General features: G+C 40.5%; 8 protein-coding genes and 2 long non-coding RNA genes across 11 annotated transcripts; 4 read left to right on the top strand and 6 right to left on the bottom strand.

The window, feature by feature from the left end:
• Window positions 1-9,308: 9,308 nt before the first annotated feature.
• On the bottom strand, window positions 9,309-10,220 carry LOC114881902. The gene has a single exon (XM_029198786.1). It carries the CDS (start codon window positions 10,218-10,220, stop codon window positions 9,309-9,311), a length of 912 nt encoding a protein of 303 aa, XP_029054619.1.
• Window positions 10,221-15,277: 5,057 nt separating this feature from the next.
• On the bottom strand, window positions 15,278-16,566 carry LOC114882437. Its single transcript, XM_029199326.2, has 3 exons — window positions 16,483-16,566; window positions 16,290-16,374; window positions 15,278-15,911 (listed from the first exon to the last, which is right to left on the bottom strand). The coding sequence occupies exons 1-3, from the start codon at window positions 16,548-16,550 to the stop codon at window positions 15,612-15,614; spliced, it is 453 nt and encodes a 150-aa protein (XP_029055159.2). The 5' UTR covers window positions 16,551-16,566; the 3' UTR covers window positions 15,278-15,611.
• A 7,343-nt stretch (window positions 16,567-23,909) lies between these two features.
• Window positions 23,910-25,856, bottom strand: LOC123988423. Its single transcript, XM_046288449.1, has one exon. It carries the CDS (start codon window positions 25,854-25,856, stop codon window positions 23,910-23,912), a length of 1,947 nt encoding a protein of 648 aa, XP_046144405.1.
• A 4,222-nt stretch (window positions 25,857-30,078) lies between these two features.
• On the bottom strand, window positions 30,079-34,013 carry LOC114881757 (exocyst complex component 1). Of its 2 annotated transcripts, XM_029198615.2 has the most exons (11): window positions 33,178-34,013; window positions 32,945-33,099; window positions 32,545-32,772; window positions 32,187-32,423; window positions 31,875-32,115; window positions 31,588-31,805; window positions 31,330-31,520; window positions 30,881-31,248; window positions 30,663-30,808; window positions 30,397-30,591; window positions 30,079-30,332 (listed from the first exon to the last, which is right to left on the bottom strand). In XM_029198615.2, exons 1-11 carry the CDS (start codon window positions 33,623-33,625, stop codon window positions 30,180-30,182), a joined length of 2,580 nt encoding a protein of 859 aa, XP_029054448.1. In that variant the 5' UTR covers window positions 33,626-34,013; the 3' UTR covers window positions 30,079-30,179. The 2 variants fall into 2 exon arrangements, with proteins under 2 accessions (XP_029054448.1, XP_029054449.1); XM_029198616.2 differs by lacking the exon at window positions 30,079-30,332 and having other exon boundaries at window positions 30,403-30,578.
• A 1,010-nt stretch (window positions 34,014-35,023) lies between these two features.
• LOC123988442 lies at window positions 35,024-36,085 on the top strand. Its single transcript, XR_006830051.1, has 4 exons — window positions 35,024-35,403; window positions 35,496-35,682; window positions 35,765-35,896; window positions 35,986-36,085. It is a non-coding gene; the product is annotated as an uncharacterized LOC123988442 (long non-coding RNA).
• Window positions 36,086-37,664: 1,579 nt separating this feature from the next.
• On the bottom strand, window positions 37,665-39,700 carry LOC114882025. The gene is made up of 5 exons (XM_029198909.2): window positions 39,362-39,700; window positions 39,085-39,215; window positions 38,797-38,966; window positions 38,634-38,711; window positions 37,665-38,523 (listed from the first exon to the last, which is right to left on the bottom strand). The coding sequence occupies exons 1-5, from the start codon at window positions 39,473-39,475 to the stop codon at window positions 38,423-38,425; spliced, it is 594 nt and encodes a 197-aa protein (XP_029054742.2). The 5' UTR covers window positions 39,476-39,700; the 3' UTR covers window positions 37,665-38,422.
• Window positions 39,701-43,317: 3,617 nt separating this feature from the next.
• Window positions 43,318-44,913, top strand: LOC123988431. Its single transcript, XR_006830022.1, has 5 exons — window positions 43,318-43,417; window positions 43,575-44,037; window positions 44,126-44,312; window positions 44,395-44,526; window positions 44,616-44,913. It is a non-coding gene; the product is annotated as an uncharacterized LOC123988431 (long non-coding RNA).
• A 2,149-nt stretch (window positions 44,914-47,062) lies between these two features.
• On the top strand, window positions 47,063-90,029 carry LOC114881348. The gene is made up of 3 exons (XM_046288472.1): window positions 47,063-47,280; window positions 89,579-89,739; window positions 89,815-90,029. Exons 1-3 carry the CDS (start codon window positions 47,235-47,237, stop codon window positions 89,875-89,877), a joined length of 270 nt encoding a protein of 89 aa, XP_046144428.1. The 5' UTR covers window positions 47,063-47,234; the 3' UTR covers window positions 89,878-90,029.
• LOC123988430 lies at window positions 63,090-63,548 on the bottom strand. The gene has a single exon (XM_046288471.1). It carries the CDS (start codon window positions 63,537-63,539, stop codon window positions 63,216-63,218), a length of 324 nt encoding a protein of 107 aa, XP_046144427.1. The 5' UTR covers window positions 63,540-63,548; the 3' UTR covers window positions 63,090-63,215.
• Window positions 90,030-111,821: 21,792 nt separating the features above from the next.
• On the top strand, window positions 111,822-112,352 carry LOC123988422. The gene has a single exon (XM_046288448.1). It carries the CDS (start codon window positions 111,822-111,824, stop codon window positions 112,350-112,352), a length of 531 nt encoding a protein of 176 aa, XP_046144404.1.
• The last annotated feature ends 15,185 nt before the right edge of the window (window positions 112,353-127,537 follow it).

The raw sequence follows: 127,537 nt of genomic DNA, 5'->3' as shown, positions 1-127,537 counted from the left end.
CGGTTCTACGCTTGGCAGAGGAGATCTTCGCGCGTTGTCCGTCGATGCCCCTTCCTTCGTGGATCCTGGATCCTCCCTCTGGGTCATCCCTCGTCCAATGGTGGAGGAGTCCACCCCGTCTTGTGTGGGCCCCTTCTCCTGGCTGTGGTCCACCCTCAGGCGCGTGGAAGTGGAGGCGCTCCGCCAAAACGCTAGAACGTTGCAGCGCACATGTACTACAAGAAAGCGTGGGACCCAGAGAAAATAGGAAACGACAAGACCTTGTACTTGCTAAAAGGCAACTCTTGAGGAAATTTTGCGACCCTCTTAAGCCGGGTATCCACCAGTATCAAACGCCCGTATCGTATCACCGTTCCGAACCCTTTTGAATAGGCAGACGTTGCCTCGTTGCATGCCACGGCGTGCTACGGCTCGGACAATAGTTCTTCGTGTCTTGAAATAAACTCCTATAGGCGAGAAATTTCGATTTGCTGCATGCTGTTTCTTTAGTGTAATTATCCAAACCATATCGTGTTTGGTATCATTTTAATCAGAAAAACGTCACAAATATCTTGGTAACAGTTTTTTAAGAAAAAAATGAAAAATAACAAAGTTCAGTCGTTGCATTAGTATTATCTCACTGATGTATCCAATTCCAAATCATATTATCTCGTGCCTCAAGTGTCATGTTTCCACTTGACATAGCATTTCGGGCCTTCGCCTGGGTATGTTGTTTTTACGTTTCAAGTGGTTTCCGAACCAATCCTTTGAACGACAAGAAACCGACAATTTTCGGATCGGCCCGTTCCTTCGCCTCCGTATCACAGACCAATAGAACTTTCGATACTCGGCAACGGAAAAATCTCTGGAAAATTAACATTGTCCTTTTTCAATAATCACACAGGTGATTATTAACATTGCTCTTTTATGTACAGCGTAGCACCGAAGATAATTGATCTGTTTAAATATATTTAGACGATAAAATTTGTCTAAATTAAATTAGATTAAATTCATAAATAATTTCATCGCTTTTGAAATGAATCCAATAATACCACAAGATTTCAAATAAATTGAAACCCAAGTGACGGCACGAAACGCTATGTCAAGTGCCAACGCATGAACCTTTCCTTCGATGCAACAGCAAAGAATCGACAAATTTTTCGGATGGATCTGTTGCCTCCGTTCCTTTGGAACGCCACGCAGCAAAACGAAACTCCTCGCCTGTAGTGGCCCAGTCCTATTGCCTAACCGTTTATATCAAGAAACGAAGAAATGTTGTCCGCGCCGCAGCATGCCGTTGCATGCAACGAGGCAACGTCTGCCTATTCAAAAGGGTTCGGAACGGTGATACGATACGGGCGTTTGATACTGGTGGATACCCGGCTTTAGAGTGCATGAAATGACAGGATATCAAAAAAGACTTAGTAGCTTTTAAGGACCGTTCGTGACTTGGTCGAAAACAACGAATTGGCTATGGTCTATCATAAATTAGTCGTTCAGGAATTTTAGAAGTGAAACTATTCCATTCTCTGGATTTGCGGCCTTCCCCCAGCTCGATCACCCACGTCGAGGGGTTTACAATTTAGGCTTTGTTTATTTTATATATGAGTGTACACGCAGATGGTTTAAACTCCGCTCTTAATTTATAACCATCGATAAAAAAGGTCCTCGAAGAACATTCAAGGCATATCGATACAATAGACTATCGATAAATATTCCCATGTCAATGTCGCCATACCACTCTAGACATATTCACGTGATAACGTTTCACGTTACACTTCTAAGGCCGCGCGTCTTACGAACTAGACTTACCAACTACTTAACCTAAAAATTCCTAACGTATGACTAGTAACTAACTTAACCTAGCTAACATATGATGGCGCGTCGAACGCCAGCAACGCTGGTCGCCACAGTCTATAGCGCCCGTGCCGCGCTGGAAAAACTCCTCATGCGTCATCTAGGTTAAGGTGATGCTAGCGTGGAGCCCGAACTTCGAATTCCGCGTCGGTAAAACAGCCAACGTTTCATCGAAAATTAGGCCGAACAGAAACTGATTTCAACGCCACCTGAATTATCGCATCCAACTAACGGCATGCTATGCTACGTCACTTTTCGCATACACCTAAATGACACACGGATGCTACGATAGCTATATGTATTATGTACGATGAATCAGACCAATTTTTGCGTGTCGTCGGAGAAACCACAGTTTCTCGAGCGAGTTCGGCTCGCCTTTGATGTGGTGACAGCCGAGAATCGACACAGCGTACAGGGAAAAAAGCAAGTTTAAATACCCGTGTACGTGTGAGACAATACTAACGCAATCAAAATTTAAGATTAAAACCTTTTTATTTTTGAATTTTTTAAAATGAAAATGTTACTAACGTATTTGTGAGATTTTTCTGATAAAAACAAGATCAAACATGACATAATTTGAATTATAATTATTTATTTACTTATTTATATCTAAATAAGTAAAAATAATGTAAATTATATGGTGTTTGGTCTTATTTTAATCAGAAGAACCTTACAATTACATTGGTAAAAGTTTCATTTAGGAAAAATGAAAAATAAAACAGTTATTGTTGAATTAATATTGTATCACTCAAATGTTTTTTCTCAGGCCCTTTAATTCTCGGACCTCTTTCTCTTTCGCTATTTGTCCTTTTCTACGTTCGCCTGCATTGAAGAACTCGCTCCAGCCGTGTTGTTTTTCCAGCATCACATTTTCGTTACCTATTCATCTAATATTTGGGCGTAACGCAAAATCAGGAGAGTCCAGCATAATATCACATTCTATGCTGAAGAAACATACTAACTTATTTGTCTAAAAAAGTTTTAATAACTCTGGCAACAGATTTATTTTTGGGGTGCTTTTCATAAGTAATCAGTATTTCACCAAATTGTTCAGAATATCAATTTTTATAACATATCAAAAAATCATTTAAATCGGGAAGGACGTATTTGTTCTTTAGTTTCACTAAAAAAAAGAATAATAATAGCAACAAAAAATAACGATAGTACGTCTTGTGACACATGGGTTGAAAATCGCTATCCTAGTCGATAGAACGATGCGTGAAAAAAAAATTTACGCGTCGGAGTTCATCGCCTCTTCGAGACTCGAACTTCCCATTCTCCACGATACATACATTGTATCGTCGTCGACGGTTCGGTCGACGAACACATATTCACATATACGAGCTGTGAATGAGCACGCGGTCGAGCACAGAAAACGAACAAACTGCGCCCTACAGAAAAAACGAGGAACTAAATTTGTGGTCTGCTTTACCTTTTTGACGTCTTTTGCGAGTGAACAATCAACGAAATCGTAGTTTTCAAATTACTTCTTTCTGGAGACTTGTACATCATCCCTTGGGTGCTCGTTTTATTATATCCGCCCCAAAGAATATCAGTCTGGTCCCTATTTGGACAAACTATTGGCAGAAATGTTTATATTACGAATAAATCAATGCAGGTGAGTCCGATCCGCCATTTTCTTGACCGTTGACAGACAGCAATTTCAATATTTTATAAGTTTTTGACGATTTGGATAATATAAGGACCAGACAAATATTCTTTAGAGCCTCCTGAACACGTCCCTCAAATTTTTTTACATTCTGTTTAAAAATGAGGACGTAATTTGAAAACTCGCGTCTAGGGATTTTTCTAGGGACTGTCGGTAAAGTTTTCGACGCTTGCATCGCCTTAAGGTGATGCTAGCGTCGAAAACTTTACCGACAGTCCCTAGAAAAATCCCCAGACGCGAGTTTTCGGTTTTCGTCGTCATTTCTAAACAGAATGCAAAAAAATTTGAGGGACGTGTCCAGGAGGCCCTACAGAATGGCGCTCTGGTCCTTATTTTATCCAAATCGTCAAAAAGTTATAAAATATTAAAATTTGTGTCTGTCCACAGTCAAGAAAATGGCGGATCGGACTCACCTGCATTAATTTATTTGTAATATAAACATTTTTGCGAAACGAATGTCCAAATAGAGACCAGAGCGCCATTCTTTGGGTCGGATAGAGCAAAACGAGCACTCAGGGGTTGGTGTACAACCTTTCGTTTAGACAAAAACCGAAAACTACGATTTCGTTGATTTTTCACTCGCGAAAGACGTCAAGAAGGTAAAACAGACCACAAATTTAGTTCCTCGTTGTTTCGGTAGGGCACAGTTCGTTCGTTTTCTGCGCTCGACCGCGCGCTTATTCGCAGCTCGTATATGTGAATATGTATGCGTCGACCGAACCGTCGACGACGATACAATGTATCGTGGAGAATGGGAAGTTCGAGTCTCGAAGAGGCGATGAACTCCGACGCGTAAATTTTTTTTTCACGCATCGTTCTATCGACTAGGATAGCGATTTTCAACCCATGTGTCACAAGACGTACTATCATTATTTTTTGTTGCTATTATTATTCTTTTTTTTAGTGAAACTGAAGAACAAATACGTCCTTCCCGATTTCAATGATTTTTTGATATGTTATAAAAATTGATATTCTAAACAATTTGGTGAAATACTGATTACTTATGAAAAGCACCCCGAAAATAAATCTGTTGCCAGAGTTATTAAAATTTTTTTAGACAGATAAGTTAGTATGTTTTTTCAGCATAGAATGTGATATTATGCTGGACTCTCCTGATTTTGCGTTACGCCCAAATATTAGATGAATAGGTAACGAAAATGTGATGTTGGAAGAACAACACGGCTGGAGCGAGTTCTTCAATGCTGGCGAACGTAGAAAAGGACAAATAGCGAAAGAGAAAGAGGTCCGAGAATTAAAGGGCCTAAGAAAAAACATTTGAGTGATACAATATTAATTCAACAATAACTTTTTTATTTTTCATTTTTGCTAAATGAAACTTTTACCAATGTAATTGTAAGGTTCGTCTGATTAAAATAAGACCAAACACCATATAATTTGCATTATTTTTACTTATTTAGGTATAAATAAGTAAATAAATAATTATAATTCAAATTATGTCATGTTTGATCTTGTTTTAATCAGAAAAATCTCACAAATACGTTAGTAACATTTTCATTTAAAAAAATTCAAAAATAAGAAGGTTTTAATCTTAAATTTTGATTGCGTTAGTATTGTCTCACACGTACACGGGTATTTAAACTTGCTTTTTTCCCTGGACGCTGCTTCGATTCTCGGCTGTCACGACATCAAAGGCGAGCCGAACTCGCTCGAGAAACTGTGGTTTCTCCGGCGACACGCAAAAATTGGTCTGATTCATCGTACATAATACATATAGCTATCGTAGCATCCGTGTGTCATTTAGGTGTATGCGAAGAGTGACGTAGAATAGCATGCTGTTAGTTGGATGCAATAACTGAGGTAGCGCTGAAATCAGTTTCTGTTCAGCCTAATTTTCGATGAAACGTTGACTGTTTTACCGACGCGGAATTCGGAGTTCGGCCTCGACGCTCGCATCGCCTTAAGTTAGTTTAGTTAGTGTAGTTAATTCTAGTCTTAGGTTAGTTACTTTTTGTTAAGTAGTTGGTAGGCTTAGCTTGTATGGACGCGCTCGTTCTTTTAAGGACGCCTGACGACTCACTCTCTTTTGTGCGTTGCTTGAAGTAGCTGGTCGTTTTATTGTGCAACGAATATAAGGATTGTAATAAAACAAAGTGAGCAAGATTCCAGTCAAATTTATTTTCTCCCATCGTTGAAGACCTCTATCGACCGCTACAAGTCTGTGGGGTGATGGTAATGTGGAACCTCTGTCAGTAAATGCGTGTTCTTCTTTCCTTCACCACACTTCATGTATTAGATTGATAATTATTTAATCGCAAAGAACTCGAAACAGATTTATGAATTAAAATTAAACTTAAAGAGTTTTAATATCACAAAAATATTTAACAACAGCAAGGATCTCAAAAGTTATAACAACCGAGAAGGCGAAGGCGTTCGAACGCGAAACACAACTAACTTGGAACTATACAGATATTACACTAAAGTTCAAGGGATCTCTAAATGCACTTTAAAAAGGAAATCTCACAAGAGAAAATTCAGCAAGGAATGCAATTCTGAAATTATCACAGCTCCGATTTAAAACGACGTGTTTCAATGCCGGAGGATGAAAAACAATTGCAATTCAGGACAACTGAATAAAAGTTAAATAAATAATTTGAAATAGAGCGCAGGAAGCGGAAATGCACAGGCGACGACGCGACGCCGCCACACCATTCCCCCCTTTTAAAAGAAAAAGAAATTTTAAATAAAATTAATTCAAATAATGTACCTGGTTGACATCAGCGAACCTTACAATCTTTGATCCAGCTGACGAGCGACCAGGGTAAACTTTCAACGGGGAAGTTCCAGAATCGCATGCGCTTGCTGTATTTGCACTGGTACTAGAATCATCAAGCTCTACCACGGTGTACGCAGGTTTCAGTCTTTCTACTGACACTTGTTCAGTTTTCCCGTTAATGTCAACAGAAAACACTCGAACCGAAATTCTTTCTACAACTCGGTGAGGACCTGTATATTGTTGCTCGAGCGGGCGCCTCGATCCATCTACACGCAGAAATACATGAGAACAATTATATAAATCTTTGTGCTGAAAAATTCTTGGCTTCACGTGATGAGCGGCCGGTGTTGGCCGTAACTTTCGCATAAGTCGACGAAACTCTTCCACCAAAATCTGCGGGTCACTGTCTAGTTCTTCCAAATCAAAGAATTCTGCAGGAACCCTCAAAGTCGTGCCGTACACAAGTTCGGCAGGAGAGCTCTTCAAGTCTTCTTTATAAGCCGTCCTCAGATCCAGCAAGACAACTGGAAGAACTTCGCTCCAATCCTTGCTCGAATGACATGAAATGGCTACCTTAAGGGAACGATGCCATCTTTCCACGAGACCATTCGCTTGAGGGTGATAGGCGGTGGTGCGACAGCGCCGGCCGCCGATGAGCTTCACCAGGGCAGCGAAAAGTGCGGCTTCAAACTGCGAACCTCGATTAGTGGTTGTTAAACGGGGTACACCAAACCTTGATATCCAGTGCGTGAAAATCGCTTTGGCAACCACATCAGCTGTCGCGTTCACGATCGGAACGGCTTCGGGCCAGCGAGGAAAACGATCGATCATAGTTAAAATGTACCTGTGACCCTGCGAAAGAGGTAGAGGTCCAACAATGTCTACATGAATGTATGCGAAACGATTGTCCGGCACCGAGACCTTTTCCGCTGCAAACTTGTTATGCCTTTGGATTTTCGCGCGCTGACAAGTTAAACAGGAACGAACCAAGTCTGCAATGTCCTTGTTCAATCCAGGCCACACGAATTTCTCCGAAATGTAGCATCTCGTGGCTTTAACTCCTGGATGAGACATGTGATGAGCTAGATCAAAAACTCGTTTACGAAGCGAAACGGGAATATAAGTTCTAATTCCTTGGTCGGAGACATCGCAGAATAAAGGTTGATCTGAACCAGTCAAATTGAACCTTCGCAGATTCAGCGCCGTTGTAGTGGATTGGAGCAGTGTTTGTAGCTCCTCATCTACTGCTTGCTCACGCGCTATTTCCTCAGTGTCCAATGACAAAGGCCTAACAATTTCATTGATGCGAGAAAGCGCGTCTGCAACACAATTTTCTTCACCTGCAACATGTTGAAAATCAGTAGTAAATTCCGAAATATAAGCGAGCTGCCGTGTCTGCTTTGGAGACAATTGATCCATCTTCTTATTAAAAGCGAAAATCAAAGGCTTGTGATCCGTGATCACGTGGAAGGTGCGTCCCTCAAGAATGTCTTGAAAGTGTTTGATAGCCCTAAACACGGCCTAAACTTCCGTAGGAGTTAGTTTTCTCGAAAAGAAACTCAAGGGTTTCCAAAAACCGTTTGACTTTTGCTGCAGAGTAGCGCCGACAGCAGTGTTTGAGGCGTTCGTTTGCAACGCAAGCTCAGCGTCTGAGTCCGGAAAAACCAACAAAGTAGCTTCGGCCAACTCATCCTTGAGCTTGCAAAACGCTCGTCTCATTTCGTCAGTCCAAACGATGAGATCTGAGTTTTCTCGTTTCGACCCGGAAATGGCAACTTGTAATGGTGCCTGGATAGTAGCAACTCCCTTCAGGAAGCGATTATAGTAATTGATCATTCCCAAAAATCGTCTTAGAGATTTGGCGTCTGACGGTTCAGGATACTCCTTGATCACCTGGACTTTACTAGGTAGAGGAGCGATCCCATTGACGTTGATGCGATGACCAAGAAAATTCACTTCATTCTTGCCCCAGTTGCACTTCTCAGGTTTAATCGCTAAACCAAAGGCCTTCAAACGATTGAAGAGTATTTCCAAATGCTGTCGATGTTCCTCTGGGTTTTTCGAAGCTACAAGAATGTCATCAATGTAAGTAAAGCAAAAATGTAAACCAGCCATCACCTCATCCATGAAGCGCTGGAATGTTTGAGCTGCGTTCCTGAGTCCAAACGTCATGTATGGAAACTCATACAGCCCAAAAGGCGTAATGATCGCCGTTTTTGGTATATCCTCTTTATGAACTGGTACTTGCTGATACGCCCTCATCAAATCAATCGTTGAGAAGATTGTGGTGCCATGCAGGAAGTTTGGAAAATCCTGCAGAAAGCGAAGGGGATACCTGTCGGGAACTGTTATGTGATTTAAACGCCTGTAATCGCCGCAAGGTCTCCATGATCCATCCTTCTTCCTAACGAAATGTAAAGGGCTCGCCCAAGGGCTCTTCGAAGGCCTGCAAATCCCTTGCTCAACCATGAATTGGAATTCTTGCTTTGCATCCTTCAATTTATCCGGCGCAAGTCGTCGCGCTTTTGCGATAATAGGAGGTCCAACCGTCTCTATATAATGTTCTACACTATGTGTAATTTCCGGGGGAACAACCGTTGCCCTAAACAACTCCGGAAATTTAGTTAATAGATCGGTAAAAGGCTCATCGCGAGAGAGGCGACTTACTTTTGGAACGCCTTTGGATCAAATCTGACCTGACGATTCCAGAAGAGTTTTACCGTCGATAAATCTGCGTCGCGAAATGTCCACAATTAGATGATAGTGCGACAACAGGTCAGTGCCAATGATAGCCCTGTTGACATCACAAATTATAAACGACCAATTCAAACGTCGTCGTAGACTGAGGTCGAGACCAATGTGACGCTCTCCATACGTCGGAATTTTCGACCCATTGGCTGCATAGAGTACAAGGTTTCGCCTCTTGTAGCGGTCTTGAATAGTTGCTGGAATTACCGAAACGTCAGCTCCGGTGTCCACTAAAAAATTGATGCCAGATGTCCTTGTCTCTGATGATGAGGCGACGCTACTCAGCCCCTGAAATGTCTGTCGCCGAAGACATTGAGGCGACTAGTTTTCCCGATGACGCTGGCTAATCCATTTGCAAGGTGGAAAACAATGGCGAGCATCCGCTCCGTATTTGGCGTGAAGTCTACAAAGTCCATCACGAGACTTGGAACGTGCCCGACGTTCCTCAGGTCTGTAAAATTTCCGGTCTCGTCTGCGAAATCTATCATCTCTTCCTACATCGCGAGCTTCCAATCGATGCAGGCGTGATAGGATCTCCGAGAGCTGTTCACTCAAGTCCGAGGATGACTTGGAGGTTGCCGCAACGATGTCGACGTTGGAAGGGTGTGCATCAGCTAATGCAGCTACACCTGGAATAACGATTTCGAAAAGCTTATCGGCTTGAAGAGCCAACTTCCCCAAGTTCATGCCCTCGCTAATCGCTAAAATCACACGGAAGTTTTCAGGCATTTGTTCAAGAAAAAGAGTTTTTAAAATGGATTCACTGCATTGACCGCCTGCAAGATTTCGTAATCGCTGCAAGTATGACGATGGCTTTTCATCGCCCATGCTGTGACCCCTTAATAGCCTGCGCAATTTGGATTCACTCGATTCGTCAAACGACTCTAAAATTCGGCGCCGGAAGGTGTCGTATTTGCCAGTTTCCGGAGGGCTGAGAATTACATCTGCAACGACCGGCAAAACGCTGGCATCTAGAACAAGTACCACGTTCCTGAACTTGGTATTATCCGAAACAATGCGTGACAGAGCAAACGCTGTTTCGACTTGAGAGAACCACAGCAACGGGTTCTCTTTCCAAAAAGGAGGCAGCTTCACCCTACCCACTGCATTAACTTCTCCTGCTGCTGCTGATGTTGATTCTGACTTCTCCATCCTGGACGAGCCGGCGACAGAAAGATCGCTACCGGAAGCTGCGTGGTCCGAGACCCTGGTTGGCGAACGTGCAAGCGGCATCCGGTTGAAGTACACGTTGAAATGTCGGTAACTCTACTTCACCGACGATCGGGGTCACCAGTTGTGGGGTGATGGTAATGTAGTTCGAGTGCTCAGTAAGAAACCTCAGTCGGTAATTGCGTGCTCTTCTTACCTTCACCACACTTCATGTATAAAATTGGTCTTAACAGATTAATTAATTAAAACCAAACTTTAAGAGTTTTAATAACACAAAATGTTTAACAATAACAAGAATCACAAAAGGTAAATCAATTGATAAGACGAAGGCGTACAAACGCGAAACACAACTAACTTGGAACTATACAGATATTACACTAAAGTTCAAGGGAACTCTAAATGCACTTTAAAAAGGAAATCTCACGAGAGAAAATTCAGCAAGGAATGCGATTCTGAAATTATCACAGCTCCGATTTAAAACGACGTGTTTCAATGCCGGAGGATGAAAAACAATTGCAATTGTTGAGAGAAGGGTAAATTTATATTACGCGAGTGGCGACACCTCTCGCTACTATAGGAAGCGATGTACATATGTATATTGCGCAATTAGAACAGGCTTCCCACGGCACATGGAGACAGAAGCACGTGTTAGAACTCATGTATCAATTCCTTTTTGTTAATTCAATAAACCTTTTACTTATTATCAACATGGTAGCAGTCAGTGGTTTCGTTAAAAGGAAAGTAAACGCGTCCAATGAGAAATGCCAAAATTCAGTATTCGTGAAGATTCAAGCGAAAATATCCTCGAAGAAGATTCCAGAAAAAAATCAGGAAAGGAAGAAAAGATGGCTGAAGAAATAAGAATCCCTGTTTTTGATGGCAAAGACTACGAGTGCTGGAAAAAGAGAATTATCATGATTTTAAGATTGAAAAAATGTGAGGAAGTAGTGATGAGAGAAAAAGCAATAACAGACAATGAGGATGAATGGAATGAAAAAGACTTGAAAGCAATAAACGTGATTTATAGTGGGATCTCAAATGATCAGTTACAATTTATCAAGGACAAAGAAACTGCGTATGAAACAATGAAGAAGTTTGACGATATGTACGTTAAGGAATCTACTGCATTACAAATCTGTATAAGAAATAAACTGGAAAAACTAAGACTGAAAGACTTTGAAGATGCAAGTGCTTTTTTCTCGGAATTTGAAAAATTGATAAACGAATTAAAAAGTGCAGGTGCTAATGTGAATGAAAAAGAAAAACTAAGTTACATGATAAAGATGCTTCCAAGCTCGTTAAGTTATATCGGTGATTTAATAGATGTACTAAAAGAAAGTGACCAAACTGTTGAATATGTGAAAAGCAAGATTAAAATGGTGAAACTAAAAGAAAAGGAAGAAGGAAAGGATGAAAGTCAAAGGATGAAGTATATAATTGTTTTGTTGACTATGTAAATTTGATTGAAAGTAAGACTGGAAAAAGAGTTAAAAGACTGAGGTGTGACAACGGTAAGGAATATATGAATAAGGATATATATAGTTTCACTAGGGAAAAGGGAATATCAATTGAACCTTGTCCACCATACGTTCATGAGCTGAATGGTACAGCAGAGAAGTATAACAAAGACATTATGAACCTGTCAAGATGCTTATTGAGTGAAGCTAGAGTACACAATAGGTTTTGGCCTGAAATAGTCAAAACATCTGCCTATTTGAAAAATAGAATTATAACTAATACCGTTGAGAAAAATAAGACACCGTATGAAATTATGTTTGGTGAGAAACCGAACATAGAACATTTAAAGATTTATGGAAGTAGAGTCTATGTAAGAGTGCCCGAGGAAAGGAGAAATTCAAAATGGGATAGAAAAGCAGATTTAGGTATTCTATTAGGTTATGAAAATGTCGGCTATAGAGTTCTAATAAATAATAAAATTATAGTTGCGAGGCATGTTGACATAGTTGAAGAGGGTACAAACTATATAGGTCTTAAAGAGGAATGTAGAAGGGTTCAAGACATAAATTTAAATAAGAGAGAGAATGATATTGAAGATGAAAATGTAATTGAAAATATGGATGACCAAAGTGAAAATGTAGGGTTGAGACGTTCAACTAGGGAAAAAAGAAAACCTGTTAGATTTAATGATGATAATTTTGTGTATAATAATGTTGTCTATGTAAACTATGTAAATGCTCAAAGTTCTGTATCCTATAATGATGCAATTAGGAGTAACGATTCGGAAAATTGGAAAAAAGCGATGGATAAGGAGATGAGGTGTTTAATTAAAAATAAAACTTGGTTGCCAGTTAATAAACCAAAGAGCAAAGAAGCGTTAGATTTAAAATGGGTTTATACAAAGAAAGCAAATAATATGTACAAAGCCAGATTAGTAGTTAGGGGATATCAGCAATATGATTTAATAGATGATATTTACTCTCCGGTGGCGAGAATGCAGACTTTAACAATTTTGTTGGCACACTGTTGTCAAAATGGTTTGATTATTATGCAATTAGATGTGGAGACGGCATTCTTAAATGGAAGAGTTAAGTCAGAAGTTTATGTCAAACAACCTCAAGGGAATGAGGATGGAACGGATAAAGTATTAAAACTCGATAAAGCACTATATGGTTTAAGAGAGAGCCCTCGAGCATGGTTTGAGTGTTTTGACAATTATTTAAAAGACTTAGGTTTTGCGAGAAGCGAGAATGACTGTTGTTTATATATGCTAAATGATAACAATAATACTAGTATTTACTTGATTCTGTTCGTGGATGATTTACTTATATGTTGTAAGGATAGAGATAAGTTATGTTCTATAAAAGATTTATTGTTTAAAAGATTTCAGATGAAAGATCTAGGGGAAATAAAGACTTATTTGGATATTAATATAAACTATGAATGCGAAAAGGGAAAAATGACTCTGGATCAGACAAGTTATATCTTATCAGTAGCACAGAAGTATGAAATAGGAAACTCTAAATTATATGCTACTCCGATGGAGCAAAATTTAAAATTGGAAACCGCAAAATCAACATGTGAAAAAATTCAATATAGAAATCTGATTGGAGCTCTTTTGTATATTAGCTCAGCAACCAGACTCGACATAAGTTTTAGTGTCAACTACTTGAGTAGATTCCAAAATGGCTACGATAATACTCATTATAAGTATGCGTTGAGGGTCTTAAAGTATTTAGTTCTAACCAAAGATTTAAAATTAAAGTTTACTAGAAGTTTGGATGTTAAGATTATAGACTGTTATGTAGACGCCGACTGGGCAGGCGATGTTACTGATCGGAAATCGACAACTGGCTATATTATAAAATTATATGGAAATGTGATATTTTGGAAGTCGAGGAAACAAAATAGTGTTACAAAATCCTCTACTGCAGCGGAGTATGTAGCATTATCCGAATGTGTGAGCGAACCAGTGACTACAGATACAAGAAGACTAAACATGCCTATGTACTGGAAGGGTCGTGAATTTGTGCCTCGAGAACGAACGCCATCTGCTCTATCCTAGTACAAAAATATGAAACACTTCGCACTGCAACAGTCTACGGCACGTTGACGATAACAGAAAATTCCTTCAATACCAACAGCTATATCTCTTTACTCAGTGTCTCGAGCTCAATGTTGCCATATCTCTGAAGAGCAAGAAAGAGAATACGCGTAACGAGATAAAATGAGATGGAATATGTTTAAGGGATGCCGCTTGATTTTTCACTTTGTCGTGCTGAAGTCAACGGATGCGGATGTAGTTTTCACTATAATTTTTTACTTGAATTGTGTTAAGGCAGGTCTATTCAGATAATGTTTTTCTGTTCAAAAAATAATTTGGTAATTATTGAGATTAGTTTACACCTCACCGAGTTTGATGAAATTTAAATATATTGTAAAACTGAACATTTTGAACAATTTTTTCCTATACATATTGTTGCGACGGCGAGAAGTTCCCGCTCTTTCGACGCATCGACCGCTTCTTGATGTATCGAAAGAGCCATCGACTGCCCCGTCCGAAGCTGTCGTCGAGTCATAACGTGAAGCTATCCCTTGTTTCGAGCGGAAACACGTCACCGGATGCTTGAGGTCTCTTAGACAACCGCGCGTCTTTTTAAATATCAGATTGTATCGGGAAGCCGAACTGTACGGATCTATTGCAAAACCAATTGTGTAACTGAAATATAGACAGTCTAGTTTGCTCCTGGTGTATTCATTTAACTATGGAAAGCGCGAGCTCCACTCCCCGGCGCAACAATATAACCGCCGCTCAGCCTTAGTTTTCGAGATATTTTCGACAAACTGTCGAAACTAACACATTGAATTGTGGCCATCCGTGTGTGTCCGTGACAACGTACGCATTAGTATGGGATCGCCGCATTTCTACTGTTTCTGCAGGCAACAGCACGGTGACCGATGACCAATACATACCTTGTGCATTCATGATTTCAATGTATCGTAGCTATGATGGCAACTTTGAATTTAATATAGCCTAACCTAATCCAATCTACTCTTATTTACCTAATCGGTGAATTAAGGGTAAAGTGATATTCTGGTCGCCTTACGGCGACCAGACACATATAATGACAATTCATAATTATGAAAGTTAGTTAAATTTAATTTTTAAGCCCACCCGTAATATATGTATATATATATTGATGTCGGTCGCCGTGTTGCTGCCTGAAAAAACAGTAGAAAAGCGGTGATCCCATACTAATGCGTACGTTGTCACGGACACACACGGATGGCCACAATTCAATGTGTTAGTTTCGACAGTTTGTCGAAAATATCTCGAAAACTAAGGCTGAGCGGCGGTTATGTGTATAGGAAAAACTTGTTCAAAATGTCTAATTTTACATGTTTAAATTTCATCAAAATCCGTGAGGTGTAACCTAATCTCAATAATTACTAATAATTTTAATATCATGCGAAGTTGGTAAATAGTACGTACATATGCGGAAAGATGAAATTTATGCATGTAGTAATGATAAGTAATTATATTTTTTAAATATAATAAGGGATAGATTGCGGAAAGAAGAGAAATGTATGTTTATAATATTTTTATTGCATAGATATATATTTTTATTATAGTTATAAGTATAATTCATGGATAATAATTAACCCTTTGAGTGCTATGGACGCATATATGCGTCCGGCGAAAGCTATTGGTGTGGACTATGGGCGCATATATGCGCTTGGTGAAAGTTATCAGCATAGCCTAAAGGCGCATATATGCGTTTGTCATTTTTTTCGATCTCCCGTGTAGTAATATTACAAGTAGCTATATGTGAGATGAACACGTGTGTGTTCCTTAATAACGGCAATAAACAGAAACAAATTATGGTGCGTTATAACAATTATCTGTTTATTTCGCGAAGAGCCGTAATTGTTGAATAGTGAATCAACAGAGTTCATGTTAGTGAAAAAGTATTCCGGCCACAGCGATCGCCAGCGCTAGGCGCGCGCCGGCCATGCGGAGCGTATAGGCAGAAAGTATTCAGCACTCAAAGGGTTAATGGGGCCGGGGGCGTATATCGGTCCCTGCGGGGGACCGTACATCGGTGCCGGCGGAGGAGTGTACATCCTGGCATAGTACTGCGGGGGGGGAGGGTATGTATAACCCACCGGGTATGTATACCCCCCTGGGTATGTATACCCCCCCGCGTATGCGGCTGGTGGGCGTCTGCGGTACGTAAGCTTCCGGATTTTTCGTACGGTTTTCTGTACTTCCCGCCTGGCCATCTCCCTGATTTTCTGAAATTCATTTAAAATTACGCAATTAATAAAATACATATACATAAGCCAGAAAAAGGTTTATTACGAAATACATTCATATACACGTATTATGCAGATGCACACGCACACACACACGCACACACGAAATCTATTTCGACGCATATCGAGAGAAGTACACTGAGTTGCATTGAACTTGTCGCAGTGAAGTTGGCTACAAACTCACTAACGCATTCACGCAGCGTCGGTGAGCCAATGGCGAGATCGGTTCACCGACGCTGCGGCGTGAATGTGTTAGTGAATTTGTAGCCAACTTCACTGCGACAAGTTCAATGCAACTCAGTGTACATAGTACATACACTTGTCACTACAGTTATATATATTTAACAATAATGGTACCTTTATTTCCGCCGGTACCTCCGCTCTCGGTGCCCCCGCTGCCACATTAGCGTTATCCATTCTCAAATTGTCCCTTCTCAAATATCTGTAAAATGAAAGTTATAAATTAAAATAGGATTATTAGAATCCGAAACTCACAGTTCGTTTTAATTACAATCACATTTGCTGAACAGAATACAAGTTTAATTCTTACCTTTTGTATAATGACGACGGTTTTTTTTTTATGCTGCCGTTTCTGCTGCTGATCTTCATCTGCACCATGCGTCTACTAGAAGACGGCATGGGTGAAGGTGAAAGTGGGGATCTATGCCCCACTACCCGATAGTTTTTTCGTAATTGGTCGAATCGCTTGACGAAGATGTCAAATGAATTGGACAAGTGAGACTGAAACAGTAATATGCGCAGGCTCTCTCTCTCACGCATTGACACTTGTCTCATTTCCTCCATTTCACACTCGCTAGTTTCCTAAAGGCAGAATTTCCTATGTGCGTCGATCGCATGCGGTTTAAAAGAATATAGTCGCAAGTCACCGACGTACATAGAAAATTAAGCGTTTATAATGAATATTAATTAATAGTGATCTTCCACACCACCTTTGAGGTTCCACTAATGGCGCGTTAGATTTTTTTATAGTTGATCTTCGCCTGGAGCCCTATTATACCACTTCATAAATTGTCACACGTTAGATCGCCTCTGACTGTATTTGTTATAAATTGTCAGCCCACGTTAGATCGCCTCTGACTGTATTTGTTATAAATTGTCAGCTCACGTTATATCGCCTCTGACTGTATTTGTTATAAATTGTCAGCTCACGTTATATCGCCTCTGACTGTATTTGTTATAAATTGTCAGCTCACGTTATATCGCCTCTGACTGTATTTGTTTTAAGTAGACAAGTAGAAGGGCAGATATTCTGAAAATGAAAACAGTCTTTCACAGATTTTGCAATTTTCGCACCTTTGCGGTTGGCTTGTGAGGAAAACTTTTAGGGCGTCGTAATTCTTGACCCAGCCAGACCGTATCCTTATGAATTTTTACCTTCATCATAAAGTATGCTATTTTTTTCCGATGTTCGTTACACGTATTACTATCAAACCAACCATGAAGCTCAGGTGAATTGTTAACACCTTGTATAAAATAAGGAAATATTTTATCAAGAATACCCTCTTCAGCCCGGAAGGTAGGATATATTTTATCAAAAATAGCATTAAATATCCTGAATGCAAAAGAAAATTTCTTACTAGGGGCTATAAGACTTCCAAAATCGGAATCATTATTTTTTTTCTTGTAGGCACGAAGAAAGATTAAAATCTGTTCATTTCGTGAAAGAATTGTTGTACTATCTAATAATTCTGCCTTGCATATGTCGCAGTTAGTTTTTCTAATGTTTTTCTTAGCGACATATCCCGCAAAATATTCAATGGCACACGATTCTAAGGTGTGGGCAGTTTCAGATACTTTTTGCAAGATATCAGCGATGATAGTATCACTTGCATCCTCTGCTTCTAGGCTTTTACGGGTGACTCCAGAATCTCTGATCAATCTGGAGTCACTGCTATCATAATTAATAAAATCTGACGAATTGCCGGTACTAATTGACGCAACATTTTCCGAAGATTGTGGTAACTTCAACAGATTAAGATCTTCATCATCTAAACAATTTGCAGATTGCGACGGCTTCATTAAATTTAACATCATATTTTTCTGCAAATTTAATCTAAATGTTTTCGCGGACGGATTTTGTTCATAATTACCCGCGTTATGTCTGATCATAGAAAACAAATTTTCTATTGGATCTTGTTGTAATCGCGACGTCATTAAATATGACGTACCTTCATCGCGAATGTCATGCCACAATTGTATCGTCGCATTAATTGACAGCTGCAAGCCTCTGAAGCACGGAGGACGTACCTGCCGACCCTTTTGAATCACAAACCAATTTGTACATGCTGTTGCCTGTCTTATCAGATTCTCTTCTACTTGAAGATTTTTATTTGATAAGGCACACTTTTGCGGATTAGCATCATGCGCGGTTCGACTGTTTAAATTATCGAATAAATCATTCAACAGTCGAACAAAACATGCAGTATTCACAACAGTATCGCTTTGGATCTGTCCCTGCGTGCTGGCCGTTAACAAAGCTGCCGAAACTGTTCGACTAAACACTTGCAAAGCGAGCCTACAATTCATTCGTTCGAATACATTCGGTCGAATATGCTTTTCTGACAATTTTACAGCTGCCCTAGTGCCTTTCTTTCGTTCAAGGTCCCATAGAGATGATATATCTGACCATGAAACTACAGAATCGTTAATCATCAAATCATACTGCAATAAATTGTTGCGAATGTTTTTAAATATATGCAAATAATCATGAAGAAAATAAATTTTATTTCCTTCATGTATTATATATGGTTTCTCAAGAGATACTTTTCGATCTACTACCGATCTGTTACCAGAACCTTGATCGCAAACAATTGCACGTATACGTAAACCAGTGCTACAGACAGCAGCAATTACCGCATCAAGCACATTCAACAAGTTTACAGTTGACATGTTGCTGCTACTTATGAAATAAGCAATTGGTTGCTTCCAATTAAAAAATAATCCGCGAAGCATGAAAACTAAGGCTTGCGTGCCTGGTTTCATCTCAGATCCAAAAGCACCATAATCTTGGAAGCTTTCAATTTTTTGCTTTTTTGAATGAAAATCAAAGGACTTCTTTATTGTCATTTCGTCGAACAGTAACACGCAATTTCGTTCAGAACTATCCATCCACGATATCTTTCTATGTAACTGTGTAAAAAAGGTCGTACAAATGCCCGGCCACATTTCAATGCTTCCAAACCATCTACTAATTGTCATAGCACATGGTAAACGGAAACCGAAATCGTCACGAAGTTTTCTGAATAAACTCGGTGACGAATAGTGCATTGATAGACAAATATGTTGCTCGTCCGCAGAATATACGGGTTGCGGATACAATTGCATTAACATGAACGTCTTTACTTCGTTCGAAACTTTGTCTTTTATATTTCGAACGAAATCTGACTCCGTTATTTCGTACGACTCTATTTTACGTTTCAATGCTAATATTTGTTTATTTTTTCTGTTTACGCAATTTCTGCGTTGCTAATTTCAATTGATCAATTTCTTTTTTCTTTGATCTACAAAGGAATTTGGGTGAATGCTTACGACTGTTACACGTAGGCTCTTCATTATCCTCACCCAAATCGTACAATACCGGTACGGCATCCTTCTTCAATTTCAGTTGCACCACCTTGTCTTTTTCGGCAAAATGCCTTGAACAAATATACCGGTGTTTCAATTGGAGATCGGTTAAATCCGCGAAATCGTCGTTTCCACTATTCACGATCCACTGTATTAACCGATCATTGTCTGCAACTGGGAATGAATGTAATATCTCAGTTGTTCTGTTACGCGACGTAACATTACAACCGCGATAAACACATTTTTTATATCTAGCGCGCGTATCACGAAATACCATTTTTGGAACACTGAAAGCGGTTACAAATTTGTATATTCCACGTTTGCACCGCTTGCATAAGTTCTTTAGACTGACGTGAACTGGAAGAACGTAACGCTAGAAACAAATAAACATAAACTTCTTACATTGTTAGAAAAGGACAACGAATGGAAAAAGGAATGCGGATTGTTACGATCGCGGATTCTCTTTCTTTTTCATTCGCCATCCTTCCCCGTGTTCGATACTTATTATCGTCAATTTGTAAATATACTCCAAATTATATCGCGTTTGATGTCATTTTAATCAGAAAAATGTTACAAATATCCTGGTAAAAGATTTATAAGATTTAAGTATTAAGATTTCAATTTGTACAGGAGTAGTGACTGTGACAGAGAGAGAGGGATTGAACGAGAGAGAGAAATGGCGAGAGTATGAAATGACGAATGGGCGAGTGAATGCATTTGAAATGAAGCGAGTGATAGGTTGGACGAAGAGAGAGCGAGAAGGAATCAGTGAGAGAATGAGAGAGAATAGCGACCAGGCGAATGTGTTGGCCTTATCTGGTGCATTATACTTTTGAATAAACTTTATTTTTCTTTGAATTCAAGTAAAGACTACAACATATTGAAATGTGTAAAGTTTGAGTTTTAAGTTCATATATATATAAGGGGTTGATGGGTCCAGTGCCACTGTTTGCAGAAACAGTAAGCAAGCGGCCGTCGCACTTGTTGCTACAGACGCATATATGCAGAATTCACTGTAGTAGAAACTCGTCAAAGAAGTAAAAAGTAGTAATTTCGTACAAAAATATCGCTTTTTTTCAGATATATAATGTATAATACGTATTTTTAATTGCTTTTGTTCATTTCTTAGAATTGCTTAATAAATTTATAATTACCTTTGTAATTAATTTATCATTGTCACGAAAGTATTGCCGGCCGCCTTACAGCGCCCGGATTTAAATATATAACCTAACCTAACCTAATATATCAATAATATTCATTTCTAATTGAGTTTTAATAGAGATTTTTTGGAGTCTCGTATGTGCAGCTGTAAACAGAGCCATTACGTTCCCTAGACTCTCGTTTCTAAACAGAAATGTGCTGTCGTAGAATTCTTTGCAAAGTTAAATTACGAATTGATTAAGAATAATAAATAAAATTGTCCCCGTGGGATTAGAACTCGATCTTCTGGTTGTGACTGTCAGATTACTCGGGAAGCGGCAGCGTACACAGATGAAAGCAGATATATGATTGTGTGAAGTGCGAACCCCAATTGCCATGCATATGGAAACAGATGTGGCAACACTGCAAACGTACTATACATGTATACGTTTCTTCACTTTCGTGTAGTAGATAAGGTAGTTCTGCCATGCATGCTCCAGCAAGGTATGGTAAGAGAAGAATTGATAAAACAGATACAACTGTTATACCAACTGTGGAAACCCAACCTCACCTTGGGCACCGACGAGATACTGTTAAAGACTGCCAGCCTTATGGGAGTTCGCGGGACCGAAAAAAGTCGACGTTTTCGTACGCCCTCTAGAATATATTGCGGCCGCAGTAAGAAACAGAACCAGAATCAGTGAGTTTACCAACGACGAGGTTTGGTGCTGAACTGTATCATGAGACATGAGATGATATTTTATCTGGTCGATGCTATTATTATTTCTTCGGTGATTCGAGTTAAGTTCGTTTTACAAACCTTTCGGAGATACTTTTTAAGACGTAAAATATTTTAAAGGAGGTAACTTAATAACCCTCTTTAGTTCATTGGCAATTATTTTTTTAATAAATGACGAACTCTAGTTCTAAGTTTAGGGTATGTGTTTTTAAGGTAAAAGAATATTCATTTAGAAAAAATGATGAATAAAAAAAATATTACATAGGTTCTGTAGGATATAGTCATAGTAATAATAATAATATAATAAGTAACAGGTGTCGAAAAGAAGAGAAATGTATTTCAATAAAATCTTTTATTTAATAGTAAGTAAAAGCTGGATAAGTGCAACATCGCTATCCTCTCCACTTGGGGGGATCCCCCTAGGCGAACCGAGACGCTCGACCAGGAAGCCGTGTAATATGATCCGAACCGTAATATTGGTGTGACTAATACTAATTCAACGATAAAACTTTTTTATTTTTAACTTTTTCTTAATGAAATTTTTACTAACGCATTGGTGAGATTTTTCTGATTAAAATGATACCAAACACGATATAGTTTGAATTATATTTATTTATTTATTCAGAATATGCTGCGGTAATGCCACGAATGATCGGTAATGAGCAAGAGCCGTTATTCCATGTTTGATTGTGAGTCGAGCAACACACGGTGCGATTGATAGCAAAAATTGAAAAAGTAACTAAGTCGTGGTATTTTCAGTGTTAGATTTGTATTCCACGAAAAAATAAATATCTAAAATTACCACAATAGTACATATATACAAATTTGTCCACTGCTTGACACAGTCTGCGACCTTTCAGAATATTCGGGGTCTGTTTTCTGTTATAAAGTCTTGCCATAAAACCTTGAAAAAGAAAGGACAGTCAATGATGGGCCATGATGGGGTATGTGCGGGCAATGACGCACTCAGAATTTGTTCTTGGAGGGAGCTAAGTTGAACGAATACAAATATTTTTAATACAAAAAACAGTGTTATTAATATGTGACATAAACAGTAACACTAATTTAATTAGGAACAGATTTTGGAAAATTTTCTGTTGTTCTCCTTTCTTTTTCTTTGGGGGATGCTAGAGCCCCTTAGCCCCCCCTTGAGTGCACCAGTGTCAGCGCGGGGTATGCAAGGATGCGAACTTTCAAACGTTTGGGGCGTTCGACTCTGTTCACCACATGGCAGAATAAGGGAATACACTAAGCGCTTAGTATGTCATTCTCTGTTAAAAATGCCTACTTCCGCTACCTGTGAAAAAGGTAAAAATGCCCACCTGTTAACAGTCTGCTAAGAGACGAGTCTCTGTTAACAGTTAAATGATATTTTTGGTTTAAGAATCATTATTTTATAAATATAACAGTAATTTTCGAATTATTTTTCATTCAGTTCTTGTATTTCTTCAGAATGTTATATATCAAATATTCTTATTTTTCATATATTTATTTAGTATCGATTATTACAATAATTGTATTATTGTATTACAATAAGAATGTAATACAATTATAAGGTAAAATATAATTGTTTTCCAAGCAGCACCGACGAGATAATTATTGTACTGTGGCAAAGCTAAATCATCTCGTTGGTGGTATAAGAGTTTTTTTCGGTGGTAGAATGGGTAATATCACTATTCTACATTATCCATTATTCCTATTTACCGATCGTACCCCAGGCCCACTGGGCCCACTTGGCGGGCCGAACTTTAACACAGGGGCTGGCAGTCTTTAACAGTATCTCGTCGGTGCCTTGGGGTACCGGGTACTCCAATAATGACGCCCCATCGGTAACATAGGCATGTTTAGTCTTCTTGTATCTGTAGTCACTGAGCGAACTAAGAGTTGTTAAAAATATTTTGCTAGACTTTAACGTTGAAACGTATGAACCTATAAAAATCTATGAGGATAATTCGGGTGCGATAAACATAGCCAAGTTCGGTAATTTTACTAAAAATTCGAAATACATTGAAACACATTACCATTTTGTGAATGAAAGTTACGTCAAGAAAATAATTGATATTGTAAAAGTAGACTCTGACGAAAACATCGCAGATATTCTAACTAAGCCTTTGGGGCGGAGCAAATTCGAGAAATTTAGAGATATGTTAAATGTAAAGTAGTTTGTAGGTTTTGAATAATGCAAAGTAGTATATAAGAATAAGTTTAAAATGTTGAAAGAAATATAAATTTAAAGAGGTGTGTTGAGAGAAGGGTATTTTTTTATTATAAACACTCGAGGCCCCTCTCGGGCCTATGTGTGTCTCTCTTTATTATAAAACATACAAAAATTTTATAGATACAAGTATAAGTATTAATGGTTTATCTATGTTACTTTGTACATTCTAGGAACTTTCGTTTCTTGCTATTGCTCATAAATCTAATCCCTAAACTCTATCTTCTTACAAACTATATACAAGCTAATCGAGGTTTACATCTATGTACAATTATAACTTAGTCTTTGGATATGTAAATCACAATTTCAAACTGTTTTTAATTAAGAAAACTTCAATAATTTTTAAGGCCGAAATGTTTGGTGTTACTAGAAGAGTATCTATTGAGAATGGCGGTGACACTCCTTTTGCTCTGAGCTGTTGTAACATTTCTTTCCTGTATTCACGTGTCAGAGTGCAATCCCAGAGAATGTGGTCAATGTCTTCCATAGGGTAGCCACATTGACACCTAGTATCTTGAGCCATGCCAACCCTTGCCAAAGAGGCCTTAAGGTGAAAGTGGTTAGCTCTTGCCCTGTTTATCCAAACCGTTGTGTGTCTTGACAGATTTTTATTGTGGAACCAAGGCTGTGCCTTAGATTTTGCATAAAATTCCCTGAAGTATTTCGTCCCTTTGTATCTGCCTTGCCTTGTCAACTCAATATCAGCGCTATCCTTAATCTTTTGTTTAAGGAGGGGAAAAACGTCGGTATATGGGACCTGACTTAGTTGTTTTACTATCGATTGTGCTGCAGCTTTGGCATGCCTGTCTGCCAGCTCATTCCCTTCAATCCCTCTATGAGCCGGTACCCACATAACTACAACTTCCTGGTTTGGTGCATTAACTTTGAATTGTCGAAGAGAGCTTTTAATATTGATGATGTGCCTGTTCGTTTGTGGACCGATACCTGGGTTGAACAAAGTTTGTACCAGGCTGAGTGAGTCTGTACAGATCACGTATGAATGTTGGTGGTACCTATTTATATAGTCAGTGGCCAATTCCAATGCTATACATTCTGCAGTGAAGATCGAAGCTTGGTTAGGTAGGGTGATTTTACCAATGTAATTGTCCTGAGGAATAACACATGCTGCGCCAACCGATGGAGAGTTGTCGAATTTCGACCCATCTGTGTAAATTATTTTGTGATTTTGATATTTATTATGTATAGTATCCTGGAAGATTTCCATCGGGTTTGGAGTGTTTCTTGATTTGGATATGAACTCTGTTTCTATTTTTGGTTGAGTGTATTGTGTAGCATATTCAGCTGTGTTGATTCCTAGGTTGGGTAGTCTTACTAGGAGAGGAGTGAATTCTTCTATTAAATTGATGATCCGCACCAATGGTCTGTCCTTATCTATCTCAGGGTTAGAAATATGCTCTTGGTTCCTGTATACCTCACAGAAGTCTGCCAAAACTTTTATAAAGGGATTCGCTCCATTTGTAAGTACTTTCAACACATACCTGGAGCCCAGGTAGCTAGTGCGATCCTTAATACTTAGAAGTTTGGTCTCACCAAGAATAACATTAGTTGGGGTGGATCTTCTATACCCCATCGCCAGTCTTAAGGCCTCCATTTGGATACCTTCCAATTGAGCCCTGGATCTATTGTCAGAGGGAAGGTACCACATACTGCCATATTCTATTCTAGATCTAATAAGAGTTTTATAAATGATTATCAACGATTGAGGGTCACAACCCCACCACGTTCCCCTGAGAAACTTGATGACGTTTAGAGTTTTGTTACACTGGGTAAGTACTGCCTGTACATGTTCCCTAAATTTAAATTTATGGTCTATGTTTACTCCTAGATATTTTGCTACCGGCCTGGAATTTATGGTGTGTCCACCCAGGGTTATATCTGCTTGGACCGGTTTGTGAGGAGACCTCCCAAAGGACAGCAGCTCCGTTTTTTCTGTTGAGAGGTTAAATCCTATGCTTTCCAGATTGTTCTTAATTACATTGACCGCGTTTTGGAGTTGTGATCTGAGATCATGTAAATTACTATTTTGTGAGATGACCGCTATGTCGTCAGCGAATAACGTAACTGTCACCCCTTCTGGTATGCCGTCCGTAACACTGCTTATGTAGAGACTGAAGAGGAGCGGGCTCAGTACACCCCCTTGAGGGACACCCTTATGTACTCTTAGAACCTGATGCGTTATCTCTAGATACTCACTTCCATGAAATGCAGTGCTTCTGTCAGTCATCCATTCTGCAATGAAGTTGTAGGCATTACCAGTGATATTTAATTCTTTAAGTTTGCACAGAAGGATGTCTCTTTGTACGTTGTCGAATGCACTTTCAATGTCCAAAAAAGCTGCTACTTGTTAGCACGATGACCAGTGTCTACCAAAGTAGTTAGGATCCCCAAATTATCCATGCAGGACCTACCCCGTCTAAATCCAGCCTGCATGTGCGGGATCAGGTTACAGAATTCACACCAGTGCTGAAGTCTATTATTGATCAGTCTTTCCATGAGTTTGCAAGCACAGGACGATAAGGTAATGGGTCTGAGACGTTTACCATCCTGTTTTGGGATAAAGAAAACTGAGGATTTTTTCCAATCCTCCGGTAAGCTTGAACCTCTGTACAAGTCATTGTAAATGTCCAATAGTATAAGTTTACACTTGCTTGATAGTTGTTGTATCATGTTATATTCTATATTGTCTGGACCTGGGGCTGATGAAGTCTTGCATTGGTTTATGGCAACCAGGAATTCCGTGAAGTCGAACGATTGATCTAAAAATGGATTTTCTTCAGCGTGACTTTTGACTGGAGGAGCACTGGGCACCCAAGGAGGGCAGATTTTGTTAACAGCCTGCTGCTCCAGATCGTGGGCTTGTCCTTGCGGCATCGATGAGGTGGATACCCACCTTGATTTGAATTTACGAATGGTGTTCCAGAAATGTTTTATATTTGAGCTGTGACTAAGCTTACTTGCAAATGTTCTGAAGGCCGATCTTTTCTTATTTTCTAAAATTTTGGTAGCTTCAGCTACTTGCTTCTTGTGGGCAATCCAGTCCTCAGTTTTTAAGGTATGCAGCCACTTCTTCAGCGAGGCTTTTCTTTTCCTGACTGCTTTGTCACAGTCCAAGTCCCACCAAGGTGCAGGATTACCTTTGCGACAGATGCTTGCTTGCTTTTCAGAGTTTCTTCTTTTGCTCGGAGTGTGTTTGACCACGGCATTCTTCATTGTGTCCATGAAGATTTCATATTTCCGGATTACTGGGAGGTTTACATAGGTTTCCGTGAAGAATGTATCCCAATAGATGTCCATCTCAGTTCTATATTGTTGCCAATCCGTTCTTGTTGTGGAAAGCCTATTGGTTTTCCTGAAATGGAGTTGTTTTTTAATTTCAATTGTCGCTTCGATAGGAAAATGATCGGATCCAAACGTGTCCTCCAATTGTCTGGTATCCACCAGATACGCAATATCTGTGGTTGTGATAAAAAGGTCTATGTTGGATTTCGTGGAGTATCTGCTGTCTATTCTTGAAAAGCTATCGATATTGTGGACTATCATACTGTGGTCCGTTAGTATTTTCTCCAGGTTTTCCCCTGCCGCATTCACCGTGTTGTTATTCCACATGGGATGATGAGCATTAAAATCTCCTGCTAGAACTAGATTACCTCTGTTTTTGAGAGATTCAACGACTTTGTTCCATGCACTCTTGTTCATCTGATCCTGGGGAGGTCTGTAACAACCTGCTACAACAATGTTATGTGTCAAGTTGGTGGTTTCCAGAGCTATCATTTCTCCATCCAGAAGATCCGAATCTGGGATGCTCACAGGGACAAACTTTATATCCTTGCGGATAACTAATGCTGTCCCTCCACCATTTCTGCCATGAGGCCGATCTTTTCTTAAAATATTGTGCTTAGGTAAGGAGAAATGATATCCTTCCTTAAGCCAGGTTTCTGTAAGAATTACAATATCGTATTCACTACAGATCTTGATAAGCTCCTCCTTTTTGTTCAGAATGCTGCGACAATTCCAAAGTAGTAGCTTTAAATGGGACATAATTTATGATGATTTTTTACTAATTGCTCCTTTGTATTGTTTGATATTATGGTCCTTTGATGTTTTTGGAGTAGTGCCTATCGAAAGGTGAATTTGGTTTTTATTAACGTCACTTCTCCCTGCTGGGGAGTCTATTAGTTTAATTTTATGAGAAGTGATTGGGCGGTGATGCTGAAGAACTACTTTTTGCTGAATAAGCTTTGTGTTCGATGTCTCCAACTCCTTGCAAGTGGACAAGGGTATAGGAGAGACAATTGGAGTGTTTTGTGGTGTTATTTCTTTTGTTGGGTTGGTGTTTACCATGATTGGATTAGATTTCCTGCTCCATTTTTCTTCAATGATAGAAGGACGGGCATGCCCGCCTATCTGTTTTAGCTTGAATTCATTATCCGTGGATACCGGTACTAGCGCTGGGAAGTTTTTTTTGTCAAGTCTAATCTGGGAAGGGGTGATAGAATGGCCTGAGTGAAGGCTTTCTACAGATGTGTTTTTAATAATCTCCTTGGCTTCCCAGTAGCCCACACTTTGGTACGCCATAGTTTCCTGAATTTCCTTATTATATTTGTAAACGTTGCACTCATGTGCAAACGTCTTGTGTGTTCCTTTGCAATGTAGGCAACTGAGCTTGTCACCAGGCTTACAGGGATGAGTGTCCTCCGGGTCAGCATCACCACACACTTGGCAGACGCAGGTGCTTCTGCATCGACTTGATGTGTGTCCATACTTCATGCACTTGAAGCACATTTTAAGCGCCTCAATGTAAATGTGGACCTGAATGTTCAGAATCCCATATATTTTGAGGTGATTCGGCAAAGTATTACCCTCAAAGGTAACTAACACAGTTTCGCTGGGCAACCAGCTTACTTTTTTATTCTCTTGATCGTATGTTTTCCTATTGAGTCTAATAGCGTTAATTATTTTGACCGGTGATTCTGATTTATAGATGATTTCTTCCATGAAGACATCAAGAGGGATCTCTCTTATAAGACCCCTTTTTTCAATCCTGTAATGTGGAATGAAAGCCTCCAAGTCACTTGCTTCGGATTTTACTTTGTGTACAAATGAGTTGGCCAGCTCCTTGCTGGGAAATTTAAGATCAGCTGCTCCGTTTCCTCTGGCTTTCATATCGGTAACCCCCGCATTCATGAGATTTACAGCTTTGGCAATGTGTATGAGGTTTTGCGCTCTAGAACGTTTTGGCATTTGTTTCTTGAGTTTAACTTCCACGAAGGCTGGACCCACATGGCTATTCGGATAGAGGTTAGTCCTCTTTTCTGTCTTAGCGTCATCTCTTGCGTTTGCCATTTTCTCCTTTTTGTTGATTTCCAAGAGTTCTTCTGAACCTTTTCTTTTAAGGGGGTAGGTGTTACTCATTTGTTTCATATTATTGGTCTTGGAACTTTTGCCTTTTATACCGGTCAGAGATGTTGTCTCCGCCATTACGGCGTCCTCCTCGTTGCCCATGCCCCTCGGGCCGGGGTCCGAGGTATTCCCGACAGTATTTTGCCACTCCACTCTTCTTAGAAACCTTCTTCTTATATGGAATAGAATTATTTAGCGTCTAATCACTATAAGGTTAATCACAGCGACAAATTTTTAGATATATTCGCAAAAATACACTTTACCGGAGCATAGATCACCGATCCGCTCGATCGATTGTTGAGAGAAGGGTAAATTTATATTACGCGAGTGGCGACACCTCTCGCTACTATAGGAAGCGATGTAGATTGCGCAATTAGAACAGGCTTCCCACGGCACATGGAGACAGAAGCACGTGTTAGAACTCATGTATCAATTCCTTTTTGTTAATTCAATAAACCTTTTACTTATTATCAACAGCAATTCAGGACAACTGAATAAAAGTTAAATAAACAATTTGAAATAGTCCTCCTGAGTAGGCGCCATCTCCTAACCACTAGCTGAACTAAATTTGTCATGTGACTTGCTCTGTATTATCCACAAAATGGCGGAACTTGTCTGTGGGAATGCTTTCACGGGAATACACTTTTCGTCATTATATGAGAAGATTTTTATCTAAATAAGGGTTCATTACACTTAAAGAGGAAGGTTCAATGCAGAGCGGTCTGGTCACCATTTGAGTCGCAAAACTCTTTTAGTCATTTAAAAATACTTGGATTCTGCGGATGTATTTTGTCGATTTTTACTCTACTTTAGACACTCATATTATTAGATATGAACACAATCTCGTTGAACCATGACCGGACCGCCCTGCATTGGACCTTCCTCTTTCGAATGAGCCATCATCCAGCCCAAATCTTCTCCTGTGAGGACAAAAAGTGTATTCTCGTAAACCCCTTTTTAGGCCCATTTTTGCCGGTAATGTTACCTCGCTGTATTACCCACGTCTACCCCCTTAATTATTCAGTGCAATCAGAATTTAGAGTGACTTGTGAAGAAATTGCATTATTTTATTACTGTTACATTTCATTTGAACTATTAAAATACATTACGCACTTATTTACGGTAGAGTTTTTAAATAATGAATTTTTTAATGCGATCGCGCTATTTCCGAAAAAAATTCGAGAATGTCCTGTATAGTAAATTCAAGTGTTACCATACTGTCTGGATAACATCGTTGAATTAATTCTTCAATGTATATATACTGTGCAATAAATTCACCTTGCATTTCACGCCAAACAACCTAAAACGAATAAATATATACCATGAAAATAAAAAATACAGTAAAATATATTTTTTTTACTTACCTGTAATAAGTTTTCTTCTTCACACAGATGTTTCTCAACTTTTCTGTACAAATTTTCCAAACCCTTTTTAACTTCCCGAGCAGGATATTCTTTTACTACACGCCTAAGCTCTTGTTTACTAAAAGCCATTTGATAACTAACTTCAGATTCTTTAACTCCAGCACCAACTTTAGCTTGTACACCTTCAAAGAATAGCTGTAAGTATATTATGTATTATAATAATTTTTAAAATTAATCTTACAAATTAAGAAATATAAGTAACAAACATTAAGTTTTTCTAGAGGTCTTCCAAAATATTGTGTGACATATGCACGTAGAGCATCTTGATACTTTTGTTTTGCTTCTTTCCTTTCATGATCAAGAACAGATATTTTTAATTGTGATAGAAGGTCATACAGATGATGAAAATTTTCTAAAATTTAACAACTATTATATAAATAATATAAGTAAATAAAGAGACCAATGACAAATTAAAAAATCTTACCCATTTTAATAACTTCTTGTGGAGTTTTATGATGATCTCTACTGTGAATTACAATAGCTTCAAACATCGTACTCACTAATTTTGTATACCATTTTTCAAGGTCAACTTTTCTGTCTGAATTCTTGAAAATCTTTTCTGCTGTTCTTGCAAATGGCTCAAAATTTTCTACATATGGCAATATACCACATTTATTTCTACGATTAACTTTTGTATCACATAGAATTGATTGTAATTGTGCTTGCATGAATTTGTCAAACGCTCTTTTAACTTGAATTAAAGCAGAAGCGAACGTCATAGATAAAAAAGAGCCAGTATCTTGTGCTGACATAACATGTTGTGATAAACGTACTAAGACATACATACACCAACTAAAATGTTGAACTGTAAATTAGTACGAAAATAAATTTTGTTTGAAATGGTGTTAAGTAAATTTTATGACACAAACGCACAAACTATCAATTTTGTCCAGAAAATTGATAAAATTATTTAATTCAGTTTCCAATGATGGAAATATGGCTGCCATTGTAGCACGCACTTCTTCGTTAACTTGTCGTTCTAATCGTTTACTGGCAGTAGATGTTACTGATTCAGGACTTGCTGCTCCGTTACTAATATTATCTGTTTCTTCTATTTCACTGCTCTGACATATTCAAATAAATATTTAGCTCCAAACTGTTACAATATATTCAAACAAATAATTTACGTACTTTTGATGGGGAAAGAACAGAATCTAATTGCAAGAATAAAATACAGAAAGCTTGTTCTGCAAGACAAACTGGTTGCATTTGCGAAAGCATACAATCTAAAACTGAATCCAAAAGATTTCCTTCTCCTACAGGTGCCCATGTTTCACCACTCAATAGACAAATAGGTGCTGGGTTCAATAAATCTTCTGTTTTTTGACCACTAGATTTTGATGTGCTTGCTTAAAAAATACTTTTTTATTAAAGAAATAAACGTAATTTATTATTATTACAGATAAAAATAGGCATACCTTGGAAACGTTTACAAATAAGTTTATTTTTTGCTTCTTCAAAAAATCGTTTTAAATCTCTTTTGTACAACTTACTCATTGTATCTGTATAAACTTTGGTTAACTGCACAAAAGCCTTATTATCTAATGCTCTTAGTAACTGCATCAATTCAGTATATGGTTCAAGTTCCTGATGAACTGTTTGATGTGTTGGAAGAATTAAATCAGTTATTGACATTGACATATCCCCAACATCGTTACCCTACAAGATGCACGATATAGTTTAATATACATCTTTTTCAAAATTTTCGTTATTTATGTAAACAGATATACCAAATGTATGAAGAGATTATTTAGATGTCTGGCCACAATTATGGAAAATTTTGCTCTGAGTTTATCAAGTCGTCTTCTTTGTTCGGTGACTGCACTCAATTTGTCCAGTCCTGGTGGCAAAGAAGCAGTTACTGCTTTTAAAAGAACAGCACCTGCCTCACTAAGTTCTTCTTTGTCTCCTGGAAGCTCAGCTTCACTTAAAGTATGCTGATGAGTTGGTAAAATATCTAGTTGTAACTTACAAAATTAAAATTAAAAATTTTGTATAAAATACATGAAGTTGATTAAGCGCAGATAAAGTATTGTTAAATGTATTCATTGTTGTTATACATTTCGTATACTTTTAAAAATTACTTACAATTACTGTGTTTAATTGATCTAACAGAAGTCTGGCATTACTGTTAGCTGTATGGATAGCTTGATTTTTTTGGCCCACACGAGCCATAACCTCTCTGATTCTTCCAAGTGCTTCATCATAAGTTGCAAGACGAGCTTCAGCAACTGAAGCTTCAATTATTGCTTCTTCTATACTATTCATCAGCTGAGTTACACGTGTTTCCGATGCCAAAACTGATTGTACATTTTCCTACATATCAATAATTACAAACAAAATATAAAATTATTACATTAGGAAAAGATATAATTTGTATACACTATTTAATAACCTTATTTCCAAAATGCACAAATATATATGTAATTCTAAATTGTAACAGTACTTTTTTGCTGAAATTAATTAGTTTATCAAGATTCAACTTTACCCCATCTAGAATTGAGAGATCCTTAGATAGATTTTCCATAAATAATTCAGCATTAGAGACAGCATATTTGCAGTTTTCCATCATTTGTTTCAAATCAATAGCTTCCTTTTCAGTAATTGGTTGGTAATCGGATGAAATAGGTGATGTAAGAAGTTCTTATTTATTTATACATAAAATCATAAAATATGTATATACTATTTAAAGTAAAATACTTTCGTGGTGTAAATATTTACCTGGTGTGAAAGTAATACTGTCGCTTTCTTTCAAAGAACTGGGATCTATAAGCCATTCTTTTGGGATATTTTTAAATTGAGGTCTTTGTGCTAAATTACAAGAGTAAGTATATAAATTGCTTAAAAATGTTTTGCGCTCTTGCGCTGTTGTTGCAGCCCATTTATATATTTTATCTATATGAAATTCTATATCCATAGAATCATTTTTAACTCCATCTACAGTTTGAATATCATTTAATGACCATGACTGTTTCTTTTTAAATACATTTTTGTCATTTTTCTTTACTTGATACAAAAGTAAAGCTGAAGGTGTATCTGTTGTTGTAGTTAAACACAAGAAGCTGGTTTTTTTCTTTTTATATGCCTTACTAACATAGCATATACTTAATAATTTCTCATCACTAGGTGTGAATACTTCTCTTTGTAATGTATGTCTTATCGCTGCCATAATTGTAGTTATAGTTCAATTATGGCTAATATAAAACCATCACTGTTTTATTACTGTCGTACATTAATGAATTAATTTTAAAAAGTCTATAAAAATAAATGTTACTTCATATACAAAATTATAAAACTGTATAATTTCAAACTCTGGTCAACAATTTCTCAGTATCTAGTAGGTTAATATATCTTAATTTCAAATTTTCGTTTTTAATTCTATTATTAATTTTAAACTAATACAAGCACTTTAATGTTACATTAATAATAACATCTATCAATTTTAATCCTTCATAAATATTTGTCAAATAAAATTTTAGCCTTCTAGTACTTTCTTACACTTTCTTAGGTCACCGCAGGCCCTCCAAGCTCCTGTTGCGAACCTCGCTTGTATGTATGTGTGTGATATCATGTGAATTTAGCCGCAAGCTTGTAATCACTAGCGCTGAATGAAATGTAATGTTGCGAACCTCGCTTGTATGTATGTGTGTGATATCATGTGAATTTAGCCGCAAGCTTGTAATCACTAGCGCTGAATGAAATGTAATATGGCGACAATGCCATAAGAGTATGACTGCAGCATGTCTGCATTATGTTATATCAATGCTCATAAATTAGGAGCCAAAATTCAAAGGAATGTACAAACAATAGATAAGATATTGTAAAACTCTCAACACGGGTGATCGTGCTGGGAGAGAGTTGGAAATCCGGAGAAATAAGACTATCACACTTGAAATTTCTAAAGAGCTAATTTATTGCGGGCTGTATCTAATTCGTTAATCGTAACAAAAATCATGTTGGTTCTTGAAACTGTCGAAGTCTCTTCGACATCCTGTTTATTTACAGAGGGTCGTAAATTCTCTTAAGGGTTGCCTTGGCTCGCTAGCGCGAGACCTTTTGTTATCTTACGTTTTCTCTGGATCCCACGCTTTCTCTTAACACGTGTGCACGGAATCGTTCTCGAGTCTTGGCGGAGCACCACCATCTTCCGCTCGCCCAAGGGTGGACCGAAGCCAGGGAGAGGGACCGCCTCCGGACAGGGATGGGCCCCACCACCATTGGACCAGGGATGATCCTGAGGGAGGATTCAGGATCCAGCGAGGAGGGGATGGCAGCCAACTTCGATCGAGGATCTTCACCGCCAAGCTCAGAACGATTCAAAGCTTCAACCCGTTTGCATACATTCTTCATAAAAAGATAAAGTCTAAAAATAAAGAAACATAAACTATTATTCTTCCTTCAAAATAAAGTGTACTTTATTAAAACCCGCGCCGCGAGCAGAGTGCTTTAGCGCTCCACGGGCACCTTACCCACGTAGCATATATCCAAAAATCCCTAGACACCTGAAATCCACGCGCAACAGTAATATGGCGACAATGCCATAAGAGTATGGGCGGTATTCACAGTCGCAACTTATTTCTAAGCTGGGCTTAAACACATGCTTAAGACGTCGGCTAGATTCACAGTCGCCGAATAAGCAACGTCATAAGTCTGAGCTTAAACATTTGCTTAGAAAAGTAAATGCTTATTGGTGTAGATTCACAGTCGATGCTTAATAAAGTCTTAAGATCTTATGAATTCATAGTCGAATAAGTCCGCCTTATTTGTAGAAAACGAGTTCTTATTTGGCTTTATTGAGGTTAAATTTTTAAGTCGACGATATTGAGGACTTAAGCACGCGTTTGAAGTTGTTATTGTGCAGTGATGGGACGAGAGAGAGTAGGTTAGGGTACACGAATACGGTAAAAGAGATTGTGTTTGCGGTATTATGCTACTGCAAGTTTTTAAGTAAGTCATAAATATATATCAGTATCACTACTCTTAAAAGAAGTAGAAAAAAATAAAAATTATCTATATATATATATGTACTGTAATTGTAGCTTATTCTGGTGGACACAATGAATGTTTCTCAGCCCACAGTCTCCTGTATAGTATTTAGGGTGAGTTTACTAATAGGCAGTCTGATGACGGAGTATATCAAGTTTCCCAGGGATCCGGACAATTCCACTCAAAATTGCAGATTATTCAATAATCTGGGACAGGGAAACGGAGCTATTGGTTTACCAGGTGTGGATTTTATATCATTATAACTTTTTCTATATACACATATACATACATACATACATATACAATGTAATTGATTTACCAGGTGTGGATGGCGCTATTGATTGCACCCACATTAGATTAACAGCATTCAACAACATGGAAGAAATGTACAGAAATAGAAAAGGATATTTTTCATGACACCCCTGCGGAATCCACAGACTGAAGAAGAAATAAGGTAATACTGATACTGTTTTACTTGTTTATTTACTTGTTTACTCGACTGATTGATGCACAAATTAACATTAAATTATTTGATCGACACAGGTACAATGAAATCCAGATCAGGACCCGACAGATAGTAGAAAGAACGTTCGGTGTTTGGCATTCTTGTAGAAGAAGATGAAATTGAAAACCAGAATGAAGATGGAGAAGAATTACTAGGAAACGTGGAAAATGTTAATGGCATTGATGGATTTGCTACACGTAAAGCACTGATTGACTGTATGTTTCATTGTGTAATTGTGTCAAACGAAATGTAATAAGGGGTTTTTCATGCCGCAAGGCTTTTTCCCCTTATTGTGTCTATGGAGCCAATAAATAATCATTATTCTTTCAGCACAAATTGGTTTAATTTATTGATTAAAATACCCCCATCCTCAGTCATATCACAACCTATACCTTAAACCACAGGATTTTTGCAATATCTTTTGCAATCACATACTGCTGATTTATTAATGATCTTCAATAATCGATAAGTTTGCTACAACTACTTTTATTTCATTTTTTAGGATTCATAATCAATACAAAGAATTACATATAAATTTTTCTTTTAAATAATTTCAGTCGTAAGTTTAATTTTGTGTTATTTTGTGTTCGTATTTCACAATGAAACTTTAAATATAAGAGATTTTTATAACGTATGTGATAACAGTAATAATAAAATTGTTACTTTCTCAATTGAATTGATTTTGACTTAATAAATTTGGCTCTGTCTATTGCACGCTCAATTATTTGAATTAATTCAAGCGATAGCGTTAAAATTCAATTCAAAAAGCGCCGCTCTAACAAATAATGCTACAGTTTCAAAAATCATTTTTATTGGTTGTTACAGTAGAAAATCGACGGAAATAGCCGAACGTCAAATAAGCATTGCTTAACCACGGACTTTACTAAGCAAAGCTTATTCATCGTTTTCTTAACTAAGTCGGTCTTATTCTCCGACTCTGAATACATAGCGACTTAAGCATTGCTTATTCGAATAAGATGATCTTTGTAAAGAACGTCTTAAGTCCTCAATTAAGTTGCGACTCTGAATACGGCCCTATGACTGCAGCATGTCTGCATTATGTTACATCAATGCTCATAAATTAGGAGCCAAAATTCAAAGGAATGTACAAACAATAGATAAGATATTGTAAAACTCTCAACACGGGTGATCGTGCTGGGAGAGAGTTGGAAATCCGGAGAAATAAGACTGTCACACTTGAAATTTCTAAGAAACTAATTTATTGCGGGCCGTATCTAATTCGTTACTCTTAACGAATATCATGTTGGTTCTTGAAACTGTCGAAGTCTCTTTGACATCCTGCTTATTTACAGAGGGTCGTAAATTCTCTTAAGGGTTGCCTTGACTCGCTAGCGCCAGACCTTTTATCTTCCGTTTCCTCTGGATCCCACGCTTTCTCTTAGCACGTGTGCACGGAATCGTTCTCGAGTCTTGGCGGAGCACCACCATCTTCCGCTCGCCCAAGGGTGAACCGAAGCCAGGGCAAAGAGGAGGTTATAACAAGAGGCGACACTCCCGGCGGCACCTTTGATGTTGAGGTTTTGCTGTCCCTTTAAATGGGTAGGATTAACGAGCGGGAAGTTTGAATGAGTTGGATGTATTACTCTTTATAACTAGAAATTTTTTTGTGTAGTCAATTTTTCTGTATATTATTAATCGAAGTATTTACATTAATTTTACATAATTGAAAAGTGGGAAAGTAAAAAATATAATAAAATGATAGTATTAGAAAATATATTTGAACATAAATAACACAATTATACAATAAGATTTGGGAAGGTTCTCGAAAATATATTTGAACATACATTACACAATTATACAATAGTAGGAGGGAAGGTTTCGGATGATATATTTCAACATAAATTATACAATTATACAATAGTAGGAGGAAAGGTTTCGGATGATATATTTGAACATAAATTTACAAATTTAATACAATATGAAGTTTCCTATCTTTTCTAATACAAGTTTTAAAATCCCTATTGCTGTATGTAAGAGTATAATAAATTCTTAATCTAATAAATAACTTTAATAAATATTGTAAAGGAAAATTGTCGCAAGGGTGAATAAAACCAGTAACATTTCTACATAAATCATACATATTTTTCCCTACATGGGTGCGAGGTAAAATAGAATGTGCGTTTGAAAAAAAGATGTTTTCTAAAGTAAATAAATGATTGTAAAAAGATGCTTCTGGATTTCTTAGTGCACCATAAAAATTGCCGATAATATTTTGGCCCAACAAAATACAATGATATTGCGAACTTTTTAAAATCTTCCGTATAACGCCTACCGTGAACATTTCTATTATTTTGAATAACTTGCATATTAACAAAATTAATTATTTTGGGGGATAAAAATATTTTGCATAAACCCTGAAACGTACTTAAACTAGACTCATTATTTCCAAGTTCTAACACTTCCGCTTTTAGCTCTAAATTCTCGCGTTCTAAATTAGAAATTTCATTCTCAAGCTTACGCTGCCTCGGTGTCCCTGCAGATATCGATGCTGGCGTCTGAACACGCATCAAAGCCGATTGATGTAATGTTTCCCTGATGAGATGGACCTGAAATTGCTAAAGAACAAACATATAAGATCAAAAATATTTATTCTCATTTATCTAAATTATTTGTTCTTATGTATTTATATATTAAACTCTTATTATGTACTTAAATGTATTTTTACCTGCTATGTCTACGACACGAATTTTTGCTGGAGGCTGAAACTCAGGATTATTACCGCTCTCTTCTTGAATATTTGTATCTGATATGAAAATAAGAGATCAATATATTACTCAATTACTACAATTAAATGGTTAATACAATTAATACTTGTATAATATTCATACCAGACTCAATCTGCTTTGGAACTGCTGTTGGTAATAACCTGGACTTGGAAGGACCCATGTACATTTTCTTTTCGAAATGGTTACTACATACTCTGCGGGTCTTGTGGTAGTGTTGATATTCCAAAGACGGAAGATCTTCTCTACCACATGCCTGAAGCCAGAGCTTGCATCTAAAGAACATAATGATATAAATATATATACTTGAAGCATGTTATTGTTCCAAGATTTATGTTTCTATAGTACCTAAGTTCTTATATTGTTACACACATATGACTTTATAATACTTACAAGTCTCCATTCTTAAGAAATCTAAAAAAATGTACTCCTTCCCCTCCTCGATTGAATCTTGCTGTACAATTTTTGTAAGAGCATGAAACTCCACTTCGTTTTGGAGCACTCATGTTGATATTTAAAAAATGCTGCAAACAAAAAACAGAAAACAGAAAACAGAAACCAGAAAATAGAAAATAGAAAATAGAAAGCACAAAGCAGAAAACACACAGCAGAAAGTAGAAAACGGAACAAAATCGTAGAACAAGAAACGATATCTGATAAATATACAAACCTCACGGTTGTACGTTTCCAACAGAAATGACCAAGCCACAGTGCACTTCGTATCTACCTGGTACCTGCCAGGTAAGTACGGAAATTCCCGGTTCAGGACGGTCTGAAATGCCATAAACTCTTGCTTTTTGGAGCATTCTAACAAAGAAGTTTCCACAATATAGGTTATGTACGCGAATCCACAGTACAAACTTGTCGCGCGCTCACGACTGTTCACGGTCAAAACCGAAGATTGCCGAATGGCCCTTTAAATGGGTAGGATCACTTTGTCTCACTCTACAAGTAGTTTCTCTCTCAGAGTGTCGCCTCTTAAGGCTGGTTCAGACACGGCTAGTAATTTAGTCGAGTGGGGAGTAGCTACTTACTACTAAACCGTTTAGTGCATAGAAAAGTGTCCGGACTAGTACAGTTGAGCTTTGAAAATCAAGAGTTCAAGATATACCCTTGACTAAAGAAATGCGTCCGGACAGGTCTGTCCCGAAGGCTAGTTAGTGGTGGGAGAAGCCTACTCGACCAGCAAAATCCAATGAAACGGATCGACTCGACTAAACCGTTTTACTAAACTACTCGACTAAACTCTAGTGTCCATACACTAAACTACTCGCCACTCGACTAAACTACTAGCCGTGTCTGAACCAGCCTTTATTATACTTACTCTTTGGCCAGGGAGAGGGACCGCCTCCGGACAGGGATGGGCCCCACCACCATTGGACCAGGAATGATCCTGAGGGAGAATTCAGGATCCAGCGAGGAGGGGATGGCAGCCAACATCGATCGAAGATCTTCACCGCCAAGCTCAGAACGATTCAAAGCTTCAACCCGTCTTGATTCAATTTCTGGAAAGAATAAAGTCAAAAATAATAAAGAAATTCAAACTCCATTTATTCTTAAACGCAAAGTGTGTTTTATTAAAACCCGCGCCGCGAGCAGAGCGCTTCAGCGTCGTTTTTTTTACTACCTGATCGAACGGAGTTGGTAATACTGATCGGGCGCCTGCGCGCTACAAGTAGGTCCCTACACTCTGCATGCCTAGCTTGTATCACTGATTTTAACACACAACTAAAGATATCGTGACGTCATGTTCCCGCGAAATTTGTCGCCGCGTTTTTTAATTGTTTCAAAATTTAAAGAGACTGAAGAAATATGGCGCACAGTGGGTGACAGAATTTCCAGGTTCGTCAATTCCATTATTATAATTATTACTATTATTATTATTACTACTATTATTATTACTATTGCTATTATTATTATTTAAAAAGATATTTTTTGAAATTTTTTCTAGGTTTTTAGGTTTTTCAATAACTTCTACTGATGAGATGCAGCAACAGGAGGAGAAGATAGAAATTAAGTACAGAATTTTTTAAAATTATTACTGAAAGCATTAACTGTTTATATTACTGTTTTAGTAATATATTTAATTTTAATTATTAAAATGTATCTTTAAAACACGAGGAAGAAAATATGCAGCATCAGAGGGTGTATTAACGAAAACAGCAAGATGTTCTTCTTCCTCCAAGAGAGAAAGGATAAGAAGAGGATGGCGCAGTGAGTGGAAGTATGTGACAACCCAAAGTCGGTGCTTCCACCTAAAAACTGAGATTCTAGGTGATGTGTGGCAGCTACTTTAAAGAAAAATACTTCATGAGGAAAAGATTAACATCAGCAGTTCCAACATTAAACTTATTTGGTAATAACTCTTATATACTTTTTATAGCATATGTAAATAATTGTTAATGAAAATATTTATTACAGAGGCTGTAATAAATATTGCATGTCAGAGGCTGCCTCTATTAAAATAGAGCAACAAGACATCTGGATGCAAATGAAAAGAAGAAGAAGAAGAAGAAGATTGTAAGTATTAAGTTTACATATACAATATATAGAACCATTAACGTGATATTAATATATTAAGTATAATCTGCGAGCAGAGTGTGTGTTTTATTGTATGTATGATTGTGATTAATTGTATATTATTATTGATATATATATATTTATTATATTTTTGTAAAAATTTAATATATTTTCTTTTTTATACATATATTGTTGTCATTTTTCCCCTTTCATTATTTTTATTTTTCAAAGTTTTGAATAAGTAAGACTATGTACACTGAGTTGCAATGAACTTGTCGCAGTGAAGTTGGCTCCAGATTTACAGACACATTCACGCCGCGTCGGTGAGTCGATCTCGCCCATCGTCTCACCGACGCGGCGTGAATGTGTCAGTAAATCTGGAGCCAACTTCACTGCGACAAGTTCATTGCAACTCAGTGTACACGTATATAGGGACCATATGCTTGTGTGTGTGTGTGTGTGTATTCCTCACCGATATCATTTATATGTGTTTGTACTGATACCAGCGCCGCCTGGATTTGCTACGCAAAACTAATTTTCGTTACAGCATGAAATACGGGAGTTTGGAGGGCCTGACCATAGACATATGAAAATATAGACGGAGCATAAACTGCTACTTTAGGTAAGGGGGCTCTGATAATCGGGGCGAGGTGGGGACTCGTCTGACTTCGACTTATTCCGGCAAGACTCGGTAGTATTCGGCTCACATTTCACATGTATGCATGTACGCTGAGTTGCATTGAACTTGTCGCAGTGAAGTTGGCTACAAATCGGCTCACCAACGCTGCGTGAATGCGTTAGTGAGTGAATGCGTGGCCAACTTCACTGCGACAAGTTCAATGCAACTCATCGTCGGTGTATGTACGCCGAGTCCCATCGAAGTTGTCGCAGTGAAGTTGGCTACAAATTCATTAACGCATTCACGCCGCTTCGGTGAGTGAATGCGTGGCCAACTTCACTGCGACAACTTCGATGGGACTCAGCGTACACTCAGTCCCATCGAAGCTGTCGCAGTGAAGTTGGCGCTCTAACGCATTCAAGCCGCGGCGGCGTAGCGCGCCAACTTCACTGCGACAATTTCGATGGGACTGACAATACACCGACGATGAGTTGCATTGAACTTGTCGCAGTGAAGTTGGTCACGCATTCACTCATCGACGCGGCGTGAATGCGTAGTGAATTTGAACTGCTACAAGTTCAATGCAACTCATCGTACGGATGCGAAAAGCCGAACATACCCGAGTCTGCGCTTACGAAAATAGTCGAAGTCAGATGAGTTCCCCCTTACCGCGATTATCAGTTACCCCTCGTAGAAAGGCTCCGTCTATATTTCATATGTCTATGGGCCTGACCCAGGATGGCCGTGGCATACAAATATTGTAAGTATGCATCATAGGCAGTGATGCCAGAACCGTGGGGCGTGGGACAAATTTTTACCCTCTCCACGACGTCCCAATGACTCCCCTACCGCAGTTGTTTCATCTAACACAGGCCTGTCCAAGTAGGGAAATCCACTCCTGGAACACATGTTTTGGGTCCCCTTCCAACGCTGCTCCTTCAAATAAGATGGGACGGTTCCGACTACCGTCTCTTCGTCTTTCCTAGCGGCGGTATTGTCTCCTCGGTCCCATCTTACTTGAAGGAGCAGCGTTGGAAGGGGACCCAAAACATGTGTTCCAGGAGTAAATTCCCCTACATGGACAGGCCTGATCTAACACAAGCGCGTTGTCCCACGTGTCCGTGTGAGCTCTGCGGGTTTGGCAGAGTTCAGCTGCTCTCGTCATTTCTACGTTATCGGCTCGATGCTCAAGCCGCTAAAGCACGTGGCAGCAGCATCGACGAATCGACAAAATAATATAATTTCGTCCATGGCAATATGGCTGAATTAAGAAACTAGGCGAATCAGTTCGAATCCCGATTTTACGGTTTCAGTTCTGATTCTTAATGCATTAACGTTTTTTTAATACATAAAAATACATTTTTATTACATTAACATTTCGACGTACATTAACTTGGGAAGCAGTTAAAAAAAGAGTTGAACTGCTTCCTTTATTTATATTTTTTGTAATATTTAAGTTATATATATATACATATGTATGTATGTACGTGATACAAAAGTGATTTCTTCAATTAGATATTACTGTTATTCTATTTATTACAATACGTAAATGCGAAGACATACGAGGAAAATTGGTTAGGATAGAATGTAAGGATATAAAGAAATTTCAATTTTTTACGGTTTGTTAGTTTTATTTTTTATTCGTTACAACTATTATCATTTTATTCTGTGAATAGTCATTAAAATGAAAGACAGAAAAGTACAGTTCGATTTTTTGGTTAATTTGTACTACATATTTCATCAGGTTTCCGGCAACTGTTGCAGCTGATCCACGCTTATACGATGCTGAATATTTTACCTTTCTATGGGCGGTATTCACAGTCGCAACTTATTTCTAAGCTGGGCTTAAATACATGCTTAAGACATCGGCTAGATTCACAGCCGCCGAATAAGCAACGTCTTGAGTCTGAGCTTAAACATTTGCTTAGAAAAGTAAATGCTTATCGGTGTAGATTCACAGTCGATGCTTAATAAAATCTTAAGCTCTTATGAATTTATAGTCGAATAAGTCCGCCTTATTTGTATATAGAAAACGAGTTCTTATTTGGCTTTATTGAGGTTACGTTTTTAAGTCGACAATATTGAGGACTTAAGCACGCGTTTGAAGGTGTTATTGTGCAGTGATGGGACGAGAGAGAGTAGGTTAGGGTACACGAATACGGTAGAAGAGATTGTGTTTGCGGTATTATGCTACTGCAAGTTTTCAAGTAAGTCATATAAATATATATCAGTATCACTACTCTTAAAAGAAATAGAAAAAAATAAAAATTATCTATATATGTACTGTAATTGTAGCTTATTCTGGGAAACACGATGAATGTTTCTCAGCCCACAGTCTCCCGCATAGTATTTAGGGTGAGTTCACTAATAGGCAGTCTGATGACGGAGTATATCAAGTTTTCCAGGGATCCAGACAATTCCACTCAAAATCGCAGGTTATTCAATAATCTGGAACAGGGAAACGGAGCTATTGGTTTACCAGGTGTGGATTTTATATCATTATAACTTTTTCTATATTTACATATACATATATACATACATATACAATGTAATTGATTTACCAGATGTGGATGGCGCTATTGATTGCACCCACATTAGATTAACAGCATTCAACAACATGGAAGAAATGTACAGAAATAGAAAAGGATATTTTTCATGACACCCCTGCGGAATCCACAGACTGAAGAAGAAATAAGGTAATACTGATACTGTTTTACTTGTTTATTTACTTGTTTACTCAACTGATTGATGCACAAATTAACATTAAATTATTTGATCGATACAGGTACAATGAAATCCAGATCAGGACTCGACAGATAGTAGAAAGAACGTTCGGTGTTTGGCATTCTTGTAGAAGAAGATGAAATTGAAAACCAAAATGAAGATGGAGAAGAATTATTAGGAAACGTGGAAAATGTTAATGGCATTGATGGATTTGCTACACGTGAAGCACTGATTGCCCGTATGTTTCATTGTGTAATTGTGTCAAACGAAATGTAATAAGGGGTTTTTCATGCTGCAAGGCTTTTTCACCTTATTGTGTCTATCGATCGAATAAATAATCATTATTCTTTCAGCTCAAATTGGTTTAATTTATTGATTAAAATACCCTCATCCTCAGTCATATCACAACCTATACCTTAAACCACAGGATTTTTGCAATATCTTTTGCAATCACATACTGCTGATTTATTAATGATCTTCAATAATCGATAAGTTTGCTACAACTACTTTTATTTCATTTTTTAGGATTCATCATCAATACAAAGAATTACATATAAATTTTTCTTTTAAATAATTTCAGTCGTAAGTTTAATTTTGTGTTATTTTGTGTTCGTATTTCACAATGAAACTTTAAATATAAAAGATTTTTATAACGTATGTGATAACAGTAATAATAAAATTGTTACTTTCTCAATTGAATTGATTTTGACTTAATAAATTTGGCTCTGTCTATTGCACGCTCAATTATTTGAATTAATTTAAGCGATAGCGTTAAAATTCAATTCAAAAAGCGCCGCTCTAACAAATAATGCTACAGTTTCAAAAATCATTTTCATTGGTTGTTACAGTAGAAAATCGACGGAAATAGCAGAACGTCAAATAAGCATTGCTTAACCACGGACTTTACTAAGCAAAGCTTATTCATCGTTTTCTTAACTAAGTCGGTCTTATTCTCCGACTCTGAATACATAGCGACTTAAGCATTGCTTATTCGAATAAGACGATCTTTGAATACGGCCCATACTCTTATGGCATCGTCGCCATATTACATTTCATTCAACACTTGCGATTACAAGCCTGCAGCTAAATTCACACGATATTGCACACATACATACAGGCGAGGTTCGCAACACAATCATAGTGTCCGTTCGTCTGGTGAAAAAGCACTGACTTTGGAGTCCAAGTTTAACCGCAAGAAATATTATAAATCTAATTATTTAATAAAAGCGTTAAAGTAATTAACATAATCATCTGATAAAACTTTCGAATATTCAATAAATTAGAATTTCAATGATTTATTTGAAATTACAAAATACACTAGACTATTGAATTACATGACTATTGAAATACACTAGATTTATTGAATATTCGAAAGCTTTTATCAGATGATTATGTTAATTACTTTAACGCTTTTATTAAATAATTAGATTTATGATATTTCTTGCGGTTAAACTTGGACTCCAAAGTCAGTGCTTTTTCACTAGACGAACGGACACTATGATTGATATTGTACCTTGTTGCGTGTCCGTTCACGGTGTATAGGGATTTCTGGGGAATTAGGCGCAGGTAAGGTGATTCATGGAGCGCGAAGGCGCTCCGCTCGCAAGGCGCGAAAATAAAACAAATAAACTATGTTTCACTGTTGATTATGGTTTTAATCTTAAGAATTTAATCAAACTGTTTAATCAGGTATGATGTTTATTTGCGGCGTGAGAACAACTTTGCAGAGTCAAGCGACAAAATCATTCTGAACGTTCAACGCTTGGCGGAGGAGATCTTCGCGCGTCGTCGGTCGATTCCCCTTCCTTGATGGATCCTGGATCCTCCCTCAGGATCATCCCTCGTCCAATGGTGGAGGAGTCCACCCCGTCTCGCGTAGGCCCCTTCTCCTGGCTGTGGTCCACCCTCGGGCGCGTGGAAGTGGAGGCGCTCCGCCAAGATGCTAGAACGTTGCAGCGCACATGTGCTACGAGAAAGCGTGGGACCCAGAGAAAGTAGGAAAAGACAAGACCTTGTACTTGCCAAAGGCAACTCTTGAGAAAATTTACGACCCTCTTAGAGTGCATGAAAAGGCAGGATATTGAAAAGACTTCGTTACTTTTAAGGACCGTTCGTGACTTGGTCGAAAACAACGAATTGGCTATGGTCTATCATAAATTAGTCTTTTAGGAATTTACTAAGTGAAACTATTCCATTCTCTGGATTTCCGGCCTTCTCTCAGCTCGATCACCCACGTCGAGGGGTTTACAACTTTAGGCTTTGTTTATTTTATAATACGAGCGTACACGCAGATGGTTTAAACTCCGCTCTTAATTTATAGCCATCGATACAAAAGGTCCTCGAAGAACATTCGAGACATATCGATACAATAGTCTATTCGATAAATATTCCCATGTCAATGTCGCCATACCACTCTAGACATATTCACGTGATAACGTTTCACGTTACAACCTCCTTTTTGCCACTGCCACGTTATATTTATCTCCCTAAATTTCCCCATACCGCAAATGGTACGCGCAACACAAGTAATTTTCCCTTCTATCTATTGCAGGTCAATATTCGTACCATGGTCGTTCTATTATATGTCTGCTAGAGATATTTGGAGCCATTGTGTCAAGTCTGAAGTAGATATCTACGTTTTATTTAAAACTAACAAAAAGTCACTTTATAAATAATAAAAATGTTTCGACATATGCTACGACCGATCGTTCAAAATACACGAATTGGTAAGTTAATAACATTCGTTCGTTATAATATTTAGCTATTCAAAAAATCTTACGTAATATCGACTTTCGTTATCTTTGTTATACTTTGAAAATGTTTAGTATTAATCATAAAACATATTTTTTAAGTCTCTGAAGGTATTTAAAATCAAAATAAGCTCAATAATTATGGCTTTTTCTCTTTCATTTAATCCAATCCTCCCAAATAAAGGCAATAGTTTTTAATGTTTCATTGTTTTGACCTTTGATGAAACTTCTCATCAGGGATTAAAATTATTTTGTATATCATCTGTATTGAGAAATTCATGACATTTTTGGAACATTCTTAGCAAACGGACGGATCGCCGATTTTGACGTATTATATATCGTTAAATTCGTCTTTTCTCATACATTATTAAGGTGTTTGTCTTTTTTTGCGGAAATTCCTTTTTTTTTTTTGAAATTTGATGTGAATATATAACACATCAAAATCGGTGATCCGTCCGTTTGCTAGGAATATACCAAATTTTTCTACATTAATTAAATACAAAGAATTTAAATCGTTTATTAACTGTTATCAATTAATGTCTACTATTTGGTATTAGATTAAATATTTAAAACTAAGTTACAATATTCTTTTATCATTTTGTGTGGTAAGCCAAGAATGGCTGTTATTGTATGACTATGGTTTAACGTATAGTGACCATAAATTGGAAATATGATACTAAGACACTATAATTTTTTTGAAATCTCTTGCCAAAATTTTGTTTTGGACAACTTTTGGAGAAATAATAGTTATGATAAAAAAAAACGTTATTTTGTAACTATTTTTTATTGAACATTATATAATTGAAATAGTTTGTAAATAGAACAATTTTTTAATGAAACAATGTTTTAATACAAACTTATTTTAAATAAAACAATACATTTAAAATTAATTATATTTTAACTGTTGGATTATTGATAATAATTATAATGCGTCAGCTAGAAAGCAAAAATAAATTTATTTTATATTTGGGAAACACTGCGTGCTTCAAAGCTATATTTACAGACCAGATGTCAAGACCAGACCTATAGGCCTGGGACTGTTTATACCTGAGGGCCTGGGTAATAGACTGAATGCAGTTTTGGTCCTTTTGATACTATAAGTGGGCAATAGACTTTCCGTCTTGTCCTTACAGGCTTTCTTGCCACTTCGTGTCAGTGTTTCAAGCAGTAAAGATGTCCTTCCTAGCCTCTTAATACAATAGATTTGAAAGAAATAAACTGTATTCTAGAATTTATTTTACCCATATCCAATAGGTTATGGGCCCAGTGAACGATTTCATTATTAACTTTGTGTTTCAAAAAAAGTGACAGACTAATAATATAGTGATTATAAGGGAACAATATATTGTGATAGTGTTTAAGAAACTATAGTGACTAAAAAATATAGCGATTAGGCCTTTTTAGTATTAAATAGTATATAACTCTATATTTAGATTAAAGCCAAAAGGGTCGCCAAAAATGTAATTGTGGAATATTTATTGGATTCCTTCCTCGGGTTCGCAAGTACAGGGAGTACAGTGAGAGAAATTCTGGAAAGTTTGGAAGCCATATATGAAAGGAAGAGTTTGGCAACTCAATTGGCAATTAGAAAATATTGGAAATGGGTTAAATATAAATGAAACACATTAAACACTTATATTCTTTAACTTTATTATAAGCTAAAAACACACGAAAGACGTCTGCATGGTACCAGAGCTAACGAAGAAGTAAGCCAAAAGAAAATCATGGACGAAAAGCCCTTGTTGGGTCCACTTAAGAAAAACTAAAAATAGATGTACCTGGAGTTTATTGCTCAGGCCTTTTCCGAGCGTAACTCTACAGGCTATCGGTCCCAACCTAAGAACCGTTAAAGTCAAAGACATGCTTTCAATGTCCTTCAACACTCGGCTTATTTTTGCGCCAAGATTATTTTAGATAATCCAACAGGCCCCCTCAAAAATAAGTCGGTATTCTTAACATTAATTTAATCTATCAAAAATTTAATAACCATAACACAAAAATTACCGTACAGATCATCTTACTTATGTTCTATTATGACTCTACTTCTGGAAACAAAATACAAATGGTCCAACATTCGTTGCTTAGGAATGGGGAAACCCAGAAAAAACCCATCCAGACCATACTAACTATACATATCATATAACACACAAAAACAAAATAATTCTTATTAATCAATCAGTATAATTATTTAAGGCCCATTCCTGTCCTGAATTCCAGGAATTTAATTGCTTGCAATGGCTTTGTCAATGTGTCTGCTAGTTGGCTACCTGTAGAAATAAATTCAAGTTTTATTACATTTTTCTCAACTTGTTCTCTTGAAAAATGGTAGTTTATGTCTATATGCTTCGATCGTTTGTGACTGCTCGGATTATTCGCAATATGAATGCAACCCATGTTATCTTTAAATATTATTATTGGATCGGAGACATTGATACTAATACTAATTGCTAATGATTTTAACCATAGTGCCTCTCTCACAGCTTCAAAAAGAGCCATATACTCAGCTTCTGTAGACGAGGCAGCTACCGATGCTTGTCTTTTAGTATTTCAACAAATTGTGCATCGTTCATGTAACTTAAACAAATAATCCGTTGTGCTCTTTCGATCCGTTTGATCACTACCACTCCAATCTAAATCCACATAACCAGACAATAAATTTTTATAATCATTTTTAACATAAGTTAATTTAATACCAGCAGACCCTTTTAGATATCTAAGAACCCTTTTAAGATTTTGCCAAAGTTCTCTACTACTTTTATTTGAGTATTGACTCAAAATATTCACAGCAATACTCAAATCAGGTCTAGTACAAATCATTATATACATTAAACATCCAATTAGATTACGACAAGGTGCATTATATTCTTCATCCGAGTTTAAAGCTATACATATAATCTATTACACTTGGAAGAGGTGTACTAACAGGTTTACAGTCTAGCATTTTCTTAAGTACAGTCTTAATATATGTACTCTGATCTAATGTTATTTGCTCATTAGTTCTTTCCACTTTAATTCCAAGAAATAATTTAATTTCATTTAAATCTGTTGTAATTTATTTTTTAAATAATTTTTGAAACTTTTCATTGTCTCAATTTCAGCAGTTATTATCACCAGATCGTCCACATATAGTACCACATATATATGTTTTAATATATTTCCTCTATCTAATATATGTATAAATACAGCGATCTGCTGATGAATTTCGGAAATCTTTCTCTACAAGAGCTTTCTCAAACATTTCAAACCAACATCGAGCAGATTGTTTGAGACCATACAAAGTTTTGTTTAATTTGCACACCTGATTATCATTATTACATTTAACGCCCTCAGGAATTCGCATATAAATTTCTTCCCTCAAAATACCATTTAAAAACGCTGTTTTCACATCCATGTGGTGAACTAATAAATTATGCTGATTTGCAAAAGCTATAAGGAATCTAAAGCTTGAGATTCTAGCAACAGGTGCAAATGTCTCATTATAATCTTCCATATATTTCTGACTAAAACCACGGGCCACTAGTCGAGCTTTGTATTTCAATGGGTTTCCGAATTCATCATTTTTGATTACGAATACCCATTTACAATCAACAATGTTTTTATCCTTTGGCTTCGATACCAAATCCCAAGTTCTATTAATTTCGAGTGAATTTATCTCATCAGCAATAGCTTGTTCCCATTTAACTCTATCTTCCCTAGTTTTTATTTCCTCAAATGAAGTCGGAATTTTATAAAGCACTGACTGAGCGCACAAAAGATAATCATTGTCAACATCTATTTCATTATACGAAATAGAAGCTCGTTGTTTAATCCTGTCACTCCTTCTAGGTTCTATATTATCATTTAATTCTCCTATTCGATTTTTCTCCGGTCCTAACACTCCTATTACATCTGTTTCAGTTACAGATTTATTTCTTACATTATTTACTATTACTTTTATTCTCGGCTCTACCATATCTGATTCATCGTTATCAGATTTTTTCCTTTTTAACACATCTGATTTTTCATTATCAGATTTATAAATTCACTTTGTATTTCTATTGATTTAGGCACCACTTGAGATGCATCAGTTTCACATAAATCACCTTTTGAATGTATTCCCTTAATTACAGGCCGAGATTCTAAGTAATTAACCTCATCAACAATTACATTCCTTACTATCTCAAACTTCCCATTTTCTACGTTCCACACTTTATATCCGTTTGGTACAAATCCTACCAATATACACTTGTAAGATTTTTCATCAAATTTTGACTTTCTTACTTTATTATGAACGTATACTGTGGAACCAAAAACCTTTAGATATTTTAATTTGGGCTTTTTATTATGCCACAATTCAAATGGGGTTTTATCAACCACAAGAGCTTTCGATGGGGTTAAATTAATTAAATATGTAGCAGTTAAAACTGCTTCTCCCCAAAACTCTTTTCCTAAACCTGCACCGTTTATCATAGCACGTGCTTTTTCAGTTATTGTCCTATTTATGCGTTCTGCAACGCCACTTAATTGAGGAGTACGCGGGACCGTAAAATGATAGCTAATGCATCTTTGTACACAATAATCTTTCATTTCATTAGATAGATATTCCCTACCGTTATCACAGTATAAATTAACAATTTTTAAGTTAAACCGCGCCTCACTTTTTGCAACAAAATCTTTAAAAACAAAGAAAACACCTGATTTATGCTCAAGCAAATATGTTACGCAATAATGCGTATATTCATCTATGAATGTAATGAAATATTTTTTATCGTTAATCGTAGAAAGAGTGACTGGACCACAAACGTCTGTGTGAACTATAAACAGCGGTCGTGTAACGTGACTCTTATCCTTTTCCTTCCCAAATGGCAATTGTGCTTGTTTACCATTAATACATGGCTCACACAAATAATCACACGGAATAGCTTTTTCGAGACAAGTCACGTCCTCGACCATCTGTTTATTTTTTAATTGTAAAAATTTTGTTTTCCCTATATGCCCTAAACGTTTATGCCATAATTCATAGTTATTTGAAATTCTGTTACTCATTTGAGAAGTAATTAAATTTACCCTTTTCGTAATTTCAAAATCTATAGATATTAAATTATTTGAAGGCTTACCATACATCACCATTTTACCGTCTTTAATGATTTGAATACCATTTTCATTGAAAATGGTACTTATCCCTCTTAGCTGCATTTTCCGTACGGACAATAAATTGTATGGTACGTCCGGGCAGTATAGGACATCTTCGAGAACACCTTTGATTCCCATATTGTTCGTTACTTGTATTTGTCCCTTCTTCGTAGCCATGACAAATTCCCCGTTCTTCGCTACCGAAATCTTGATTGGTGGGTCGAGAAGGAAAATTAATTTATCCGTTTTGGTGACTTGATACTCTCCGGTCATAAAAGCATAGCCAGAAACATTATCGTTTGATGTCGTTTGCGTCGTTTGCACTGAATGTACATTTTTGTTTCTTTGCTCTGCTTGGTATTGGAGCCTCTTCTTATAATGATAGCAGTCTTTTATCCTATGCCCTTTTCTTCCACACTGATGACATTTTCCACCAAATGAATATTTGTTCGGCTTAAAACCATTTCCCCTTCTATTTTGGCCTCTGCGATTCCCTCTTTTGAATCGAGAATTTCCAAAATTATTTCCTCTAAAATTCTCTGTGTCCATTATTTCCACTTGTAGCACTTTTGCACTTGTGTCATTATTTTCACTTTTTATTTTTGTCTCATGATCAAAAAGTCTCTTCTTTACTACATCTAAAGTTATTTTTGATTCTGCCATCATAGTTTCAATAACCGTTGATACTGTGTCATACGCTTCGGGTAAACCAGACAACAGAATTGAAATCACTTCGTTCTCTCTCGCATTCACGCCTGTAGACGATAAATCGGTTATCAATTCATCAAACACTTCAAAATGTTCCTTAAGTGAAGTGTCACTTTTCATTTTTAATTTTAGCAATCTTTTGCGAATTGATAACTCAGTTGCAGTACTCTGGCTTTCATATACAGAGTCCAGATTTTTTAAAATAGACTTTGCAGTACTTCCTGGTGTATCATATTTTAAATGTGTATCTGCCAAGTACTGTACAACTGTACACTTAGCAATCCTTTCTGCCTTCAACCACTCAGCAGTAACTGGCTGCGGTGGTATATCATCAATAACACTAAACACATCAAGTTCATATAGAAAATTTCGAATTCTATGTTTCCACGCATTATATTTCGCGCCGTTAAATTGTGGAATGTTTCTTTTGTCTCTGGATGTATCCATTGTCACTTATTCTAAATTATTCTACACAAAACACTGTTAAAAACTATAGCAAGTCAAATACACTAAATAAACATTTAACGATTACACTTAATACTTCTTAAACAAATAAAATAAATTTACAGTTAATGCACAATGTGTCCTGGGCCCATAACCTATTGGAAATGGGTTAAATATAAATGAAACACATTAAACACTTATATTCTTTAACTTTGTTATAAGCTAAAAACACACGAAAGACGTCTGCATGGTACGAGAGCTAACGAAGAAGTAAGCCAAAAGAAAATCATGGACGAAAAGCCCGGTAATTATTTAGAAGTTGGTCCTCCTCACCGATTTTCGTGACCTTGAAATATGTTGTCAAGGTCATCATTCTGAACAACTTTTCCCTATACATATTACCGCCGCTCGGCCTTAGTTTCCGAGATATTCGTAAAAAACTGCAGTTATATTTATGTCACCAGTACACTGTATTCCGGGAAAAATGGAGACTGAATAGTGATTGAAAGAGTGAATGAAGTGGTTCGAGGTTAGGGTTAGGGTTAGGGTTAGGTTTGGTTTAGGTTAGGTTTAGGTTTAGAGCGTACATGGCGTGATACGAGAGCTAATATTCCTCGTTATGGAACTCGTACGTCTCATTACGTGGGATATATAGCTGAGTTTTTATTCCGACGTCAACATGAAGTTAATGAGCGTATAATGGCATTTTTCTACATTATGGGCGAAATGTTTCCGATTTCTGACAAAACACAAAATGAATAGTAGGTATACAATATATAAAAAGTGAAAGAAAGAGTAATTATAACGTGAAAAAATTAAAAAACAAAACCCTAACCCTAACCCTAACCTCAAACCACTTCAGTCACTCTTTCAATCACCATTCAGTCTCCATTTTTCCCGGAATACAGTGTACACGTAATCTAAGTTTAACTAAAGATTTTTGCAAACATCTCGGAAACTAAGGCCGAGCGGCGATAACATGTATAGGGAAAAGTTGTTCAGAATGATGACCTTGACAACATATTTCAAGGTCACGAAAATCGGTGAGGAGGGCAAACTTTTAACTAATTACCAAAGATTTTTGCAAATATCTCGGAAACTAAGGCCGAGCGGCGGTAACATGTATAGGGAAAAGTTGTTCAGAATTATGACCTTGACAACATATTTCAAGGTCACAAAAATCGGTGAGGAGGACCAACTTCTAAATAATTACCAAAAGCCCTTGTTGGGTCCACTTAAGAAAAACTAAAAATAGATGTACCTGGAGTTTATTGCTCAGGCCTTTTCCAGGCGTAACTCTACAGGCTATCGGTCCCAACCTAAGAACCGTTAAAGTCAAAGACATGCTTTCAATGTCCTTCAACACTCGGCTTATTTTTGCGCCAAGATTATTTCAGATAATCCAACAGAAAAAAAGGGTGTACTTCTGAAAAGGACATACCTCCGATTTTTTTTATACTCTGGATTTTTACGTATTTTGATGTGCTGATTACGAATATGATAGTGAGAATTAGCGTAAATTGTATTTTCATGGCAGAAACTATTCAAAGACCATAAAAATCATAGTTTGTTTTATTTACTTCCGTAAATAATAGGAATTTTGAAAAATACTTCAGATACAAGTTGTAGACCTCATCAAAATGCACATTTTATGTCGTATTAATTTTTGTCATAAAGATAATAATTTTTATGAATAAAATAATTGTTAACAAAAACAAAACCGACTTCGAAATGCACTAAAAAGTGTAAAATAATTTTTGTTTCATTTATACCAATATTCCATAGCTATTAAGGGGGTAGACACGGTACGTGATCTCTCCGATTTGAGACGTCGGTATTATAGCAGTTTTTTCATTGGGCCTGGTGGAGCCACTTGCGTGGTCTGTTACGAATTTGATAGGTTTAATTCTCAGCTAGCGTGCGCGCAACACGATCTAGGAAGGCAACAGCGCTTCAAGTATTTTTACAAACACATTCAAACGCTCATCTCGCCAGAGGCATCGCGACAATACGGCTGAAGAACAAAAACGAAACATTGGCGCGTGTTTAGAGTGAGATGTACGGTGATTATGCTATCCTTCTTTGAACCTAAATGATAGAATTGTCCCGCTCCGGTAAATTCTGACTGACTGAACGCGTGGATTTTATATAGCGCACCGTAGCACGCCTCGCTGCTGAAAAATATATGTCTACTCTGAAGAACCGAAGGAACGTGCAATCTGAGAATTTTTTTAGAAAAAGTTATTAGCTTTTTTAATTTTTTAATTCATAAAAGCATACAGGGTGCATCATGCAATTGGGACGGGTTATATCTTGAATTTGGTAAGAGATAGGAAAAAGCTGTTCATGTAAAAGTTCAATGGTATGATAATGTTTATTTTTCTATGACTTTATTTTCTTCGTGAATGCAACGATGCACTTTTTGTTTAAATAGAATTGGATTTCTTTCTTTACTCGTATCAACTCCTTGAAACATTCTGCATAAAAAAGTACTATTAGAACTAATAAATGAAGAGACCTCGGCTCCTTCTCTCCTCTCCCCTCGCTACTATTCCCTCTCACTATTTCGCTGACGCGCCTATATCTAACAGTACAATGTTTAAAAAACTAATATTTCGTGAGATATCTCATACTTTTCATATGGCTTACCATTCAACTTTTACATCAATAGCTTTTTCCTATCTCTTACCAAATTTAAGATATATCTCGTCCCAATTGCGTGACGCTTGTGTTTCCAGAAACCTATAGTAACTTTATTTTTCGAAACTAATAAAAAATACAAAGGAGTGTTAGTCAATATTCTGAGTGAATGTAAATAATTTAAATAAATAAATACCTCATATACAACTTATGTAAACATTTGCAGAATTATTGCAAAGAGGAGGTATATTCATCTCTTGTTATACCTCCGCTTTGAGCGAGGTTTGTTATGGGGCGCTGTGAAAAATCCAGGTGGGTGTCAGTCAAAACTTAGCAAAAAGGGACAATCTCAACATTCAGAATGAGAGAAGGACAGCATGACTGTAGTGCGTCTCACTCAGCGTTTGAGCGTTGTTGCCTTTTTTGCTTGCCTTCGTTGACAGAATAGAGTGATGTAACCAAGCTAACGCCTGATTTTGGCTACGATTCCAAATCGGCAGCCTTCTTAGTTAGACGCCACCTTATAAATACTAGCTGAACTGAATTTGTCACGTGACTTGCTCTGTATTATCCAGACAGTGGCGGAACTCGTCTGTGGGAATGCAATCGCGATTTGTCGTTTTTCGTCCTTATATGAGAATGTTTGAGGCTGGATGAGGGCTGATTTGAAAGAGGAAGGTTCAGTATAGCGTGCTCCGGTCATCATTTGAGTCACAAAACTCTTTTAGTGACCTAAAAATACCTTGGATTCTGCGAATGTATTTTCTCGATTTTTTCACTACTTTGGACACTCATATTATTAGATATTAACAAAATCTCGTTGAATCATGACCAAAGCGCGCTGCATTGAACCTTCCTCTTTCGAATGAGTCCTCACCCAGCCTCAAATATTGTCATATAAGGATGAAGAACGAAAAATCCCGGACCCCTTTTTAGGCCCATTTTTGCCGGTAAGGTTACCTCGCTGCATTACCCGTGTCTATCTCCTTAATTGTTGACGACGTTACGAAAACGCCGTCGAACACTCTCCAAACGTCGCTGTTGTTAGTCTACCGAAATATGACTCCCTCCCCTTCTATAATCAAATTCTATTATGGATATCTAAATTCCAAGCATCCAAAAATTAAAATATAAGGTAGCTTAGTGTTCTCGCTAACATCTCCAGTATATGGTATTAACATATCACATCACATTTTTATGTTATATAGAAAATAATAGTTCATTAAAATTCCCGGGCAGAGCCGGGTAATGCAGCTAATAATGTTATAAAAATCATCACAAGTAAATGTACTATAATTCTACAAAATTAAAATCATTGAATTCATTGTGGTTATTTCAAGTCTATTATGCTCATCTGTCCATTGTGTGTTTACTGTTGAAAATACTTATTCTGTGTTTCCAATATGGGTTGTTAGTGCAAATAAATAGCTGCACAATTTAAAAAGTCCATTTTTTTGTTCTTCTGCCTCAACAACAGGAAAAAATGATTCCATTTATGATTGGGTTAAATATAAAAATTAATAAATATGTAACATTTAAGTGTCCCAACAACCTTTATTGGGTTAATGGAAGAACATGCAGAAAACCAAATATGTCCTGTAAAAACGAGACATCCTACTATGGTCCCCACAATGTTCAAATTTGAAAACAAAAACTGACTCTTATCTTTCATTTACTTTAAGCTAGGGGATTTAAGGTAGAGTCTTTTTGTTTTCAAATTTGAACTTTGGTACTTGGAGTTGCTGTTGATATAATAATGGTTTTTTGAACAATAAAGGTTAATACTTCTATTTATAAGGATTGGATTAAATAAAAGGAAGGAGAGGTCATAATAACCCTTATTTTTAAAAATATATCAAATCAAAAAATTTAGAAAATGTATTAAGAAAGTTCAGCACTTGTTCGTATACTTGTTTTCAGATTATGAGTTTATATTGTAATATGTTTTGTAATTATTAAAGGTCCATTAACAGTGATGTAACTGGGGTTTTTGTTTAACTTTATCGTATGTTTTGTTTTTAGTTGCATTACATATCGCATTTTAGGCAAATTATCTATTTCTATTAACGTAAGATAAAATTGTACACTTCCGAATTTTCAAATTCTGTACTTTTGGGGTTTTACAATTATCTGAAATTTTTAAATTTGAGAGTAGTCAGGGAGCCACTTTACATTTTTGAAGGGGCTAGGCTTACTCTAGTACCTACCTGATTACGTCAATGTTCATTAATAAATATATTTATCAGAATAATTATTATTTTTGAAAGGATATAAATAAAATTTTTTCGCTGAACTTGTAGAAAATGCATTCCCCTCCGATTTCGATGATTTTGAAATATGTTGTAAAATTCGACATTTTAAGCAACTTTTTTCCTCTGACCTATATATATGTCGAACTCGCTTAGTTTTCGAGATATTCGTGAAAAACCGTGAGTACTACTACCTTGAATTTCACCTGACACTGACGATGAGTGATGAGTCGTATCGAATCTGTTGCGGCGTGTGACTCTAACACATGTTCATACCGGAGGGCCGATGTGCGTAGGATACGCGGAGGAAAGACTGCAGCCAGCCGGCTACTGGTGTGAATATGTGTTTGAGTCACACGCCGCGACAGACTCGATAAGATTCATCGTCAGTGTATTGCGTTGATTCTGTCGCGGCGTGTGACTCAAACACGTATTCACGCCAGCAATCGGTTGGCTGCAGTCCCTCCTTCGCGTACCCTTCGCCCGTCGGCTCTCCGGCGTGAACATGTGTTACTGTCACACGCCGCGACAGAATCAACGCAACTCAGTGTACATACATATACGTCTGTGGCCGTATGTGCGTCGGCAAGCGACCGTTGCTTATCTACTGCTTCTATTACAGCACCACGTGACTCGTCTACCATATAATGAGTGAACTTAAAAATCAAACTTAACTGATTTTAATCATTTTGGATTTTGACTTGCGTGAGCGACCCCCTCACGGCGGTCGAAATATTGACTTAACCTAACCTATCCTAACTTAATCCATTGATTAGATTAAATATATTATAGAAATCCACATTTTCATCAACCTTTTCCTTTTATCCGTCTAAATTAAGTTAAGTTAGGTTAGGTTAAATTAATATACTGGCCGCCATTAGATGACCGGCTACGCAATTCAAAATAATTGAAATGAGTTAAGTTCGATTTTTAAGTTCACCCGGGAAAGAACAATCAATTTACATCACACTCAAAATATTTTATATAGGGGGTTGCCGGCGGGCCCAGTGCCGCTGTTTACAGAAACAGTAAGCACGAAATTCGTGTGTACATCTCGCAAACTAATCGAGTCCGACATGTAGCTTAGAGGAAAAAGTTGCTTAAAATGTCGAATTTTGCAATATGTATATTTAAAAATCATCGAAATTGGAGGGGGAGTGCCTTTTTTACAAGTTTACCTGGTAATTATCGATATCTCGTCAACCCCACCGATTTCGCTCGTTTTTTAATATGTTGTTGGGATAATGATTCTAAGCAACTTTTTCCTATATATATTGGGTGTGAAGAAAAGTCATCTATGTTTTTTACACTTTTTTCAAACCTTTATTTAATATAGTTACAGTTATCAGATTTAGGTCAAATATGCGCCGTTTTGTTCGATTATTTGTTGCCATTTTGAGGGTAGCTTCATGATTCCTCTTTCATAGAAGTCCTTGTCCCTATTGGCAAAAAATTGGAACAGATGGTTTTCACAGGCCTCTCTTGAAGCTAGTTTTACACCCATAAGGGAATTTTGCAACGACTTGAACAGATAATAATCGCTTGGTGCTATGTCCGGACTATAAAGGGGATGCATAAGAATCTCCCAACCAAGCTCCTGAAGTTTCTGGCGCGTTACCAATGATGTATGCGGCCTGGCGTTGTCTTGATGGAAGACAACGCCCTTCCTATTGGCTAATTCTGGCCGTTTCTGGCCGATTGCCTGCTTCAAACGGTCTAATTGCTGACAGTACACGTTCGAATTGAGTGTTTGGCCAGACTGGAGCAGCTCATAATAAAGGATCCCCTTCCAGTCCCACCAAACACACAGCAAAACCTTCCTGGCCGTCAATCCAGGCTTAGCGACGGTCTGGGGTGCGTCGCCAGCCTTACACCACGATCTTTCTCGGATATTGTTGTCGTAGGTGATCCATTTCTCATCCCCAGTTACCATGCATTTGAGAAATGGATCGACTTTGTTGCGATTCAGCAGCGACTCGCAGATGGAAATGCGATCCAGCAGATTTTTTTGCGTCAGCTCATGAGGCACCCAAACATCGAGCTTTTTGGTGTATCCTGCCTTACGCAAATGGTCCAAAACGCTTGTATGAGTAATGTTTAGTTCCTTGGCAATTTCTACGCTGCTCATATGCCGGTCTTCATTCACATTTTCAATGATTTCATCGACGTTTACGGTGACAGGCATTCCAGAGCGTGCAGCGTCTTTTACATCGAAATTTCCGGAACGGAATCGGCGAAACCAAAATTGCGCGTTATTATCTGTTACAGTATCGGGCCCATAAACTTCATTCACAATTTTGGCTGCCTGCGCAACTTTTTCACCTTTATCAAAGCTAAATTGTAAAATATAGCGAATTTTCTCCTTGTTCACTTCCATCTTTGACGCGCTGTAACAATCGACTGGACCAACCAAACAAAAAACTGTCCAGGAGAATTTTTGTCTACGTAAACGAACCTCTCCAAAGAGTATAAGCCTAACGCGATGTAACTAGTACATCACGAGATATTTGGTTCAATTTTATCTACTGAGAAAAAACATGGATGACTTTTCTTCACACCCAATATATAACCACCGCTGGGCCTTAGTTTTCGAGATATTTGCAAACGAACGTTGCTATTATACCAATGAATTCTGTGTATACCTACATGTCCGTGGCGGTGTGTGGATCAGGTCCTCCAAACTCCCGTATTTCATGCTGTAACGAAAAGTAGTATGGCCCACGAATTTCAAGATCGCTGGTGTTGCTATTAATATATGTAAATGATATCGGTGAGATAGACACACAAGCACATGGTCTTACTTATAAATTTGAAAAATAAAAATAATGGAAGAGAAAAAATTACAACAATATATGTACAATAAAGGAAATATATTAAATTTTTACAAAAATTCAATAAATATATGTATTGTGACCCTCTCGGGGGTTCACTCTATACTCGATACACTCGTAATATAAAATTCTCAACTCGTTGGGCGCCAGCCACTCGCTGTGGCAATCGAAATCAGAAAGGGAAAGGGGTAATCGTGGGTGCTTTACAGGGGATGGGTTTCGTGGCACGGAGGATAATTGGGGGGGGGGGGGGGGGAAGCTCAGGGTGGGAAAGGTTCGCAGTATATTCCTGTACGTTACGCGTCGCGGGGAATATCAAAAAGGGGAATAGGAAAAAGGAGTTAAACGAATTCACGGAGTACAACGCGCAGACGGAGAAGGTGGTCGTTGTCGAACTCAGAATATACACACTTAATATTGTAAGGGAACTTACTAGTCCGCTGGTACGCCACACACACAATCTCACTCTCGCACGATACTCGCAAATTACTCAAAATCGCTTCGGAAAAATCTCTATAATCGCTTTTATAAATCGCTTCTCTAAATTTCTCTGTACACTATGGTTGCAAAATGCTAATTAGCGGCTCGTCGTCCCGTCGCGGGATATTTTTGGGAAGGGGATGGGGCTAGGATGGGGGCCTCTTCCGGCACTGGGATAGATCGCTTAGGGTCGAGACACACTATCGGTCCGGTCTCGGTCCGGTAAAATATAGTACAATGTATTTCTTATGGGCGTATGCACACTGTCCAGCTCCGGTCCGTTCACAGTCCAGTCTCGCTTCGATATTGCTTCGATCCCAGTCCGGTCCCAAAACCCTTGCGAACAATAGTCACTTGGGCCACACAACGACCTTCCTTCGGTTCGCTTTACGACCGTTCTCGGTCCGGTAAAATATAATATAATGTATTTCTTATGGGCGTATGCACACTATGCGTTCTCTGCAAGCTCCGGTCCGATCACGCTCCAGTCTCGGCTCGTCTCGATTCGTCACGAAGAATACTTTCTTGGAGCGGGACTGCGCTCCCTCGTTTGAAACGCTTCAGCTTGTACATTTCCACCTTGTCTAGATAGATTGTTTACGTGATTTGTTTCTGTTGGGTTTAAACTAAATATATTTATTATATGAAAAGTTATAAAATATATATGTTAATATAGACTTCTACTGCGCGATCGATTAATCTTTATCCGAGGTTCTGGGGCAAGTGCCATGCCGTTCCTCATGGTCCTCTTACCAGAAGATCTAAAATCTTCCCCACTCCGTGGCCTGATCCTTCTAGAAAATCCTTATCTTTTCCACGTGCCATGCAGCACCATGACTTCGGGTCATCGGCCACACGCGCGTTCCTTCGAGGATCGGCGATCGAACTCTCTATCGCCGTTCCATAAACAAAACATCCGCGACTCTTAGAATTTGTCGCACCTCAAGTACCAACTACCGCCGGCCCAAGTCCGATGACAGACATATGGCTCGGGATATCGATAGCCTAAAGAATCCTGAGAAATCCTTGAAAAGCAGGTCAAAGCCCCAAATGCATTGACCCTGCCACGTGTCAACCCTTGCACACGTGCTGACGCTAACATATACTCTTACTAGTTAAGATATAATGATTATATAAAAACAAAGAAGTAACGTACTGTCTAGATCCCGATCATTCTTGCGACAAACACGTACTAGTTTCAATGTATTCGAAATTCTTTTTGCAATTTGTACTGTATTTTCGACTGTACTTTTCGCGTTGCAAAGCGTACGTTTTCGGGGCCTGGGAATCGTAGGATTTCAAACTCAGGTAAAACTTCGCAAAAATGCCACCATCACTATTTTTACCATACGACCCTACATCCACAGCAATAAATTTACAATTGGCATCTACCAATGCCAAAAGCACAATTGAAAACGATTTCTTATAATTAAAATATAGTGATCCACTATTTGCAGGCGCCTGAATTGTCACATGTTTGCCATCTAGGGCTCCTAGACATAGAATTTGGAAAATTCCACATAGTCCACATTTCATTAGCTGTTTCTAACCATTTCTCTTTACTTGGAGTTGGAATATATTCAGCTAATAATATTTCATTAATTGCTCTACAAACTTCAAGACAAATACTTCGTACGGTTGAATGACCAAGACGATAGCTAAAAGCAATCGTTTGATAGGAATCTCCAGTAGCTAAAAATCTGAAAATACAAACGATTCCAGACTGAAGAGTTCTCGACATCTGGCAGGACTGAGACCGAGACCGGACCATGACCGAACAGTGTGCATCTAGTCGTACGGTAAGATTTTACCGGACCGATAGTGTGTCTCGACTCTTATCGATTTACCGGTGATTGGGGTCGATGGGGCTGACGGCTCTTCTGTGGCGACGGGTGTGGGCTGGGGTCTTCGGACACGACGACAGATGGCTCCAGGTGGGCTCTTTTCCGCCGTCGTCTGGGCTGGACTGTTGACTGTGGTGTTCGTTATTGCTCCCTTTCCTGGGAGGGATTGGGGGTCTGTCGCCGGCCTCGAAGCTCCTTCTGGGGTTGTCCACATCTGAATCCTTTCCGTCGCCTCCATCGGCCCGACACCGGTGGGCAGGGAGAAAGGGGGTAAGGTGAGGGAAGGGTTAGGGGTCATTTTGGTGTGGGAGTGGGAGGTGAGAGAAGCGCAGCGATTGTAACCGGGGGGCACACGTGACACCACGTTACAGTATTAATAATAATATAAAAAATACAATCATACAATAAACCACACGCTCTGCTCGCAGATTACATTATAATACATTAATTTACAAATATACAGTACAGAACATACAATATGAATCATAGTGTCCGTTCGTCTAGTGAAAAAGCACTGAAGGGAAAGGTGCCCCTACCACCGGGTCACGCGCGAGCGCGCAGCCATTATGCCTCATTCGCATGAGAAATACCTTTGTATTTCAGGAGACCAGGAATTTTTACAAATAAATGCTTAGTCGGAGAAGTGAGGCGGTTCATTTCTCAACGAGTAAAATATATAACCAGCACGATTAGAAACTCGGTTCTCGAAATAATTAATCGCGTCGAGCCTCGGACGCCGAATATGGCTTCTTCAGCCCAATAGGATGGTGCACGAAACTGCGAACGCATACCGCGATTCCATACTGAACCAGAAGCTGCATAAGAGGCTCTGTCTCGCACTATAACTTCCGCCTTGTTTCGCCCCATTTCACTCTGACTCGAGGCTCCTCGAATGCCATCCTTGTCGTTTCACTTACGCCGAGATAGAGCGAAACCGCCCCTCGTTCGAATGCCTCGATTACTTCTTAGCCACGTGCGATACTTCTGGTGTTTCAAATTTCATAATAGTTCAGAATTTGGGAAACAAGGTAATTAGAGGCTTTGGGGAACAATCCTCTTTACAAAATGCAAATACGAGTAACATAATGGGAGATCTTCTTTCTTATATCAGTTTCTTTAACACAGGAGTAAATGCAAGCATTGAATAACAGTGAATAAAATGACAGTTTCATCTTATTCGTTTTTCGTTTTTTTTTTCCTTTTCCTTCGGAATCGTTAGAGTTATCAAAAGACTTTATAAAAACAGTTATTCGCCTTAAGGTATAGTATCTTTTATGCCTCGACAAAAAATTGCTTGAACAATTACAAAAAGTTATAAACGTAAAAAGGATTGTTCCCAAAAGCCTCTAATTACCTTGTTTCCCAAATTTTGAGCTATTATGAAATTTAGATCACCAGAAGTATCGCGCGTGGCTAAGAAGTAATCGAGGCATTCGAACGAGGGGCGGATTCGCCCCAGAAATACAAAGGTATTTCTCATGCGAATGAAGCAGAATGGCTGCATGCTCGCGCGTGACCCGGTGGTAGGGGCACCTTCCCCTTCAGTGCTTTCTCACTAGACGAACGGACACTATGATTCATACTGTACATATATCACGGACACCTTCTAACACAGAATGCTTTTTTTACTATTGGATCAAATAACTTGAGATTTTTTTAGAAGCTATAAAAATTAACATACTAGATGATGTGCTTTTGTCATTTTATACAGGGTGTCCCAGCACTCCCTTTGATCCTGTGAAGGGGTGGCAGCTGGGGTGATTCTAAACAACTTTTTCCTTTGCGAAAAGGTTAGGTTACTGACCAATCCGAGCACGTATAGCGCGCGGGCTCAGGGATGGCAGCGTCGGTTACGAAAGCAGGGCTCGACATAGGTCGCGAATGAACGGCTCGGCACCCCGTTGGCATAGCACAATAAAAAAATTGAACTGGTTGAACATTTTTAGTTGTTGTTTAAAATGAATACGAATTTTGTCGCCTGTCATAATGTAAAAAAGGGAATTCTAAACATTCTAAACAACAAATAAAAATGTTTGAAATGGAATAATTAATAAAAATTTAAAAACAATTTAAATGTAACTTACCCATTCTTACTCAGAACTTACCCAGAAGTGTATATACATCACACACGTACAGAATGTCTCGAAAATCACGTTCTTCACTCCCCTAGTGCAGTTAGGTTCAACTATAAGAACAAAATTATATAACATTATACATACACTTCATGCTAGAAGTATTATTATGTATGTTACAGTAAATGTAATAAACTGGTCATTATGTATAATTGCCGGTTATTATATATAATTACCACCTGAATTTGGTAAATGTGATAAATTATTGAATATTTATTAAATTAACCGGCGAGTGTATATAATTCCCAACTCGTAACGGCCAGTGTGATAAATATCTTGACTGATTGAGCCAGTAGAATACAGCGTATTTTTTTGAGTAGTTACTAGTCAGAAGGATAGTTTTTCGTTGGACAGTATGGCGCGAGAGGTTAAAACCACACTTAGATGTGATAGGTTAGGTTAGGCTATATATTTAAATCCGGCCGCCATCAGGCGGCTGGAAACGCTTTCCTACAATAATAGTGGTGTTTGAATAATAACGAAAGCGTTGCCGACCGCTTTACGGCGGCCGGATTTAAATATATCGTCTAACCTAACCTAATACATCAATAATATTCACTTCTAATTGAGTTTTAATGAACATTTTCACCTTAATTTTTACAAATCTTTTTTGGTTAATAACTTTTTAATGAAAACCGAGCGACGACGGCTGAAACCTTCTGAAGATCACTCATTGTCAGGAGGGTGACCTTGACAACATAAGTCAAAGTCAAGGTCATCGGAGGGTGGTCCATATTGCTACATAATTACCAAACATTTTTTCAAATAACGTTTATTGCTACTAGTACAAATTATTAAATATTTTAAGTTTATTTATTTAGACATATTAGACTGTTATGACATTTAGAATTACAGAGTTTACCAGATTTTTTACATTTGCACTTATTAGACTTGGATTGTCCCTTGCAAACACATCGCTGATATCCCTGATCTCCAGAAGGAGATGATTTTCTAACACATTCTCAAAGTGAAATTGCTAGATCTGTAACATCGCCAAGCAAAATAAATTGTTCTTCACAAATTGTGAACTGATTTCTGCTATACAACTGTGAAAGTCTTCCTTGTTTTGTTCCTAACTGATAAAACTCTTCATTTTGAACTTCCAATATCACCGCTAATAAATTTCGTGGATCACTTCTTGCTCTGTCAACGTCTGGTACTCGAAGTTTCACTGTGTCACCAACTTTATCAGGAGGAAATTTAAGATTTGAAGCTTTCAACATTTCCTTTGCCTGTGATCCTAAACCTTCTTTAGCACTCATCCTACGTTTTCTTACTTGTTCTTGCTTGCTTAAAATATCTTTCTGGATTAAAGGGACCGCTGCTTCATCCTCTTTCTGTATCTCAAAATTAACTTCAGGTGGGGAGACATTTTGCGATCGATCGTTATTATTCACATCAGAATCATGTTCTATTTCGCTATTGCTGTTTATGGAAGCGTTATTAAATGTCTTGATTAAAGCCTGAAGCTTTTCTTCGGTTCTAAGATGTTTCAAAACGTCATTAGGGAGAGAAGACGTTTTCAAGCCTACTTTTACAGATGTCCCAAACATTGCTTCATAAGGAATACATTTGAGGCCTTCATGATATGCCCTATTTTTCATAAGTTGTACAAAGCGTAACCCTTCAGACCATTTACTGGTTTGGTTGCTTTCGAACCAAGAACTTAGCATATTTTCTATATCCTGGTTTGCACCCTCGACCGAACCTTGAGTCTGGCTGTGCCTAGGTTTTCCGTGCACAATTTTCAGATCTGGCCACATTGCACAAGCTTCTTCTACGATTTGGTAACTGAACTCGCGGCCATTGTCACTTTGCAGTACACTAGGGGCTCCAAATATAGTAAAAATATCAATTAGGTTATATGCAACCTCGTTTGCACGTTTGCTTTTTAGGGCACGCAACTGTACGAACTTCGTTAAGTGGTCTTGATAGACCAATATAAATTTATAGTCATTATCTGGTTGCGACTGCATGTCAATTAGGTCTACCTGGCATCTTGAGTTCATCTCTTGAAAGACCATTGGCTTAACAACAAGTCCTTTCTTGGGAATCTTTGATTGTTTTTGACTTTCACACAAACTTAAATAAATCATCACTTCTTCAGTAGTAATGTTTTTGTACTTTTTTTGAAGTTCTTTTAACAACCTGTTTCTACCACCATGGCCTATTGATAAGTGTGTCTCATGAATTATGGTAAAAATTTCTTCGAAGTACACGTAAAATCTAACATTGGAGGTGTCTTTACTTATGGGGAAGATAAGTTTTTCAACATTGCCTACTTTCATTACGTCGTATCTTTTTAGTCTTTGATAATCTTCTGGTTTTTTCCCACTACTTTTGTTTTTACTATTACTCACTTTTTTTAGCAAGATCTTTCTTTCGTCAGAAAACCACAGTTTCTTTTCTTAGTTTTCATAATATTAAATAACTTGAAATTAAAACGCTCAAGCATATCAGCCATCATTCAATATTTTATAAAATACCAGAGGGTAGTGTTACGAGCAGGAGGGGGCGGCTGCGTAGCCGGGGCTTAATCTCGGTTATGGTATTTGTTAATGGCTTGACCAGGAGGTTGTTTATAGTGGACGAACTTACGTATGGCTAACGTAAGGAGCCACAGGAAAGGTGAAGACGTGAGGACGAACCTACGTATGGCTAACGTAGGGAGCCGCAGGAAATGTTTCGTAACTTGATTGATGTACCTCGAGCGGTAAAGGTACACCTTAGTAGGTTTCTGGACTAGTCAATATAATTGGACAATAGTAGATAAGTTAAAATAATATGAATTTATTCTCTATGCCGGGACCTTACAATTGTTGTGTGTAATTGTCGCGGTGTTCAATGAATTAAACTCTAAGTTACAAGTTTAAATGCGTTGAATAATAAAAAGTTTAATTTCGATTCCGCGAAGCAAGAATTTAATCCTTCTCGGTTTTCACGAACGCGAGCAAACGGGGGCGGACTACACGATCAACATAATGCTTAACAGCAGACAACGTACTGTATAGTTACTGAGTGCTTGAAATGGACTTGAATACCCGATCTCGCAGAGTTTCCTCGTTGCAGAGATTATCCGTAAGAGAAACGTACTGACGTGTATCGAACTGATTCTAGACTTCAACTAGACTCATGGTGCCTTTGCCGCCACCCTTTTTATACCCAAAAATTGGAATAAAAAGAGTGGTGGGGACGGACTCTACGTGCCCCGTAGGACCGCGCCCTTGCTTTTCTTTGGTCTCGAATTTTCCAGAAGACGGTTGGTGCCGGGTGCGCACATCCGATTCCATATAAGGAAATTTTTGAGAAGGGTTTGTAACTCCATATAAGGAAATTTCCGAGACGGATGCGCAACAGCAGCAAAAAACGTCTAGCCGGCTCGAGTTTGGAAATACTACTGAAATCACGGTCCTCTAAGGTCAGTGCATGCCCAGACTAGTGCATCAGGCAACAGGATATGTTATCTGTTGTCTACGTCATGATAGAAGTCAAGCAGCTGCGCAAACTGGACGAATTTTGTTAAAGTTATAGACTTTTATCATATTCGCCATTACGAGTTTGGAATTATATAAACTCGCCGGTTAATTTGATAAATATTCAATACTTTATCACGTTTACCAAATCTAATGGCGATTATATATAATAACCGACAATTATACATAATCACTGGATTAATCACATTTAGAGCCCTCGCAGACTGCAGACTTTCTATCGGCCGATAGTTTGGTCGGGTTCTTAATCAGTATGAAGATGTATGCAAGTGCGCATATTACAACGATTCGGTATCGGCCGATAAATAAGTTTGATGGGCTACACGATTGCATTCAAACTAAACTATTCATCTGTTTTCACCCTTTTTTATCCGACTTCGAAAAGGAGGAGGATGCTCAATTCGATGTGTATGTTTTTTTTTGTTTTTAATGTATGTTCACCGATTACGCCGAGACGGATGGACCAATCGGAACGAAACCTTTTCCGTCTTATACAGTATAACTCCCCATTGGTTCTGTAAAAAAAATATTTTGCGTTTTTTCATTATTAATGACATTTTTTTTCTAAATGTATGTTCGCCGATTACTCCGAGACGGATGGACCAATCGGAACGAAACCTTTTGCGTCTGGTACAGTATGTCTCCCGATTGGTCCTGTTAAAAAAACATTTTGTATTTTTTCATTCCTAATGACTTTTATCGCAAAATACGTAATACTTCATTTATATCTTCCGGCGTTTATGCTGCAGGGAATGTACCGATAGCGATGAAACCTTTCACATTTAGTAGGAGGTATATCCGCGATGATCCCATTTGCAAAAAGTTATGAAATCTGTTGTTTATTAACAACTTAAATTCGGTCAATTTTTTTTCGGTTTATGGTTATTAGCTAAGCAACAGAAATTTAAAATCACCTTACACTATCCTACAAATACTGCTGGTTCCACTAAAAAGTGTGAAATAAAATAATTTTTAACAAAAAACAAATCCGACTTCGAAATGCACTAAAAAGTGTAAAATAATTTCTATTTCATTTATACCAATATTCCATAGCTATTAATAATATCTACTTAATCGTTAAATAGGATACCAAATACATTTCAAAGTTTTCGGAGGCGGCGCAAAATTAAAAATACCCGAACAAACGATGCTGCCAATAACGATTTGATTGCGATATGGCAAACTTGGTAATTAATAAGTCGTAAGAGAAAAATTATAGGTCCGGCTGAAAACATTTGTAATTGTAACGATTGTATGAGAAATTGGCAGTACTCCTGATGTACATGCACTATACTGCAGTTCACAAAAGACCATACTTAACTCGCGCTGCTCACTAGGTCTAGAGAGATTTTTAATAACGTGTGTTATTCCCCTCTACAGCTTGCTTCTTATTATACTTTGCGATCATATAAATGGTGGGCAGAAATATATGACGTACGATAACTGATAACCGGTGATGATATTGTAAAGTTTCATGATACAATGAAATTCCTATTATTTGTCGCAAAAAAAAATTATGTGAACGCAAAGTAAGAAGCAAGCTGTAAAGGGGAATCACACGCACTATTAAAAATCTCCCTAGACCTCAGTAGGTCACTAGCTGCGCGAGTTAAGTGCAGTCACTCGTGAACTGCAGTATAGTTAATTCGCAATGGGTTTGTTGATTCCCGTTGAATATTGTTTACTTGAAATTATCAAATGGGTGATTTATCATAGGTTGCCGACGAACGAGTTAGGATCTTCCTAGTAGAGGAAAAGTTTTTAATTTTGCGCCGCCTCCGAAAACTTTGAAATGTATTTGGTATCCTATTTAACGATTAAGTAGATATTATTAATAGCTATGGAATATTGGTATAAATGAAATAGAAATTATTTTACACTTTTAGTGCATTTCGAAGTCGGGTTTTTTTTTGTTAAAAATTATTTTATTTCACACTTTTAAGTAGAACGAGCAGTATTTGTAGCATGCCGTAAGGTGGTGTACCGTTCTTATTGGATAATTACAACAACAATAGTTATTAACAATAACGAATACCACAAATGTTTGCAAGTGGGATCATCGTAGAAATATCTCCTATTAGATGTGAAAGGTGTTACGGGCAATCTGTTCAACGTGGGCATTTTGTAAAATGACCGGACATTGTGTAGGTTGCACATTCTTCTGGGCAATGTATATAATGGACAGGTATTTCACAAATGGCCTGGACATTTTATATAATACCCACGGTTCGTTGACATTAAACTTATTATTATTATTGTTATTATTAAAACCATACATAGGTGTGATAGGTTAGGATGGGCCACACACCTAAATCCGGCCGCCGCGAAGCAGCCGGCATCGCTTTTGATATTATTTAAACAACACTATTGTCTTAGGAAAGTGTTGCCGGCCGTCTTACGGCGCGCTGCGGCCGCGGCAACCGGATTTATATACAGGGTGTCCCACCACATCTGTTATAAAGCTATAACTCCAAAACTATCGGCCGCAGCCAAAATTGTAAATATGGAAATTGCATGGTAAAATAGGGCCCATGTTTTGGCGTGAACGAAAATTTATTTACATTGTTAGTTTAAAAGATAGGATGGTCAAGTTTCGTTTTTTAAATGGAACTATATATTTTTTTTCACATCATGTGATAGTGCTTTTCAAGACGAATTCATTAAGCTTTAATGTATACACCCGATTTTAATTAGTTTTCAAGATATACCGTTTACAAATTTCCCGATTTTCAGTACGTTTCGGTTTGAGTGACAAGTCGTAAAAGCGGCCTTATTGTTGCGGTTTCTTATTCTTTGGGTCTGCCGTTCCTAGCGTAGACCCCCGCTGAGGCACTGATCGCTACAATAGGGCCACTTTTACGACTTGCCACTCAAACCGAAACGTATCTACTGAAAATCGGGAAATTTGTAAACGTTTTATCTTGCAAACTAGTTAAAATCGGGTGTATACATGACAGGTCAGTGACTTCGTTTTGAAAAGTACTATCAAATAGACCAAAACAAAATATATGGTTCCATTTGAAAAACGAAACTTGACCATCATATCTCGTAAAATAACAAAGTTAACAAAAATTCCTTCACGCTGAAACATGCGCCCTATTTTACCATGCAATTTCCATATTTACAATTTTGGCTACGGCCGATAGTTTTGGAGTTATAGCTTTATAACAGATGTGGTGGGACACCCTGTATGTAGCATAATTTAACCTACCACATCTATGTAACAAGAGCGTTTCGATAGATTGATCACCGCCCCCTAGATATTCTGTATAATGATCGGACATTTTATAGATTGACCGAACCTTGTTACGGACATTTTGCACAGTGTCTTTTCTACACAATACCGGGTCATTTTATAAAAGGCCCACGTTAAACACTTTGTCCGTTACAAACGATTTCATCGCGATTGGTTCATTCCTTGCAAAGTAACACCAAGAAATAAGCTTTTCGCTATAACAATAGTTATTAACAATAATAAATTCCATACATTTTTGGAAGCGAGCTCATCACGAAAATATCTCCAATTAGATTGGAAATATTTCATCGCGAACGGTATATTCCTTGCAGAGTAACACCAGCGAATAGGATTCTTGCTATAACAATAGTTATTAACAATTACAAATTCCACAAATTTTTATAATTAGGATCATCGCGAAAATATCTCCGATTATGATCCGTCTCCGATCATAGTGATCGGTACATTCCTTGCAGAGTAGCGCTAAAGAATCGAAGTTTGCAATAACAATAGTTATTATATATGTACAGGTAGGTCTTGATTAGTGCGAGTAATAATTCCCAGAAATTGTTCGCATTATTTGAATTCGTACTATTCGAATATTTGGAATATAGGAATTGGTCCTTATCATACGTACATTATTAAATTATAATAGCATAAACATGTTTAGTATTTTAACAGTGTTGATTGCACTTTCTTCTGCTTTTTCATATCTCCGTATATGTGATGATAAACCCGCAGTATTTTATCAAAGTCTCTGTTAACTTGCATGCTTCGATCCATGTCTGAATCGAAAAAAGCCTCGCAAACTTCGCATTAACTGAATTTTTGTTCACATTAAATGCGACCTGGTATCATTTTATTTTAAAATTCGCACTAAACCGAATATCGCACTATGTGAACTAGCATTAATCGAGACTTACCTGTATACTGGTTTCTGGTCGACGCGATATGTGTATAGAAACTGTAGAGACAGGCGATTGCATTCTGACCCATACACCGTCATACTTCACTATGACGAACTATGCATAAATATGCGGCAAAGAGAAGACAATGTTTACCGCGAGCTTTTATCTAGAGTTCGTTTTGGTGTTTTTACGGAACAAGATATTGCCACACTACAATCGAGGACAATTCCTTTTCACTCTGAATGTAGTGAAGACAGATTAAATGAATTATGCAATTATGTCCAAAATTGCCGTTTGACGCAATTTGTATATTTCCTACGCGTTACAACAATTAACAGCGCAGAAGTGAAACTAGTATCACGCGACACTCTTGATTGTGTTGAATATTTAAAGAAACGTGTGCACAAACTCTTAGATAAATACGAGGAGGATAATTCGCAAACAGCTGGCTTACATAGAATTATCACTGTCAAACTTGGTGCCAAGGTGATGTTAAGGCGTAATATAGATGTTACATTGGGCCTCGTAAACGGTACTATTGGAGAAATTATTGGATTCTTACGAGCACCGGATAGTGAAGACATCAGCACAGTGCAGTTTCGATTATCAACGGGTACTGTGCATTCGTTACAAAGAATTACTTCCAAGTTTGAAATAATGGATAAAGCTTATTTCCTTCGATATCAATTTCCAATATCTCTCAGTTATGGAATCACCATTCACAAATGCTAGGGATTAAGCGTAAAGACAGCTGTAGTATATGCTAATGTTATATTGCAATGTATACTTTGTTGTGATAGTATGCGCCGAAAGTTATTGACACGTAAAAGTTCAGATGCTATGAGAGCTGTAGCCCAAGCTTACCTAGGCACTGATGTACAGATACTTAACTCTTTTGCTGTTAGACAACATGCGGGTGGTACTTTCGTACATGAAATTCCACAGGACGCATCTGAATTTTTCTTGCATATTATAAATAGTTATACTGATATCCGAGCGATTGTGAAACATGAGTTAACTCACACAATACGTTGTAAATGCTGTCATCAAACGTCTGTTAACACAGAGGACAATATAATTTTAACACTACCCTTATCTCAGGTGGAAGGAAAAAGAATAACATTCCAGGATATCATTAACACCTATTCGGAATGGAACACAGTGGATGATGCTGTATGTACTCATTGTGGACAGAAGGGTATACTTTCAAAAAGTGATATTATTAAAAATGGTAAAATTGTGAACATTAAAAGACCTAACATTGCAGCAGCGCATATAGGAAGTACACACGTTGCCCAAAATACATATAGGGCAACAAGCGCTGTATTGTATATTGATAGTAATAGTAAAGGCAAGAAACATTACACATGCTATATAAAGCATTCAAAAATGACGTTCGTATACATTGATGACGACACAATTCAATATAAGAAACAGTGGCCAAGAGGTGCAAAAGATGTATACATGATGTTCTTTGAAAGAAGTAACGTAGGAAACCATCCAATATCTACAAAAATACATGACACTCAATGCACCAGAGATTAATTCTAACTACATTTCATACATATAAATTAATTTAAAAAATAAATATTAACCCACAAAAAGTACATTACATGTACAAAAAAGGTAACGCCAAGTATTATAGTTTAGGCATTTTGAGCGGAGCACCTCTGCACTAATACACAATGCATTTCAGTGTGGCCTTGAAAACGTCGTGATATCCCACAAAAAGTACATTACATGCAAAAAAAAGGTAACGCCAAGTAGATTAGGCACTATATGGTACATATTTTGTGAATTTTCTAAAAAAGTAATGGATATCATGCAAAACCAGCCAAGTATTGAGTTATATATATTTTTCAAAATATTTATACTTAGCGTTTGGCTGCCTCGTTGCGATTCAACAAAATTTGTTGTACGCCGAGTCCCATCGAAGTTGTCGCAGTGAAGTTGGCCACGCATTCACTCACCGACGCGGCATGAATGCGTTAATGAATGTGTAGCCAACTTCACTGCGACAACTTCGATGGGACTCAGTGTACGTTATTCAAAACCTGTGAATACATTATCGACTTTATTGGAGCGAAGCTCCTCTATTAAACGACTGATAGGCATTTTTTGTGACTTTTTAACTCAAAAACTGGATTATCAATTTTGACCATTCTTTGCAAGCTGATCACAGTGGTCACTATGACTGTTTATATAGAATAAAATCAGAAATTGATGGTGTCCTTGAGGAATGGTCACAGAAACCGATACCCATGTTAAGGGGGTAGACGCAGGTAATGCAGACAGGTGACATTACCGGCAAAAATGGGCCTAAGAAGGGGTTTACGGGAATACACTTTTCGTCCTTATATGAGAAGATTTGGGGCTGGGTGATGGTTTGTTCGAAAGAGGAAGGTCTAAAGCCGGGTATCCACCGGTATCAAACGCCCGTATCGTATCACCGTTCCGAACCCTTATGAACAGGCAGGCGTTGCCTTGTTGCATGCAACGGCGTGCTGCGGCTCGGACAACATTTCTTCGTTTCTTGATAGAAACGGTTAGGCAATAGGACTGGGCCACTACAGGCGAGGAGTTTCGTTTTGCTGCGAGCCGTTCCAAAGGAACGGAGGCAACGGACCCATCCGAAAAATTTGTCGATTCTTTTTGCCGTTCCATCGAAAGAAAGGTTCATGCGTTTTCACTTGACATAGCGTTTCGTGCCGTCACTTGGGTTTCAATTTGTCTGAAATCTTGCAGTATTATTGGATTCATTTCAAAATCGATGAAATTATTTATGCACTTAATCTAATTTAATTTAGATAAATTTTATCGTCTAAATACATTTAAACAGATCAATTATCTTCGGTGATACGCTGTACATAAAAGAGCAATGTTAATAATCACCTGTATGATTATTGAAAAAGGACAATGTTAATTTTCCAGAGATTTTTCCGTTGCCGAGTATCGAAAGTTCTATTGGGCTGTGATACGGAGGTGAAGGAACGGGCCGATCCGAAAATTGTCGGTTTCTTGCCGTTCAAAGCATAGGTTCGGAGACCACTTGAAACGTAAAAACAACATACCCAGGCGAAGGCCCGAAATGCTATGTCAAGTGGAAACATGACACTTGAGGCACGAGATACAGTAAAACCTGGATAAATGCAACGAAAGAATGCTTGGATAAGTGCAACATCGCTATCCCCTCCACTTGGGGGGATCCCCCTAAGCCGAACCGAGCCGCTCGGCGAGGAAACCGTGTAATATGATCCGACCGTAATATCGATGTGACTAATACTAATTGAACGATAAAACTTTTTTATTTTTAACTTTTTCTTAATTAAACTTCTACTAACGCATTTGTGAGATTTTTCTGATTAAAATGACACCAAACACGATATAGTTTGAATTATATTTATAAACAATAGTAATCGAATAAACAACATAGAATTGACACCACGACTGAATATAGATGATGTTGGCTGAATACAAAAGATGTGTACGGACACAGAATCGGCATGTCGGCTGAATACAAAACATGTATACGGACACAGAGTCGGCATGTCGGCTGAATAGAAAACATGTGTACAGACGCAGAATCGACACCTCGCTTGGATAAATGCAACATTAAATACCCAGAATCGACTCCTCGCTTGGATAAATGCAACATTAAATACCCAGAATCGACACCTCGTTTGGATAAATGCAACCACTGGGTCCCAATGTTGGTTGCATTTATCCAGGTTTTACTGTAATATGATTTGGAATCGGATATATCAGTGAGATAATACTAATGCAACGACTGAACTTTGTTATGTTTCATGTTTTTCTTATAAAACTGTTACCAAGATATTTGTGACGTTTTTCTGATTAAAATGATACCAAACACGATATGGTTTGGACAATTCTTATTTATAATAGTATTTCCTACAGTGTGATTCTCTTGTGCTCGCAAATTCATTGTGCTATAACTTAGTAAAATCGAATAAATCTGTTGAAACTAGCAAATGCTTCTACTGCTGTTGTCGAAACAACATTGATCTTTTTCCGTATTGATGAGAAATATATAACTTCCTAATCGTGGTGGGGGTTTCGGTGTAGAAACTTCCACTTCCTCTATTGGTTGAAATTCGTATTGCAGATGTAATAAAAGTTGTACAGTACTAATTGTAAGCGACGGACTCCTACAGTAAAGAAACAGCATGCAGCAAATCGAAACTTCTCACCTATAGGAGTTTCTTTCAAGAAACGAAGAACTATTGGCCGAGCCGTTGCACGCCGTGGCATGCAACGAGGCAACGTCTGCCTATTCAAAAGGGTTCGGAACGGTGATACGATACGGGCGTTTGATACCGGTGGATACCCGGCTTAATGCAGGGCGCTCTGGTCATGGTTCAACAAATTTTGTTGAATCGCAACGAGGCAGCCAAACGCCAAGTATAAATATTTTGAAAAATATATATAACTCAATACTTGGCTGGTTTTGCATGATATCCATTACTTTTTTAGAAAATTCACAAAATATGTACCATATAGTGCCTAATCTACTTGGCGTTACCTTTTTTTACATGTAATGTACTTTTTGTGGGATATATACATCTCCTTGCCCGGGACATGTATTACATTTAAGTCATATTTTTGAAGCGATAACATCATTCTTTGTAGACGGATTGGGACATCATGCAGTGACTTATTGAACAGATTAGAGGCTTATGGTCTATGTGGACCGTAACCCTGTTACCATATATACAGGGTGTCCCACTTTTTTCCCGCCAAACTTTACCAATATATTCTACAAGCAAAAATAAGACAAAAATGTCATATAAATATAGGCTCTTAAATGCTTCATTAAAACGTTATAAACGAAAATATGAAATCATAATTATCTGGTGTCGTTCACTGATATTACAGTTTCGACATGAGCCAACAAACAAATCAACGGCCCAGCAAGTAAACATTAGAGTTTATGTGGTAAATATTTAGTTAGAATAAGGGAGCCACCTCCGATTTCGATCACCTTGAAATATGTTGTCAAGGGCGTTATTCTGAACAACTTTTTCTTATATATATATTAGTCGGACTCTTTTAGTTTTCGAGATATTTGAGAAAATAGTTATCTTAAGGCTACATAAATTTTCGACAAGCATTTTGCGTTCAATAGAGTGCCTTGTGTGTATATATACATATATCTTATTTATGTTTCTTACTAAAGTCGTTGACTCAATGTCCAAAGTTATCAGTGAACTTGACATTTAGCATTAGACTGTACTACTAATGTCGACGGTACTTGAAATTTATCGACTCATATCTCGAAAAGTACTCAACCGAAAGAAGCTCATGGAAGTGTTTTGAAAAGCTCTCGATGTCAGCTACAAGAATATTAAATAAAAAGTGGATGTTTCCATTAAAAATTTTTAACTTGATCTGGATAGCTCCTCCATACTTACGCTCAAGGTCAAGTACGTACCACCGTTTGATGCATCTATTGACACCCTACAATTTATGTATTAAATATTTTTTCCTAAAATGTCTTGTTTTCGAGATATTTCACCGGTCCCGGACTTTTTCCTCACCCTGTATACTATCCGTTCATTAATCCCCACATGTGTTTTTGAAGTACTTAAGTTCGTCCCAAAGGGGTTTGGGATTATTGTCGTCGTGGGGGCGGGAGTGTTTGGGGGGCGAAGCCCCCCAAAACACTAGAGGGGATCCTAGTTGCAATTTATTCACTCTTGGAAATATTGATAGTAAAGCGCGTTATTCTTTCAAATATCTCGAAAACTAAAAGAGTCCGACTATTATATGTATAGGAAAAAGTTGTTCAGAATGACGACTTTGACAACATATTTCAAGGTGATAAAAATCGGAGGTGGCTCCCTTATTCTAAATATTTACCCCCTGTATATTGGTGAAATTTGTCACACCCAAATTGTATTGCAAACAGCTCTTTTTCTATCTGCGCATACCTCTCTTGAGTGATAGTGAGTGTTTTTGAACTCTAGGCTATTGGCCTACGTTACTGGCCTACTGGTTTTGCATGATCACCGCGCCTATTGCCGACTTTGATGAATCTACCGATAGAACCATGGGTATCTTGGGGTTATAATGTGCTAGAACTGGTGCTTTTGTAACTGTCTCTTTGAGAGACGCCAGATATTTCTCATAATTTTCATTCCATAGCCAGGTTGAGTCTTTTTTCAAAAGATTTCTTAAAATGCTGGTTTTTTCTGACAAATTTTTAATGAAAGGACCTAAATAGTTTATCAGGTCTAGAATTTTTTGTAATTCTTTTATATTAGTTAGCGAGGGCATATTTACTATGACTCTGACCTTTTCTTGGTCTACTACACCTTGCTTGCTGAACACATAACCTGAAAAGCTTACTTCTTGGACCGGAAACTTGTATTTGGATCTGTTTAGTTTAAGATTGACTTTCCTGGCCCTTTCCATGACTTTATATAAATTTCTATTGTGAATCTCTTTCGTTTCTCCATATACTAATATGTCGTCCACAAATATTATAACACCCTCTAAATCACTAAAGGTATCTGTTATTATTCTGTGGAAAATCTCTGACGAAGCGTTAATGCCATATGGCAACCTTAAATATCTATGTCGGCTGAATGGCGTTTGAAATGTACATAAGTCTGAATTCTCATCATCAAGTCTTATCATCCAAAATCCGGAGAAAGCATCAAGGTATGAAAACCATGCAGAACCATTAAGCTTGGAACGAATTTCATGTATAGTCTTTAAAGGATAGTGTGCCCTGATTATGTTCTTATTTAAATTTCTAGGGTCCAAGCAAACCCTAAACTGACCAGACTTTTTAACAGTGATAACAACCTAATTTACCCACTCAGTAGGCTAGGTAACTTTCTCAATGACCTTCATCTCTGTCATGCGATTCAGCTCCTCCTTCAGCCTTTCGTACAACGCAAATGGAACCTTCCTAGGTGGATCGACACAGGGCACGACATTCAGCTGCAATGTCAAGTGACAAATGGGTGGCAGACAGCCAAGACTCTGAAATACATCTTTAAATTCTTCCATTATCTGCCTACAATTATTATTACTGTTTATCTCTAGAACTATTTTTATAATTCCATTTTCCACTCATGTTGATAAACCTAAGATTGTGGCACAATTAATATCTGTTATTAAAAACTGTATGGATTGCACTGAACCCTTGAAACGACATTCCACATTGCATTGAACTATTATGGGTATTATGTTGTCCCCAAAACTACAAACCCTTGCACTACTGTTCTGGACATATGATTCTGGTAGACTTAACCTATTAAATGTTGATAAGGTCATTGTATTTATGTTTGCCCCGGAGCCCAGCATGCATTTCACTTCAATGTTGTTAATCCAGACACTGAAATACCAAGACTTCGTAGATTCCTGGTCATCTTGTCCTGATACTGTCCCAATGAAGAAATCTTCAGTAGACTGGGTTGTCGTGGCCTTTTCTCCTGATCCCAGACTCCGAATGGCATTTTGGTTTGTAAAACAGTACTTTGCAAAATGACTTTTTTTATTGTATGCCCCGCACTTGACTTCAGCAGCTGGACATTTGTAACGATGATGTTGACCACATCTGCCACAGACTTTGTTAGATGTTGCTGGGTGGTGCCCTGAACGGTTGTGGGCCTGACGATTGTGACTACGTTGACAGCTGGAGCTTGTATGTGGTGCTCGTCCTGACTGCGACTGGAATCTTGCTGTTGACCTTTGGACTCGCAATACATTCTCAGCACCGTGTGAAGAATCTATTTTTTGTGCATTTTCTTGTGCCAGTATGATTGTTTTGGTATGACGTGAGCTGGTTGCTGTTTAGTGTGATCGAGTTGAAGTCCCCTTCGAGCAAAGTTAACCTTATAGAATCCGCGAGTCGAATCAGTGTTTCTATTTGGCATTCAAATGAACCACACACACAACACCTCCGCATTGCCAGTGCGTCAAAACCGAGCATCAGCGGAAATAGGTAATATACAAAACACACCTATATTCGCGCCAAGAACAACTGTAACAGCCACATATATAACCTAACGGTTGTATTGACCATAAATAATATAAGTTACGCGGCCTCTCATCCGAAAGCCTCCGCTATCTACACATGCTGCCTAGCCTTCGGCCACGCAACAATACAATAAAAATGACAATTTCACAACATCAAAGGAGGTAGAAAAAAATTAATATTTCGTTCAATATCCTTTCATCCTGTGATCGGCTATTTCACATCATGCGTCGTTTCGTGTTGCCAGGTGCAAAAACAAAAATAACACGGTTTAGATTTTTTTGAATTAAAATTTTAAAACATATACATACCAAATCATGTGAAAATATTAAATATAAACTGTGACCCGAATCGCACTCTATAATCGCTATACGCAGAAAAATCTCCAAATTCGTTAGCCGCCAGCCACGTTTCATGGCAATAAAAAGGAAAGAGGGAAAATCGGGAACACATACCTGAACCTGGCACCCGACTTTGAAAAAATCAATTTTTTCCAATTGCATTGTATTCTCCTTCGTTTGTACCGGTTTGTACCACTTTTCTTTTCGTTTGTACCCTAAGGGGTGAAAAGATATGAGGGGGTGAAAATAGCCTAGCACCCCACTTTAACATTTTTCAAATCTTTTTACGGGTGCTGTTTCTTAATCGTTTGTACCCGTTTGTACCACCTTCAGTTTCGTTTGTACCCCAAGGGGTTCGTTTGTACCGACTATTCAAAAAACTCGCAAGGGGTAACTTCGCCATTTTTGAAGATTTTTCAAATCTTTTTACGGGTGCTGTTTCCTAATCGTTTGTACCTGTGTGTACCACCTTCACTTTTGTTTGTACCCCAAGGGGTTCGTTTGTACCGTCTTTTGAAAAAACCTGCAAGGGGTAACTTCGTCATTTTTTAAGATATTCGAAATCTGAAAGCGGGTGCTGTTTCCTAATCGTTTCTACCCGTTTGTACCATCTTTACTTTCGTTTGTACCCCAAGGGGTTCGTTTGTACCGCTTTTTGAAAAAACCTCCAAGAGGTAACTTCGCCATTTTTTAAGATTTTTCAAATCTCCTTGTGGGTGCTGTTTTCTAATTGTTTAAGCATTGACGCGTATATTCGTTCTAAATATTAAGTACCTTTAAATATTTTCTAATGACTACTTGTTCCAGATTGTCGATAATGAATGATCAAGGTTGTCGATAATATTGATCACTATACAGGGTGTTACCTGTAACGTTACTCACGATTTCTTACCTACTTGCAGCTACAAATCTAAATATTTCACATTTACACTTCTGTAAATCAGGTAATATGTTAGTAAAAATATTATGTAATATGTGTTTTGAATTCGTCTCGATGTCCTCTAAATATAGTAAACATGAAAAATATATGGTCCTATTTACAAAACCCAAGGTGACCCCGACTTCGCCATAAAAGCAAACTATTTTCAAAGTTTTTGTTACTGATATCTATTGTGCACTTCATACACTGCAACTCTGGGTGTAAAATTTTTTTAATCAGATGGCTGCAAGTGGGTTAAAAATCTGAGAAGACTTATTCACTTATCATCAAATTTGATTCCGCCGTCCATAATTTAAATAATTACCGAGAAAAACATTACTGTTTCCAACAAAGAATTATTTTCGCGACTCAACAGCACATACAATGAAACGTAGCGAAGTGTAACACGCTTATTTTGATGAGACTTTGGGGAAATATAGGATTTATAAAAATATTCCACACGTATTTTCTTTTATCTGCCATCGTCCATGTTATGGAGGTGGAAACAGTTTTGCGTTATTTTCTGTTATTCAGCACATGAGAGATCTCAATCATCACAAATAGTTCCTTTCTTTTAACGAGCCACTATAGAGTTTCCGACCAACGCATAGACGATGAAATACAGTAGATCGTAGATTTGAAGTTAGTAATACTAGTTACGCAATATTTATAGTCTTTATGTCATTAATATAAAAAATATACAAAAATGGCCCAGTTGCCCCTTGGTGCTTTCTTCAAAAGTCGGTACAAACGAACCCCTTAGGGTACAAACGAAAATGAAGGTGGTACAAACGATTAGGAAACAGCACCCGTAAAAAGATTTGAAAAATCTTCAAAAATGGCGAAGTTACCTCTTGGGGGTTTTTTCAAAAAGCGGTACAAACGAACCCCTTGGGGTACAAACGAAACTGAAGGTGGTACAAACGGGTACAAACGATTAAGAAACAGCACCCGTAAAAAGATTTGAAAAATGTTAAAGTGGGGTGCTAGGCTATTTTCACCTCCTCATATCTTTTCACCCCTTAGGGTACAAACGAAAAGAAAAGTGGTACAAACGGGTACAAACGAAGGAGAATACAATGCAATTGGAAAAAATTGATTTTTTCAACGTCGGATGCCAGGTTCAGGTAGGTATCGGGAACTTCACAGGGGCCGGGATACGCGGCTCGACCGTGGTCTGCCGTCACACCAATTACGCGGGGGAGTACGCAGGGAGGATAGTCGCGGGAACGGAAATCTCAGGGTTGGGAAAAGGGTTGACAGGAAGAGGTTCGTGGCGTTACGCGATCGAGGGAAGGATTCAGAAGGGAAACTGTAAGGGGAGGAAAAGGGTGTCGCGTGCACGATAACGCGGAAGTACAATACGCGGACGCGGAAGTTGCCGTTATCAGACTCAGAATTATACACAATAATATTCGAAGGGACTCACCAGTGCAGTGTTGGCCACGCCACAGATACACACTCCGCAAATCTCACGCAAAATCGCTTCTCTACAATGCTCTGAATCGCTTTCTGAAATCTGTCTATTCGCTCGGTATACTCTAAACGCTAAACACTAATTGTCGGCTCGTCGTCACAGGGAATTTTTGGGGAGGGGATGGGGTAAGGGAAATTGGGCCATCTTCCGAGTCGCAGGGTTAATCGATGATCGATGGGCCGGTAACGGGGATTGATGGGGCTGACGGAGGCTCGCTGGTGATGGTCTTCGGGCTCGACGACAGGTGGCTCCAGGGGGATCCTTTTCGGGTTGTTCCCTGGGCTGTCTTTGGTGGACGTTGTGGTCCATCGTTGTTCCTTCCTTTGCGAGGGCATTTTGGCTGTCGTCGGCCTCGGGGCTCTTCCCACGAAGACGGGGGTGGTAGCTTCGGTGTGTCCTTCCATCGCCTCCATCGGCCTGGTACCGGCGGGTGGGAAAAGAGGGAGAAGGTGAGGGAAGGGGTATGATTACGTGGGATTGAGGAATGAAAGAGCCCGGCGATTGTAACGGGGGAGCACACGTGACACCAGGTTACAAAACATTATACAAAATATTACGGTATCAATTTAGCATAGCAGAATATACATTTACTGCACAGATATGAAATAAAGAATATTTTTATGCAAAGTGTCCAGAATTAATTCCACCAGTGTGCATTCTTCTTCTTCTTCTTCTTTTTATTTGTGCGCAGGTGTCCTGTTGCTCTATTTTAGTAGAGGCTGCTTCTGACACTGTGTAATAAATATTTTCATTAACAATTTATATATACTATAAAAATTATATAAGAGTTATTACCAAGTAAATTCAGTGTTGGAACTGCTGATATTAATTTTTTCTTCATGAAGTATTTTTCTTCAAAGTAGCTGCTACAGATCACCCAGAATTTCAGTTTTTGGGTGGAAACACTGAAAAATTTGTGTTGTCACATACTTCCACCCATTTCCATCCTCTTCTTATCCTTTCTCTTCTAGGGGAAGGAGAACATCCTGCTGTTTTCGTTAGTACACCCTCTGATGCTGCATATTTTCTTCCTCTTTCTTTAAAGATACATTTTAATAATTAAAATTAAATATATTACTAAAACAGCAATGTAAACAGTTAATGTTTTCAGTAACAATTTTAGAAAATTCTGTACTTAATTTCTATCTTCTCCTCCTGTTGCTGCATCTTATTAGCAGAAGTTATTGAAAAACCTGAAAACCTAAAAAAACTTAAAAAAATATCTTTTTAAATAATAATAATAGTAATAATAATAGCAATAATAATAATAACAGTAATAATAATAATAGTAATAATTATAATAATGGAATTTACGAACCTGGAAATTCAGTCACTCACGCTGTCATCATCTGCGCCATATTTCTTTAATTCTTTTCATTTTGAAACAGTTGAATAACGCGGCGAGAAAGGGTCTAGCCGTATAAGCATAGTGAGTCGGCCCCAGCAACACTTTCGGTTGATATTTATACCACATAATGCTTTTTGCCTAAACAACAATTGTATGCAATTTCAACCCCCTACCCCCTCTGATAAGGGAGATATGAGGGTAAAACCGAAAACCTTTATCATTTTTTTTCTCGGAAACTATTTAAGATATATGATCACATTAAAGTGCAAATAGTAGGTATTCATTAGCTGTATATCATATTTTTTTTCAAAATTTTTATTCGATGATTAAGGGTTGAAAATTAATAAATAAATTTTTGAAAATGATTTTTATAAACAATCTCTTGGATGACACCCACCGAAAAAATTAAGAATAATCCTTTACTATTTAACTATTATCTGTAAAAATTTCAAGAGTGTCGGATTGGTACATCATAGTTAAAAAAAAATAAAACCAATGCAACGCCCTTTCACAAGGCAAAGCCGGCCTGAACGTTAGAGGCGCTAAACCTAACCGACCTACAGGGCAATACGTAACGACGACCCGCCACGTTTCTCGTACCAGAAACAGCTCTCAGAAAAGTATGAGCTCTTCTTTCTCTAAACTGTGTGTTAGTTAACAGTCATTTATTTAAATAATATATTAACAATTAAAATTTTTTAATTAAGTTTTCTGGTCCTAACTGTTAACGTCCGTGTTTTTACGGTGTTTCTCGTTTTAAGTATGTGGGAGCCCTAAATCACAGATTTATATCATGTCTTGAACAATGGCACTGTGTTAGATGCCATTAGTTGTCCTTTTAATAGTCGAAGAAGGTATCACAGGTATAACTGCAATATCATTCTATTCAACGCTGTAAAGAACATAGACTTCTATAACTATTTCCGTCTTTACCTTTTCACGTACGTATTACTTTTAATTAAATTGTAGCTGGTACCTGTGAATAGTTGTAACTAAGGTTTTCCTCGTTTTAAGTATATGGTCGCCCTGAAAAGGGTTAATTATATTATAGCGTACCAGTACTATCTGGAAATGTACTAACATTATTCCAGTTATTGATGAAAATAGCGACGAAGATTAAAACTTATTTACAAGCGTGTTTTTTTAAAAAAAGTTTTTGAGTGTTCTGTTTCAAATCATATACTTCAACCTGACAATACATAACACAATCAGCTCTTTTTAGGGCTTAATAATCAGCCCTTTTCAGGGCTCCCATATATTTAAAACGAGGAACACCTTAGTTGCATTTATCAAAGGGTGCCATTTGTAACGTACAACATAATCAGCTCTTTTTAGGGCTCCCACGTACTTAAAACGAGAAACACCGTGAAAACACGGACGTTAAAAGTTAGGACCAGAAAACTTAATTAAAAAATTTAAATTGTTAATATATTATTTAAATAAATGACTGTTAAGTAACACACAGTTTAGGGAAAGAAAAACTCATACTTTTCTGAGAGCTGTTTCTGGTACGAGAAACGTGGCGGGTCGGCGCTACGTATTCCCCTGTAGGTCGGTTAGGTTGAGCGCCTCTAACGTTCAGGCCGGCTTTGCCTTATGAAAGGGCGTTGCATTGGTTTTATTTTTTTTTAACTATGATGTACCAATCCGACACTCTTGAAATTTTTACAGATAATAGTTAAATAGTAAAGGATTATTCTTAATTTTTTCGGTGGGTGTCATCCAAGGGATTGTTTATAAAAATCATTTTCAAAAATTTATTTATTAATTTTCAACCCTTAATCATCGAATAAAAATTTTGAAAAAAAATATGATATACAGCTAATGAATACCTACTATTTGCACTTTAATGTGATCATATATCTTAAATAGTTTCCGAGAAAAAAAATGATAAAGGTTTTCGGTTTTACCCTCATATCTCCCTTATCAGAGGGGGTAGGGGGTTGAAATTGCATACAATTGTTGTTTAGGCAAAAAGCATTATGTGGTATAAATATCAACCGAAAGTGTTGCTGGGGCCGATTCACTATGCTTATACGGCTAGACCCTTTCGCGGTTACATGACGTCACGATATCTTTAGTTGTATATGTTAAAATCAGTGATACAAGGTATGTATGTAGAAAAGCGACATCAGCGCCGCTTGGAATTCCGGCGCAGAGTTAAAATTTGCTTCAAATTCACAAGAATGGAGTTTAGAGGGCCTGATCAGCACGGAACTGTGGCGGCACCTACGTTCGGTGAGCCGTCTTGTCGGAGAGTTCATTTCCGACTACACGAGCGCACCCTATAGTTAGGAAAAGCGGGAAAATGTTTTTCCTCCTCCACGTCAAGCGTTGGCGTGGGTCATTCTGTCCTTAAACCTCGAAGCGGTTGGTTGGAGACGCTTGTATAGAGAATACTTACATATTTTTATATTTTTATAATTTTATATTAATACATATTTATAAACTCGGTTAATTAGTTATAAGAGTTTAGTGTTAGCATCAGTTCGGTGAATGACTTATTAGAGATAATAAAAGGACTTGTTTCACGTGCATTATAGATAAAGAATTATTAATTTACCATTCTGTGTAACTATTGATGATATGGTAGAGGCCTAATTTATCCTCACTCGTGAAGGCCCCTACAGAACCATCACTTATCTCCTCTTTCTGTAACCAGATTGTGGCGATCGAAACCTAAGGAGTATAACGGGTGAACTAAACAAATCGAATTTGATTGATTTCAATGATTTTGAATTTTGAATTGCCTGGCTGGCCGCCTCACGGTGGCCGGAATATTAATCTAACCTAACCTAATCTAATTCACTAATTTAATTTTGGGCTGCTCTTCGTCTTAGGGGACCAACCACCTTTTTCTGAATAAAAAGTATCAAATCTTATAGTTTTTGACCTGAAACATTCGAAAATGCAAGTTAAAAGTCCAAGAAACCAATGGTTTGAAAAATACAATTGTGTGAAAAAAGTGTGTTTAGCGTACTTAGTACGACGCCATATTGCCTCTACCCATCTTCTGATTGGTTCGCACATAAATTCGAAACAGTAACTTTTCGAAATCTGTTCATACCGACTCATTTAAAAGTTACGTGGGTCTCGCTGCTGAAGGACACATCCATAAGATTCTACAACGTCGAATTTGTTGGTAAATAAATATGTTGGCTATTTCCTGTCGGCTTGGTCAGGCCACCAAAATGTCCGGCCGCCGCACGGCGGCCGGTCACATTGTTGTGATATTACATTTGTACAATCTTTAATTATAGCTCAAGATGGAACCCACACGCAAAAAATCGAATCTTACTGGCGATCGGCAAAAGATTGGATGCGTGGAAGGAGTCGCTTCCACGACGAAGACTTTGCCGATCGCCTATGTGAATTTTTGTGGCGTAGATTTTGTAAAATTAATCAAATATATTTTATGGATTCCTTGATCACAGCAATCAAGGAGCAGTATGTTTTTAAATAAGGTAAACGGAAGTTACAGTCATTTTAACGAACCAATCAGAGAATGTGTAGAAACAATATGGCGTCGTACTAACTTGTCAAACATTACTAAATATGTACATTTTTATATAATTGTATTTTTTAAACCATTGGTTCCCTGGACTTGTAACTTGTATTTTCGAATGTTTTAGGTCAAAAACTACAAAACTACATATTTTGGAAGCGTTAATTTTTGGTCTCCTAAAACGAAGTTTGATCTAATTTTGTATTATATTAGGTTCAGTTAGGTTAAGTTAAATTAATATTGGATTTTTAAGTTCCACCCGTTCTGTATACTGCTTTATGGTATACTGTGTTTACAGAAACTAGCCATCCCATACTGACGCACACACCGCCACAGACATGTAGGCTTTTCGCAGAATTCACTGTAATAGTAGCAACTTTCTTTTGCAAATATCTCGAAAATTAAAGCCGAGTGCTGGTTATGTATATAGGAAAAGGGTGTTCAGAATCATCATGTCAACGATATATTAAAAAATAAACGAAATCGGCGAGGTTGACGTGATATCGATAATTACCGTTTACCTTTTCTTTCTTTATAACAATTTAGCCATGTGCATGTGTTTGTGTTTGTTAAAATTAATTAGTAACAAATTATTATCGAAGGTGCCCGTTCATATCATGTGCCTCATGATGTCAGACCTCCACACATGGATGAAGTAATTGTACCATCAGGTTCATGGCAAGAAGCATATAGTAAAGCTAATAGAAAATATAATTTGGTATTAGCACTTGGTATTACTTCACTACTTGTTACAATAGCAATTGTACGTATGACTATAAAGTAATTTTGAATTTTAAATTTTGATTTAAATGATTTCTAACAGTACTTAAACTTTCAGGGCAGATGGAATGGAACACTGTGGCTTAATTTTGCTCCACCAAAACCAAAGCCAAAAGAATAATGTTTTATTAAGGTACATATTTAAACAGAACGCAGTAGCATCTAATAAATATTGTATCTGTTCTTTTACAATTAAAAATTATAGTGCAAATGTTATACCTGTCATTGTAATTATTTTATTGTAAAGAAGAATATAAAATTTCTTTAGAAATATTTATATTGCACATGAATTTTTTATTCACACTTTTATATACAGTATTGCCTCGAAATAAGCAACTCGCTCGGGACCGAACAGTTGCTTATTACGGAGCAGGTATGCTATTCGGCTTGATTTTGTTTTCGAATCGGAACCGAGCGGCACAGTATAAAGTAATCGGCCGAACATGCGAATTTGTTTTTTTAAAAAGGATGGAAGATGATTTCTTTTCTCATTCTGACATTAAGCGACTCGCTCTGCGGGCGACTTCAAACAAAGAAGAGAGGATAGCGAGTTGCTTATTTCGAGGCAATACTGTACAGGTAACCCTCCTACAACACGGCATCCTATAACACGGTTTCGCTCTAACACGATAGGATAAATTGCGGGAACCCTCGTATAGCACTGCAACCTATAGCACTGTTTCGCTCTAACACGATAAGAAAATTGAGAAAATCTTTGTACAACACTGTACTTCTACAGTACTGGATAACATGATTTTTGTTTAACATATTTAATAACTAAATTACTTAATAATAATAACGGGAAGAAATAATGAACTATAGTGCCTTTACATGAAAATATATAAATAAATTATAATTTACTCATTTATAACTCTATTCCGATGTTATAGCGGAAAGCGTTGTTACGTCCCGCGGGGCGTTTATTATATGATAAATAAGATATACGAGTTCTGCCGCTTTAAGCGCTAGGGCGCACCTTGACCTAGATTTCAAAAGATAAAGGATATAGGAGGGGAGTCCAGTGATCAAAATACACGTATGTGGTTATTCGAACATGTATGTATATTCTAATTGATTTCTATTACATACCCTTCGCTGTCTTCGGGTATCGTCAGCAATTGCTTTCCTTGCACGCTTCGGTCACTCACACTCGAGGTCTCTCTTTACACTTAGTTCGCGGATTCGACGGAACACTAGACTCGCGGCGCGTGGGTACAACTCGACCTTGGAAGATGCAAGCGGTTGGTGGTGGTCCTGCACAGCACAGGGGTGCACTCCTAGAGCTTGTCCTATTATGGGCCTGGAACCTCAGACCTCGGGGATACACTCGTGTTGAACCGTCGGCCGAGCACGTCGTTGATGATCTTCCTGGTTTCGAGGTAGCCAAAACGTGGGTCGCGAACGAGCAGAACTTCGTCTCTGCTTTACGCTATCACGGAACTGGTGTACTTGCGTTGCACCGATAACTTATACTCCCAAAAGGGGAGTAGGCCACGCTCTTTGCTTGCGAAAACCTGCAAGCAAAGGGTTTTCGCCATCGCATTCCGCGAGTTACCTGATTTCGTATCGCGGTCGTCGCTAAGCGAGAAAACGCTGATGTTTCGCGGATTCCAGAGCAAGACCTCATTGGAATGGCGAAAGATGAAAATGGGTTATACCTAGGGACGTAACAGCGTCATGCACATGTTACGAGCCGGAGGGGGTGGATGCGTAGCCGGGGCTTAATCTCGGTTATGGTAATTGTTAATGGCTTGACCAGTGTTGTTATTAACACTGGGAGCCTAAGGAAGTAGACGTGGGGACGAACCTACGTATGACTAACGTAGGGAGCTCCAGAAGGTTGGCTATGGTGGACGAACCTACGTATGGCTAACTTAGGGAGCCACAGGAAAGGTGAAGATGTGAGGACGAACCTACGTATGGCTAACGTAGGGAGCCGCAGGAAATGTCAGTATTAGGTCTCGTAACTTGATTGATGTACCTCGAGCGGTAAAGGTACACCTTAGTGGGTTTCTGGACCAGTCAATATAATTGGACAATATTAGATAAGTTAAAATAATATGAGTTTATTCTCTATGCCGGGACCTTACAATTGTTGTGTGTAATTGTCGCGGTGTTCAATGAATTAAACTCTAAGTTACAAGTTTAAATGCGTTGAATAATAAAAAGTTTAATTTCGATTCCGCGAAGCAAGAATCTAATTCTTCTCGGTTTTCACGAACGCAAGTTAACGGGGGCGGACTACAACGATTAGAATAATGCTTAACAGCAGACAACGTAGTGTATAGTTACAGTGTGCTTGAAAGGGACTTGAATACCCGATCTCGCAGAGTTTCCTCGTTGCAGAGATTATCCGTAAAAGAACGTACTGACGTGTATCGAACTGATTCTAGACTTCAACTAGACCCGAGGTGCCCTTGTCGCCACCCTTTTTATATTCAAAAATTAGAGTAAAAAGAGTGGTGGGGACTGACTCTACGTGACCCGTAGGACCGCGCCCTTGCTTTGCGTTGGTCTCGAATTTTCTAGAAAACGGTTGGTGTCGGGTGCACACATCCGATTCCATATAAGGAAATTTTTTGAGAAGGGTTTGTAACACCATATAAGGAAATTTCCGGGACGGATACGTAACACACAGTTTATACGCCATCCGCGGCGAGACTTGACGTCTCATTATAAGTAGTGACGAGGAAGAATTTTAATAAATTAAGGATACATTAAATGAAAATAATATTTTATGGTCTTTTTTCGTTTGTGTTATATTTTTAATAAAAATTAAGTTGCTTATATAGAATTTAAAAAAAAAATGTTTGTTTTTAATAAGTTCTCGGAACGTTATCCCCCTTTTTGTATTAGCACTGGGTCTCATATAACACGATTTCACACAACACAGCATTTTTTATCCGACTTCGAAAAGGAGGAGGATACTCATTTCGATCAGTATATTTTTTTTTATTATTATTTTTTTTTCCTGGCTTTGTTCACCGATTACCTCGAGATGGATAGTCTAATCGGGACGAAACTTTTTGCTTCTTGTAGGGTGTTTTCCGGTTGTTCCCATTAAAAAAAAATTTTTCATTTTTTCATTGTCATTGAAAATACAAAAAGTTTTTAATCTCAACATAGGACGATTTCATTGATCCTTTAATATGTTGTCGGGGGCATGATTCTGAACAACTTTTTCATTATGCATAATTAACGAAAAGCTTTAGTTTCCGAGATATACGTGGAAAACTATTGTTACTACTACATTGAATTGTACGTATGCCTACGTGTCTCTACCGGTGTATGTGTCAGCATGCAGTCGTCGATTCTCTACTGTTTCTATACACATATCGCGTCGTCCGAAATTCAGTATGTATACAGATTGTTTACTTTCTCACTCTGTTCCACCTCTCCTGCTCCCGTGCGCTATGTCGTTATTGGCTACGGCCAGTGACAAAGGACGACGACGAGCGTATCGGGACAAAGTGAAATAGAATATCTTTACAGCATTGACGTAGCCTCCCAATTGCCGAGCTCTAGCGGCAATAGATAGAAAGTAAAAAATTGTATCTTTTTATAGCTGACACTTTAATTGGGAGGTTATGCCAATGCTGTGAAATCATTCTATTTTACTCTGTCCCGATATGTTCGTCGTCAACCTTTGTCACCGGCCTCAGCCAATAAGGAACGTGCGTGTGGTAGATAGCGAGGAGGAATAGAGTGAGAGCATGACGTTGACTCGCCAACTCGTCGTGAACCGGCAATACATATAATAATAACTATTGTTATTGCAAAATCCGATTCTATACCGCTACTTTGTGAGGAATACACCGATTGCGATGAAACTTTTCACATCTTGTACATCTTTCCATCATGATCCGATTTACAAAAATGTATGTAACTTCTTATTGTTAATAACTATTGTTATTGCAAAAAAACTTATTCTTTAGGGTTATTCTGCAAGGAAATAGCGAGCGCGATTTTTCAAACTTGTTCCTGCAAGTAAACTTCGTTAGTTTCTTTACTAATTGATCGCTAATAATAAAACAAATAAAAAAAGGCTTGGCTTGCTTCTTCACATACGAGGCGCTGCAAGTTGATTTGGATTGTGTAACCGTACATTTGTACGTTACATAGTATAGTATAAAGTAGTATAGATTTTTCAAGGGAAATCGGAACTGTAGCGATGGTACGTGCTATCCCTTCTATTTTCGTCATAGCGGTGCGCGTGCGCATGCGCGTATCCCCTCCTTCGAACGCCGGATCGAAGGAGCTGACAATGAGTATCGATCCAGCGACAAGCAGAACGGACGCTTTCGCCTACGGCTCTCTTCCAAGAGACAAGCGTCTTAAGATTGCGATCCAGCAAGTCGTGACTAGAGCCCGAGCTTGGACATCTCCCTTTCATTAAGTAGTGGCCTTCTATCTTGGGACTCAGCACCCTTGAAAGATCGCTCTACGCAGGCATATCCGAGACGTCGTTGATTCCTAGGGAAACCTAGTCGAGTCATCCTCGTTTTGCTTGTGCTCTGGCAATTTTACATTGCAATTTGGAGGGCCGTAATCTCGCTCTTGGCAGTCTTAATTTCTTCCTTGCGTACGCCTTCTACGACAGGAAGAACGTTGACGGATTCCGGCAAATCCACGGTTATCGGATACTCTTAAATTCACGTATTTCAATCTGCAAAGGAGTCGAGAGTCGGGATTTAGTGCGCGACTTTCTCATCCTTTGATTGTGAGTGAAATCGTGAAGTCAGTGCCCCTGTCGATCTGAGGTTCGCAGGCGAAAATCTCGCTGGACCGGAAGTATCCTCGGAATCTACTGGCTCGCCATTCTGCGACTTACGAGGCGCGTAAAAGCTAATATTTCGCTGCACAGTTAGTAAATTTAAACGTTCCTTTTTGCCTACACGCTCCACGATCACGCGACCTTCGTGCGTCGTGATTTCGGTGTATGTTTCCAAAACAAATCGAGCGAACAATAACTCGTCCTTGGTGAAAGGCGTTTGAATCGTAGACAACCGACGAAATTTTGTAACCGTCGCGTCGTGTGTATATTACTTTTCGCATTCCGAGCAGAGTCACGATTTTGCGTTCTGATATTTTGCGTTATTCTTTTTGGTATATTCCCTTAGATTTTCGTATATTTTCTTATATTTTCTTAAAATGCGTTATTCAACCAGTCATTTTTCCGTATAAAAGAATACTGAGTTTTTTGGGTCGCGTTAAAGTCGCTCGACTGGTTGAAATATTTTATTTTGCGTTACCGTTCTTGTATTACATTTCCGATTCGTGTAAATCCGATCTGCGTGGTTGGTACAAATTATTGACGATCAATCTAGTCAAGTCCGTTATATATTATATTTTTGTAATCAGCGCGTCTGTTGAACATCTAGTAGATGAGAATTGCGTTCCGTTGATTGTTAAACGCGTAAACTGCCATAATATGTAGTTGCATGTGCTGTGTTGCATAATTGAGCCCTAATTTTCAATGACATTCTTGTAGAAGAAGATGAAATTGAAAACCAAAATGAAGATGGAAAAGAATTATTAGGAAACGTGGAAAATGTTAATGGCATTGATGGATTTGCTACACGTGAAGCACAAATTGCCCGTATGTTTCATTGTGTAATTGTGTCAAACGAAATGTAATAAGGGGTTTTTCATGCCGCAAGACTTTTTCCCCTTATTGTGTCTATCGAGCCAATAAATAATCATTTTTCTTTCAGCTCAAATTGGTTTAATTTATTGATTAAAATACCCTCATCCTCAGTCATATCACAACCTATACCTTGTGACCCTTTCGGGGGTTCACTCTATACAATTCTTTACAGTACAAAATTCTTGCTTACGAACGTTGGGCGCCAGCCACTCGCGGTGGCAATCGAAAATTAGGAAAAAGGGGGTAGAATGGGGGTCGTTACAGGGGATGGGACTCGAGGCACTTACGTCCTTACAATATCGCGGGGGAGTCCGCAGGGCGGATTATCTAGGGCTAGGAGAGGTCTCAGGGCAGGGAAGGGTTTCAGGAAGTTCGTACACGTTACGCGTAGGAGGATTCTTGTGGATGGGATTAATAGGGGTAGGACAAAGGGGTTTTGCAAACGTGGAGACGTTGAATAGCCGATACAATACGCGGGCGAGAAGATTGCCGTTGCCTTGCACTCACTCTTTACAATTGATATCGAAAGGGACTTACTTCAGACTCCACACACTCGCTACTACTCCCTCGCACAATTCGCTTCTCTATATCGCTTCTATATAATCTCAATATTCGTTCTATTAGATAGCCCTGGGCTCAACGACGGCTCGTCGTCGCTGCCGCGACGACTGGACCGTCGCGGGATGATTTTTGGGGAGGTGATGGAGAATAGGAAGGGGGACCTCTTCTGGCAACGGAATAGATCGGTTATCGATTGTCGATCTGCCGGTGTTCGTGGTCGATGGGGCTGGCGGATCTCCTGCAGTGGCGGGTGGGCTGAGGTCTTCGGGCTCGGCGACAGATGGCTCCGGGTGGACGTTGGTATCAGCTTCTGGGCCGCTTCGTCTATTTTTCCGAAGTCCCGCGTTGTTTTTCCTTTCTGGAAGGGTTGAAGATCTGTCGCCGGCCTCGGAGCTCCTTTTTGCGGGTGGTCCTTGTTGTCTTCTTTTCGTCGCCTCCATCGGCCCGACACCGGTGGGTAGGGGAGAGGGGTAAGGTGTTGGAAGGGGGGCACAGGTGTCACCACGTTACAACCTTAAACCACAGGATTTTTGCAATATTGCTGCTGTTAGATCAGGATTATGGGTGTGAACAGGGTGTAAGAAAAATGCACGAGAACACAGTTTTGCATGAAAAGAAATATATATATTTTATAATGAAAGATTAGATGCACACGGCATGTGCTTTTCGCTTTTTCACATAAACAAAAACTAAACGCCTTCCTGCATGCTCTGCTGCTCGGTGTGACCCCCGAGACACGAAGGCTGCCGAGAACACCCGACTCGTCTGTCGCAAGAAATGCGCCGAACTCAGCTCATCTCAATAGCTACAACTATTTTTAATTCATTTTTAATGATTTAGAATTTTCAGTTTTATTATAAATATTTAAAAATTTAATTTTACATTTAATATTGTTTAAGATTCATAATCAATACAAAGAATTACATTTAAATCTTTTTTTTAAATAATTTCAGTCGTAAGTTTAATTTTGTGTTGACCGATGGAGGCGACGAACAGACCCATCGAGGATCACCCTCAACAGGAGCTTCGAGGCCGGCGACAGACCCACCCCTCCAGCAAACACGGAGCAACGTGGAATTCCCAGAAACCACGATGAAGCGGCCCAAAGGCTGACGCAAACGTCCACCTGGAGCCATCTGTCGCCGAGCCCGAAGACCTCAGCCCACCCGTCACCGCAGGATATCCGTCAGCCCCATCGACCCCGATCACCGGTATATCGAAGATCGATAATCGATCCATCCCGTTGCCGGAAGAGGCCCCCTTCCAAACCCCATCCCCTCTCCAAAATATCCCGCGACGTTAATGAGCCTAAGGCTACGATATAGAGTGCGTCAAAGAGAATTTTGTAAAGAGTGTGAGAGTGCGATTAAGAAAAGCGATTTTGGAAAGAGTGAGTTGGAGTGTGAGGTTTTGGGTAAGCCCTTCCTTTATTACGAGTATATCAATTACATTATTGTTTGAGTATTGGCAACGAACCCCTTCTCGTTTTGACCCCGTCCTCGTTTTGAGGACCCATCCCGACCTTGCCACTTCCCTTCCCCCGCTATTCCTCCTCGCGTGCTCCCCCGCGAAGCTGTGCGGACGAAAGTGCCCGAATCCCCTCTATTGTAACGCCCTATACCCCTTTTCTTTTTTGATTCTGATCGCCACGACAAGTGGCTGGCGCCCAACCACAATTGTATCGCGTAAAGCCCGTATAGAGTGAACCCCAGAAAGGGTCACAATACATATAACCTATAAGAAAAATATTTTACTTATAACTGAAGCGATTTTTGCATCCGTACACCATACGAAAACTCATTTGTTTAAATCAAATTTATTAAACTAATCGTAATACATGTGAACATGTGGTACTGTGTACATGTAAAATGTGAGTCGAATACTACCGAGTCTTGCCGGAATAAGCCGATGTCATACGAGTACCTTACTCGCCCCGAATATCAGATCCCCCTTACCTAAAGTAGCTGTTTATGCTCGGTCTATATTTTCATATGTCTATGGACAGGATACTGTTAAAAACTGCCATCCCCTGTGTTAAAGTCCGGCACGCCAAGTGAGCCTAGTGGGCCAGGGGTACGATCGGTAAATAGGTGTGATGGATAATGTAGAATAGTGATACTACCCATTGTACCTCCGAAAAAAACTGTTATACCACCGACGAGATGATTTAGGTTTGTCACCGTACAATAATTATCTCGTCGATACTGCTTGGAAAACAATCATAGTTTATCTTATAATTGTATTACATTCTTATTGTAATACAATAATACAATTATTGTAATAATCGAATTGGATAAGTTTGAAATAATGTATTTCAAAACAAAAAAAAGATTGAGTCTGAGCGGATTCGAACCTACGAAAAGAAGTCTCCAGCGGTTTAGCAGTCAGACGCTTTACCGCTGGACCACGGACACCGTTGAAAATACCTTCAATCTTCTGAAATATAACGGACGTAACGTACTTTTAAGAATTAGGTTTGTTTAGTTTAATTCCTATTCTATTGCACTACATGTAAAAACATTGAACAGTGTATATACAATGTATTTGATAAATAACAGACGAAAATTCGTCGAATAAGTAACTCTAACACGCAAAAAACAGCGAAAAAATCGGTTTTTAATTTTTTTAACTATGGCGCACCTCTGCCAAAAATCTGAAAAAAATTGAGGATGATAGTATCAATAGTATACACTTATAAAAAAAATATGATCGTAGGACCTCATCTCCTTCAATACAAAATCGCAATTTTTCAGGATTTTTCGACGTTTTTGATTTTTCACGGCTTCAGTTTTCAATATAAAAATCTGAAAAAATTCTGTAATATGTGCCTCACAAGTAGAAATGTCTCCGATTTTTTTCAGAATTTTCGAATGTCATTAAATAGGAGAAATTGGCCAAAAACCTCGCATTCACATGTTTACCCGTAACTACCCTCCCAGATGAGATACAGGGTTGAAACTTGGCACAGACTGGTTTTTTTTTATCACCTATCGAATGGCTCATAGCAAGTCGAATTTGGTTTGGGGGCATTTTTGACCATCTTATCCGGCTATACCCTTTGATGATAAGTGAACAAGTCTTCTCAGATATACAGGGTGTCCCAGAACTGGGGTAGGAGCCGAAGAGGAATGATTGCTGATATCATTCTAAACAACTTTTTCCTTTGCCAAAATGTTGTATAAGGCTTCGTTTTCGAGTTATTAAAGAAAAACAGTGGCCAATCAGAGCGCGTCCTTGGCGCGGGCCGAACCACGAGAGTGTTGGGTATGGGGAGGAGCAACCCTCCGCCAAACAGGGCGTCTGCGGCCCGCCGAGTCGTCCCCCTGTGGCCTCATCGCAAAAGGAGGTCGCGGCCCTCCATTCTGTCTCGCCGGCAAGCATCTGTCTCACGCCTGCCGGCGAGAGGTCCGCCCTGATCTCCACCGTTAGGGCGTGGCGGGCCACCGCAAACACTGGGCACTCCGCCAGCGTGTGCTGTGGGGTGTCCCGCGCCGCCCTGCAGAGCCAACACCGGGGGGACCACTCCCCCTCCCTCCGGCACAGGAACTCCCCGAACACCCCGTGTCGGGAGAGCACCTGCGTGACCCGGAACGACAAGCTACCGTGGCCGCGGTCCCGCCACTCCGAAATCACCGGCAGGACCGCCCTGACGGCGCGGCTTCCGGCGGCAGCCCCCCCAACTAGGGAGCTGTGCCCACTTTCCGCCGCGACCAGCCGGGCCTAGCTCCGATGTTTCTCGACCGTCGGTCCCGGCGGATCCTCCCCGGACCGGCGGAGGGCTCGCGAATACCAGTATGTACTGAATTCGACCTCCGCCTGGTACCGGAGTGGGATGAGACCCGCCAGGACCATCGCCACCTCGTAGGAGATCGTGCAGTAGCCCCGCACGATCCTGATGGCCAGCCGGCGCTCCACCCGCCGCAGCAGAGTGCAGCTGTGCCTGCTGACCGCCAGATCGCCGGCCCATATCGGAGCCCCTTAGAGGGCTATGGACCGGACGATTCCCACGTATAGGCGGCGAACCCTCACTCCTGGCCCCCCGAGGTTGGGCAAAAGGCGGCCAAGATTGGTCGCCACCTGTTCCAATCGGGGAGCCAGGCGGTCGAAGTGAACATCGAACCGCCAGTGGCTGTCGAGATATAGGCCGAGGTACCGAAGACCTCGGCCAATCACGTTCCGGCACCCGTCGATCTCGAGCCAGAGCTGGGCCGGAGGGGCTACCCCACGCCGAGGCTCGAAGAACCACATGGCCTCGGTCTTGTGGGGAGCAAGCGCCAGACCCAGCCCCCGGATCACTTCTCGCACAATGGCGACCCCCACCTCTGCACGGCGCCAGGTCCTCAACTAGTCCCGCCCGGTGGCCAGCAGGAAGTAATCATCTGCGAATACCGTGGCCCACACCCCGGGCGGGAGGTTCACCCGCAGCGCCGCGTCGTACTTCAGGTTCCATAAGGGGGGGCCCAGTATGGACTCCTGGGGCACTCCGCGGTCGACCTCCCTCCGGTGCAGTGCACCGCCCGGGCCCGTGTACTGTATCCACCTGCCATCCAGGAAGGCTCTGATGATCCTCTGCAGATACGGGGGACCGTTGTGGTGAACCAGCGCCCCCCGTATCGTCCCATAGGGCAGGGTGTTGAACGCGTTTGTAACGTCCAAAGAGGCGCGCAGCGCCACCCCACCCCGGGACGTGGCCGACTCGGCGAGGGTGCGCACCCGCTGAATAGCGTCTATGGTGCTGCGACCCTCGCGAAACCCGAACTGGATGTCGGCCAGATCGGGGCCAACGCTCGACAGGTGGTGGACGAGGCGGTTGGCGATGACACGCTCGAAGAGTTTTCTCACCTCGTCCAACAGCACAATGGGCCGGTACGCAGAGGGAAAATCTGCGGGCCGTCCGTCCTTTCGGAGGAGGACCAGCCGCCCCTTCCTCCATATCGAGGGGAACACCCCTTGCTCTAACGCGGCGCTGAAGAGGCGGCACAGCCTCGGACCTAGGACGCCAGACGCGATAACCCAGGCGCGGCTGGGGATGCCGTCCGGGCCCGGGGCGGTGTTCTTGGTCTCGAGCCTTCTGACGGCATTGTCCAGCTCCTCCTCTGTGACCCCCAGGTCGGCGGACCAGGCGACGGGCTCCGCTGGCCCTTGCTGACGACGCGGGTGCGACGTTCCCCCGAACCGGGGGAAGAGGGTGTCTATTACCCGCGTCAGCAGCTGGGGGTCCAGGGTCTCCGAGACCGGGGGCGCCCGTGCACGGAGCTTGCCCATGACCATCCTGTAAGGGCGCCCCCACAGGTCCTCGTCCAGAGAGCCCTGGAGCTCTTCCCACGCCCGGGATTTCGCGTCCCCGATGGCCTGCCTCAGGGCTACCACGAACACCTGGTATGTGCCCCTCAGCAGATCCTCCCTCGCCGGGTCACGGACCCGAGCCCTTCGGGCGCGCTGCCACTGGGGCCGGGCGTGCTGATACTCGGATCGAAGATCCGCAATGTCGCCCGACCAGTACACCTCCCTGCGGGGGGGGGGGGGGGGGGCAGGCGCGGGACCCGGGGCATGGCGGTGTCGCATATTGCAGTCATCGCCTCCCGGAACAACTTGGCCTCCCCCTCAACGTCCGCGACCGGCCCGGCCTGGCCGGAATAGCTGGCCAGGCCACGGCGGGGGCTGCGGCCATCATCATGTTCCTGTCCAGCCTCCTCAGCACCCAGCGACGCAGTGGCAGGTCCCGCCGGGAGGCGGCGGGGAGGGAGTAGTCGAAGCTGATGTATTGGTGATCACCCAGCGTCTCCCTCGCCGCCACCCTCCAATTTTGCACCCTGCACCCGGCCACAGAGGACGTCCAGCCCAGATCCACAATGGATTCCCCCTGAGCCCGAACGCAGGTGCTGGCGGAGCCCCTGTTCAGGAGCAGGAGACCCGCGCCAGCCGCCCAGAGCAGTACCGCCCTTCCTCTCGCGTCGGTTCTCGGGGACCCCCTGGCTTCGGCCTTGGAGTTGCAATCCCCGAGGACCAACGTCGGCCGGGTGTGAGAGCCAATCACGACGCTCCCCACCCGGTCTAGGAACTCCTCGAACCGCTCCAGGGACCAGCTGGGCGGCGCGTACACGCCCACCACTGCGACGCCCCCCCAATCAACGGGCACGAAGCCCCGCCCACGTGCTAAGACACCACCGCAACCTCAATCTGCCACTCGGCCAGGGTTTGGGGCAAAAGGTCAGGCGCCCCGGCCGAGTGGTTGGTGTTGGCCTGGAGGAACGGACCCTTAGGCCCCATTGCGCGCCGTGTCCACCGCCACCTCCACAGCTGCCCCAGCGTTGCTGGGGCCCGCTACCCTAGTGGGCGATGCAGCCGGGGCTGCTTCGTGCGCGTCTTCTTTGCGAACTTCTTCCGCCCCTTTTTCGAGGAGGCCGAGGGGCATCCTCCGGTCCCCATCCTATGCCCCGCGGGCCGCCCTGCATCGGTGCACAGGGGGCACCGCGGCGGGGCCGTGCAGCCGCTGGCTCGATGGTCCAGATTGCCGCAGTTAAAGCAGCGATCTGAACGATCGACCCCGCAGGGACACCGCTGCCTGACATGGTCAGTCTCCAGGCAGCGGTAGCACTGCAGGGGGCGAGCCGTCAGGGCCTCGACCCGTGCTGAGGACCAGCCGACGCTCAGCCTCCCCGCGCCGACCACCTTGTTGGCCGAGGTAAGGGGGCACCTCACCCAGACCCTGCCCAGGCCGCGGGGTGGGGAGCGAATTTCCCCTACCCTGACCTCTTCCGCGGTGCAGGCGCCTCCGGCTGCCACCGCCGCTGCCACCTCCTCCCGGGTGACCGAGTCGGCCAGTCCGATCAGACGAATTTCGCCCTTCTTGGTCGGGCACGCCACTCTGACCTCCTCCGACCCGCGAAACACGGTTCGGAGGCGGCTGGCCAGGGCCGCCGCCTTGGCCGCCCTCTCCGTCCCGGAGATCTCAAGGACGAGGCCACCCGTGGCCGCGCGCCTGGGCCGGAAATCGGTGATGCCGATCTCCGCGAGGTCAACCCCCTGCCTGGCCTAGATCATGGCCTCGCAGCAGGTGGTCTTCACCCCGGGCGCGACCGTTAGGGTGACCGCCGAGGTTTTGCGAGTGCGGGCGAGGCGGAGCTTCTTAATGGCCTCCTTTGTCGCCTTGCCCCCCGCGGTCCCTTCCTTTCGTACGGCCGAGGGGTGGGTCGTCCCGGCCGTCATCCTCTTCCCCGTCTTCTTCGCAGGCGCCGGGGGGGGGGCATCTCCCCACCCTTCTTCTTCGCCGCCTCTGCCTTCTTGGCTTTGCGGCCTACCACCTTGGACCACGCCTCGGTCTCCTGGCGGTGGTCCTCCTGGATTTTTGCCATCCTGTCGGCGACGAACGAGCCGGAGGAGGCCGTAGGGCGGGAAGGTGCGCGAGTCTCAGCCGCCCCCGAACCCTTTTTCTGGGGCTGCGCAGTTTCCTCGGATGCCGTGGGATCCTCGCGCTGTTGCCTCTGCCCCTTTCCCTGCCGTCCAGAGGTGGTAGAAGGGGAGCCCCCAGCGGCGCCCGCCGGGGGGTGGAGCAGAGCCAGCTCCCCGACGGGCTCCAGCCTGAGGTCGGCCACGCCCCGCGCGACGATTGCAGCGATGCCACCCATGAGCGCGGCCGTCCTCGACGCCCCGGCCGCCCCCGTGGCGGGCGGGGCCCCGCGCTCGGTGGGGTCGTCCGCGGCCCGCACCCCGCGGTCGCGGGGGGCGACGGTGAACGCATCGAGGCGAGGTCCTCCGTCTGCTCCAACGTGGTTGCCCCGCGACAGCTCCTCTTCGGCCGGGCCTCCTCCTCCAGCGCGGACGCCGCACAGTGGCGAGAATCGCCGAAAACGTGGACAAAAGTCAAAAAATGAAAATCGGAATTCTTGAAATCTGTTTAATGGAACATGTTCATAAGGAATGTGTGCATAATGTTCTGACACTTTTAATGATTTTATTATTACCATTTAGCAGATATGAACCTTCAAAGTTGATGATTTTGTGAAGTCAATTTCATCGGGCAAAGTTTAACATAATGCTGTTCATTATTTTTTAACTATTATGTTCTTTCGCTAATATTGCCACTTTATGTGATCCTTTTTGAATATAATTATGTAAGTTGCACAACAAAATGTTTATTTTTAACTGTGATATAGGACGAAATAGAAAGAATGGACATATTTAATGTTTACGTAAGGTAAAAGTTGTGTTCTACACGGATCTGCACGTTCAAATTAGGCTTAAATTAAAGCTGGAAGTTTCCTGAATAAGGATCTGTAAAAACATCTTGCGGTAATTTGCGGTCTTCTGAGTTATTCACATTTTTGTGCACACGCGCACCCTATTAGCGTTCATGACACCAGCAGTTTCAGTCGTTTCTCAAATATGTCGTCACTGTTGATGATCTGTACATATTGTTTTACATATTCTAGGCATTATCGTACTAATTTTTTATCATTGCGGGGTACAAATTAATTGTTGACAAGATTACAGTAAAGTTTGCCCTGCGAATATAACTTTTATTATTTCCGATATTTCTGAAACTATTTGCATTAAGCCTTTTATGAGGTAGTTTTTACAACCTAGTCGCCTAGTTTTTCAATAACAAATGACTGCCATAAAGTATATGCGCCTTAGCTCTAGTTCGCAAGTTAGAAGCTATTTTACAGGGAAAGGTTTCTATTCTTTTTTCGCATTTGAAGGTATCGTAACCATACCGGTACCTTAATGCATTATTAACTCTGGGGGAAACCTGTAAAATTAATATTTAAAAATGTAAGGTAAATTAATGAAATAAATTACAATATTACAGTTGTGGAAGGATAACAATACACTTTTTTAATGAAAAATATTGTATTGTGATATAGTGTGACTTTAAAGTTTTTTACGTATGAGGATGGTATGGCCGAGAAAAGGAAAAACATATCTGCGAGATGTAATTCAATTTTTCGATATTGCTAATATCAACGAATCTGAAGAAGCAGAAGAAGAAGAAGAAGAAGATGATGGTGAGAAGAAGAAGCAGAAAAACAAGAAGAAGAAGTAGAAGATGAACAGGAAAGTAACTTAGAATAATTTATGTATATAAGTATGTTTATCAGTAAATATTATCTATTTTGTATATATTAATGTATATATGTATTATATTGTGCATTTCTTTTCATTTTTTTAATATTACACGTATAAAAAAAGATGTGCCATTCTAATTAACAATTTAAATGTAACTTTCAAGTCACACTATATAAAAATAAAATATTTTTCATTAGAAAAGTATATTATTATCCTTCCGCAATTATAATATTGTAATTTATTTGATTAATTTACCTCACATTTTAAGATATTAATTTTGTCCACGATTTCGGGCAAATTCGCCACTGTGGGCCGGCCGCAAGGCTTTCCTGGTGCCTGAGGTGGCCGAGGCTTCTACCGCCGCGACCCTCTCACGCACCGCCTCCAGCTCCCGTCGTAGTGTCGCGATTTCCTCGCCTTGGGACGCTATTTTGGCGTCCCGGAGCTTCAGCAGGGCCCTGAGCTCCTCCACCTCGTGGTCGTCGCGATGCCGTTGAGTCCTCAGCCCCAGCTCGCCCACGACCGCCTCCAGGTCCCGGGATGCCTCCCTGAGGGCACGGACAAACGTGCCCTTCAAGTTCTTCGAGCACCCCGCGACTTTCTCTACCTTTTCGGCGCACTCCATAGCGCGCGCTACAAGGTCTGGCGGGGGGTGGTGGCGCACTCCCGCGCGATCTCCTCCGCCTCCCTTAGCCGCAAGGACGATCGGCTTGGCTGGCGGTGGGCCGCGTCGACGTCCAGCAGTTCCCTTGTGGCCTGGAGCTCCAGTTCCTCTCGCTGCAGCCGCAGGTACTGCTCCTTCTTGACGGCAAGGGCCACGTAATCCCCCGATGTAGGGGGGCGTCCCCTCTTTGCCGCAGTCGTGGTGCCGGGGGTCGTGGACGGCACCGAAAACACCGAGCCATCCAACTCCTCCTCCCTGTCCCCCGGCCGTCGCCAGAACCCCCTATCAGAGGCAGCAGAGGAAGCCCTGCTACCTCTAGAGGATCCCGCCGACATGGGTCGCGCCCTTCTGGCGCGAGCGGGAGCCGCGAGCCTGCTGGGCCCCGGCTGCGCCGTCTCCTCATGCCTCGCCGTCCTGACAGTGTCAGGTTCCCTTGCCTGTGTCGTCATAGTTTCGTCCCGTCCTGAATTTTGTGTAGATTCTGAGTTTTCCATAGCCGTCCCACGAGTAGGGCGGAACCTAGGTCCGCCCAGGCAGAGCCGCCTTACCTGGGTAACGCAAGTACATCCGGGGGGTCGCCAGGTACCCCGGGGTTGGTCGCTAGTGCCTGGTGCACCCACCAGCCACCCCTGGCGCTGACTCCAGGAGCACCCTCCTCACCGTGTGCCGCAGCTCGGGGCTAGGGATTTTTGAAGAGGTTGTCATCCTCGCAGGCCGGCCGGTTAAGGCAAGCCTCCCAGCGAAACGTGACCACTGGATTACGGTATAATTGCTAGGGCACTCCGGGTTCGCTACCCGCACCAGACTGCCACGCAGCCCGGCCCCTGGAGAACTCAACGACGCCGCTGCAGCCTTCATCGCCTCTCAGCCCTGGACCTTGCCGGCATGGTAGTACCTTCCAGAGTCTAAGGGCCGTAGCCCAAGGACCCCGCCGGCATTGCCCCAGGTCCTCATTGAGGCTGTTCCAGCGGCAGCGAGCGCCCCCCATTCAGTCGCCTTGTACGACAGACAGGGCTTACCGTGTCTGTATTCTATCCTCCAGTCACAGGGGAGGTTTTGATGGGCTTTCCTTCCCTTGGTGTTTGGTCCGCGGGAGCTATCTCTCCCACTCTCCATGCACTCAGAAAGGTGCATGGCGAGCATTCCCCTATCCGCCACCTGGGGACGCGCCACGTCGGGGTATCACCTCCCCGCCTATCCTGGATAACCAGGTAGGTCCGTGGAACTTAACCTAACCTAATGTAACTCCTCCCCTCTGCTCCCTTATATGGGGCGGTTTCGGCGCCTTGGCTCCGTTGACTGCTTAGGTTAGGTTAGGTTTTTTTTTTTTTTCATATATTCTTTCATTTTTTTTCATATTTTAAATATTTTTTTTTCACTTTTTTAAACATTTTTTTAATATTTTCTTTTTCACTTTTTTCTTTCTTAATGTGCTCACTGGGATCAGTGCAGAAACCACTTTTTGGACGATTTTAGTTTTTGACCTCTACCGGGGCGGCGGGTGGGAGTTAAGAGATGGGATGACCACCGTTGGAATCGCCATCTCAAGGGCTATCTATGGTAAAAAAAATCAGGTCGATCTGAGGTTACCCCGACAACCATAACTCAACCGAGCCGAGGGTAGTGCCGGATTTTTACCGACTAAAACCCCCACGGTGGCCTACGCTGGGCGTTGGGAAGGGCCCAGGGACCTCTAACGAACAACAGCGGGACCCAACACCCATGGCGCGTTGGCGCCCCTTGCTTGGGGGAGGGTCTAGATTTGGCCCTCCCCTACGTGCCAAACTCTGCCGCCAACGGGGGCCACGCCCGATGACGGCACTCCTCGGGCCGCGTGCAATAGGGATCGAGGCCCCAGCCTCGGCCCCCCGCGGCCCTGCGGCCCCGCATAAGTTTCGCGGGGCCGCGCGATCGGTGTTGGGGGAGGGGCAGTCGCCTGTCACCCCCCATAGAACTCCTCTTCAGGGGGAGCGGGTGCTCCCCCCATACTCTTCACCCCGTTGGGGGCGGTGGGCCTGGTATGTAACATCTTCACGGCCCAGCGCCCCATCTCCCTCAGGTGACGCCTTCAGGGGGTCTCCCCCGACGACGTCCCCTTCTTCTTCTGCGGGTGGGGTCGAGTCTCTCCCGACCCCGTTCTGCTTCCTCCTTCAGGGCGATGACAGTCTCGCAGTAATCGGTCACCGCCCTCCACTGATTCTCGCCGGCGAGCATCTCTTTGACAAGTGCCGCCGGCGAGAGATCACCCCCAACTTCGCACCGCAGGGCGTGACGGGCCCGCGCAAACGCTGGACAGTGCTCCAGGGTATGTTGCGCGGTGTCCCGCCCCGCCCTGCAGTGATAGCACGCTGCCGTCACCTCCGCCCGGATCCAGTGCAGGAACTCACCGAAACAACCGTGTCCGGTGAGCACCTGTGTGGTTCTAAACGTGAGCCTTCCGTGGCCGCGGTCCCTCCATTTCTTGAGCACTGGAAGGACCGCCCCGGCTACGCGCTGGGCGTAGCAGTTGCTGGCTGCACCGGGAATCCATCAGGGCGTTCGCCCATATGGGCGCACCATAGAGGGCCATGCTCCGCACGATCCCCACGTAGAGACGGCGAACCTTCTCGTTGGGCCCCCCGATATTGGTTGTAGACGGGCAAGCGCGTTGCTTGTCCTGTCTAGTCGGGGGGCCAGACGACAGAAGTGCTCCTCGAAGCGCCAGTGGCTGTCCAGGTGGAGGCCCAAGTACCTGTGGCCCTTCCTCACCTGGACGTCGATTCCATTCACATGGACCACCGCCTGGGGCGGTGGCGCAACCCCACGCCGAGGCGAGTAAAACCACATCGCCTCAGTTTTGTGGGGAGCTAGCTGAAGCCCCAGCCGCCGGATCCCCGCGGCAACGGCAGCGACGCCAATCTCGGCGAGGCGGCTAGTCCTTTTCCACCCCCGACCGACGGCCAACATGTGCGTATCATCTGCGAAGCACGTGAGGCTCACACCGGTCGGGAGCTCGACCCGCAAGACCGGGTCGTACCCCAGGTCCCAAAGTGTGGGACCTTTCGCAGAACCCTGGGGTACGCCACAGTCCACGTCCCTCTCGTGCATCTGGCCATCTCGGCCCCTGTATATTATTTTCCTGTCCCGGAGGTAGTCGCCGACGATCCTCCTCATGTAGGGGGCGCCTTGTGGCGTATCAGCGCCCCCCTTATCGTCCCGTGAGGCAGGGTGTTGAAAGCGTTGACGATGTCTAGACTAACGCCCAACGCCACCCTGCCCCGGGACGTGGCCGAGTCGCAGCGGGAGCGCATCGACTGAATTGCGTCGATAGTGCTGCGCCCCCGCCTGAAGCCATATTGCGACTCGGCCAAGTCGGAACCCTCCTGGGAGAGGTGTTGGACGAGGCGGGATACCAGAATCCGCTCGAACAACTTCCCCACCTCGTCCAACAGCACGATGGGCCGGTAGGCCGAGGGACTGTCGGCGAGCCGCCCATCCTTCCGGATGAGGATTAGCCGCCCCGTCTTCCACTGTTCTGGGAAGACTCCTTCCTTAATGCAGGCGCTGAAGAGGCGTCTCAATCTCGGACCGAGGACGCGTAGAGCCTTCACCCAGGCACGGCCGGGGACGCCGTCGGGGCCCGGAGCAGTGTTTCCGGCCCCCATCCGTTTAATCGCCCCGGCCAGCTCCTCCGTGACTCCCAGTTCGTCGGACCAAACCATCGCCTCGTGGTCCGGCGGAGGGCGGGTGTGTTCCCTCTCTCGTGGGAACAAAGTGTCGACTACCCGCCCCAAAAACTGGGGGTCGAGGCTCTCCGTGATCGGGGGCGCCCAGGGCCTGAGCTTGCCCATCACCATTTTGTATGGGCGCCCCCATGGGTCCTTCTGGAGAGAACCATAACTCAACCAGTAATTTTAGAATAAACGACTTACCGCTACCAGCTCCTCCGGTAATATAAAGCAACATTTGTTCGGTATTTTCATCATCATCATTTTGTTTAATATTTTGGGTACACTTCCGTATAGGACATCACTCCGATCGGGTCGAAAATGGTGTCAATCGATAGATCTCGGTTAACGTAGTCGAATGCAACAGGTTTTAATATGAGGAGATCACCCGTTAATTAAATAAAGTCAATTAATAATAATCGCCGGTCTACCGTTCCGTATGAGCCAGAGTACTCCGATCGGGTCGGAAGTGGTATCAATCGATAGATCTCGGTTAACGGAGTCAAATGCAACAGTTTTTAATGTGCGCAGATCACCCGGTAATTAAATAAAGCCAATTCAAAATAATCGCCGTCTTCGGCACAGTAGGATTACTCTTCCGTCTGTTGGAATGCTAGGCAGTAGCGGTCTCGGTGTCCAAATTTAGATCAAGTGTATGCAAAATTGGAACTTAAGACATGGAATCAACTTGGACCGGAAGTCGGGTCGCAATAGAAGTGGTTAGGTTAGGTTAGATGTTATGGGGAGGGGGTACAGGGGGAGGGGCAGAGGCCCTCCCCCGCCCTAAATCTCGAGTTCTTAAAAAAATTAAAATCGTTTTATCCTACTTATCAAAAATGCAAAAATGCGTTAAAGGGGAATGCCATCGGAATACACGTTACCAGATCTTCAAGTGGGTCTACATTTCGCCTTCACGAATATTCACGTAAGGAAAATATGAGAATCATACTAAAGATGATCAAATCTTATCTGGTTAAGTTAGGTTAGATTTAGGTTTGATGTAAATGACGACATTGTGCATTAATATTTATTCAGTGATTCTGCTGCTTTTGAATAAATTGTAAAACATCATTGAAGAAATAAATGAAATGAAAAATATATATATAAAGAATGATATAAACAGAAATACAAAGAAAGATATACAAAAGATATAGTGTTCGGGATTAAGCGCGCGTCAATTTAAATTAGGCAAAGTTATGTCAAACGCCGAAAAACCTTCGGCGTTGTCAGCGCGCTCACGATTATAAAAACCGCGACGCGGCGACGATCGGCCTACTCTTTCGCTATTCACCAACGAAAACAAGTTAAAATGAAGATTCTAAGCTCGCGACTAATTCGCCTTGTACTAGTGCATTTATATAAAACCGTTTGCCTTTACGAATTAAAGGCCTTACAGTGTGAAGTGACTCAACACTATCCTTTTTTGTTGATTAAATTATATTATGTACATTAAAAGTGTTTTCTATTAACGTTACTAAACTCCTTCCTTCCTTACTAAAATTACCGGAATTTTGCCCAGAGAAAACCACCTGTGGCTCGGGGGGCTTAGAATACGGCCACGGTATCCCCTGCCTGTCGTAAGAGGCGACTAAAAGCGGTCACACAGCACATACACACATGTACACATGCACGCACACACACACGCACACGCACACATATACACCGATGAGCAGACCCTAAAAGTACGGATTGAGCAGGAGAAAGAGATTAAAATAGAAGGACAATGTAACGATAATAATAGAAGGAAAACTGTAAGAGTATGCATAAAGAATCAGAAAAAGAAAAAATTCAAAAATGCGCGGGGGTTTGGGGTTGGCAGCATGGCTGCCAGCCCATCTCCCTAGGCGCGTGGACGCTAGTTTTCGTTGGGCAAAAGGGGACAGATAAGTCCCCAAAGTACGCCAACCCTGTATGATAAGGGATGCAAACGCATCCCCTTATCAACATTTGGCTAAATATGTTGGTTTAGTTTGCCCAGAAAAAAAATTTATTCTCTGCGCGCAACAAATGGTCCTTCGAGCCGGATAGTAAGGAAATAAAGGAAGTACAGTGCCACATAAAAACAATTATATTAGTGTGGTGAACTTTAAATTCGCGAAAGTGCTAAAGTTTAAGCCGGATTAAATCGGCAGAACTAAAGATTTTGCACGTGTCGTTCGAACTCAACCGACATCGCGACCTCCGCCGGTAAACATCGGAGGACGTTCACGCGCTTCGCTACGCGAAAACAGTGGTGTGTTCGTTAAAGTTCACCTTACGGTTTATTTTTCAAACTCGTAATATAACAATATCATGGATCCATTAATCCGTGAACCCCTGCTGTGATTCGCGGACGTCTCGCTTTGCTGAAGGACTACTGGAACAAATTCCAAGCCACGCACATCCAGATTGAGGTTGTTGCAACTGAGGAGGAGACCATGACAAATTCCTACTTCTCCGAGGACATCTTCGACAATACGGAAGCGGCCTTCCTCGCCGCCCCCGACGCTCTGACGGCAGCCTTATCTGCGGACAACGAAGCAGCAAGTAACCCTTGTAATATAAGCTCCGTTTCTTGTCATCGCGAATCCGCGCCGGCTGTCAAATTCCCTCGCATTGAATTGCCTAAATTTTCCGGGGATAATACCGAGTGGGAAAACTTTAGAGATCTCTTTCACGCTTTAGTGAGTTCAAATGAAGCGTTGTCCGACGTTCAAAGGTTGCACTATTTAAAAGTAAGTTTGACCGGTGCAGCTTCTCTTTTGTTAAAAAATGTTTCCACTTCCGCGGCGAATTACGAAGCAGCGTGGAGATTGTTGACAGACAGATACGCGAACGAACGCGCGCTCATAACTGCTCATTTAAAAATGTTATTTGACTCACCCCCGATCGGATCTGCCGTTTTAAACGATCTAAGGAGCTTACGTGATAGATCTCGCGCCACTTTAACGGCATTAAAGAATTTATAGCGTCCGGTCGAATACTGGGACGACGTGCTCATTTTTCATTTTGTCCGTAAACTGGATAAAGAGGGCCAAGACGAGTTGTAGCCATCCCTCGCTGATTGGGATCAAGCGTTTATTAACGTACGAATTCGCACCTTAGAGTCGTTGGCGTCTTCGCGCGGTGAAGAAAACAGCGCCTGTAAAAGTAAAACAGGGCAAATTAAAACGGTTAAGTCACATTTAAATGCGTCTGAAACGCAATGTATTGCGTGCGATTCTGATCACGCGTTGTTCCGATGTGACGTGTTTCGCAGACAATCAGTCGAGCAGCGTTTGTCCCTCGCGCGCGAACACCGGCATTGTTTCAATTGTTTGCAAAAGGGTAATTTTCCGACGGCCTGCTCTAGCAAGCGTCGTTGTTCTATCTGCAAGGGGCAACACCACACACTCTTGCATTCTGAACGTAAACCCGCGATAAATCAAACGGGGAATAAAAGTCGCGAATCGACTAATAACGTGGCATCTCAAAAGATTCAAAATTCGAGCACGGCAACGAACACCGACGATAACACGGATGACACTTCAGGGTCAGAGCCGGTAAACACACATTGCGGTTCCGCGTGTCGTGAAAAAAGAGTTTTTCTCGCTACTGCGTGGGTCAAAGTCGGCACTCCTGGAGGACGACACGCGATAATTCGCGCGTTAATTGATTCCGGTTCGCAAGGTACCTTTATTCGCGAATCGGTTACCCACGCGTTACGTGCGCCTCGCCAACACGCACACGCTTCTGTTACGGGTATCGGAGCTGGCACAACGGCAACGGTACGCTCGACTGCAAATATATTATTGCAGCCGCGCCAGGGTAAAGGGCCTGTGATTCCTTTACGCACGTTCATACTCAAAAAACTAACGAATTACCGCACTAATTCGGTGTGTCAGTCCGATAAATGGACGCATTTACGCGATCTCGAGTGGGCCAACCCACTCTCTAACAATGATGCTCCCATCGAGCTTATTATCGGGGCAGATTATTACAGCGCGATTCTCCTCGAAGGGCTTCGTAAAGGCTCTCGAACAGAACCGGTCGCGCAAAATACTATTTTTGAATGGGTGTTGACTGGTCCCATTCCGTCTACTGATTCCCAAGCAATGCAAGTGCATGTGCACTACGGCGACATTAACGCCGAAATTAACGACACTTTAAAAAAGTTTTGGGAGGTAGAGGCGCCTCCGCTCGTTACTTTTCTCTCCGACCCAGATAAAAAATGTAAGGAACATTTCCGTAACACTCACTCGCGTCAAACTGATGGTAGATACACGGCGAGATTGCCCTTCAAATCAGAACCGCCTATTGATATCGGGTCTTCAAGAAATTTCGCGGTAGCTTACTTTTACAAATTAGAAAAACGACTTGCCCGTGATTCGGAACAAGTCTCGGCGTACCACGCTTTTCTCGAAGAGTATTTGAAGTTAGGACACATGCGGGAAGTCAGTGAAACAGAAACGACTTCAAATCAAACCGTGTATCTTTCAGATCACCCGGTTATTCGGTAAGAAAGTAGCACGACGCGCTTGAGAGTGGTTTTCAATGCATCTATGCCTACGTCAAACGGGTCTACACTAAATGATCACCTACTGGTCGAGCCTAAATTGCAAGCCGACATTACAGCAATTATTTTGCGCTGGCGTGCGCATCGGTTTGTTTTCACGGCCGATATTGCGAAAATGTTTCGTCAGATTTGGATCAATGCTCGGGACACCGCGTATCAAAGGATCGTCTGGCGACCGAACCCAGACGAAGCGCTCAAAACTTATGAGTTACTTACCGTCACTTATGGTACGGCGCCAGCTCCCTTTCTCGCTAATCGCGTAATTAAGCAGCTTGCATTGTACGAAGGAACAAAGGAACCCTAGGTCGGATGACCAAATGTCACCCTGGTAAAGACGGCCTCATTCGTGTAGTCACCGTAAAGACTGCACATTCACAATATGTCCGGCCGATCGATAGGTTATGTAAATTACCGATTAGCCATTAAGAGTTACTTGTATTATGTTCAGGATTGATGGAATTCCTGGAAGGATTGCGCTGGGAAAGAATTTCACTTGCTGGGTCGGTTTCACAAATTGATTTATTTGAGTCACGTTTAAAATTAGGTGAACACGATGATCTGACAATTGATGGTGAACCGTACAATGATCCGCTTTGAGTTTTTCACGTAAGAAAATGAATCGTCTGAACGGGTTTCAATTACAATGATTCGTCGTGAATAATGATTTTACATGAGTCAAGACATATAGATTATTGATTTGATCTGTCACCTGCTTGGTGTTACATGAACAATGCTTTTACAATTTTGAAAGGCGAGCTTCTCAGCTCCGTTAATTATATTAATTCGGCCCGCGGCTGTGATGGTGCCCGTGATCTCGTGCTTGATCGACACGTGGTTGGCGGCTCACGCTTCAATGAATTATTTGTAGGTGAACATTACCTGGTGATCCTGTTCGCTTGCACAATTGCGATAGATCCTGAGTCGACAGTGAACGTTTCGGTGATCTTGATCTGGTGTGTGAACTGCACTTTGAGAAATTACTGAACAATTCTGATGAGCACTTGTTGCTTGCGGTGATCGATGATCAATAATGGCGGCGTTGCGCGCGAGCCGGCCAGAAGACCCCTGCTCACGCGTTACCTAGATGGGCAACTCCCGATCGATAAATCGATCGACCGTGAGCGCCATCATGGCTGAGCGGATTCTCAAACATATTATATTATTTTTCTATTTTTCTATTTTCTACTTTAATTATGTATATATTGTGACCCTTTCGGGGGTTCACTCTATACGATTCTACAATTCTCTATTACAAACGTTGGGCGCCAGCCACTCGCGGTGGCAATCGAAAATTTTGAAAAAGGGACAGAATGGGGGTCGTTACAGAGGATGGGACTCGTGGCACTTACGTCCTTACAATTTCGCGGGGGAGTACGCGAGGAGGATGAGCGTGGGAGGGGAGATCTCAGGTCTGGGCGGTTCGCTGGAAGTTCGTATACGTTACGCGTAGGAGGATGTTGTGGACGGGAGTAACAGGGGCTGGACAAAAGGGTTCGCAAAAAAATATAACGACGGATAACCGGCGCGATACGCGGACACACAAGTTCGCAATCGAAGATCGCCGTTGCCGAAACTCACAAGCTTCTACAATAATATCGGAAGGGCTTACTTGAAACTCCACACACACTCGTACTCTCCAAAAATCTCTCTCTATGATCGCTATTCTATCTCTCTACTAAAAATCGCACAATCGCCGTATACTAAGATAGCCTAGGGCTCAATGACGGCTCGTCGTCGCTGCCGCGACGACGGGTCCGTCGCGGGATGATTTTTGGGGAGGGGATGGGGAATAGGAAGGGGGCCTTTTCTGGCAACGGAATAGATTGGTTATCGATTGTCGATCTGCCGGTGTTCGGGTTCGATGGGGCTGGCGGATCTCCGGCCGTGGCGGGTGGACTGAGGTCTTCGGGCTCGGCGACAGATGGCTCCAGGTGGGCGTTTGTCTCAGCTGCTGGGCCGCTTCGTCTCTTTTTCCGAAGTCCCGCGTTGCTTTTCCTCTCCTGGAGGGTGGGAGGTCTGTCGCCGGCCTCGTAGCTCCTTCTTGCGGGTGATCCCTGTTGTCTCTTGTCCGTCGCCTCCATCGGCCCGACACCGGCGGGCGGGGAAAGGGGTGGGGTGTTAGAAGGGTTAAGGGTCATTTCTAGGTGGGATTTGGGGTGGGAGAAGCGCAGCGATTGTAACGGGGGGGGGGGGGGGCACAGGTGTCACCACGTTACAATATATATATATATATATATATATATTAATTTCTTATTATTGTAACGACCTGAGAGAACACAACACCTTTTGTATTTCATTTTTTTTATTATAATTAATTTTTATATTTCGTACAAAATGTCTTATTTCATTTTTATTGCTAATATCTAGTTTAATATGTATTATAATAATCTTTGTAATAAATACTTTTCATTTTTGTCGATAACCGAGTCTGTTAAAATTAGTCGATAAACGTAGAGTCGGTAAGTCAGACGATAAAACAGATTATCGATAAATTATCGACGTGCGACCGCGTGTGCGCCAGCGCAACCCCAATGATCACGCGGTGGGGTGAAGTTCTAGAGTAGGGAGGCCGCGTAGATTAAGGAGCGGGGATGCTAGACCGTCACGTGATGGGGAATTCCAGCTACCCCAAGGAATTCTATGTGGAAAAAAAGCGCCGAGTCAGCATAATCTGACTATAAATAGAAGCGTTCCACACGGTAGCAGCGCAGATCTTCTCTGACCACGGTCAAAAGCAGGCGATACTCTGAAAAGTAGAGGAAAGCTTGCGCTGAGCTGTTTAGGCAGCAATAGAGCGCGAGTAGTAGCTTCATCCTTCTCTTCCATTGGTGGCGTGCAATACTACGGATCAGTGGACTTCCTACTCACGGTACGCAACGTGTTAACCAGGTGTTAAGCTAAGCCAACACTCAAGTGTAAAGAGCTAGCGAGGAGCCGAGCTCCTTGAGACGGCCTGTATCTAACACAGCTCTGGCTAGCCCAGAAACCGATTGCGACCCGTAGGAAAAGTCCGCTCGCATCCAAAAGTGCTGTACAAACCTTTGGGAATTAGTTTCCAAAGTAATTGGCAAATTAAACAGAGTATTGACTGCAGTAGAAGACTAAGCCACGTTCGCGTTAGCGCTATTATAGTTTACTACTAATTATTATAATTTACTACTAATCATATATTTCTCACTGTATTCCCAATCTAGGGCGAATTCATTATAATTTCTCATTGTATTCTTATTCTAGTCGTACTTATTGTCATATTAGCGATTTTATTTCATATTACATTCAGAACCATTTTATTTTATTATATTATATTATATTCAATTAATACTCACTTACCTCATTGAATAAACAAGTTACAATTAGTTCTAGCACATTAGTGTTTGGATTTTACTCCTTAACCGCACACCACACGAACCTATAATCCCTGATACATTGATTACGAGTCGCCTTCTAAGGGAACCGCTCTCCCTACAAGTCGGTGCAGTGACGTACTCACTCTGGGTCGTTACATTATCGTAAATGTAAGATTGTATATAAACACTTACCTGAATAGAAACTACGCAGCAAGTACGACGCATCAATGAAATGTGCTCGTTACTACGTTCTATTCACTAGTAGGTAATGACGTCATCTGTCGCGGTCGCACGACACCGCGAGGCGGGCGGTTTGTTCGGGATTAAGCGCGCGTCAATTTAAATTAGGCAAAGTTATGCCAAACGCCGAAAAACCTTCGGCGTTGTCAGCGCGCTCACGATTATAAAAACCGCGACGCGGTGACGATTGGCCTACTCTTTTGCTATTCACCAACGAAAACAAGTTAAAATAAAAATTCTAAGCTCGCGACTAATTCGCCTTGTACTTCAATTAAAAGTACATTTATATAAAACCATTTGCCTTTACTAATTAAAAGGCTTACAGTGTGAAGTGACTCAACACTATCCTTTTTTGTTGATTAAATTATATTACGTACATTAAAAGTGTTTTCTATAAACGTTACTAAACTCTTTCCTTCCTTACTAAAATTACCGGAATTTTGCCCAGAGAAAAAATTTATTCTCTGCGCGCAACATATAGAAATAAAGATATATACAAAAGATATAGAAATAATGATATACATATACAGAAGATAAAGAAATAAACATATATACAAAAAATATACAAATTATACGGGAAACGGGAATCGTATAGCACGTAGGAGGTCTTCAAATGTATCAATACCGCGTATGTGATAGTTGCGGTGCCAGAGAAACTCGAGGAGGCGTTCAGCGAAAATCTCCTCATGAATGCCACTTTTATTTAAATGTTGTTTTAAGAAGCGCCACGAACACTCAATATTTTGTGTATGAATATCTAGATTATCTTTACAAAAGAAAGTTGAGCATCTTCATATGTATGTACTAGTTTACTTACTTACCTGGTGCGACAAAGTTATGAGCATGTACTACTACGTGATGCTCGTAACCCTCACCAATATTCTTAAGTTGGCGGTAGGCACGCCAGTCGTCCGTCATAATGGTGGTTCCCGGGGCCACGTACTCCTGAATGATGGGGAGCAGCGTGGCAGCGTCGCGCCTGTTGTCCGGGATCACCTTTACTCTATACTTGGCCTGATCGCCACGCTCGATCATCCCAAGAACCAATGCCCGGGAACCACGCGTCCCCGATTGTATTTCCGGACGCATACCTTCGCCTCATCGATTTCCACGATTTTGCCTGTATTCAAAGGTCAGTTAGGTTTGAAATATGTTGGAAGGAGACTTACCATGTCCACCGATTTGGCCCTCCTGGAGGTAGTTCCGTTCCATTGCATCCGCAATTACTTCGCGACAATATTGGCGCCAGTCAGCAATGGTTTCAGACGAAGTACCCTCTTCGCCAGATATACTCGACGTTTCGATAATTGTCTGCTCGGCCGTAAAATTTCGAGCAAAGCAGTACGTGAGGGCAATCGCTTTTTCCATGGGCACCTTTGCGCCCTCAAACCATGTGCCTTTGGCAATGGATATGTTTCTATTACATTTTCTGCAATAAAAACTGCCGAGTCCGTGATGGTCTCTCACCGCCATCAGAGTACGGTGGCGTTGGCATTTCTTTTTCAGGGTAATGAGCCCTTTTTCAGCTGCCCACTGCCGTTTATTTGCAGCTGTCACCTTGTCGAGCTCTTTGGCGAGCCGACGGAGATTGTACGGGTGTGGTTGATTTTCTGCCATGACGCAATGATTCTTAAAACTGAGGAAAATGAGCAAACACGACCGTTTACTTGACTGCTTCGAGAGCGACTGAGATGGAAGTTGTTTTGTCAACACTCTGCTCCTTCACTGCCTATGTGAACCGGTGCTAGGTTTGTTTTGGTGAATTCGCGCTAGCGTTCCAACAGACGGAAGAGTAGTCCTACTGTGCCGAAGATGGCGATTATTTTTAATTGCCTTTATTTAATTAACGGGTGATCTCCGCAAATTAAAACCTGTTGCATTTGACTCTGTTAACCGAGATGTATCGATTGACACCACTTCCGACCCGATCGGAGTACTCTGGCTCATACGGAACGGTAGACCGGCGATTATTATTAATTGACTTTATTTAATTAACGGGTGATCTCCTTATATTAAAACCTGTTGCATTCGACTACGTTAACCGAGATCTATCGATTGACACCATTTTCGACCCGATCGGAGTGATGTCCTATACGGAAGTGTACCCAATATCTTTCTCGATTACTGCGGAAACTGATTTCAATAAGTCTTTCTGTTGAATATTCAGACTTCGAATGCTATTAAGGAATACGTCTTCGGGCATTGCATGTGTTTCTTCTTGCTGTTGATCTTCATATAAATCACCTTGATCATAATATACTGTTTCGTCGGCATGAATTCTGACTGGTTCTCCTAAATGTTCATTATTAGTTTCTTCTTCTTGTGCAACATTCAAAGTAACAGCCTGGGCGAGCGCCGCTTCAATAATTTGCTCTGCATGAGTAAATTGTTCGACGGTTGCGTTACCCAACATAGGTTTCAACTCGCGTTGCCGGCGAAGAAAATATTGTTCCGAGGATTCGTTTTCGGACATAAGTGTACTTTCATCACGAAATGGAATGTGACACACTATTAAGTTATAGAAATATCCTTCCCTATCACTGTTTAAGGTATAATATCGGTAGCGAAGTACAGCTGGTTTTTTTCTTATTCGCATTCGGGTATTGTCCTTTAATTTTGTAAACCTCGACCTCGATATTTCTTCATCGTCATTTCTAAGTTCTGCGTCTCCATCCTCTTCTGTCCACATTCCACTTGAAACTGTTTCATATCGGACAGCAAATTCAGCTAAGCTCAAATCCTCTAGATTGTCTGGTCTCTTTACGTAACGATCGAATATGTTATTGAAAAATGATGTTTCATTTTCTTCGAATCGGAGAATTCTATATCTCTGTTCAGGCCGACAGCTGTTTATAAATACAGCTTTTCTCGAGCTCATTTGAAGGGGCAGATGACACGTTGAGATAGAATTGCCATAGATACCAAAAATAGTTGATCCCGGACGGTACCGCTCTGACGTTTCGCTCGTAAAATGGCTTCTTTAATAATATTTCCTGTGTCCTGCGGTTCGCATTTACTTGCGTATTTAGCAATATAATATGCGACAGCTGTAACATTTCCGCATGGTTGAATATCCACGTTTGCTTCCCAAAGCTTTAAAAGAGTTGGGTTGTAATTATTCACCATGATTTCATTTCCTGTTCTCTTAAGTACGCAGAAACGTCCATTGTTCGCAAGTGTCATCTGGACCTAAGCACATCGTTCTTTCACTTATCGGTCTGGGGAATCCAAAACGACAACAACGATTATTACGATCTTAGTAACATGTAGCAGAATGTTTATGAATTTGAACCTTTTGAACTATGTCCCTCATATCCTGATTTTCTGCTTCCAATGAACAAGATACAACTTTCTCAATAACGTTGCGGCCTCTGTTGGTAAGGAAATCAGGTACGTTTGCACACCAAAGAAGCATGTGCAAATGTGAACTTCCCCTATTCTGAAATTCTATTCTATGCCAAAAATCGATAACAACGCCACCTAGGCAATCGGAGTTTCTTAAATATTGCATTAACGCGTTTACACTGGTTGTTGCATGATACGGCTACTGATGTATAATTTGCAGTAAGAATTCCGTACATATACTGTTGAGAAAACCTAATCAAACCATTTTTTAAATTTGGAAATCCTTCATCACCGTTATCAATATCAATATGACCATTTGCAGACATTTCATAGCCAACGTTAATATTGACTCGCCTATTATTAAATGTTAGATGTGGCAATAATTCAGTTGCGGCTAAATAGTCTACATTGATTTCGTTGGGGTTAGGAATACTTCGTGCTTCAATGCAATCACGATAATATTTATCTCCTACTATAACCACATAATCGACATTACTAGTACACCATGTACTAGGATCAAAGGAATGAAATGCAACACATGCAACTGCAGCTATGCCAGTACACTGCTTACCACGAGATTCGATACTGAAGCGATCGCTAGCTTGATGAAACGTGCCTCGTAAAATAGCTACATTCTGACCAACGTCTACAAATCTACTGTATGGTTCAGTATTTCTTTGTGCAACATCAATTTCCTTTGTTACAATAGCCGGCTGTTCAATGACATGAGCTATTTCGAAAATGTTATTGGTAATATTAGAAAAACATAGTCGCACATCTTTGTATAAAGCATTATTTTGTAATAGGCATTGTAAAGCTACTCGAAGTTTGCCAACGTTTATTTGAAATTGTCGTTGTCGTTCCAAATTTTCGAGGCTTTCCACTACAATCATTATACCGATTTGGTTTAATCTAACTGGAAGTTGCTCGGCTACTTCGAACACATCGCGGGCAAATAGAACTACCTGACCTTTGCACCAATCTTGACTGAAGCGATTCTGAATTTTCATGATTTTAAGAAACGGTACTATTCTGCACAACATTTGTTTTTCGATTTCCGATAAATCTGCTATCTCCAGAGGTACAGGCATTAGTTCCATTTTATTCCAGAATGCCTGTGATGGAACTTTGTATTTTTTAAGATGATTTAGGCAACGAGAACATGTTGTTATCTTCTCTGATTCTAATAGATTTGCAGGAATTAGACTAGATAAAGGCTGCGTGTGTAAAGCGTAACGTTGCTGCGGATATAAAGTCTTGTAACACACTGCACATGGTACATTAGCAAAAATATTAATAGCCGATTTAAAGTAGTCTTCCTGAAGGAGAAGTTCTTTTCTCCGTTTTTTAGCTAGTTCACGCATATTTCTTAAACGCGTATTCCTTGATTCGACACGTTCACTTAGTAGTACTTTCCGCATACGATTTCTCACAACCATTAGACATTGCGAACGTTCCTCATTAGATACGTTCGCTAAACGCTTGCGGATTAATCTAATACGACGTGACCGTTCCTCGGTAGATTCGTTCGTTAAACGCCTGCGGATTAATACGAAATGGCGTGATCTTTCCTCGGTAGATTCGTTCGCTAAACGCCTGCGGATTAATGCGAAACGACGTGATCGTTCCTCAGTAGATTCGTTCGCTAAACGCCTGCGGATTAATGCGAAACGGCGTGATCGTTCCGCCGCAGATTCGTTCGCTAAACGCCTGCGGATTAATGCGAAACGACGTGACCGTTCCGCGGCAGATTCTTTCGCTAAACGCCTGCGCATTAATGTCAAACGATGTGACCGTTCCGCGGCAGATTCGTTCGCTAAACGCCTGCACATTAATGCCAAACGACATGACCGTTCCGCGTCAGATTCGTTCGCTAAACGCCTGCGGATTAATCGGAAACGGCGTGACCGTTCCTCAGTAGATTCGGTCGCTAAACGCTTGCGGATTAATCGGAAATGGCGTGACCTTTCCTCCGCAGATTCGTTCGCTAAATGCCTGCGGATTAATTCGATACGACGTAATCGTTTCTCGGTAGATTCGTTCTTTAAACGATTAGAAATTCTGCTTAGCTGACGTTTCCTTTCGTTTATCGTTTCGCGCGATTCTTCGAACTAGCATATTTTTGCTTTGCAGATGTCACGTAGAAAGTTCACAGGTTTTTAAATGAATAGCACTTTTAAAGGTTTGACACTTTATTTTTATAATATGATTTCGATTAACTCTGCTTATGTCCGGTAAGGTCTTTTATAATGTCGCTAGTAGTGGAGAAGGGGCTGATGATTGACAGGGTGGGATGTCCGTGAGAACGCGTCTTATCGAATACTTAAGTAGGTGGTCGTAATATGATGTTTAGGTGTCCGGTCGTGAGGACTTCGATTGTTCGAATATCGATCGCTTAGGCGGGTGGCCGTAACACGATGTTTGTCCGAACGTGGGAAGAATTCGATTAACGTACGTTTAGGAGGCTGGTCGTAACACTTCCTCCCCTTTAGACTTGTTTTGGTCTCACAAAACGTACAATTTTCCGGGCTGGTTGAATATGAACGATGTTTTCTTCTAGTGCAGGTAGCAAATCTTTGGTTGATGAGCTGGTACCTTCGTCGTAGATTGGCGCTGATGTTGTTGGTGGGAGTGTAGTATTTTGTTGTTCTTGATTTGCAGTAGTGGTGGGACAACAGATGTTACGGTTAACTCCGCCGGGGTGCCGACTCACAATCAGTTGGGGAGTCCAGGGTTCGTGCAAAAATTACTACGGTTGTTAGCGGAATAACATGGTTTATTCTCTAAGCGATGTATGTACAGTGTGCTTAGTCTAGGTTTATATATATGGTGTGCTTAGTCTAGGTTTATATATATACAGTGTCCTTAGTCTACGGCCCTGAGCTTCCTTCCAGTCCAACGGGTATCTATATCTATCCTTATCACTACGGCTTATCCTACGGCTTATAGGCTAATGGGCGCGGTACGATACCGGCGGGGTACGGTCACGGTACTGTCGCGGTGCGGCGCGGTGCGATCGCGGTACGGTCGCGGGGCGGTACGGTACGGTCGCGGTGTGGGCGTGACCCGGCGGATTGCGGCGGAGGTAGTCGGAAGATACTCGGGAGACGGGCGGAGATGTCTCTGAAGCGGACGACCGCGGTGCGCGTCTGGTCCAACCTTGACAATCGGAAGACCGTGGCTAGCGGATGCAGTGGAGCTATCGGCGGACGACCGCGGTACGCGTCTCGTCCGACGAACACTGGCGGAGGAAGTTTTGTAGGAGCCCAAAAATGTAGATGATCGTACTTTCGTTATCGCTGGTCGGAGACTCGCTTCGGAAGAGTAGATCTGCCTTTCCTCGGCTCGCGGCGCGGTATATGTATGCTCGCGAGGCTGTTTGCCTTGCGAGTTACGCGGTTTTCGCGGTCGCCACCTGGTGGTCGCGCCGTGAACTCGTGCGCTCGCGGTCTCGTGGTTGCGGGTCCGCGGGGGCCCGCCATTTCGCGTTCAGTTTCTACATTACACAGATATTAAAAATAAATGTGAATGGTATACATCGAGAAAGTAGTTTACATTTGTATAGTGTATAAATTGTGATTACGGCTATAGATATGTATCCCATAATTTGTAATACAGAGTATGCTATTTCTTTTAGGTTTTTGACTCGGTGTTCGATTTGAATTTGATCTATTTGGTTGTTGATCTGTCCTAAAGTTGTTCGGTATTGGTTGAAATTTGGAGTAACTTTTGGAGTAAAATCAATGTTTTTTTTTAATAGTTTTAGATGACTTTGTGAAATGTTGAAAGAGAACTCTTTGAATTTAGTTTCATAAGTAACTTCTTGGGTGGTGCCTCCAATTTTCATTACATTGTTTTTATAGGTTATTATACAAGGTTCATCGCTTTGAATTAAACTAGGGGTTTGTATAGTTCATGTTTCATGTCTATCGCAGAGAATGTCTAGTGTTAATGGTTTATTTGGTATTAATATATAAACATTTGGTTGTTCAAGAGGTATAAATGTAGCGTCTATAATTTTGAATACGGAGAATGGGCACGTGTTAATTTTGTTTTTGTTGTTAACTAGCTCAATTTGACAATCTTGTGTTCCTAATTTACTATGCGTGGGTTGATTAAGTTTACAAAAATGAACTAAAGGCGTCCTTTTACAGAATTTTTGAATATATCTATAGTCAGTAGGAATATATTGTTCTTGCGTAGTAAATATAATTTCATGTTCGATTACTGGAGCCACAAAAATTTTGTCTCTCTTTGAGGGAATTGGATAAATTTTAGTGACTTTCCACTCTGTATCATCCAAAATAGGAGTTATTATTGTATATACAATTTTTCCATTGTTGATCCGAAGTTTTAAATTACTAATATCAAGTAGGGTTTGAAAATTTTCGAGAGTTGGTTGAATATGATTATAAAGAAAGTGGGTTTTAATGATTTTATCAAATGTTTCCAAAAATTGTTGTGGCTTTACAACCTCTGGATTGATTATTCCTTGTTTACCTAGTATAATTGTGTTGATTAGTTCATCGAGATTTACATGTAGTTCGGAAAGAACAAATTCTGTGTGTATCATTAAAGAGCTGATTATTTCTTTGTTTTGTACATTGTCTTGGAGTTCGCTAAGTTTTACTTGAATTTGATGGATAGATTGAATATGAGAATCGTCTAATACTTGTTTAATAAGGGCTGATTGATTAGAAACGATGATTTTTAATTTGTTATTCGAGTCAAATAGTTTGTCCATGTTTTCGTTAATTATCGTTAAATCGTTTTCATCTAGAGTACCGAAAAGAGATTTGGATACTGAACCAACTATATTTAATAAACCACGTTTATGAATAATTCTTAACGTTAATTTCAATTGAGCAATCATTTTTTTTATTATTACGAGTTCCTTTACTAAGTTTTGAATTTCTGTTTTGTACGCGCATTTATTACAATGTTTTGATAGACCTTCTAATGATTCTGCAATAACTTCGGGTTGTTTTAGCAGGTAGTGTGGATTAATAATAATAGATATAGATACTTGATTAGTATATAAGTAACAATTATCGATGTGTTCTAAAAATACTGTCGAATTATTTAAAGGTTCAGTATGTAATTTACAGTAGATTGTTCCAATGAAGTAGAACAAGAGGGTAAGGGTCGTCGGCCTGAAATAAAAAGTTTTAATCGATTACCATGTACCTTTAATTGTCGATTCTCCGGCGGAAAATAAATAGTATACGTTGGAGGAGAGGCCTGTATTATTTCTGCAGGTCCTAACCATTCATGATCGAGTTTATTTCGTTTATGATCGTTATGTAGAAGAACTCGATCATCTATTTTGAATATAGTCTGTAATTTTATAATTTTTCTGTCTTGATCCCGTTTATAGCGAGCTTTGTTTTTATTGAGTGTTTTTATTGCCTCAGAAATGTACGTGTCGTGTTGTCTCTTCCAAAGTTTAAATAACTGTTCTTTTGTCATCGAAGGAGTTGCGGAAATTGTTGAGGGTAGATTAGCTTTGTGTCCGAATGTTAGTTCAAAGGGTGTATAACCTGTCGATTCGTGAACTGAGGTATTATAACCCATACAAATAAGTTTAAGATTTTTGTCCCAATCGTTTTGTCTTTCGGCTGTACATGTACGAATTAAGTCTTTTATCGTTGCGTGTGTTCTTTCAAGGGAACCGTTAGATTGTGGATGGAAGGAGGTCGTTTTAACATGTTGGATTTTAAATGCCTGTTCAAACGTTACAAACAAAATTCGTTCCTTGATCAGTTAAAATTTGTCTAGGTGCAGAAAATATGTATACATAATGATCCAATAACTCTGTGATAATTGTAGTGGCTTGCTGATTTTTGAGGGGAACGAGGACAAGGTATTTTGTTAATTGATCTTGGATTGATAGGATAAATTGATTTCCTCTTTTTGTTTTTGTTAATGGGCCGAAAATATCCATGGCGATTTTAGTATTAGGTTCTATAGATGTATCGGTTATGATAGCTTCTTCCCTTTGCCTAATTCTAACTAGTTTTTCATGTTGACAGGTTTCGCAATTTTTTATAAATTCTGTAACGTCTGCTTCTAAGTTGGGCCAGTGAAATTGTTCTTGAATTCGTTTTACAGTACGATTAATACCTAAGTGTCCTACTATTTCATTGTGATTTTCCTTCAGGATTGTTTTTTTTTCTTCCAGGGTGTAATCCCGCGGAGGTTCTGAACCGAATATAATTTTTACGTTTCTAAATTTTGTACTAAGAAATCGTATCATCATTTGAATGTAAACCTTTTCTAGTGGTGTTATTTTCTCGTCTCCTATTTCTGTTGGGAAAGTAGTTTTATGTCTATTGTCGTTAATTAGTTCTGCGAATTTTGTAACGGGGTCGGTCGGTTCGGTGCGCACGGCGCTGCGCACCGCGGTCGGTTTCCCCCGTGCCAGGGTTCGCAAGGGAACAGGTCGGTAAATAACGAGGCATATGTATGTAGAAAAATATGAATTTATTCAAAAATACTGCTACGGTAGACTACAGAGCGACGGTCCTATCCTCGCCGCGCTGGAAGCCGGGCGATGGTCTCCGGCCTCGGATACTACAATTAAAATATCGTCTGGTGATTAGACGCTTGGAGCCATATTACTTAAAACTAGAGTACAGGTCTTACGTATTACGGTCGGAACCCGGTC

This window comes from Osmia bicornis, chromosome 13, assembly GCF_907164935.1.
Source record: "Osmia bicornis bicornis chromosome 13, iOsmBic2.1, whole genome shotgun sequence".
In the NCBI taxonomy this organism is placed as follows: Eukaryota; Metazoa; Arthropoda; class Insecta; order Hymenoptera; family Megachilidae; genus Osmia; species Osmia bicornis.
Note: the sequence above shows the minus strand (reverse complement) of the source record. Positions and strands in the feature narration are given on the sequence as shown.

Bases quoted from the DNA above. Each gene is read 5' to 3' on its own strand.
- LOC114882437 (XM_029199326.2), bottom strand. From the start codon at position 16,550: ATGGTGCAGATGAAGATCAGCAGCAGAAACGGCAGCATAAAAAAAAAA. The intron at 16,375-16,482 runs GTAAGAATTAAA...TTCATTTTACAG, and splicing joins CCGTCGTCATTATACAAAAG to ATATTTGAGAAGGGACAATT. The intron at 15,912-16,289 runs GTACCATTATTG...AATGAATTTCAG, and splicing joins AGGTACCGGCGGAAATAAAG to AAAATCAGGGAGATGGCCAG.
- LOC114881757 (XM_029198615.2), bottom strand. From the start codon at position 33,625: ATGGCAGCGATAAGACATACATTACAAAGAGAAGTATTCACACCTAGT. The intron at 33,100-33,177 runs GTAAATATTTAC...TAAATAAATAAG, and splicing joins CAGTATTACTTTCACACCAG to AACTTCTTACATCACCTATT. The intron at 30,809-30,880 runs GTAAGATTTTTT...GTTAAATTTTAG, and splicing joins ACAAGAAGTTATTAAAATGG to AAAATTTTCATCATCTGTAT.
- LOC114881348 (XM_046288472.1), top strand. From the start codon at position 47,235: ATGTTTCGACATATGCTACGACCGATCGTTCAAAATACACGAATTG. The intron at 47,281-89,578 runs GTAAGTTAATAA...TTATTATCGAAG, and splicing joins CGTTCAAAATACACGAATTG to GTGCCCGTTCATATCATGTG. The intron at 89,740-89,814 runs GTACGTATGACT...TTAAACTTTCAG, and splicing joins TACTTGTTACAATAGCAATT to GGCAGATGGAATGGAACACT.
- LOC123988423 (XM_046288449.1), bottom strand. From the start codon at position 25,856: ATGACTGACAGAAGCACTGCATTTCATGGAAGTGAGTATCTAGAGATA.
- LOC114882025 (XM_029198909.2), bottom strand. From the start codon at position 39,475: ATGGCATTTCAGACCGTCCTGAACCGGGAATTTCCGTACTTACCTGGC. The intron at 39,216-39,361 runs GTTTGTATATTT...TTTTGTTTGCAG, and splicing joins TGGAAACGTACAACCGTGAG to CATTTTTTAAATATCAACAT. The intron at 38,712-38,796 runs GTATGAATATTA...TTTTCATATCAG, and splicing joins TCCAAAGCAGATTGAGTCTG to ATACAAATATTCAAGAAGAG.
- LOC114881902 (XM_029198786.1), bottom strand. From the start codon at position 10,220: ATGCCGCTTGCACGTTCGCCAACCAGGGTCTCGGACCACGCAGCTTCC.
- LOC123988430 (XM_046288471.1), bottom strand. From the start codon at position 63,539: ATGGTCCGGTCTCGGTCTCAGTCCTGCCAGATGTCGAGAACTCTTCAG.
- LOC123988422 (XM_046288448.1), top strand. From the start codon at position 111,822: ATGACAAATTCCTACTTCTCCGAGGACATCTTCGACAATACGGAAGCG.